The following is a 114,101-nucleotide window of genomic DNA, read 5'->3' as shown; positions in this document are numbered from 1 at the left end:
GCCGATATTCTGTGGAACTTGTGAGTGCTGTGTCTGCAAAAACTTCCATAATGCTACGCCTGCGAAATCGCGCAGCCGTCACATAAGCGGATACAGCATGCTGATGATGATCCCCAGCTTAAGAACCTGGCGAGCAAGCTCCCAAAAAAAGTTACACCATCTCCCGCTCAAGCGAATCACCTCCTCGCTGCTTCGCATCCACACATGGTTCCCTTTAGCGGGAGATGGTGTAATCTTATATAAGCGTATCCGCTAAAACAGATGGACCAGCAATAGGGCGGCAGGAAGTATATGACGAGAATTTCCTAAGCCAAGAGAGACAGCAAATATATAACAAAACAAGATCAGAAATTTTTTGTCCCGGCTAAACGGCGGAATATCAAAAATGTAAATTTATTATGCCATCGCCGACTACGTTTTCATTCGTGCAGTCCTAACCTAACATAACCTAGCCAAACCTAACCTAACTTAGGCTTTGAAAACTTTCAGAAACTGTGGAAACGATATAAGCATAACACAATACACGGAACGAGGCTATCGCTCTGGTGTTTATCAACTGTTATTTCTGTTGATTTTAGTGCTAAGCATCTTGTTCTTCGTTTAGGAAACCGCAACTACACATACAGAGAGAATAATCATTGTTGAAGAAGAATTTTTTCGAAAATACTGCGCGTGGCAAGGAAACAGAGAAGAAGAAGAGGGGGCCAACGACCGGGCGGCTGTTTCTTTGCTCTGCAGCTTAGGTATCTTGACTTGGAAGAAAAAACAAGCAAAGCTGAGGCGCATCGAGGTAAGTAGAAGAGCTTGTTTTACTTCTACGGTATCGAGTTAACGACCAGTATGACTATAGATAAAACAAAGGCACCTTTTAATTTCCACAGAATCCGCAGAATGCGTGTATGTACTAAGTTTTCTTACACCAAAAGGGACTAGTCTGCCCCATGCCTACAAATACGCCCCCTTAAGGCTGTAAAATAATTTTCGCACGTGACAGCGACCTCATGGTGTTTCTGCGATGAGATAAATCGTAGTGTAAAACAATTGCATTAGTTATAGCGATATGATGAGCACTCTGGCGCGGAAAATTTATAGCAATGAGGATTAAAACTTGTCATGTATAGCTTTCTTGTCGTCTGTTGTAGAGCACTGCACGGGCTCGGGCCTACCCGAAAACCCGGGCCCGGCCCGGCCCGTGGGCCGGGCCGGGCCGGGTAAAGCAGTTCTCACGGCGGGCCCGGGCCGGGCTCGGGCTTGAAGCTCCGGGCTTAGGGCCGGGCCCGGGTTTGAGGTGGCGGGCTAGGGTCGGGCCGGGCTTGGACATTGCTGGGTTCTTAAATGGACACTATAATGAAGCACTGAAGCGGCTTAGACTGATAAAGTGAAGTCTAAGAACTCGAATGTCATTCATTTCACGATCATACGTTTATTATCAGACGAGAAAATCAAGTTCAGAATTCCATTTTTTAAATTTCGCGCCGAAATCTCGGAGCGTGACGCCACGGATTTCAAACTGTATTTGCCGTATTTGGGGACATTGGCTCTATAAAATTTCCTGAAACTTGGTATGTTAAGTCTATGGCCCCATCAGAGGTCAATGTACTTCATTTTTAGTGATTAGGAACTACGTAGGCCCCATTAGACGCCGTCAGAATCGAAGATGTCACAATGTCTGCTGCGCGAACTTAAAGGGGCGTCGCCACCCGCATTTACCTTTTTGCGCGTTTTCTGACTTACCAAGAGTCTCTTCCCGGCGAGCGTGGTGATTTAGGAATTGCTGAAGAGTAATTTACTGATAATATAGAAATTGTTTTTCTTTCTAGTGCCCCTTCATGTTTGTTCCACATACGTTGTGCATATATACATATATGTCTAACATTTTCTCTCGAAAAAAAAAAGCTTTTTTTATGTGGGGCAAGCTATTTAGAGAAATTTTATTAGAGAGTTATTCTGTGCTTTAATTGCATTCGTTAAGATTTTATATCCCAAATGTTATTCTGTAATCGCAGTAATACATGTAATAAATATGTACGTGTAACTTATCGCAAGACCGATCATAGAGCTCCAAAGCGAGGAAACGTTTTTGAAGTTTCCAGCCCTCCACTAAAACGAAAGGACTGCACGGCTGACCCGTTACATAGAATTCCTATACAGAGACATTCTTTTTCCGTGGCTTCGTCATGGCCCCCAGTGGTCATGTGACGCGAGATGGACGTGCACAGCCTGCTTGGTGCGCCCAATTTGTTAACATTTGAACTTTCGCCTCTTTCCGCTATATCAGGGGTCTCAAACCCATCTCAGCTAACGGACCGCATTCACCAAAATTTACTCCCGTAAGGGCCAGGACAGGAACGGAGCTTAAAGCGCGGGGGGGGGGGGGGGGGGGGGGGAGAGGGGCTAGAGGTCGTAGCAAATGTCAGCTAACGTTGCCATTTAAAAGAAGAGCTTTCCCATATGTCACATATGGGTCGTTTCTGAAGGGTATTTGGCGGCAGGATTCCAACATATCAGATACCTATCTTCAACATGACTAAAATCAGGACGCCGATTTTGAAATATAGAGTTTTGTTTCACGGTTAGGTATAGTGTGAGAGCTACATGACACTGCCACAACACCGTTGGAATGTGCAGGAATAGCATAGCTTCAAACAGCATAAGACGCTTGACGAAATATCAGGCTTGAAAAAAGACTATCACGAATTCCGTGCCGGGCGATGTCCCTTTACCTTCGAACCACATGCATTCAATGAATAAGCGTCGAGAAGCTTATTCGCGCCTTTATTACCAAACTGTAACGAACACCAAAAATAGATCGAAATCGCTTCGTCCACCTCCTGCCAGTCCTACCCGCGTAGTGCAGTGGTCACCTTCTACCAGTACAACATCGTTAGGAAGGCATAAAGCATTATGATATGGAAGAAAAGAAGAGCGCGGTGCAAGCCGTGCATAACATACGCTGCTGCAAACTGCAAGCAGAAGCCCTCAAAAAGGAGTTTTATAGGTGATACTGAAGAGTGTCACGACGTTCGGGAACGATCGAAATGATATAAGCTGCACAGCTACATTCATTCTGCAGAGGACCACAAAGACATCCTGAATTTGCTCCATTAGTGGAAGTTAAGAACAACGACTGCCGACGCTTTCACATTTCGCAAGGCAGATGTGCACCCCTGCCGCTAGCGCATGCAGTGCGAGAAACTTTAGCGTGGCAGGATATATAATACAATAGTGTATGGCGTGCTTAAAGCCGGAATATCTAGATAATTTGAATTTTCCCACAATAACACGTGAAGAAATAAACTATAAAGTATGCCACAAAAGACTTATGGACTGTATGTAGTAGCCGTGGTGACATATGAAATCTATATGATATATGAAAAGAATGCTACCAGAAATACATTTTTCGTCCTTTCGGCTGCCTATACGTATTTCTAAAAGTACACGTGGTGCACACAGTTCGTTATAATTTTTATCTAGGTTAGTGTACATACAGCAAGGTAATAAACTTGGCTTTCTTCGTCCATCTTGCTTTGGCAAGGTACTATCATGCTGAAGACGTGTTACATATCCAGAAGGGCGCATGATTGGCTTTGTCGTTAGAGCATGTTTTAAGTTTCAGTAAAGAGCGCAATGAGAGCGTTCTGTTCTCTGTCTCCTCTGTTTTTATTGCACTTCCTATCGAAACTGAACTCATGCTGCAAATCACTTTCCTTGCTGCAATATCTGCTACAAAACGCTCTTGATGATCCCCATTGCATTTGCAAAAAAAAAAAAAGAAAGAAAGTTATAGTACACCATTGCCGAACAGACGTTCATTGTACCCAGTATGTCCACTCAACTATTTCCTCCGTGAGCCCCTTATTACACGAAATTACCGTAGGTTTAAGTAGAATTGTTAGCGAAATATTCGCCAACAAAGCGTACATATTTGCTACTTAAAACACGTTGCTGTAGATTCTATGTTCTGGCAACACCACCTATATTATTGGCTCGGGCCTCTGTCGGGCCTGATCTGCCGTCGGGCCGGGCCGGGCCGGGTAGGCGAAATTTTTTTCTCGGGTTCGGGCCGGTCACGGGCCGCGTATTGAATCACCGGGCCGGGCTCGGGCGGGTAAACTTGAACGAGTTCCGGGCCCGGGCCGGGCCCGGGCCGAAAATCACGGCCCGTGCAGTGCTCTAGTCTGTTGCCGCTGTCGCCACCTAAAGGTCATCAAAAATAAAGCTTTGTTCTCGTGAACTATTTGTTATCCTTTAAGTGCCAGGCTGGTAGCCGAGGTACAAAGCAAGCATCCTTTATACATCTATAAGTGTGTTAAAAATGTAGTGTGAGGTAGTACCGTTTGGGGATCGCCAGCAGAGAATGTCATTACAGCGTAACTATGCAGCAGTACAATATATAAACATATATAGGCCTCGACTGAGGAAAGAAAAGTTGCAAAAATGTTCCAAAAGCCGGGTGAATTCACGATTATAAAAGGTTTACGCCGACTTAACAAGCTTTAACAAAGTAACATAGACGTTTCGGCACCTATGCAGGTAGCATCCTCAATATAAACTGGCAACAAATGAGCGGAGGTCGACCAGTCCACTAAATATAAGAAAGAAAGAGCCATAAATGCTGGAATGCAACATGTGTAATAAACCCCGATTAGAACAAACACAAGTGACTATTTGTTTACAGCTCATTTTCAAAGCGGATACCAATAAATATAGACATCAGCATTATCCTGATGTGGCTGAAAAACGACAATGCGCCATTTATTGCCAAGCAACGAGCACTGAAGCGACGTTTTCTTTAGAATTCTGAAGAGAAATGTACTAGCCAATTAACTTTTCTCTGTACTTTTTGTTGACCAGAATGTCGCGGGATCGAATCCCGGCCGCGGTGGCCGCATGTTCATGTAAGCAAATTGCGAGAGGCCCGTGTACTTAGATTTAGGGGTCCGCTAAAGAACCCCAGGGGGTCGAAATTTCCGGAGCCCTCCGCTGCGGAGTCTCTCATAATCGTATTTTGGTTTTGGGGCGTAAAACCCCAATATTTGTTATATGTATTTTTTTTTTTGTAGTTGCCGCCGTTCAAGCGCTCTTTGCTCTTTCCCGATCAAAGATGGCCGACCATGCTGGCCGAGAGGAACCTGCTATTTATTTGCACACCTTTTACCACTTGGTGCAAAAAGCGGTGTCGTTAATGACTGTTACGGTCACCGATTCCAGTAAGTATTCTTACATTATAGTAAATACTGTTGACACACATTGAGTTGTAATTAAGTACAAATCATTCGAATGTGTTGTTATATGTTCTAGATTTCACGCGCACTTGAATACGAGTGTCTGAACTTGTATACTTCCGGGCACAGAGTGATTGCACCTCAGTTTCTTTAATCACGCGCAACAGGTGTTCTCTTAAGTTACTTTGTGTTTCAGCTCACGATGACTTCAGTATTAAAGCACAAGGAGAAAAAAAATTCTGATATTGTGTTCGAAATATCACACAGTTGCCTATTGTTCTAGCCCATTTTTCGCGCATAGTCTTTTTTTTTTCATTGTTCACTTTTTATAGCAAGGTGTTGTTGCGAGGTAACTAATATTATATTACGCTTTCATTGAAGACAACAAAGCAATTATTTCAGAAGTAACCATCTAACGATGGCTGTCACACTCTATATGCACATAGCATCGTCGGTGTCGCTGTCGGAGCGTTGTGCCAACGCTATTGTTTTACGAACATTGTGAACATGTTGGTTTTATTGCAGCACCAATTGTATGGACACTCTCGGTGCATTCTTGCCGTCGGTGCATTCTTGCGACGCCGTGAGGCTCCGTATAAAGTCAAACTCAATAACATCGCGCATCGTATGTTCTGCGTGCGAGTGGAAGCGTGCGAGCGTACCCCGCACGCTTGTCAAGCAGAGAGGAAACGTGCCGGTCGTCTTTCGTCGCGCGAGAAGCCCGCGTTTGGGTGGGGGAGGGGGCAGAGGGGCGGATGCACGGTTAAGGCAGAAACATTGCTCAGCCGGTTGCGGTCGCGCGCGCTTTATATTTACGGAGATCAGTAAATGGCTGATAACTTCGTACGTGCTGGTCTCACCGCTAGGTTTGCAATGAAGCGATACACAGCACGAAGATCGCTTCGCTCTCTGCAGCGGCCGCGTTTCCTTACACGGGTTTTTCCTTTTTATTTTTTTTTTAAATTACGCTAGGTTAGATGCTAAAGAAGTTACCTGCTAGCCTTACTTCGCATAACATTCCACTGTGTTGCAAACGCATTCATTGCTTCGCCCTTGCGGCGAAACTGACTTTTTTTATGAACATATATGACGTAATTCTCGCGCGTGCCTGTGTGTGTGTGTTGAGGTCACTCGTGGATAAGTGACATCATTGTGTGTATATTAGGCCTACGTCACACGTGGTTATATACACCATCGGTCTCCCTGCCTCTTCCTTTTCATCTATTTCTCTCTCTCTCTACACCATCGGTCACTCAGTTGGTCCGGATTGCTGGGTAGCATACCTAAAGAAATGCTATACGCATTTAATACGTTGCATTTGAAGTACAGCGCTGAAGTAAACTACCGGGCTCTTTCCTGCAGGCCTAATCAACGCCATCTTGACAAGAAGGGATACCGAGAACCAGTACCTCACCTACCTAACCGCAGTAAGTGCGGCAGTTCATCCTCATTCTTTTGCAATCTGCATTACTGGAGGCTATCATAACTCAGCATTCACCTGGCTACAGCTTGGTAATAAATCGGTATGAATGGTTCTCGAATGATGCCATAGTGTGCCACGAATTGGGCGTTCCATGAACGATCTAACGCCGAGTACCAGTCGCACATTGCTTACGGTTGTGCAAAAAAAAATAATAATAAAGGAAAGAAAGTTTTTTTACATAAATACCTCTAAACATCAATAAGCGCAGGTTGCGACGTGCCCTAAAGCATTGACACGACACTGAACCATTGAATGCGGCATTATTTCGAAGAACTCGTTCAAAGAATGACACGTTTCCATCTCAAGTCACAGAAATATGAGAAATGTTCAGGCCAAAGCCAACCGCTGACCGGAAACTTTGCCACCTTCGTCGTTTTGTACTGCAGGCGCCGCTGGACTGTGGGTCACGAGCATACATCACAGCGCCGTCTTCTGGGGTCGAATGCACAAAATTTTCTTTCGTGAGGGCTTTCGGTCATCGGTCAGCTGCATTTGCTAATGATATGTTCCGCATGAGGATTGGCTAAAAATTTTCTCCCACGAACGATTCTAGCGTAAGTGCTTTTTGTGAATATGGGCCCTGTTCTCTTCCGCACGGTAGCTGTTCACGTACCAGCCAATACTGTGCGTGGTGGCCATCGCCCAGTCGGTGTTCATGATCGGCTCCTTCGTGGGCGGCCTCTTCTTCGTGCTCGCCCGCATGGTGGGGGCGTTCGGGGGCCGCAAGGTGCAGAACATCACCACAAAGTACATGCACGTGCTGCACTTCTACACCGTCCTCATGGCGATCCTGGTTGCCTTAAACACGTGAGAACAGCATCGATTATTCAATTGTTGCTTACAGGTGAGATGTCTGGGATGGGCTGAACTGCATGTTGGGCTGACTTGGAAGAAGAAATAATAACTGCTGGGATACCGCGGGACTGAACCGCGGTAGATTGAGAGATTCCATAGTGGAGCACTCCGGAAATTTTGACCACCTGGGGTTCTTTAACGTGCACCTAAATCTAAGAACACGAGCCTCTAGGACAGTGGTTCCGAAATGAGGGTCCGCGGACCCCAGGGGGTCCGCGAAGCCATTTTCTGGGGTTCGCGAAACCCTACCCCGAAAAGAAAAAAAAAAGAGAGAGAACGTTTTTGGAGGCCCACTATGTTCCGTGACAGGAGCCCCTTCTGATCTTTGGTATGCTTCACCGCACAAAAGTTCTGCACTGTGGCGGAGCTGACTTGTACTTCCCCTTCTCCATGAGATGGCTGTAAAGCTTTCCTTGCAGTTTTCTACGACATATGAACGCGAGCATACTTTTTCTGGGCTTGCATATTTGGAGAGCAAACATAGCTAGAAACAGGTTGAATGTGGCTGTGGACCGCACTACTTAATTACCAGCTGTTGAGATTGAATCGGCGTGGCACTTTAGTTTACCCATTGTTTGCCACGGAGAAACAAAATGCACCTATTTCACGCTGCGTGCTGTGTTATCTTAGGACTCCTCCCCCCGCCCCGCCCCTTTCTCCCACTGCAAGGGGTCTCTCATCACTCCCACCGGTCCACAAGGGTTCCCCGAAACATCCGTGGCTGAGAACCACTGCTCTAGGATTTCGCCTCCACCGAAATGCGGTCGCCGCGGCCGTACTCGATCCCGCGACCTTCCGTTCAGAGCTGGAAGAAATAGGCTAGAACATAGCCGGTGAAATCGACATTTAACTTTGAGAAAGCAATATGTTACGCAGCCTGCCTAGGCATGCGAACTTTCGGTGAAGACATTTCCTCAGATTTTTTCTTCGCAGTGTCGGCAGGCAGGCAGGCAGGCAGGCAGGCAGGCAGGCAGGCAGGCAGGCAGGCGGGCAGGCGGGCGGGCAGGCGGGCAGGCAGGCAGGCAGGCAGGCGGGCAGGCAGGCAGGCGGGCGGGCGGGCAGGCAGGCAGGCGGGCGGGCAGGCAGGCAGGCAGGCAGGCAGGCAGGCAGGCAGGCAGGCAGGCAGGCAGGCAGGCAGGCAGGCAGGCAGGCAGGCAGGCAGGCAGGCAGGCAGGCAGGCAGGCAGGCAGGCAGGCAGGCAGGCAGGCAGGCAGGCAGGCAGGCAGGCAGGCAGGCAGGCAGGCAGGCAGGCAGGCAGGCAGGCAGGCGCAAACACAGACGCGACTTAATTTCTGGAGTTTTACGTGCCAAACTCACGATATATCATTGAGGCAAGCCGTAGTGAGGAACTCCGGATTAATTTTGACCTGCTGCGGTTCTTTAACGCGCATCTACATTTAGGTATACGGGTGTGCTTGCATTTAGACCACATCTAAATACGGCCGCCTTGGCTGGGAATCGAACCCACGTCCTTGAGTTTAGCAGCTCGACACCTTACCTACCATGGCGGGTTGACTCACTGGCTTACCGGCTTCGCTTGAGTGGTACCTGTCGTTTAGTTGGTGTTGTCTTCAAAGTTCGACTTGATCGTGCGGCTTTCTGCCGATGGCTGTCTTCCCTTGACCTCGTCCTCCACAACAATGTTCGATTGAGCCGGCTAAAGTAGCTTCACAGTTCCCTTCAACAATCTCCTAACGAACAGTGCAGTAGGATGGCATACAAGGAAAGAAGAGACAGACCAGCGGCAGACTGACAACTGCTTTTTTGAAAATACGTAGCAACCTTAAGTAGTGCCCAGCAAGGATGACGTGTCAGAGTCAAAGAATAACAAATTAACGAAAAAAAAACAGTTTGGTATTTCAATCAAGTCCGCGTAGTCGATTGTAGCACGTGGAGCGCAGATACGAGAACCCCTTGTCAGACAGATTGATAGAGGGGTAACCTATACACTCATCTCCCTATCTCCTGATATGGAAGACCTCATTTATTAATAAATCACTTGTGAGTCTGCGCTCGTCTGCGCCTTCTTTCCCTGTGTCCTGTCCTGCTGCACAGTTTGTTAGATGATGATCCCGTACCAACTCGCCCAATTTTCTACGCTAGTTCCCTTCCACAATTTTGATGATGACAAAAACGATGTGCATGGTTCCGATTGCGACATTCATAGGGAAAGCTCGCTAACTTTCCTCCTCATTGCGACTGTTTCGCGTGCCAAGGGTCGCCATATTCTGTCTGTGGGGCAGCACCAACCACTTCGCCATCGCCGTGGAAAAGGGTGAAAAGCTCCTGGGGCCAGGCGTGCTCGACGTGCAGCGCTACGTCGTCGGCACCATCAAGGTGACTCATCAAGATTATTCGCGGATAAAACTTGGTGCGGATATGCCACCCTGATCGTTTTGAACTAATCGTTCTCTTTACACCGGTGCTTGAACAGGATTTGAGATCCACGCTTGCCGACCTAAAGTCTACCAGGGGAGACATGTTCAGCCTCATCACCTCAGGAAACCAAGGTTTGTACTCTGGTCAGATTGATCTTGGCGAATCAAAATGCAGTGATAAACCGAACTGAATTTCAATGTTCCCGAAAAAAAAAAAACTGACAACCACCCGTTTGTAGCACAAAGCCAAAAGGAAATCCATACCGTTTTCTCAGAAAGAAAGCTTCTTAGTTGCCGAAAAATTTGGTTTGGTCCGGGGGTCAAATCCGGGACCAACGTCCTTCCGAGGCGGTCGCTCTATTACTTGAGCTAACAAGGAAGCTAGCAATTGACAGCGTGAGGGCGAATTAATGGACAACCCGAAGCGCATGGACACAGAAACGCAAGGACACGTACTACAACAGGTGGTTGCCAATTTCCCCTTTTTAACCCTTTCGCCACCTTCCGGTATTCCACAGAACCGATCCGCACTTTTCAATGGTCTCTTTCAGTAGAACTAGGTGCAAGCTTTCGAAAATTCTACAGTGTTTCAAATGCGATGTAATTGCGGTGGCTCGGTAATTTGCGATGTAATTGCGGTGGCTCGGTGCTTTATGCCGGAGTCCGCTAAGACTTCCATGACGTATTTCCGTCACGGAAATCCGTCAGCAAAATGCACACGATCAGATGGCAAAGAAAAAGAAGTCTTCCGTTGACGGGAGTCGAACTCACCACCTCTCAGGCCGTACGATAGCTCAAGGGCGCCTTAGCCACTGCGCCACCGTCACATTTACAAGCGGCTTCACGAACGAGCCTTTTATCTCTCATACTTCGCGTTCACAGTTTTTGGATCGCGGGGTGATGTCGCCGTCTGGGAGCGGTAGAGTGAAGTAATGCGTGGCCTTTGCGATTATCTGTGGCAACGCGCCGTTGCTACGGCCGTCCCATTCGGCGCGTTTCCAAAAGAAGTAACTTTATCAGCACCTTAACACCGCGAGGTGGCGGCTTTAGCCCAAGCCTCGCTCATAGAATCCATCCACGCGGCGCTCGCCTGGCTGTCACACTGTTACCCGCTTGAACCGTGAGAAATCACGGCCAGGCTAGCCAGTCTAGAGAGGGGTGGCACGACGCACGTCGCGTTTCGAGCCCGGCCGTGTTGTGATCTTTCTGTCATAGAGTTTCCTAAAATTAACTAGAGGAGACTCTGGCGCTGCGATCGTTCAGCTACCATGGGAATGATGGGTAGTACACAAATTTGTCTAGTCTTCGTGCTTGCGGCTTCAAACGTACTTGTGGCTTTGTTTATTGCTGTGTTTTGGCGTTCGTTTCGGATAAAAGAATAGACCGTTGTGAACCTCATGGCCAGGTTTGATTTGGTGAGCCTAAAAAAGTTAAAGTGGTGAAGTGTAACTGCTGACTTTTGCTGAACTTTGTTTTGCGACAAAGCGGATGCAGGCGACGCGCAGCGAAACGGAGCTGAAAGAACGAAGCAGGGCTGGGCAAAGATACTTTGAAATTGTATCGCGATACGATACAAGATACTCAGGCAAGAAGTATTGGAGATACAGATACAAGATACTGCTGCAAAAATTGTATCCGATACGATACTTGGCAATTGTATCTTAAGATACTTCGATACATTCTCAGATTTGTTATTATAGATCCAAATAATGTAGCAGCAAACGCCTATGCACGAAAATGTCTGCTTCAAAATTTCTTAAGAGTGGCCTATTTTGTTTCACTTGAATGAAATGTCTGTTAGTATCTCAAAAGTTTTGCCCTTCCTGCTCAAAGTACATTAGTTTCCTTCCAAATTAATTTATTGGGGTTTGGTTTAGCTTCTTCACAGGACAATTCTTTGTACATTTCGCTGACAGCGCTACTTGCATTGCACAGCTTGCCGACCATCTAGCAGTTTGCCATATAATCACGACAACTTCAATGAGAAGCCTTCTCACGAAGGCGCAAATACCGGTGTGGACTTTTACTTTGTCCGTAAAAGACAGCTTGCAGAATGCCGTATATCCGGACAGGTGTACGGCAGCAACAACGCTGGTAGCGACTTTTATTTTCTTTTTTTTTTTTTGGGGGGGGGGGGTGGCGCATGGTGTATACTAGGGGTTTGAGCCATTTCGCTAGCGGCCCGGCCCGCACACATGACTGTCTTCGTCTCATTTGTTGTTATTTTCTAAATAAGTATGTTCGTAATCTGCACAGACATGACTGGTCTCAAGCATTCCTTTCTTGAGGAACATGTGGTCACCATGTGCCAAAACATAACCGTGGAACAAAAACTCTATATTTCAGAATCCGCGTCCAGATATCAGTCATTCTGTACATCCCTATCAATGTTTCTCGAATCCTGACTCTAAATCCCCTTCAGAAATGACCTATATATGAGATACGGGAAAGGCTTCCTCTCAAACGTCATTTTGTTCAAACTCTCTCCCACCACCTTCACTGCCCAGGCCATTGCAACTAAATTTCGCGACTGCGGTCCGCTGGCTATAAACTCAGTTTGAGACCCCTGGTGTATACGTAGATGACCTAAAACTGCAATGAATTGTCATATTCTACTTATCTGCTGGCGTAAAGGAACCTATACTCACTCACGTGCAATCTTTTTAGCAATTTTCTTCAACGAGAGAACATGTGCAACACAGATACGTCTCAGACGTATTGTATATTTCCATAAAGCGTCGCAGCACACCGCCGCTATTCGCGCTATTGCCACTTATAGCTCCCGTTACGTGGCGATTAGTAATGCGAAAAATATTCAAGAAAGCCTGAAACAGGAAAACAAATATAAGTAAAAGAGAGAGGTGGTTGTGTATCAAACATTCACATTGAATTTGTGCAGAAACACAATACAGACGGCGCCCTTAATAGCTACGAGCATGAAGTATTGTCAACTTACCTGTTGAGACAATGGAAAATTCAGTGCCTATGGAAAATTGCCTAAAACGGCTCGTTGGGACGTTCATGAGCAAAACAGAGCATTCAGCAAAACAAAGTTTCTCGAATCCCCTTCCTAACATCTTTAAGATGACTCCTAATGATTGCCATTATTATAACGCAAACTCAATTTCGCTATTTTCTTAAGCGGTAAGCAGAATGTTTTGTACTGTTTACTCAAGGCACGCCCACATAATTATATATTTGTTTTCACAATCGCCTTGGCAACGTGTAAATGTGTAAACAGTAGTGGAAATAAAGTAGACAGAAGAATAATAAAGCAGAGATCTTATTTTGGGAGCGCGTTGCGAAAGACATACTGCAGTGACCAGACCGGAAAAACAGTGCAGAGACTTAGGTAATGTAAGGGATGTAAAGTGACAGCTAAGGAAGCACTTGTGCTAATAATCAAATTATGATTTCATAAATTCTTTGAATAAATGTAGCAAGAAGTGAAAAATACGGTACGCCAAGATAGTTTCTGTTAGGTAAACGCTTGCTCTTTTAGATCAGTACCAGTGGTGCTAACGTTGTTAGATTCTTATTTGCATATAAGTTAATTCATGGCTTGCAAGTCAAACTTACATCCACGAGATCATTCAAATCGCTGATATGCAAAATCCACACGGCGCAAAGGAACCCCATTCTTGCACGCATCACATTTCGTTACGGAGCAAGACTCAAGGGAATCTTCAATAACGACGCTGTAGCGACACAAGAATTTGCGCAACAGACGCGGCGCAGGACAGTGGCTAAGAGCAAGTGTCGCGGCATTGGCGCAACTAAAAAGAAAAGAAATCGAGCAAACAAAAGGTACGTGGGCTGGACGTAGACGTCCGCGCGCTTGTCTTCCTCATCTTCTGCCCGCACTGGGGTACTCTGGCGGAAAAATAAAATTGCGTCACTGCCCTAAGACTTATTCAGATGGCTTAGTGGCACCAGTACCAGCTTGAGAAGCGGAGCTTGGCCAGCGATTATTGTTTCGCACGGCTGTGTTGCAATAGAAGTATCTTGTATCTTAAGATACACGATACATTATCGAATGTATCGGAAATACAGATACAGATACTCGTCTTCCGAGAAGTATCGCGATACAGATACAAGATACTCATAGAGTATCTAAGATAGTATCTAAGATACATGTATCTTCGATACTGCCCAGCACTGGAACGAAGTTTAGACAAATTTGTGTACTACCCATGATTCCCATGCTGGCTGAAGCGTCATGCGTTGCAGCTCCCATAGACACTAGCGCCAGAGTTTTCTCTAGTAAGTCTTGTAGGAAACTCTATGCTTTCTGTTAACTATACTCCATCTCAAAAGCTGGTTGTAGCAGGGTGGAAACTACGAGGTGTAAACAAACCACATGCTTGCGTAGCAAAACATAGTTCTTTTTGTAATTGCATTGTAATCGGAGAAGGTTAAGAAAACTGCATTTGTTTGACACGTACTATGTTACAGCACTACGTGGTACGCTAATCATTATTCACATGTAGGTCATAAGCATTCAATTATTGTGTCGCTAACTGCCAACAATTGTGATCACGAACCAACATGGCAGCGCCCATGCAGAAGCGATTGCCCGCTTCTATCCGAACTCACGCTTGCTACTTGCCCCACCGCCTAGACAGCAGTAGATAAACTGTGGAATCGGCTATCGCTTTGTGTCATTTCAAGCTGAGGACAAAGTATCAGGTGCGTTTTATCCTTATCATTGAGATTAGCTGTTCGCTCAGCCACGCCTGCTAACCTTGTGCCCCAGAATTTGAGAATGAATCTTGGAAACAGTAGAAAATAGACACGAATACATTGCTGTCGAAGCGTCAGGACGCAAAGATAACGCAAGTACAAGCGTCGGTTCAGAAGGTTCACACAGTTCAGGACGGCGACTTCATATTTCCAAGGCGCAAGGCACCAGCGTCGACGTGTTCTACCATGTTGTTTTTTTCCTCCGGCACCACCGTTGCTGCCCAACGCTAAGAGCGTTGGTTGCTACCGTGCGCTCGCTTTACTCGCCCAACGCGTGAGCGCAGACGCTATGGGGCGCCGAGCATACGACGAGGCCCGGATGGATATATCGTGAGGGGTGTTCGCTCTTCCTATTGGCTAAGCAGCCCCGTAGCTTCCACAGTGCTGCAACCAGATGGTGCGATGGAGTATTTTTTTATATTTAACATTCCGCGGGGATGGCGACCTTAGCCCAAGCCACGGTGTGCGTGGTCCAAGCTCAGACTCCGATCAGCGATGCTCTTCTGGCTGTCTTTGATTACGCTCTCCCCGTACAACTGGAACAGCCTGAGCAGCACTAGCAACGGCGCATTGCCGGAACCGATCTCGGAGGCCACGAGTAATGCATCATGACACTAACGAGCGCCGACTGCGAGCGTTTCGGTATAGTCTCAGCGCAGCGGAAGCTTTTACACCGTGGCTGCAATATTGTAGGAAACCCTGTTGTCGGTGAAATGCGGCGTGCACGGTTACTCGATTCGCTGACGACGCAGTTACGTGATCATCACGTAACTGCGTCGTCGCCTTTCGCGTCAGCGTGTGATGCCTCCTCGCTAGCTTATAGGGCCGCTTCAAAATGGACCAACGGTGTTTCTCCGCCTACGACGGCTTCGGGTGCACTGGTACCGACTAATAAAACGGCTGCAATAAGAGCCGCAGAAAGGCAACGACGTTGACGTGCGTATGTCGTGTAAGTGGGTGCTTTGCTACAGCGAGAGTACAATAAACATTCAACTACTCCTGTGAGGCCACGTTTCACAGTCGTGTTATACCGATTCCTAAGGCGGAGGGATCAACCATGTTTTTTTTTTTTTATTCAGCCGTCGCTCTCAGCCCAAGAGCCTTTGATATGACTCACGCTCACGGTGTAAGATAGTGTTCATATCTTACACCGTGCTCACGCTATTCCATTCTATGGAAAGGCTTTAGAAGTCAAGAGTGTCAGTAAAAATTACAGCCCACCTTTCCTTCTTTTATGTTTCAGATTACCGGGCGAACATCAAGTATCACTCAGAGCGCGTGCTGACCGACTGCGGCCTTCCAACGCCCTCTGTGCTCGCTTCGCTCAAGGAATGTACGTGAAAGGGACGAGTTCGAGATTGTATCGTTCTGTGTTGATTAAAACCTCTAATGTTGTTATAGGCACGTTTTCAGACGCTTTTCTAATCAGATGATCTGATTTCATAATTAAAGCGGAAAGAAACTTTGAAATTTTTTGGCTCGTGTTACGAAATTTCTTGGTTTTATAAGTCACGGTGGTGATTTCTGTGATAGCATTACGGACCGCTCCTGCTATGCCAAGTCCTAGTCCCGGACGGCACCTGCATAACTTATCTAATTTTATTTTCATTTGCAATACATTACGGACAAATAGGGCAATGTGTAAGGAGAGCATAAAAATCACTGCAGCGCATAAAGAAAGCAAGAACAAGAAAACAAAGGACTACATGATATATAAAATTTGAATATTTAATGTTAAACAATATAATAATACATACGTAATACATAATCTATACATAATCTATACATATCTAGGTATATTAAACGACGCCTTCAATTAAATGTGCATCAGTTGGTTATGGAATTTATCGGGGTTAGACAAAGAAGCGATGTTGCTTATCAGGTTATTCCGGAATGCAATGGCGCCTGGAAGTGGTGATGAATTGGTGGCTGCAATGTCACCATATATCCCAGAAAAAGTGATTGTGCAATCTTTTGGACGTGTGGGAGGTAAGTTTTGCGAATGCGAACCCTCTTTTACTGATGTGCGCGTGTGGGTCGTTGCTTCTGCTTTCTGGTCATGCGCTCTAAACACAGTAGTACACTAGAAACTTTTTGAAGCAGACTTTTCTATCCAAGAGCTCACGTATCGAAAGAAGTATACGCGTAAGGCCCATTCACATCAGCGACCATTTCCGATTGGCAAAGAATGGCGGCTTTGTCTTCTTTTACCTCTCTCGTTGGTTAACGTTAATTTTAGTTCCAGGGAACTGGGAGTTCGCATGAAATGACCAAAATAAGGTTTCAGATGTTAGCTTCTAGGGGTATGCATGAGCTCTTCATTTATACATTGCAATTAGTGTGAAACATTAGCGACGCATATGAGTGCTAACCAGGCCCGTAGACGAGGGGGGGGGGGTCCCTAGCCCCCCCCCCCGAGATTTTGGTGAAGTAGGTGTTTTTACCAAAAATAAATAATAAAAATAAGTGTTTTTCTCAAAAAGTCAAGGTTTTCAGCAAGTGCCCTCCCCCCGAAAAAAATTCCTGGCTACGGGCCTGGTGCTAACCACTCTCTTGTGTAATAGTTTTTAGAAATAACCTTCGTCTAAATCTGTACACATAAGTTTCTTGCTGTTTTTTTTCTCCACCCACTGCAGTTCTCACAAGCGTCAGACAAGTAAGTTTTTAAAGGACGATAAGAATCATTAGTCTATGAACATCGAAAGGTGCTGACACTGTGCACACAGAAAAATAAAGAAACAGAAAAGAAAGGCGTGTACAGCAGCTCGTTTCGACTGCGACGATCTAGAAACGTGTTTGACGAGGTTTATGCGTGTATATTTGAGACATGCAGTTATCCCAGGCACGCGACGCACTGTCGCTTATTTTTTTTTTTTTTCATATTTGACTGGCTTTCTTTAGTTAGACACAAAAAAAATTTGAGAGGGAAAGACCAAACAAGAAACCCCACAACCGGCGTTAGTTTTTCCAGACATCAAATTAATCCCAACAGGCCCTGTTACGAAGCCCTGTCAGATGATTACGTTAATAAACACTGCGTCGCACTGGTCAGCATCCTTGACTGGTCTTATTACGGATATCACGCGTGGTTTGCCCCTGGTATTAGAGAGTTTTAGTGGCGGGGCCCCAAAGCAGCTTGCGTAAGTAAGCTCTCGCGTTCCCTTGTATTATCCATGGGTGCGTCTGAAAGTACAAAGGAACGCAAAAGCGTGCGTATACGCCTATTGGCTTGGGGTCCCCGGCACTAAAGCTCCCTATTACTAACCGCGTTGGCGTGCGGGTCATCATGTGAAGACCTGGCTTATGACGTGCACTGCGCGGGCCGAGCCGACAAGGCTGTCTGTCCACTATCTAGGAACTTAATATCGAGTCAGTCGAGAGCCTGAGCACTGTCGATAAATATCACTGCCTTAGCTGGTCCGCCGATCATTGTTTATTTGTCTATTTACTGCAGTTCATTTATTACAGTTATTGTCTATTTATTGCAGTTTCAACGCGTTACTCCTTCGTAAACTGTCTTAGTCTCTCCAATGTCTAGAGAAGTCATTTGATTGTCCAAACTTTCTCGCGAACTCAGGAATGCGCGTCGGATGATGATTGCCAGCGGAACGTGGACAAGGCTGAAGCAGCCAGAGTGAAGATAGTCAACGTACGTACTTCCACGAGAACAATTCATGTTAAAGCTGAACACTCAAGTTTGATTTATTGAATACACAGGGAAAAAAACTTGCTTACAATTGATCACAACTACTCTCATATATGCCGTGTAAAAAAGTACTTCAAGAGGAGAAGAGAAAAATCTTCGACCATATGCGTGCGCAGGGACCCCATGGGGGGGGGGGGGGGGCAAGGTTCATCGCGCTCCCCCCCCCCTAATAAGTCAATGTACAAGGCGGATTTCGCCCCCCCCCCCCGTCTTAGATGACTAGGGGGGGGGCAACGTATGGAGCAAATTTTGCGCCCCTCTAAGTGTCTAGGAGAGGTGGCCGCTTCCCCCCCCCCCCCCGCCGTGCGCACGCCTATGGGCAATCTACTTGATAATTATTCACAGGTTCAGTTCGAATCTACAACACAGAACTAAGGTAAGCGTTGGAAACCAGTTAGATATCGCACCCCTTCATATTGATTCCGAGAAATGGACTACAGTAAAACCTCGGTGATACGATCACGGCTCCTACGAATTTCGGGGTGATACGAATTTTTCTGCAGTCCCGGCCAAGGCCCATTAGCCTGCAATGTATTGGAGTACGGTTGTTGCGAACCGATTTGCACCCCGCGACGTTTGATACGAACGTACGCTAGCGCACAAGTACGAACAGGTGGTGCCCGCGCTGTCCCGGAAGACGCGGCAGTCACGCGCGGGCATGCGCTGTGCGACCATCAACGGTGCGTCGTTGCCTCCGAGATAGTGTGCGCGAATCTTGGAGGCCTTTAGGCGCCTTCGCGTTTAGATTACAGATGACGTTGACGTCGCGCTTTTTTTTTCCCCGGCGCGTTGATGCGTGCTCCTGTGCTCGAGGCAGCAGCGTCTTTGTACTGTGTTAACACGTGCCTGCCACGTCGATGCAGGCCATGTCCCCGCAATCAGACGTTCTAAGAAACAAGACTGAAACTTTGGCTGCGGGTAGTGATGCAGAACTATCGGTAAATTGACTATCGATAGTATCGATAGTTCTTTTGAAACTATCGATAGTGTAAACAAACTATCGATAGTGCTACTATCGACAAACTATCGATAGTGCAATCGGTAGTACCATCGGTAATATTACAATAACGATATTACTATATTACTGCCACGCGTGTTTATTGCTTTGTTTTGACGTATTCGGGTTTCACCCACAAAGACTGTTAGCAACGTTTGACGCAGACCGCGCCGTAATGTTTGAGAAGCTTCACAATTGTTTGTGATCATTCTGTTAAGATTACGCGCCGGACGCGAATAGTCAAAGTTATTCGAGAGCTTAAGCGAGCACCAGCGATAACGCGGAACGGTTTGATGACTGATGTATAAAGGACGACGCGCTCCAACGATGATCAAATTACTCAACGGCTGACGACTGCTCCCGGCGCTATCAGTGCGTAGCATGTATCGCTTGTATTTTGAGTTTTGATTTTCTGGGCACAAGTTCGCCCAAATAAAGAGCTCCGTATTTCCCAATCTTGCTGCAGCATTCTTCACCGTCACAACCACGTGACAATACTATCGATAGCGGTGTGAACAATGATGCGGTTGCTGGCCGGCCATATATATTGTCAAAATATTTGCGATAGCCTACTACCAGCTTCGCTTAATTTATGACCAATTTTCGGCCGAGAAATTATCATATATTTCCGCAGTGAAAATGGCGGACTATATCCATCAATAAATTCGTATCCAACAAAAGCAACGAGTTACAGCTTACAATTAACTTCTTGATATTTTTTTTATTTTGAAATCATAAAATGCAATATCAATTTGAAGCCGCGCAGTCCCACCACATGTAAAGGCTTCCATTCCGCTACAGCTGAAAAGTTTCACTTTATGATAATGTGTCAGCAAAGCACTCTGGTGGAACACAATCATGTCAACTTTCTTGCCTTTGAGCCTGCTCCTCCGGCTGCACTATGTACCACGCGCGCGGGGAACCGAGTTAATCCTGCAGTGAGTCGGCGATGTTATTTTTATACTATCGATAGTACCATCGAATTTCTTACTATCGATAGCACTATCGATAGTATTTTTGACTATCGATAGCTCGATAGTGACTCAGCTATCGATAGTATCGATAGTACCATCGATAGTTCTGCATCACTAGCTGCGGGTCCGTCATGAAGTCCCATTAAAGGTGAACGAAAACCCCCAGAGGCGAATCGGACGGTCTTGGCGAAGGAGCTAGGCCTTTGTGTTGTGTGCAAAGCGCTTCTTAGTAAAAAAATCGCCGCAGTACTCTGGTGTCATGCAGAAAAGCGTAGTACGATTAGGAAGGGGTTACTAGCGGTCAAGCGTCACAACGATAAGAATCCGGTTTATTAATTACACACGCGCGCACGCACCGTATATTTACGAGTACAAGTATGATCGCTGAAGTCTACAAACTTTACTGGCAGTCATTCAGAGCTGTTGATGACGTCGCTGCGGCCCTAAGAAACACTAAATCAATATGTATGCCAACTTTTTATTGTCGCATACTAAATTTCCATGTTTTCTGGTGATACGAATTTCGGATGATACGAATATTTTTGGTAACCCCGCGAGATTCGTATCACCGAGGTTTTACTGTGTACTCCAAAGAGATGCTTCCGTAATCGTGTTTTTGTAAGCAAAGACTGAACACTATTTCTACACTCGTCGTAGACAGTGCCTTAGTAAAACATTAGCAAGTGTGAGAAGCTGTGGATGTCCATTACACTGAAATATCACAGACCACTCAGATTAATACGGAAATGCAGAAGTTCGTATAATGTTCCGAGCAATCCGCGCACGAAGAGAGCAAAGCTCTGTCAGAGTTTTCAGAGTTTTCACACCAGTTCTAAGAGCCTGTTTTGCCATTGCCCTGTGTCTACTCGGCTTAGCAAACGCTACCCTATATTCGGTGCAATTCACGCGCCCTCCCCCAGCGTTTTCAAATATTTCGGTACATCCGTCAAGAGAAAGCTACGGGGGTGTAAGTGCCTAACGTACGTTACTCTCCTAAATAGTCCGGCAGTGTCTGACAACGCTTTTCGTTTATTAGAACAAAAGCGTTGACAGACACTACGCTGCAGCGTAGCTTACACATACATCGGTTTACATACATCGGTCTCGCGTTTGTCCAAACGCGGCAGAGAAAAAGATGGAAAGATAGGTCAGCGTAAGCACTCAAAGGCGCATTTTTTCTTCTTGTGCTGTAGTAACTGCGATGTTTGTCTTGTCTCCCTACAGCCGAAACCATGGGTCGGCAACTTGTCGCCCGGGAGGCTGTATTACGCGGCCCCCGGCACAAGACCATACCAGCCCTACCTGGAAGTCGCATGTGTGGTTGCTTTTGCTTTGCTTTAAGGCAGCACGATAATTTCAACGCCCTTTGTTTTTGGTAAAAGCACTAATAGTCTAACGAACGCGCATTGTACTTAATGTTACATGTTTATTTTTTTGTTCTTTTTTTTTTGGAGGAGGGGGGGGGGGGCCAAAGGTCGACCATTAGAAAGCTAGACGTTCTGGCGCGTGCTGTCTGATTCGTAAATATGTGCTATACAATGTGATCATATGATACTAGAGCAATCACTTTCTCTCTTTCTCAGATAACGCAGACAATTTCCAGCGACTTTCAAGAAAAGTTCAATGCCTCTGTAGAGAACTTCCTTATGCGTAAGTACTTGAATAGAGCTCAATGTTTACTAATTTATTTAACATACCTTACAGGCTCTGGTTTGAGCATAGGGTAAGGGGGCATACGGAGAAGTAGGGGTAAAAAACGAGAACGTAAACAGTTAAACTGTACAAATCGGATATAACATAACAACGACATGAATAACAATAACAAAACACTAATTACAAAAGAAAATGCAGTCGACCATTAAATGCACATCGAATATGTAAATGGATACGAAATAACGCTAGGTGTAGGGAATGCTAGAAATAATGCTAGGTGTAACGATGAAACTTAAATCAGTGTCATATATACCTATCGTGGTAGCTTAGCAACTAAAGTGTTATCCTCTTAAGCTCGATCGAGGACGCGCATTTGATGCCCTTAAACGGCGGGCGCTTTTCAATGGGCACGAAATGCAGAAACATCTGTGTGCTTAGAGGTATATGTGCGCATTAAAGAACTCCATGTGGTTTAAATTAACCCGTCGTCGTCCACTACGGCATGCGTCATAATCATATCGTTAGATATAAAATTCTTTTGTTTTTCTGTTTCGACTTTTATTTTGATTCTCTTCCCAGTTTCCCCTATACAGACGGAATTCGACGAGATAGATCGCAACGACTTGGGTAGGATCAAGAAGATAAACTTCTTGGAATCAGCTGTAAGTGTACTATCACGCTATAGCAGACAAAGTGTCTACATTGTCGTGCAAACGAAACGACTTCTCCCAATTTCTATGCGCTTGTCGTAACCTTCGAACTTGAACGAGTAAATGGTTCACGCCGCCGGAGATGTCTATCGAGCATGATTTGGTTGTGGAGCCCCGGGTTTCTTAACGTTTGCGTCGGCGCGCTTGGTGCATTTCGTGCATTTCTAGACGCAACAAATTGCCAACTAGGAAGCTATAAATAAGTTTTTTTTTCCTTTAAAGGTACTCGCTACGCATTACCCCAACGTTACAAGCATGGGCATCCTCGGCAGCCTGAGTCCGTACGATGGAGTCTTTGGGGCAGGGTGAGCTCTTTGTGACCACACTACGCTGTATAGTACGAATGCTGTGTAGAATGAGACAAGACGGCCATAATAACTGTGTACTCTAATTCGCTCCTGCCGCCGTGTCCTCGCGTTTAACGGAAGGTTTAGTGACTGTCCTTTCCTTTCTAGTCCTTTTTCCTCTCTCTTTTGTTTATTTATCACACCACCACTGAACGTTTGTTTATTTATCACGCCGCCACTGAAAGAACATCAAAATTAAACGTTTCAGGGAAGAGTACAGCAAGGCAGCGTCCACGGCGGCAATCATGCTGGAATCGGTCGCAGCCGTAAGTTTCGTCCTAGGAGTCTACGTCCACAGCCCGGACATACCACCAAACAAGCGCGGCTTCATCTCCAACCAGTGCGGAGTCCTGCTTGTCGTGTACGAAATTTCAGAGCTCTGTGCTCGGCAAAATTTTAACCCCTCGTCGGGGAGTTAATATTTTGCTGCCTCAATGTCCACGTTGAGCTCGCATGCCGATTTAATGTGAATCAATTGTGCTTTTCGTTTGTGCTATTTCCTATTAGACGGATGAATGATAACACCAGCATTAGCGGAAACCTTCCGTTACGAATATTTCTGGTATAAGGTCTAAATGTGAATACGTGACACGTCCGTGTCTTTAGATGCCCATTAAGATGACACATTGTGGCTAAATTCCCGTGATAAAACACGCGAATGATTCCTTATTCTTACGCATGTCACGTTATATACTCCTTGGCACCGCAGGAGCACGCTGTTCATGTGGCTCTTCAGCACTATCATGGCGCCGTCCTCTGTGTTGTTCATGATGGGCGGCGTCATCTCCCAGCAGTACATATGCGAGCCCTACTCAACCAATCAGCTGAATTTCCTCGACGACGTGAGTACACCTATCCTTATGGGGATACCTAGAAATCTCTGACACGCCTTCTCCTGATTTGCAAACAAAGGTATAGACAAGGTATGGTATTACACATGGTATTACATATAGAGCCGCGCAAGATGCGGATGCATGGTGTATCAGCTGCAAACAAACTCACATGACATTACAGGCTTATTATGGTGCAAGGGTTCCAGCAACATGTTACTGTAAAGCTGTGCTTTGAAGGGGTTATTAACCACCCCTCGGGCTTGGTGAGAAAACACGCATCCTGCTGATAGCTATGAATATCAGCCAAATCTTGCAGTCGTGCGCGGCAGAGAGAGTTCAGAAGCGGAGCGCGAAGGTGACATTTTATCAGGCGCCTTCTTCTCATACAGAGGTCTGTGCTCACTCTCTTCGGAGCTGCCGGCGCCTGCTGTTTGACGTCAAACAGCAGACAGCACATTATTGGCCAATAGCCGACATAAATCAAGAGTGGTATTTGGATGAGAAGCGCTTCTTCATAGCGATGCCGCCACGTGCCTGCGCCGTGCACCATAGTCTGCTAACTCAGTCAGCCACACCCACGTACAGGAATCACAACGGGATACAGCGATCGCATTTCGTCACGCGCGCTCAAAGTCTTGACGCGCGCTGACGTAACCTTTCCCCGTGCCATCCTCCCTGCCTAGCTTCAAGCGCGCTCATCGGGAGAAGAGTCAAGGTGTGGGTTCGAGCTAGTTGGTACTCCATGATCGACTATTTGCGCAAAATTTCTTGGACGGAGGACGAAACAGACACGGACAGGCGCAAACTTCCAACTGAATTTATTATCAAAATGAGTCTAAAACACTAAAGGCACAGGTGCGCAGTGGGTCAGCGCGCATCAGCTAATCACTCCCCCAGATGTAGTGCTCCTTGCAGAGAGGCCATTTCCTTCTCTGTCAACGAAACTGGGGTCATGCTCACGCAACTGCTGCCGTCCCGTTGCATTTGAGCTGCCTCCACAATCTCTCGCGTGCGCTGATCCCTGTCATGGAAAACAGCAGTGCACTGTTCATACAACGGTTTGCACCCACACTCGTGGCAATGAATGGCCAAATTTCCATCACTGCCCCTTTCCACCCTGTTCGCATAATCACGCAGGCGGTGGTTTAAACACCGACCTGTCTGCCCAATAGCCACACGAGAGTCGTCCACACGAGAGTGGCAACTTGTACACGACCTTCTTCGTGCAGTCAACGTATACACTTGTACCGGTGCATAATGCCGCATTTTTCTTTCTTCGGTGTAAATGGGCTTGTGGCGATGCAGAGCTTGGTCAGTTTTTCGGGCGCAGACATATCAACTTGTACGCCTACTTTCGCACCTATATCTTTAAGATTGTGCGCGATGCCGTGCAAGTAAGGAATCACCGCCATCTTTCTGGGTCGCGTAGTCTCCTGATTGTCCCCCTGATTATCTTCACGAGAAGCAGCCGCAGCTTTCTTTTACGTCCTCCGAATTGCATCAGCTACAGCCGCAATCATATCCTGCGGGTAACCAGCTGACGTCAGGCGAGACACCTGCGCGTTGAAACTTTGATCCAGACCGTGCTTGCACGTCTTACTGAGCGCATTGTTGTTCAGACAGGAGCTGATTATGGCTCTCTCCACCAATTTGGTGTGGGCGGACCTAAAGGGCAGTAATGGTTTCTGGCTACGCGGTTCGTACATCCCACATACGTGAGCTCTTGAAAACATGAGGCAGAGGTCTAAAAACTTAGGACGGCTATATATATATATATATATATATATATATATATATATATATATATATATATATAGTATATAGTTGGAAGTTTTGCGCCCGTCCGTGTCTGTTTCGTCCTCTGTCCAAGAAATCTTGCGCAAGAAGTAGTTGATCAGGGAGAAGAGGAGAAAACGCGCTTAAAGCGAGCGACAAACCCAAGTAACTCCGCTCGTTCTAAACAGATTCGAAAAAATTCTTGCGGCAATCGATTCGTGAGGCGATAAACTCCGCTACTGAGGTCATTCGATCATTACTTGTAGAAGTGGTTTATGATCCTTTTAATAGAAAAGCCATTACAGGTGGTGTTCACAATGTTCGTACCGTACCGGGATGAAGACACCGAGGTGGCGCACCAAGCGGAGTACAACTTCAAGGCTATCGAGGTCTACAACACCACCATGAAGCCCAGCACCGTGCTCAGGTAAAGCATCCATGTCCGCTCTCGCTGTTCCGCGTAATCACGAAAGAAGTTAAACCGAGCGAACATGAGTGTCCGGCATGCACGCCTTAACTTTTTTCATGATCAATCCCTACCAACCACTATCTCAACATTTTGTCGTTTTATGTACCGCACGGAATGGTGTACCGTGGGTCGCGTTTCTCTACACGCCGACAGACGCTGCCGTCTGAACTGTTTCGTTTGACATTACGTCTTAATATAAATATTTAAGTCCGAATTTCAACTCGCAATGATCTACCGGATTTATGAACCCATCAGTAAAAAAGAAAAAAGGCACGTGTACATATGCTCTTGTAAAAGATTAAAAGGTACATATATTATAATCACGCAATAAAATGAAACTTTTGATAATGTCACCTTTCAAAAGCTGCGCACTATTTTCAAACACAATTTTTTGTACTTTAGCAATAGTTCTTTGAGGCTTTACGTCCCAAAACCATGATATTATATACGCCGTGGTGGAGGGCTCCGGAAATTTCGACCACCTGGGGTTCTTCAACGTGTCCCTAAATCTAAGTACACGGGCCTCTAGCATTTCGCCCCCATCTAAATGCGGCTACCGCGGTCGGGATTTGATCCCGCGACCTTCAGGTCAGCATTTTTTCCCCAATATTCTAGCTATGCGTACAACATTATTCGTGATAACTTCTGGTAAAATTTGTATATGTAATAAATCAAACAATTGATAAAATAAATAATTATTATTTTAAAACAGTTTTTAGGGTGAAAGCCATCATAATCTGATGACGTCACCATATGACGTCATCACGAGTTCACAGATCACCAAAATTGTGACGTCATTATGACATAATTATGGTGTCACTGTGACGTCACGTGACATAACGTCACATAATGACGTAATCACGTGACATGTAGTTTACTCAAAGGTGGGCCGATCACGGAGGCAATGAAAAACCAGGTGCGGTGCCTCCGATACTGGAGGCATTGTAAAGCACGTTAGGTGCAGAAAGGTTTCGGAGGGCGGCGGGACAGGTAAATACATTGACCGAGAAGAAAATGATGAAGATTGCTTTCACCTTCGAGTCGTCTCAGGTGAATGCATAAGGGACCCTGTGAGTGTTTTGTGATCCATGCACTAGTCTGTAGGCATCTATCAAAGAAAAGTGCTGGACCAGGCGACGCAGCTCGCGTGCGTTCCAGTCAGGTCGACTCCATCCCGGACCATGCACGTAAGCTCGCGTAACTAATACACAATTTAAATCTCCACTGAGTACTACCTGCCGATCGTCAAGAAAATACACGTCCAGGTCACGAAAGAAGTCATTAGACTTGGCTGCTTGAGCTGGCCCATAAATACACAGAATGCGTAGCCTGAATGAAGATAAGACGCAGTCATAATCCAGTACCCCGACCTAACCCATCATAGAAAACGTGGTGATCTCGCAGCAGAGCTGGGTTAAAATAATGATAACTCCACCGAAGCGAAATGTCGCGAAAGAAAAAAAATTAACAGTCTAAGTTGCATGCGCGTTTGAACGCACGAACGTGTCTAATGTTGTAAAAAAAATGTTTCTTGTAAACACAGAACACCGCAATGTTCTGCGCGAGCCACGCTAATAACTTCGGCTTGTTTTAAAGGGTTACAGAACCCCTGAAGGATTAATGAAACAATTGTGTGTTGACGATACTCTACTATAGGAAAGCAGTGAGCTGTCCCGAATATGCGTGTGTTTAGAAAAAAATCATTACATCAAAAGACGCTACGAACACTTTAAACAGTGTCTATACAACAACGACAATAACATACAGAAATGACTAAGCACAATATGCGTGAAACGCTTTAAAAGAAATGTCCAAGTCCACAGCGTTTCCTTCACACACTTATCACAATATACGCAATGTACATGACTTAGCGAACATGTCAGCATATATATACAGCAGATGCTGTTATGGTACATGTAATTGACATCGTGTGTTTAGAAAAATACATTGTGCCGTGCACAGAACAGCGAACAGCACACCGATAAAGCCGAATTTGACAGCCCACACCTCGCTTAAGTCATCCTGAGAAGCCTCCATGGTTGGTCTAGGTATACGTCAGAATTTGGCTGCCTATCCAATTAGCTTTACTTGTAATCTACGCAATGAAAAGTACAACGAAAAAGAAATTCAGTTTACGTTTTATCCTTTCAGCAAACGTCTACACGTAAAAAAAGATGCTTGGAATGACGTCGTTTAAATGTCTGCTACGAATTCCTCACCAAGAAAGATCACGTGCTACGTGACGCCATCAGGCAAAAAAGAGTGTTCTACACTCGCCGCCATGGCTGCGATTGGCGCTGACTAACACTCCTACGTTTAAATCAACATATATACCCCAAAAAAAGTGGACGGGAGGATGACCGCCGCCGTAGCTCAGTGGTAGAGCATCGGACGCGTTATTCGAAGGTCGCAGGTTCGGTCCCTGCCGGCGGCAAGTCATCTTTTCGTCCACTTTACTTTCTTCACATTTATGTTCTAAATACTACAGATAACACCCCCTATACTTTCCTTGGCGTTATTGTCTGTTAGTTCTCATTAATATTGTGTCTAACAAAGATAAACGAGCCCTTAGAAAATCATCTCCCTTCCTTCATTCATAGCGAGGGTCTCGTCCTGGCAGACTTAATGCCTTCCGATAGTATGCGAGGGATTATTGGTCAGCTGCCAGCTCGTAAAAAGATCACGTGCTACGTGACGCCATCAGGCAAAAAAAGAGTGTTCTACACTCGCCGCCGTGGCTGCGATTGGCGCTGACTAACACTCCTACGTTTAAATCAACATATATACCCCAAAAAAAGTGGACGGGAGGATGACCGCCGCCGTAGCTCAGTGGTAGAGCATCGGACGCGTTATTCGAAGGTCGCAGGTTCGGTCCCTGCCGGCGGCAAGTCATCTTTTCGTCCACTTTACTTTCTTCACATTTATGTTCTAAATACTACAGATAACACCCCCTATACTTTCCTTGGCGTTATTGTCTGTTAGTTCTCATTAATATTGTGTCTAACAAAGATAAACGAGCCCTTAGAAAATCATCTCCCTTCCTTCATTCATAGCGAGGGTCTCGTCCTGGCAGACTTAATGCCTTCCGATAGTATGCGAGGGATTATTGGTCAGCTGCCAGCTCGTAAAAAGATCACGTGCTACGTGACGCCATCAGGCAAAAAAAGAGTGTTCTACACTCGCCGCCGTGGCTGCGATTGGCGCTGACTAACACTCCTACGTTTAAATCAACATATATACCCCAAAAAAAGTGGACGGGAGGATGACCGCCGCCGTAGCTCAGTGGTAGAGCATCGGACGCGTTATTCGAAGGTCGCAGGTTCGGTCCCTGCCGGCGGCAAGTCATCTTTTCGTCCACTTTACTTTCTTCACATTTATGTTCTAAATACTACAGATAACACCCCCTATACTTTCCTTGGCGTTATTGTCTGTTAGTTCTCATTAATATTGTGTCTAACAAAGATAAACGAGCCCTTAGAAAATCATCTCCCTTCCTTCATTCATAGCGAGGGTCTCGTCCTGGCAGACTTAATGCCTTCCGATAGTATGCGAGGGATTATTGGTCAGCTGCCAGCTCGTAAAAAGATCACGTGCTACGTGACGCCATCAGGCAAAAAAAGAGTGTTCTACACTCGCCGCCGTGGCTGCGATTGGCGCTGACTAACACTCCTACGTTTAAATCAACATATATACCCCAAAAAAAGTGGACGGGAGGATGACCGCCGCCGTAGCTCAGTGGTAGAGCATCGGACGCGTTATTCGAAGGTCGCAGGTTCGGTCCCTGCCGGCGGCAAGTCATCTTTTCGTCCACTTTACTTTCTTCACATTTATGTTCTAAATACTACAGATAACACCCCCTATACTTTCCTTGGCGTTATTGTCTGTTAGTTCTCATTAATATTGTGTATAACAAAGATAAACGAGCCCTTAGAAAATCATCTCCCTTCCTTCACCAAGAAAGGGGCAGTTTCAACCAAAAGAAGCACTGGGGCGCAGTCTTGTACACGTTCTGTGGCAGAACGGAACGCAAATTCACGAGAAAACGAGATGGAGCAAACAGCCAGTAGACGAAGGGCAAGCGCCCCGCAAGAATGCGTTACGTTTGGTCGTTTGCTGAGGGAATTCAGAACTGTTTTCAACGCATGAAGAAATATAGATTATTATTTAAGAGAATAAATATACTTCGTCATGCGTCACTAATATCTTACTCGTACGATTTGATGCAGGAGGTGCGTCAAAAACCAAACACTGCTGGCCGTTACTACCCTTACTGACCTGAAGACGCTCGAAACAGCGTATATAGTGGCCGTGAGTATACACACGTATACGTGGTAGTCCCAGTACGTGCAGTACCAAGTAGAGTTTCGCTATGGATGAAGAGAAAGATAAAGACTGGTGCTTGCGATCGGAGAGCTTCGCCATTATTCACAAAAACGTCTTGCGCTAAATATTTCCTAAGAGAATAATTCAGCCAATCATTTCTAGTACATTGGGCCCCTCTAAACTATCCACATCAGGCGACAACAACCATAAATCAGCACCTGACCTGTTGCTTCCTTCTCTTTCTACCTCAAACATTTGTTTCATGTTTGCACTGTTACGAAATCATTCATGAAGCCCGTTGGCCAATGTCAAGAAACACTAACGAACTACAGACATTGGGAATTCGACACCGAGTGATGAATTTCCGAACATTCTTGTATGTAACTGTTCACTAATGTTCTGCCTTTGCAGAATTTTCTGCAGAATTTTCTCTCACGAACAAATCTAACCTTAGAGCTCTTACTTTTTTTTTTCAAGAATACGGGGTTAGAATTCCCGGTACGCTCGGTTGCTCCAGACAAGCTTTCACGGCATTAAACACTTGCTGGTAATCACACTGTTTCCGATAAATTCAAGAATTTTCAGAGAAAGCGTACTTGCGTTTTCATGTCGTCTACATTTGTCTATTTGTTTGTTTGTTGGTTTGTTAATAGGTACCCAACAAATATATTTTTTATTCATTTAAACGTATATTTCCTACCCTCTCGTGGGACAAACGTAAAGAAATTATAGGCTCTCAGAACTTCTTTCTTCATACCGTACTTGCTTAAGTATAAGAGCTTCAAAAGTCGTGAATATTATAGTGCCTTACGATTTAGTACAGACATTGAGTGTTTGGCAAAGTTCTCCAGAATATCTAAAGCTTTGTCGCATCGTTGATGCAACAACTGAAACAACGCCATCGCAGAAAACGTTACTCATTATAGCTTCTTAAAGTAAGTATAGACTAAGCAATAAAATTTGACTCGGGAGCATGCGGGGTTGCACCTTTTATTCCTTTTTTTTAACACGAAAGTGTTTTATGCCGGGGTCCACAACGGCTCCAGTGACGCATTTCCGTCACGGATATGACGTTCTAAAATATAAAGACTAACATATGGTAAAGAAAAAACTTAGAAGAGTCGAACTTACGACCCCTCGATCCCCAGCGCGCAGGGCGAAACGACTCCGCCACAGACGGTACGTTCTTCGACATACTAACGGCGTGCTATTTATATACACCATTTGGCGGTGGCTGTACTCAGAGATCGTGGTACATCAGTGTGTTTTCGTTATCACTAGCGAGATGGCGCGAAGGGCTCGAACGGCGCGCGTCGTCTCACGCGTTGAGATTAGCGTGCGCCTCTACAGGGCGTGGTCGCTCGTGCGCGCGCGCTTATCTTGTACGTCTTGCGCTGTCACCGCAAGTTTGCGCTGAAGTTACAGAGAGCACGAAGATCACTTCGCTCACTGCAGCGGCCGCTTTTGCGAAAGGAGCGCGCTGCTCACAAACAAATAAGCTACATCTGTGACAGTTCGCGCTCATCCTGTGTATACTTGTGCGTTCGTTTCGTGCGTCCTCCTTTGTATTTGACCAGCGCGCTTTACCTGTCGAGCTGTGACAGTTGTTATCTCGCGCTCATACTGTGTATGTTCGTTCCGTGCGTCCTTTCTGCTTGAGCTGCGCGTTGCAAGTTTCGAGCTGCTTGCCGTTCTTCACGTGACATTACAACTTGTTGCTATAGCATTCATTCCTTCGCCCTCGGGGCGAAACAATCCACAACAAACGCTCAACTACGTCTGTGAAGACACGTTTTACTTTCGTGTTATACCGATTCCTATGACAGAGGGATCAACCATGCTTTTTTCAGAATCCACCCAAAATACCTGTACAGGCTTATCAACGGGACAGCGTTCAGTGCCAGAGGATACAGTGATGACTGGAAGGATTTGATAGGAACCGACCTGGACGACTTGGCGACACCCGTGGAGAAACTTAGCGACTCACTAACCACCGACACGGTACGGCCACACAAGCTCTTATACGCGGAATCACGTCAGGCGCTTGCGCGTCCGATGTAGCGTCCGTAAATCGACGATATTCAGAAATTTGTAAGCTTGTTTTTGCACACACTTGCATTTCACAAAAAAATCACACCATCTCCCGCTAAAGGGGACCATGAGACGATGCGAAGCAGCGTTTCGGCATGTTTCAGAGGGGGAGTTCAGAGGGGCAGGGAGAGGGGAAGTGGAGAGAGGGAGGGGTGTGTGGAGAGGGTTTGCGCATGCGCAGTAAGGGTGGTCACGCCGCACACCACCACCACCGGATTGAACTCCGCCATAAGATGCTTCGCATCTAAAAACTCACAAGGTCCCTTATGCACTGGGCTAAGACGACTCAAATCAAATCAAATCAAATCAAATTTATTTCAACATACAAGCGATGTCGTGGACAATGAACTAAAAGCCAGCAAGGCTTGACAGGGTCCATTGCCCATTTTTCAGGCAGTGACAAAACGGGAGAAACAAGAAATACACCAGAATTAAACTATAAATATATCGCATGATATTACAAGAATACAAGAATTACATGAAACACAAGAAATACACAAAAAATACACAAGAATTACGCTATCAATACACCGAAACATATAACTGGAATGCAAGAATAACACAAGAAGTAACCAGCATTATAAGCACTAATACATAAACATTGGCATTGCAGTAAATAAACATAGTACATAAACATAGGCATTGCAGTTGCATACATGTTTTTTTTTTGACATTATGAAGAGTTATATTACATTTTTTGTATTTAAGTGATAGGGTAGTCTATAACGTAGCATCTGATAGGTATAGTTCGTTCTAGACCTCGGTAGTTCCCATATTTCAGAGCTCCTTGTATTGGCCATTTTATGCTTTCGCGTTAAATTAGAAATGCGTTTTAGAGTGTCATTGTTCTTTTTAATAGCATTCTTATAACTTCCTATTAATAGGTTTTCGTAAATGTTAGGCATTGGTACCAAATTTAGTTTTTCGAACAGAGGACTAGTTGGCGTTAAGTAAGGCACATCTAAAATGCAACGCACGGCTTTTTTCTGCATTCTATGCAGGGTAATGATGTTAGTAAGTGTCGTAGTGCCCCAGACGAGATGACAATAGTGTACGTACGACAGGAACAGGGATTTGTACAGTAGAAGTTTAACACTTTCAGGAAGAAAAAAGCGCAACTTGCATAGTGTTCCAGTTAGCCGAGAGAGCTTACCTACTACCATTTCCACATGAGCATTCCATGATAAATGTTGCTCAAATACAACACCAAGACATTTAAAGGTAGGCACAATAGGCAAAATAGAGTTATTAAGATGCAAATTTGTTGTAGTAGCAACGTTTCGATTTTTCGGCCTAAAAAGTACGGCCTTTGTTTTACTGACATTTATTTTCAACGAGTTAGCGGTGCTCCAGGATGATAATTTTGACAGTACTTCGTTGGCTTTAATCATGACATCTTCAGCATCTTTCGCGGTTACTAGAATTGTAGTGTCGTCTGCATATATAATAAATTTTACGTCATTATCAATACTAACTACGTCATTAATATAAATACAAAAAAGCAAGGGCCCCAAAATACTTCCTTGGGGTACTCCTGCAATAACTGGTTTCAAATCGGACACGTGACTATTTATAACTACTTTTTGCATACGGTGCTGAAGATATGATTTTAATAATTTCAAAAAAACCCCGCGAAAGCCATAATATTTAAATTTTTCTATAAGTGTGGTATGATTAATGCAATCAAAGGCCTTTGAGTAGTCAACAAAAATACCCAAAGTACATAGCTGACGTTCGAAAGAATCTAATATAATTTCCTTCTGTGTTAGAAGCGCAGTTTCAGTAGACTGCCCTTTCGTAAATCCAAACTGCATATTTGTCATTAATTTATGCTTAGTTATAAATGATGTAACACGGCTGTGAATTAATTTTTCCAGCGCTTTTGAAAAAATTGGTAAGACTGATATTGGTCTATAGTTAGTTAGCGCATTTTTATCCCCGCCCTTATGCAACACTATAACCTTAGCAACCTGGAGTGCTTTTGGAAAGGTACCATCAGATAGAACTAGATTGTAAATATGGGTGAGTGCCGGAGTGATGGCATCTAATACGTACTTTGCAGGTCCGATTTCGAAACCATCTATATCGCAACATTTACTATTTCTAATGGACAAAAATGCGTCAGTTATTTCCTTAGGTGTCGTAGGAGCCAAAAATGCAGACTGGCTGGTCCGCGAACTTAGAAAATTTAAACAGTTGGGATCGTGAGAACTCTTTACCAAACTAGTAAAATATTCATTGAAAGCTTCCACCAAGTCCTTTCCTGACATTATATTGTCATCAATCGTAATCTCCTTAATAGTCTCCTTACAGACATCTCGGCCAAGAACAAAGTTAATGCGTTTCCAAAGAATATCTGATTTTTTCGTAACGTCAACGTTAAATAAATGTTGTAAGTATAATCTTTTCTCACGACGTAGAAGGCTGTTTACTTTATTCCTTTGAACCCTAAACTGGCGCAGGGTTTCTTCAGACCGCGTTGAAATAAAATTATGAAACAAGCGATTTTTAATGCTTATTTCCTGTAAGCATTGTTTTGTGACCCATGGCTTTCTACTTCTGCGCGCAGGTTTAACTACCTTGTACCTAAAACATTTTTCATAAGCAACTTTAAACTTCTCATGAAAATAATCGTAAGCGGTTTCGGGGTCGGTAATAAGCAGTAAAGGCGACCAATCAATGAGCAATATTTCATTACGAAAGTTGTTTAAGCTGTGTGCATTCACATCCCGTACAGTCAAAGGTAAAGGATTTGCGGTTTCAAGAGGACATGATTTGTTTAAGGAGTAGAAAAATTGGGAGATGATCGCTAATGTACGTGCTCACAACACCTGATGATAAATGTGTAATTTCAACATTGGTTATGAAGACGTCTACCAATGTAGTTGAGTTAAGTAAAACATGAGTAGGAGCATTTATCAGATTTGCAAAACCGTTAGATTCAAGAGTCCTATATAAGTCACCTCGCGGTTTCGAAGTCTTCAAAAAGTCAATGTTTATATCACCTCCCATAATGAGTTTGAAATGGTTATCATTAATCCAGTTTAGGTAATCGTCCATAAAAGACAAAAAGCTAGGTATACTCGTACCTGGAGGTCTATATAACACACAGTACACATTATTATTGCATTTGACCGAAAGCACTTCGTAGTCCAGAGTAACGAAGGAAAATGACTCAATAAGTTGGCAATGTAGCGTGTTTTTTGCCATTAACATAACGCCTCCTCCTCTTCGAGAAGGCCTATTTACAAAAAATGTGTTAAATCCGGGCATCTTGAAAACATCTGCGTCATTTTTAAACCAAGTTTCAGTTATCATCAGTACATCTGGAGTGAAACCTAAAGAGGCAAAAAGGGCAACAATTTGTTCTTCCTTGTTTCCAACAGATTGTGCATTAATGTGGATGAAAGATAAAGAATTCTTGTTTCTTGCGTATAAGCTACCCACTTCGCAAGGCGAAAGATAAGCAGAACGAGAGCTGTTCATGGATATGACGTCATCGAAAGAAGCCATGATTTTCCTAGTCGATCTTATCGAGATCCGAGACACAAGCTATGCGCAGTGCTCTGGAAGATTCAGTTTTCCTTACGAAAATCCTGCCGTCTTTTGTCCATGCAAAACGCCAATTCTTTTCTTTCTTTTTCGAGATAGTCATGCCCAGTAGCTTCTTCAGTTCGAAACATAAGTGCTCGTTGATATATACCGGGGCAGACTGTGCGAAACCGATATTAGCGGTTGAAAACCTTTTCTTTCTTGCCTTTTCCAAAACTGCATCGCGTTTTGACCTGCTGCAAAACTGCACAAGAATGTTCGACTGCGTTGAGACCTTCGTTGGAATCCTGTGACACACCTCAATATCACTCTGTGCAATGGGTTCGCCGACAGCATCACCAATTTTTTCCAAGATTTTCGGTAGACTTTCATCCTGCGAAACTGGAATACCTTTGACTTCTAGGTTCCTGTTTCGTGAGTACTGCTCCAGTTGCACTATCCTTAATTCATTTTCCTGCACCTGTTTCTTTAGGAGCGCACACTCGGACAAAAGGACGGCATTCTGAGCCTTAACATCTGCATTTTCCTTCTGAATGGTTTTCATGGTAGCGTTAATTTCCTCGAAGCTTTGATTTATCAGTTCCATGCTAGCTTTCACTTCTCTATTTTCCTTTCTGAATTCCCTTTCCAAAGAAGCGCGCATGTCGCGAATTTCCTGCTTCATTTCTTTCAACATTTTCAGCATCTCAGGATCAGGTGTCATTTTTGAATAAAAGAACAATGCAAGAAGAACAACACACAAGAGCAAAAACAACAAGGCAAAATGTGGCAGCGGCAACAGCAATATTGAAATCAGTCTCGAAAATAGATACTAATGCGATTTCTAACCTGCAAAGGCAGAGTGCAACACACAAGCTTGAGCCGAGTGCTTCCACCGCTGTCGCCGCTGCCAAATGAAGCATCAAGGTGCCAGCATCCCCTTTTATCCGGAGCTCCTAGTAGTCGGCGTCACGGCAGCTGACGATTGTGCCACGATACGCAAGGGGCGGATTGTGCTGTGTTCCGGTTTGGTCACCGTCGCAGAACCGTTTTCGGCACGGGCGCAGGCATCTTCACTTAGAGCGCTGTTGGTAGAACCATGAGGCCTGGCTCCTGGTACGCAGACACCAAGCCATGCCGATACGCAAATGCTCGATCAGTGAATCGGTCGTCCACGTAGTACATCTGCAGGAAGGCGCGAAGTGCCCACCGCGGGAAGAAGCCGCACGAATCGTTGCCAACACAGAGTTAAACCGCTGTTCGAAGGCGAAAGCCAAGAAGGCGAAAGCCATCTTCTTTTTACATACATCTTTTACAATACATCAGTCGATGTATTGATCCACCCCAACCTCCGAAAGCTTTCTGCATCTAACGTGGTTTTGAACTGCCTCCAGGATCAGAGACATAGCAAGCTTTCTGAACCTCACCTGGCTTTGCACTGCCTCCGTGATCGGCCCACCATTGACCAAGCGACGACGCTCGCGAGCGGTCATGTTATGACGTCATCAGGTGACGTCACGTTATGTGACATCATAGTGACATGATGACTCCATGATGACGCCACACAGTTTGTGACTTGTAAGCTCATGGTGACGTCATCACCTGGTAATTTATCGTACACCCGAAGGTCGCTGTTTCGATCCTGGCCGCAGCGGTCGCATTTCGATGGAGGCGAAATGGTAGAGGCCCGTGTACTGTGCGTTGTCAGTGCACGTTAAAGAACACCAGATGGTCGAAACTTCCGAAGCCCTCCACTACAGCGTGCCTCATAATCATATCGTCGTTTTGGCACGTGAAGCCCCTTTTTTCATTATTATTATTATTATTATTATTATTATTATTATTATTATTATTATTATTATTATTATTATTATTATTGTTGTTGTTGATTTGTTGAATCACTCGTGTTGACGCCGGTGCCGAGGGACGCCAACGCCTACGGTCAATTTTCGCGTTTGATGGCGCATCTAAGGCTTTCGCCTTAATAAAAATTACACCATTTCCCGCTAAAGGGGACCACGAGGAGATGCGAAGCCGGAGCACTTGCACGATCGCGTTCCGTTGGCGTTCTTTGGGCATGCTACCAACCTCGCGTCGTGGAACGCGAAGAGGAACGCTACGCGCGTCTTGTCTTCCCTTAGCCTGGCCGTTAATTCTCACAGGGCGAGCGAGGAACGCAGTCGGCAGGCGTGCGAGAGGGGGGCAGCGTAGGAGAGGAGAGAGAGGGGGAGGGGACGCGCATGCGCTGGTGCTCATCGCGGCGTTGCGCAGGAGAGAATTTCGGCATGTGTAGCCCGCGTTTCAGAGGAAGAGTGGAAAGGGGGACGGGAGAGGGGAAGTGGAGAGGGGGAGGGGAGGGAATGTGGAGAGGAGAAATGGGAGAGGGGGATAGGGGGAGGGGAGAGGGTATGCGCATGCGCAGTAAGGGCGGTCACGCCGCACACCACCACCACCACCACCACCGGATTGAACTCCGCCATAAGATACTTCGCATCTAAAACGGCCTCAACATTACGGCGCGTTTCCGATAGCACTGTTAAATCGGAAAAGGTACGGACTGTGCGGCAGAACCCAGGGTGGTAGGAGTTATGTGGACTTCAATTTTTGTTCCTTTTTAGGTCCAGGTCCGCCATTTTGGTTAGATCAAACTATGCCCATATGCGTGTGGCAAAGCGCTTGTGCGGATTTTTTGTGCAGCGGCAATATCAACACCTCCCTAACGTTCTCTTTTTTCCTTCCTCTTCTACAGGGTAAAGGCCCCATCAACAACATCGTTAGTGCGAAGGTAAGGCACATTCCGACAGGGTGTACTCTGTAGCGGAGAAACTTTTTCAAAGTCGGGGATACGTTCTGTCGATGCTTATTACGTTATCAAAACGAAGTTTGAAAGTGGACCGCTGTTCAGCATTCCGAATCGCATCGTTCACGGCTTCACCTGTGTTAGATTTATACTGTCGCCGTTTCGCACGCTCGCGCCTTCCTGGGTCAATGAACTCAGGGACATTTATAATTTAGGCAAACGCAAATAAGACCACTTTACATATACTTTCATTTTCACAGTCGGTGGTTTAATGTACAGCGTTTTCGGCATAATTTGACGAAACAAGCAGAACTGACCGCGCAGCTTCTGTGAATGCGAACCAAGTAGTCCACCTATAAGTGGTGCAGTGGTTAAGCTGCTCGGCTGCTCATCCGAAGGTCGCGGGTTCGATCCCGGCTGAGGCTATCGCATCTCGATAGAGGCGAAGTGCTAGAGGCCCGTGCACTGTGCGATGTCAGTTCACGTGAAAGAACAGCAGCACCGGTATTCACAAAAGCGTCTTACGGTAAAATTGTTTGTAGAACAATATTTCAGCTAATCACGATGCAAGACATATCATTAGTGAAGTCAGCTGACGAATGGTAAAAGGCACTTATGAAAGAGCACTTTTGTGAATTCGGACCCAGATGGTCTAAATTCCCGGAGTCCTCCATTACGGCGTGCTTCATAATCATACCGTAGTTTTGGCACTTAAAAGCATAGATATTAATATTATTATGCGAACCAAACACACTATAGGGACTTGATGCGCTGCAACGCCGTTCCCTACAACTTGTGACGACCTGTTTCAGGCGTACGTGGCCAAATGGAGAGAGGCCGAGAAGAAGTTGTACGACTGCTGGGAGACCATGGAGATCACTCTCAGCAACCGAATGAACGAAGTAAGCACGGTTACACGATCGAGCAGGACACGTGCCAGGATTTATTTGACGAGAGGTTCAGAATGACACACTCTACGTCTTACTTTCGGTTTTCTGGGAATGTCGCCAATCGCCGTACTGACGACGCCCGCTTACATACGTATAAATCTGCTTCAAGCTTTGCCTCAGGCATTTCTTGAAAAATCCGAAACCGAAACATTGACGTGTTCTATCACGTATAACGGGTATCAGTCCTCATCACTGGAGAAACAATGCAATGAATGAAGCAAATCAGGTAGACGGAGCTGCCGCAGTTGACGAGTTCAGACCCGTTTGCACTCTGCATGCACAAAAACGGTGTGAACCGTTGCGGCTTTATTTTGTACATATACGCATTACCCTATCGCAGGACCACTACAATTTTATCAAGGCCAGAGTGGGCAGTTATCTAAATAACATACAGTCCCTGACTGATCGGGTAAGGACAAATGTATTGTTTTTTTCGAATAAAAGTTGGAGTTAAGCCACCTCTTAGTCGAACACAACGTGTACGTGCTCTTTATGCATTGCGTCCAGTTCTACACCCTCGTTGGCAGCTGCCAACGAATTGGCACAATCTACAAGAGGAGCTTCGACGTCTTCTGCTACGCAATACTCGCGAACCTGGTAAGCGCTTAAGCTCTAGTTGCTCCATATACTAAAAAAGGCAGTGGTGTGGCAGCTTGCATATACATTACTCATTACACGGAGCAGCGCAACAAGACAGGGACGGAGAGACGGAAGACACAAACGCAGCGCTAACTTTAAACAAAAAGCTTTATTTTGCGATTACACATGTTATTTAAACAAAGGCAGTGCACGGATAACAAAGCCAACGAAACAACAAACAAAGATAGTGTACAGAACTCGCACATGTCATCACTGCATGAATGTTTCTTGCAATTTTAAAGCGAGGAATCTAGAAACATCTTTATCGGGCATAGCCAAAGACGCTACGCTCACACATTTTTGTGCGAGTGTGGCTGTTAGTGTGGCGAAAAGATGTTTGTGTCTTCCCTCTCTCGGTCCTCGTCGTGTTGCGCTGCTTCCTGCGATAAATACAAACCAACTAGCCCGGAAATGTGGCCTTGCAAATATTATATGTATTTGTATTACCAGTCCGAGTGGCGATTGGCCAGTGCGTCTTCCCATATAAAATTTCAGAAAAAAAAAACTAATTTTCCAGATACATCCGGTTTGTTCATGCGTGTATGTCGTACCAGTGGTGCAAAGATCAATCAATCAATCAATCAATCAATCAATCAATCAATCAATCAATCAATCAATCAATCAATCAATCAATCAATCAATCAATCAATCAATCAATCAATTTTTTTTATTTTCACTATTTCATACATGAGGAGAAAAAGGGAGAACTGGAGAAAAGGCCGAAAGTTCTTCGGCTTGACAAAGCTCCGGTCCCCCAGGCAGACAGCGGTGAACTTCGTTTCAAAACAATAGAAGAAATCATGTTACAAAGTATAAAGCATTAGAGGAATAATAACATTTCAACTGAATGTAAAATAAACATTGGGATGAAAGGAAGGGAAGTGTATGAATTAAAAACAACTGGTCGGGACCACTGTCTACAAAACATGCTTACGCTAGAATATTTCTCGTAAGAGAAAGCTTCAGCAAAATCCTCAATCTGAACGTATCATTAGCAGATCCAGTCGAGAAACGGGAGACTATTTGTGGATTCGGTTCCAGATGTGTCCGAACAGTTTCGGCAATGTACGAGATACCCAGAAAAATGCACTACGCAACGTTGTGATGATAAAGTCAACTCAAGTGTGACGGAATTGCGTGAAGGCATGGTGGGTGCACTGCTCTAGTGTGCGCCACACTCGAATTTTCTTTCTCGCCTCTTCATTACTCAGCGAGGCGACGGAAGGAATCGGCGTTCCCATACTTAGACGCTCAAGATGACCCTGAGGTCATTTCCCCGTGAAGGCTATCCGGAAAAAAACTGCCTCTGGTCAACCACCGAGCCTTTTAACGCACTTTCGTCCTCTCTATTTACTGCTCGTTCTAAAGCACTCGTTGTTGCTGTTTTTTTTTTTTTACAGAATGGCGTGTGGTGCGCACTGTGGCTCGTATGTTTATTATTTACGGTCACAATAGTGGTCAACCTTAAGCTTTCCAAGTACCTGATGCGAATGGACGACTACATGTACGAGGGCGTTGAGGTCGAAGAATCCATGTAAGTGCTTCGAATCGCGTTCACTCAGCGCCAACTATAGCACAGCCTGAAGCGCCTTGTGAAGCGTCTTAAACTGGTGAGGACACTACACACTAAACGTGGTAACCGATAAATGAGGTCTTGTGCACCTATAAAGTAAGGGTTACATTAGCTTTGCGTGCATAAATTCTAAACTGTGTAACCCTTACTATCGGTGCACAAAATCACATTTATCGGTTACCATGTTTAGAGTGTAGTTTGGTTACACCTTCGAGCCGCAGGGCCATAAGGATGAATTTTGGGCATTTCCATTCGGCTGTCTATAGAGCTTTGCCGCAGTGCACATCTTAAGCCAGGCAGCACATACGACATGTGATACCACAAAATGATAATATTAATCGGCCGGACTTGAACGAGTTCCAGTTACGAACGTCGAAAGCCTTTCTATGAACACACGTACTTAAGGCACTTGCTTGTGACATATTTTGTTGCGTCATAACGGTGTTTCGGTCTTCACTACCGAAACACTCTCATAACACAGCAGACAATGTAACCAACATATTGCTCATCTCTTATGCTATCACTGTCAAACAAAGAAAAAAAAGACTCGATTACGCATGATTAATCGTCCACAAATTGCAAAAGACGAGATAACGCATAAGTGCTCATTTTTACGCTTATTTTTCAAAAACCAGCGCCACTCCGCCGGACGACAAGACGTCGGGCACGAGCATCAGCTTCGCGCCCAGGTATTCGATCCCTCCTTGTGGGTTTTGCGAACGCACTAACGCATATTTTTTTCCCGCCGCAGCGCTGCTGGCAATCTGCCCACTGGTCCGTATAAGTGGAGGTAAGTGCCGCTATCTTGGTTTCTTTAAAACATATCCCAGTTGAAAAATGCAGCGGAATAAGACGACAGAATATTTTGACGTCATGTATTTTGGGACATGGCATGCTGTTGTAGCCCTATCGTCAGCCGCGAGGCTCTGTTGGGGGGTCTGTCATGTCAACAGGGTTCTGTAATGGTACATCACATTTCTCACGTTATTTAAGGGACATTCCTGTTGCGAAAATTCGATGTCTGTTGTGACAGCACATTTTTCTGCGGTACCACAGACACTTGTTGTAGTACTTCAGCTCCCTGTTGTAACGACACACACGCGACAGAATTCACTTCATTTGTCACAACAGAAAATGTGTGTTGCAACTCAGGGGCTCGTAGTAACTGCAGAGAAATCTTAAAACAGCAAATGCTGTCGTATAGGTGGGGCTGGTGCTTCCTATCGCTTTCATATTTACTTTATACTATATATATATATATATATATATATATATATATATATATATATATATATATATATATATATTATATATATATATATATATATATATATATATATATATATATATATATATATAATATATATATATATGAACAACGCTTGGAAAATAAAATCAGTTGAAAGTTGCACTTCCGCCTGTTAAACCGTTTCTGTGCGTGTTCTTGTGATCTTCCAATCAGCGCATATTCAAGTTCAACAAGAGCAAATGTTGCGCTGATATTTGCCTTTCTCCTCACTGTCAAAGGGGAGCAGCGAAAACCCATCGAAATGCCAAGTAATTACGTCCATGGAAAACTTAAGATCACACTTTTTTTTATTCTTCGGAACAACGAAATTATAACGCCCAGCAGAGCTGATTAAATGTTTTGTCACGTGTACACAAGCGGGACTATGTATACACCGACGCCCGATATGAGTACGCTACATATCTTATGCCTGGCCTACATAAAAAGCGTCTGTACAGACATGCTAAAATAAATGCTGTGTGTAAAGAGCTGCAAAAAACAATATAAGATGTTTACCCACCTACATGATGTCACGTACGAATATGCCGAGCACAAACATCGGGAGATTACACCTTGCAACTCATCTTGATAAAACACGTTGCGCGTGACAGAAATATTTACAAATCCTTTGCGGGCATGCTTTAGGGATAGTATTTTTTTTTTCGTTTTGATGGCACTTTCTTGGCGTTCGCAGTTGTTTGCACACGCCTGAATGGAACTATTGGGAAAAAAATAGTAGTTATACTTTAACGTCACAAATATGTTGTGCTGTTTCTGAGTCATTGATGCAGGTGTATAAAGGAGTGAAATGTTCAAAATAGGTGAAAGCTTGCAGTTATCATCAACGATGGTCTACAAGGTACGATTCATGCTGGAGTCAACGGTTCGACAACCGGAGTTCTCTCCGTCGGAATTTCTTTTTTTTTTTTTTGCGTACGTTGGCTTTAACCCTAGACATTTCGTTCTTAGGCCACCTGTTGATAACACAAGAGGCAGGTGCCAATCGGGAGGCATGAAGTGCCACTTTGGATAAAGAAGCAGCAGCACACTTGAAAAGAAGATGCGCTACAGTTCCCTTGAAGGGCTAGTTGGTACAGGCTTTGAACATGCTTCTTCCAACGTACCAACTAGAAGTTAACTCGCACACAGAAGGACATGCACTGCGAACGCGCCTCCTTTTCAAGTGCGCTGCTCTTCGGGACATATGCACGTAGCGCCATCTGTCGTCGGGGACTGCGGTGGCCTGCCGTAACTGAATGGGAAATAGGCGAAAAAAATCGTATCTGACGAAAAAATACAGATATCAAAAACGACTCCCGGTTCTATACGGCAGAGACTTACTTGAACATTCTGTTAAAATTACAGTGTGGCGCTACTAACCACGTGGCTTCCCAGAGTGTTTAAAATTTTACAATGGGGCCACATGTATTTCTAATGGGCGGTGTTCAATTGCCCTGGGAAGGCACAGGTTTTGTAGTGCGATACTGCAATTTTACCAAAATGTTCCAGTAGCTCTCTACTGTATAGAATCCCGAGTCGTTTTTGATAGCTTGCTTTTTTCAAGAGATATGATTTTTTTTCGCATATCTCCCATTCAGTTATGGCAGGAGGCCGTCGTCACCGCCGAGAGATGGCGCCACACACAGATGTCCCCAAATCCTGGGAATGGTCACGGCTCACCAAGCAGCCCATCAGTTTCTCTGAACACAGTTCACTTGGACCTCGTGTCGTCCTTACTGACGTCATCATTTATACACGAGCTATTTGTTTTGGTATGCTTTCTCGCTGTGAATGACAAAGATTGCCATGTATACTCTTTTTTTTTGTTCTACAGACGGGCAAAATTTGATCCGTAAGTTTTGACTATGCGCGATCCTTTATTACAGAAGATGAAAAAAAAAAGCAGTCTCTTTTGTCGTTCCTGCTTGTTTGTTCATACTTCGTGTACGCTTGTTTGCACGACAGCGACGGACGGTTCCAGTAAGTATACACCATTGTAGTACAGAGAATATGTACGACTACCAGCGTGTAGCCTTGTCCTCTATACCGTCTCTGTGCTCTCATAACGCAGGAAATTTGAAAGCAATCCTTATCAAAAACCGTAAGTACTTTTCACGGGCGAATAAACTCCTTATGAATACTTTCTTAGAAATCACCAAAAGAAAAACTGAACGAATAAACCATTAAATAAATGCTATACAAGTGCCTACGTGTTTACGTATCCAGGGTTACCCATTTACCGTGAAACTATTCGCGAGTACAACCTACGCAGACCGTGTGAAATTATGCGTAGAAAGAGAGAGATCGAGAGTTGAAAGGGCGGTGGTGCACTAACCTGCGGTATTTTCACGTACTACATACTGGTGCAACATGCATTCAACAGCAAGGGTGTAGACAAATTTTTCTAGGCAGGGGGTGGGTGGTTCAACCATACTACGTGCATGTTCGTGCGTGCGTTTGTATGTGTGCATGCGCATATATACACATGCAAAACTGAAAATTCTCGGGGGGGGGGTGTGTCTTGAACCTCCCGATCCTCACCCCCCCCCCCCCCTTTCCGGCAACGCCAGCGTTCAACACTGACTTCAGTTCCGCAGATGTGATGACCTTTCTACTCACACGACTTCGGCAGTTCTCATTCTAACATTTTTCCTCTTGCTCAATGCGTTTTCGTAATCAGCATGATTACGAAGCCACAACTCGTGCTAATTAAACTGAAATGCACGTAATCTACCTGTACGATGTCTCCGCGTTACCAAGATAACTGACCTATAGCGCAGACATGCAATTAACCTACGCTCGTTCTGACCCTCCAGTGACCTCGAGGAGATACTTTGGTAAGTACACGATGCGTGACAGCCTTTCCACGGCACAGTCTGCGCATGTACCGTGTCATGAATCGAATCACCTTTGTTCTCATTTAAAATCGCGCTCAAGCTCTGCTTTGTTGCTCGCTCACTGCAGCTACCAGGACGAACAGTCTGACTTGGACCAAGCGCAATGGGAATACGACCGCGTGAGAGAGTTTGTGCCCGAATCGCTGTGAGTATGCACGCGTTATCCTGTTTAGTTTCTTTGTGTGTGTGTGTGTGTGTGTGTGTGTGTGTGTGTGTGTGTGTGTGTGTGTGTGTTTTCTTTTTCTAGGCGTCACTCAGTTAAAAAACCACATCGTTAACGGGAGCCGCCAAGCCACAGTGACCGTTGTGACCGACTGTAAGCAGCTCTCTAGGCTATCTCCGTCCTAAGCCGCACCCCACCACCGTCCCAGCCGTTTCCTTGCTCCCCATTATTTTATTGCGATAGCAATTATATGGACAGTCTCGGCTGGAAAATGTCCGTCCCCGTCGCCGTCATTCACCGTATATGTATAAGTATGTACATATATAGAAAGGGCACAAAGAAAAATAATTAAGAAATTCTTTCCGACGCGCGGAATCGAACGGGTGACCTCTCGCTTTGCAGGCCGCCGCGTTAGACGTTAGGCCACGACAGCACCGTCTCTCAGCCTAACGGCGAGCTATTTATTATGTTTTTCTGTCACTTCTGATTCCCTCTTTTCTTATTTTTTTTACGAATGTATAAAATCTGCACCTGAAATGGATGAAGAAGCCAAGGGTCGCGGGTGTGAATCCCTGCCGCGGCGGCCGCATTTCGATGGAGGCGAAATGCAAGAGGATGGTTTACTTAGATTTACGTGCACGTTAAAGAACCACAGTGTGATGAAGTTTCTGGAGCCCTCCACTACGGCTTCTCTCATAATCATATCTGGTTTTGGGACGTAAAAACCTAACAATTATTAATATATATTATGAACTGGATGAAGAGGTCGAGAGAGCTGGCAACTCAGTGCTGGTTAACAGACGACACCACGGGGCGTCAACCACTAACCCTTTCAAACTAACACGCCCAGGATGACAAGGAACCTTCGACAAATATAGGTCCAACTATTTAGACACATTATCCCAGTCTACAAAATCTCTAATGCACACTGTGTTTTCATAAGTTAGCTTCCATCTTTGCTTAGGATTTGTGCTCGAATATCAAACATTCGTTATTCCAGTATAATCACATCGGCATGCGGCATCGCGTCCTAACTGTAGACTGCTTCTGACCTGCTTGTTTATTACATTTCCATGGTACTGCGTGCGGTTTGCGTGAACTTGGGCACGTGTAATATCCAGGCCTGTAATTATGTTGTGTACATATCAGCACAGAAGGTCAAGGACTCGCAGAGCAATTGATCTCTTACGAGCCTAAGAAAGCACTGATAACATTGCGACACCAAGGAACCAGATTAACGAAAAGAAACACTGTGTTCGATTTGTGTGAACTTGGATACGTGTAATATCTGTACCTGTGACTATGTCGTGTATATGTCAGCACTAGGGTTGATGTCTCGTGGAGCAATTGATCCCTTACGACCCAGATAGACCACTAATAACGCTGTGGCACCAAGGAGTCAGATTAAGGAAAAGAAATGTCTTTATTTAACGTATTGGAGACTAGCATTAGCAGTCACACAACACGCTGCACTGCATGCCTGCTAGCCCATACGTTGTGTCCACGTCAATAAGTTCCCGCAAACATCCCGACTTGCGCCGCACATGCAGTGACGTCGAGGTGAAGCGCGTCCGCGAGATACGCCAGCGGCTCGGACTTCCAGCCAATCAGCCGCTACCAATCGGTGGACAACCGCCCATGCGTCCAATGGGACGAGGCGCCGGGCCCCGAGCCATGTCACCCAGGGGGCCCTCACCCAGGGCAGCGGTCCCGCCCGGCGCTCACCGGGCCCCATAGGCGTCAATAGATGGCTCAAGCGCACGTTCACGGAATTATTTCGAGCATTTCGAAGACCCTGCACTTCTATTTGCTATCTGGACGTCGAGAAGACGCAGTAAAATGTATATACGGGTATTTTAGCGTAATTTTCTCAACCTCCAAGGTCTGACGTCATCCAGGTGGAGGTTCCACAAGAACTTATACAGATCGTTGTTCATTACGTACATGTTCCATCGGTTGCACGTATGTTTAAAGAAAAATACCATTGGGATACTGGCAATCACAATAAATAGTATTCATGTCTCAAGTAGTCTCTCTTTCTGATTTCTGACAGAGCATAACGAATAAAGCCTATTAACGTGCGTCGTGGAATGTAACAGTAATGACAGGAAACGAGCATTTTGCAAATATTTCCAACTATAATTAGGCCATTCACGTCTTACCTTTCTGTGTGCATCACATCTAACAACATGTATCTATGATTGACCTCTGACTGATGACTGACCTCCTGACATGATCGACCTCCTGGTCACCAGTTAAGGCAATTACGTCTAGGGGTTATAAATAGGCAATTACGTCTAGAGGTTATAAATTACGTCTAGAGGTTATTTATAGAGAGGTTATAAATAACCTCTCTATAAATAGGTTATTTATAGAGAGGTTATAAACCTCTCTATAAATAACCTATTTATAGAGAGGCTAGGAATAGCCTCTCTATAAATAGGTTATTTATAACCTATTTATAGAGAGGCTATTCCTAGCCTATTTACAGCCTGAGCTCGTCGCCTCCGTGGCGTTATTCTCTTCTAGATTGTCGATTATACTCGGAAGCTCGTAAGTCGTTTTCCGTGCATACCTTCTCTGAACACACCACTCTCCCGCAAACCATTGCGATTTAAATTATAGATATACAGTCCAAGCTGAAAGTTCGGAGGTCGCTTAAGCTTCGAATTCAAGAGCGGAACGCGATAGCGCAATCGTGCCCCGTTCGCATAGCCATCTCATATAGCTAGCCTGACTTCGCTTGTCGGTGGACACCTTAATCCCAACAGATTTACGCTTAAAAACGAGCCACACAGAGAGAAAATTGGCAATACTTTTGGATGAGGCGACGAAGATAGATGGTTAATTTCTGATTACTCTAGCAACAGATGTAATCTAGTTAACGTCCTGCTACATATGTCCCACTTTTCCCTGGTTCTCTCGAGTGATAAAAGTACGGCGTGATTCATGCGCACGCACTTTCACCAAGAAATTTTTACAGAATCATCGTGGATAGAATCGACAAAAAGTAATTGATCATGTCGACATTGTGCTGACACGCATGTCATGTACGGAGCGGACGTGACAAGTTAATGAACACAATTCGTGCGCTAAATGCGTGTTCAAAAAGGCAAATATTCTTTCTTTTCTTGCCTCTCTGATTGGCCCTTGTCTTACCTGTTCAGTCGATTTCCCGGCATGACAGATCAACGAAAGGAAAACAACTACTCAAGCCACTATGCGGGAAAATGGTCCTCGTTTTCTTTTTTTTTAATGTAACAGCATTAATGAGCTGTTTACACAGCCGGCCGCAAGAAAAAGGAAAAATAGAGGAGAGCGTCCACGCTGACAATTTCATCAGCAGTATTTTTTCAGCCTCCACAAAGAAAAGGTTATCCCAGAGCAACAGACTTCAGCAAGTCATTAATGGTGAAAGAAAATAAAAGCACAGCTTCCGTCGCAGTGTCTCTTACCATTTACAGATGAACAAGCAAAAATAAAATACTGCGGAGGGACGAAGTCGCCTAATCTTTGCGGTTGCCGTCGAAATAAAGGCAGAAAATAGCTGCAGTGGTCGTGCCGGGGAGGGCAATGGGGCGGCAGTATAATTAATGAAAGACATAACGAGAAAGAAAATAATGGACATACCGTATTTCGAGCTTAACACGCCTGCGAGTCTGATAATTGCGTCCCTCTTTGCTGGCACTTTTTGGCTAGGCGGTAAGCATGCTGGTCACGCAGCGCCCGTGCGCTTTGATGCTGGCACTGCTATACATTTCTTCAGGACCGTGGAGGATCTTTCACCAATATGCGCGAGCCTACGACGTGTGCGGTGAGTCTTTTTTGCATCACGCAATACATAAATAACCGCATGCCTCCGTTTCACGGATTTCCTCGTTGTGGCATCATGTTGTGCATACGGCTCGTAAACTGACCGAAAACGCAGTGCCAGTGAACGTGCGTACATCTGTTCCAACTAGCAAAACAATAGACGACACGACACGTGCATAAATATCGGCCTTATAGGCAGCTCTAACAATAATTGTTGGGGTTTTAGGTACCAAAGCCACGATATGATCACGAGGAACGCCTTAGTGGAGGGCTCCGGGAAATTCCGAGCATCTGGTGTTCTTTAATGTGCACATGAATCTATAAGCACACGGGCCTCTATAGCATTCCGCTCCCATCAAAATGCGGCCGCCGCGGCCGGGATTCGATCCCGCGACCTCCGGGTCAACAGTCGAGTACCATAACCGCTGGACCACCGTGGCGTGTATAGGCAGCTCTAATGCACACAGATATTCTAACGGAGCTCGTGCTATTCAGCTTTTAGGGGCGAAGCACCTTAAGACCTCACAATGTCCGTCCATCCGCCGTAGTCTACAGTCGAAGCGCAGGTGCAAAACATCTGTGCATAAACCGTCTACAGAGCGAGCATAGCACGCATATGGTTTAAAAATAGACCGTACTCGGCGCGGCGCCGCTTGAAACCTGCTCGAAAACAAGCGCATCGATTAACAGGTGACAACACGCGCAAAACCGTCTACAGAGCGCGCGTAGCGCGCACAGGGTCCTAAAATAGAGCGTCCTCGGGCGCGGCGCCGCGACCGCGTCTTTGCCAACTTCAGGCTAAATTCAATCGAACAACCATTGGCTGTGCATTTCACGGACCACAAAGCAGTAATAATGAAGACAAAACGGAATCCACAACTGAACACGACATACGAGTTATGACCAATAAAACACATTGTATATAACTGTACACACGCGTTGTCAGTCATTTACATGCGCGAGCGGGCAATGTCACGGGAGATTCATGGTTACCAAACGATCCCCAGTGCTTCTCCTACTCATCATCATTCACTTCGTGGTTATTTGGTTGGTTCATATATATGGGAATAGCTCAGCCCACTATGGGGGATCGGCCACGAAGCGTGCGGCAGTAGAATTTGTAAAAAATAAAAGAAAAGGAATATGCGAAAGAGGTCATTTATAGTAAAGCAAAAATGTTAGTGGTAATTTGTTTAATGAAATGTTAATTAAACGAGTGTTAAATAATAGAATGAAATAAATAAATAAATACAGAAATTTAAGTAAGGGAACGAAATAGTATATATCTACTTATATTATTAACATGGTAGTCTCTTTGTTTCCTTTATATAAAGGAATATGGCATCATATATGCCCCTGTTGCATTGCCCCAGTGCCGACGCCCCCAGGGAGAGTAATGCCGATGTGGAAAGCTCAAGGCCAAGTTTTTGAAAATGTGGTTTCAGAAATTTTTGCCTTATGTTTTCGTATCTGCGGCATTCTGTGGATAAATGCTCTATCGTTTGTGCTTGATTACAATAGTTACATTGAGGGGAAGCAACGAAACCAGGCCTGTGCAAATAAAAGTTTAGTGACAGCATTCTGCATCGCAGTTTAGTTAACGTAACTTCCAATTGCCTTGTGTTACACACCATGTGCTATTCCACGGAAACCTAAGGTGCTGAAAATTTGTGTCATTAGGACAGAATATTTAATACGTTCCTCTTGCAGACGAAAATTTCGGAATCGTGCGATCGTGTTATTCGAGGACGCCCTTAGAAAATTTAGGACGGGTCCTTTAAAGGATGCTGCCGCCAGAGTGTCCGCCGCTTCATTTAATATCAATCCAGTGTGGCCTGGTACCCAAACCAGACGGACGTGCCGTACATGTTTGGGCATATATGAGTAAAGTTCTGTTAGCCAGCTCGACGACTGTGACACTGTTAATGCCACGCACACAGACAAGCAATCCGTTAATATAACTGCTGAAGAGATATATGCTGGGAGTTTCCGCAAGGCAAGAATAATTGCGATTAATTTTGCCTACAATATTGGTGTGAAGTCGGGCAAGCGAGGAGAAAATGACCAATTTAGTGCTTCTGAATAGATTTCCACTTCTGCCTTCTCATCAATAACAGAAGCATCAGTGGCTATTTCTGAATTTATCCGTAAGTTTTTAAGGTGGTCTTCCAACAACCGGTTTAAATATCTAATAGGCAACAACTCAGCATTTTTTGGAAATCTGTCGTCATATTCTATTACTGCTGTGTGCTTTAGTGCGCTTGAGTAGATTATATCACGAAATGTTACTTGTAATGGCTCCAAGAGCTTTTGCACGAAATTTTTTTGAGGGCGTTGTAGTCGAGACCACTCACATTAAAGAAATGTGGACGGCTCTCTAAGAAATACATAATGGGAGCGTCTGTGTTGGGAGGCATATATGTTTAGAAATGTTTGAACTGTTAAAATTCTAAACCTAGTTTGAAGGCATGGCAGGTATGTTTCACGGTAAAGTATATTAGTAGCTACAAATTTTGGAAGACCGAGACATAAACGTAACGCCTCACGTTCTATAGTTAGAAGAGGTCGTAGTTTATAAGCGAGTCCCCCACAGAACAAAATGCATCCAAACTCTAACATTGGGCGGACATACATGCAATAGATCATTAGCAATGTTTTTCTACGCATTCCAAAACCAATTGCACGTAAATTTTTAGCTGCAATGTACTCAATGTGCGAGCTCCAATTAAGATTAGCCGTGTATACTATACCCAAATATTTTAATGAATTGACCTGTGGAATAAAGGCCTGACCGTACATAAGTGTGGTTTGCACGGGAAAAGTCACTGAAAAAGCAAGAAGAACACATTTGTTAACATTAAGAGAAAAATTGTTTTTATACTTTCCTTAATATACCCGCGCCGTGCTTAGCGGCTGTGGTGCTGTGCTGCTAAGCAAGGCCACGGCAACCGCGTATATATTCGGGGAAGGGCACAGGAGCAACTGCTAAAACGTCCGTGGACTTACATTTAAGTTCATGTTAAGGAACCCGGCAGACAAAATTTACCTAAGACTCCCACTATCGGTGTGCCTCAAGCACATCGTTGTTTCGGCACGTCAAATACTGGGATTTTTTTTTCTTCTTACCTTTAAAGTCGCTCTGCTCATTGAACTTAAAATTACAATTTCATACCCACTTTCAGCCAGGTAGCTTGTCTTAGAACTCCTTCATAAAAGTCATGCAGTGCTGTGACTCAAGAATAGCTGGTGTGGGGTCATAGCGATCTGTTCACACATCTGTCGCAGTTTACCCGGGAGTCCACCTCGAAGCAATGTTCCGCTGCGCCATGGAGAAGCTGCCGGATGAGGTAAGCCATCCTCTGTTCGTGATGTTGCAGCTTTTATACATGTCACACTCACTTACGCGTTCATAAAATTATTAAATCACGTTGTGCTACGCTCGTTGGCTTTATAAGAGCGAAAAAAAATGAACATAGGTGTCTATCGGCTTGACTGATAAATAAATCTGGGTAAACAAAGTTGCGTTTGATGTGTGGACCGCTTATCAGCACTGTGCGTATCACCTGCGCTGATATGCACTGCGCCATAACTGTATAATTAACAATGGTACAGTGTGCGCAAGATATCAAATAACTCGGGAATTGTATCATGGCAGCAATTTCAAAACAACTATAACTAACAAAACGTCGAATTTTTTATCTTCACTACCCGTTTCAGATATTGCGAAACACACACAAACACACACAAACACACACACACACACACAAACACACACACACACACACAAACGCGCGCGCGCACACACACGTAAAACAGCGCGCGCGCGCGCTATTTAAGTAAGGGTGTGCGAATACTCGGCTATTCCAATACGAATCGAATAGTAGTTCGATCCGCGAATTGAATATCTACTATTCGATTTCTCGAAGTAGTCGCTTTTAGATAATTCGACCATTCCAACGGCTTCGTGGCACCGCCGCTCGACGACATTTCGACAATGATTGTAAAAACGGTTACTCCGTTTTTACGATCGCTTGCTAGTTCAGCAACACTTTTTAATTCATTGTTGGGGTTTAACATCCCAAAACCACGACATGATTATGAGAGACGCCGTAGTGGAGAGCTCCGGAAATTTTGACCACCTGGGGTGCTTTAACGTGCACCTGAATCTAAGCAGACGGGCCTCAACAATTTTCGCCTCCATCGAAAATGCGGCCGTCGCGGCCGGGATTCGATCCCGCGAGTTCAGCAACAGTTAAACAGGCACATAGTATAGTAATTTACATAACTGTAACCCCCCCCCTCTCACCCTCCCCTCGCCCCCCAGAAATATTGCATGTCAAACAAAGAAAGAAACAAACAAACACCCGCGACCGCATTCAACAACGGATATTTATTTTGCACGGAAACTTGTAAAAATTTTAGGCTTGTGAAAGTAAACTTTTTAATATCCGATTCGATAATCTAGCTTTCTTTCTAAATTGGGTTCGGTATTCGTTTCGGAAGGTACTATTCGTCATTCTGACACCCCTACTATTAAGACATGAATATCTAGCCTTTGAAACCTGTTTGCCTTTTTATTTTTTTTACCCACGTTCGCTACATCTACCAGTTCAACGGCATCTCGGCGCGATATCAATAAACAATAATCTTTCGTCGCTTCCTGGTTTCTGTTCCTTCCCCTAGGCAAAGACTGAGGCAGACGCCATTATAAACCGGATTCCAGGACTACAGCTTCATGAAATCGTCGATCTCATGTGCAAGGCGAACCGGCAGTCGGGAACTGTCATGGTAAACGCAGATTTCTGACACCCTTCGCTCTTCGGAAGCAAAATAAACTGTAAGAATTAGCGCATAGTCATCGCACTATCTATGTTGGGTAACCGAGGTATGGCGGGAAAAGGGTACGAAGGAAATTAACCGGAATCACGAAATTCGGAAAGTATTCAAAGATAATTTCCGAATTCCGAATTTGGTGAGCGTGGTCGACACTTGAAAGAGTGGTTATTGGAAGTGAGCTGCATGCGAAGCCTTACAGATAGCGTCGCTTTTTATTGCGATAGCAATTATATGGACAGTCTCGGCTGATTTTTGCCGTCGCCGTCATTCACCGTATGTATATATATATATATATATATATATATATATATATATATATAAAAGCCACAAAGAAAAGTAATTCAGAAACACTTTCCGACGCGCGGACTCGAACGTGCGACCTCTCGCTTGCCAGCGCGCGGCGTTAGACGTTAGACCACGAACAGCAACGCCTTTCAGCCTGCTAACGGCGAGCTATTTATATACACCATTTACTTCAGCATGCTTTCTTAGTGGCCACATAGATGGCGTGACGTGCGCGCGTGGCGCGCTTTAAACATCGTCGCCCCGCTCCTGCGAACGCCGTTGCTGTTCGCCCTACAGGGCGTGGTCGCCTTCGGGCATCAAGGCACCCTACTTCGTGCGCTCATCTCGAGGAAAGAACGGGCGGCCTCTGGGGTGGAGCGGGGGGTACGAAGTTCACTGCGCTCACTGCAGCGGCCGCGTTTGCGAAAGGAGCGCGCTGTTCAAACAGAAATAAGTAACAACTGTGACAATTAGTTAGCGCTCGTCCTGTGTGTACCTGTTCGTTCGTTTAGTGCGTCCTGCTTTATGTTTGAGCACTGCGCTTCAAGTGTCGAGCTGTGACGCATTAGTTCGCGCTCGTCCTGTGTGCGTTCTTTTCGTGCGTCCTTTGGGCTCGAGCGACGCGCTGGCAATTTCGAGCTGCTTTCCGTTCTTCGCGTTACATTCCAATTTATTGCTATCGCATTCATTGCTTCGCCGTTGCGGCGAAACTGTGACTTTTTTTTTTTAGTGGCGTGAGCAGTGAGTGACACTTTTTTTCTCCTCCAATCACTTCCGGTCGAGCACTTACTTCCGGTTTCCCGAATATTCAGAAAAACATTCTTGTAGAAAAATAACACTGGTACGAAATGGATGGTTTTGATTCAAGAGTTTAATTGGAGACATGCGGTATCGGAGTATAAGTTTACTTAAAGGGACCGACAAATGATTTTTCTCGACCCATTTTTTTACGGCGCGACAGAAAGCTCACCCTTCGCAGTGCTTGTAGCTGCAGTAGTTAATCCCAAAAGCACGTAGTCATTTTACAAGCAGTATTTTTCAATCTGAAAGGCTCTAAACACGGACGCGCCTTTCCTCCAGAACGCTGATAATTGATAGCGATGCCGCCAGCCTTTCTCGTGATTTGTGAAAACTATCGTTGTTCTGCTTTCGTAGGAGTTCCTGTAACTATGCTTAACCACCTTTATTTATAGCTTTTCAACTATTTTTGAAAATAACAAGCTGTTACAATGATAGCATGTGCCCTTATACACCTTCCCTGTATCTGTACCGCGCTGTGTGCGCATGCGTCAAAGGGTGCCTGCGCCTGTGTCATGGGTGGCTTGTCCCGGCCTCGTTACTCTCTCGATGCACCAGCCAAGCCAAGTCATCGAAAACGTCGCTACGCGTATGCGAGGCCGCACTGAGTAGCAGCGCGCGTCATTTCTGAGACCAAGTGTAGGTAGCAAAACTATGTCGCTCCAAAATCTTAGCGACCTGAAAACTGCGTGCACGGTTGCATGAGCACGCTGAAAAGTTGCTCAAGACGCGCTGACGAGCACGGGATCATTACGTCACGCGAAGTCAGCGCCACTTTAATGCATACTACTAACGCAGCCCTATATGTACATTTTTATGGAGTAATACTTTTTAATATAAAGAAACGAACAATATTTCAATACTAACAAAAAAAAATCGTCGACCGCGTACAGCAATCAACGGTCACGTGGCCGGGTTAATCGGATCGTTCATGTTTTTGCCGCCAGAGACGCCAAATGTCATTCTTCGCGACTTTAAATTAAGAAATAAAAATATAAATCCATCTCTCACGAAAAAAAACAGGGTTGGTTTGAGTCAATGCGACGGACAATCTTTCTATCAGTGGAGTCATCTCATTTCATGTTCTGGGCAGTTGTCGGTGCCTTTAAGCTAAGGGCCGGTTAACTGTCAGAATAATTAATGTAAATTAATTGAATGAGTTTACCGAAAGAACAGACGGTTTTCTTGAGAGCAGCTGAGATCGTTGCGGCACCTGGTGGAGTAGATCTCAGACACGCACTTATTTCTGCGTGGCCTCCGAGGTCCGCTTCGGCAGCGCGACGAAACAAAAGGTTAATCCAAGGAATACACCAGTGCACACGAACGCCGACGTGCGAGGGCCACTATTCGACACATAAATCGAGGATTAGGGTCGCTTCCAAATTTTAAGCTACGTTAAATTATGACATCAGAATTATTGTTTGTATATGTGTACACATAAAAAAAACACCATTTTACGAGAATAATAATTGTTGGGGTTTAACGTCCCAAAACCACGACATGATTATGAGGGACGCCGTAGTGGAGGGCTCCGGAAATTTCGACCACCCGGGTTTGTTTAACGTGCACCTAAATATAAGTACACGGGCCTCAAGCATTTTCGCCTACACCGAAAATGCGGCCGCCGCGGCATGCCGGGATTACCATTCTACGAGAACCTCTCAAGCGTCACCGATGAATATTCAGAGACTCAAAAATAATTATGGCAAGAAAGAAAGTAAGGAGTAGTCAGTGCAATCGTATCTGTAATCACGCCGTATTTTTTTTTTTTTTTCATTTCAGTACGAAGAATTTATTAGCCTACTTAAGGTGAGCAAATATAAACACACCTTTCTTGCTTTGGTTCGCCACATACACGGCTTATTTCATTCGCAGGAAGAAGACCAAAAGCGAACCAACGATGCCATCAGAGGCTGCCTCGCGGGAGTCAACAAAGAACTCGGCTTCACGTAGGAACTTGGACAGAGCGTTTTGCCAATGTTTTGCCTAATCTCTTCACTGTGGTTTCTCAAGTTGGAGGACAGAAAAACGAAAACGCTAACTCACATTAAACATGTTTTTATAACTTATATCTCTCTCATTATTGTTCTCGTAACGCTAATCATGCACCATCTGCCAGCAGTCAACATGCATACCAGTAATGAATAACTTCTCAGGTTTTACGTGCCAAAACCACGATATAATTATGAGGCACGTTGTAGTGAAGAGCTCCGGAAATTTCCACCATCTGGTATCCTTCCACTGACATCGCACAGTACACGGGCTTCTAGAATTTCGCCACCATCGAAATGCGTTCGAAACCGCGTCTTTCGGGTCAGCCGTCGAGCGCCGTGACCACTGCACCACCGCGGCGGAGGAGAAACATGCATACCAGAATACAGCGCTTGATCAACAAACATTTCCACGAGAACAGGAGGCCCATGTTCTTCGAGTCTTGGCTTTTTACACAAAGACAGGAAGAATGCCCTAATAAAAAAAAGTGCTCAACACACCATGTTAATGTTTGGAGGTATCGTTCTCAAACGATTTTCTATCCTCACGAGTGACGTCAAAGCTTAAAAGAGAGCACGCGTTCTTTCATCTAAATTGTTTAAGTGGTCCAGACTTCTCCCATAAAAGCACATATTGAACCTCGCGCTATCACGAGTCGTATGCTGCTTAATAATTTATCCCGTTTGCACTAAAGCGTACTTAACATCTTGCACATGGAATAAGGAACTTGTGTGCAACACGAATGGAATAGTTGTCTTATTCTTGGCGTACAACGTCGTAACACTACGTTGAAACTATGAGAGAGGTAACGGAGTAACCTTGGCCAGCTTGGGTTCTTCGACGTTCACATAAATTAAAGTATACGAGCACAGGGAGATGAAACCGCGATAGCCGTGCTAAAGAAGCAGATGTGACGCCGTACAACAGTAACGCTCGCTGTCAGGTTTGCTGGTGTACGATGCATTGTTCATACGGTTGCCAGCATATGCAAACACGAAAACGAAAAAAAAAAAGAAGAGACAGGAGAGTGTTCGCTTTCAACAGGGTTATACTTAAAAGTCTGGCTTTTCTTTTTAACAACGAAGCTGTTTAGCAAATCGTTCCTTGTCCAACGAACCAATAAACTATCATCATCATAAACGGGTATGCGCCCCAGAAACTGGGTAAATCCCACTACTCACCACTGCTCCACTAAAAATGAAGGCAACAGTAGCAACAGTTAGCCCAACAAATGGCTGCGAAGCGATGGCGGCGAGCCGAAGACCCAGAGTACGTACCACGAGAGAATACTAGGGAACGTGAAAGGCAACGGCGGCTGCGAGAAGACCCGAAGCGATAGAAAGCCTAAGCCAACGACGACGTGCCCGTAGATCTATGAGAGGTGCAGACGCTTGGTTTCAGCGTGAGTTTGTCTCTGAAGTTCGGACAACCGTGTCGTGTCTCTGACTGTCTGTGGTTTAAGTCGAACCTCTCTGCGCTGAGAACAACCTAGCATCACCTACCTAAAGCATAGCAACAACCTAGAAGCAACCTAGAACCTGCATCACGTAGCTAAGGCCTAGAAACAACCTAGAAGAAACCAGATTAGTCTTCAGAATCGTCCAGTTTCGCTGTTTCAAGGCTTGCGCGGCTTAGTGCAAGCATCGCCAATTTTCTTCTTTCTTTTTTTTCGTGTGTATGCGCTGTCATCCGTACGAACCGTACATAAGCTGGCACGAAAGTGCCTAACAACTTAATTAAAATTGAAGCTCCCCATATTCACATTTATGCCATACGCACGGATTGATACGCAATAATTGAGGGCTAAGTAATGCACCTACTTTCGTTTCCAGCGTCTACACTTCGTGTCACGTCAGTGTAATTTTGACTCGAACAAGAGTATCAGAGCCAACATTACTTTTAGCGACCAGATTTGGAGCGACATGGCGCGGTTATCGCGAGTAATTGCTCATAGCAATCGTTATACTAAACAAAAAAAAACGATGACTTATTTCAATCCGATAATACTCTGTTCTCAGCCCTATCCAAATCCGAGGGCGCCAACAAAAAGTTCGTAGGTGGTGGTCTCATTGGAGTATACTAAAGCTGATGCGTCTCGTTTGAAATAATAAACGTGTCTGCGTGCGACAGCATTTGATCACGCCAAGTTCGCTATACGTCACTTTCATGACGTGTTCTGTGCAAGGCCTATTGATTCGAGCAGACGACATTCCTTCACAGAATTTTAACGTTCTCGTATGAATCAACTCCGCATGAATTATATACAACACGAAGAACACGTAGCGTGCGTGGCCGGAACTGCCTAATCTCGTGGGCGCGGATGTCTCAGACGTCCGGTACAGAGGTGTCCTCAAAGTCGCGCCCGCTTATGGGGGCGTCTGATCAGACATCCGCGCCCACCGGAGACAGAAAATGTGGCCCATATATACTCGTGCTCGTAGCTGGATCGGACGTCGCCTTTGCAGGAAAGTCTTTGGCTCGCAAAAGGTAGGAATGACGTTTCTTCAGTAAACATCACGTGAAAGCAATCGTGACCACAACGGATCTTTACACCTTTTTAACTAGAGGCCACCATGAGAAAACTACTGTGCTGCTACGTTTTGCTGTTGCTTGCGGTCGAGCTGACTCACTCTCAAGGTAAGCGCAAAATGTCTATACACACCACGTAGATGGCACGAAAAAAAGTTAGATTTTGAAAAACGCAATAAAAGATGAGAATTAGTGCTTATCTTTGCCCTGTCGTTAGCAGCACACAGCATGTGTGGAAAATTCGTTTGTCATCTTTTCTGCAGTGGTCTCCGTTTTTCTTCCGCTATCACTAACAATTTAAGAATCTCTTTATAGTCATATAAAAGATATCAAATTTTGCAATCAATGCTTTGAGGATACATGGGTACTCTGTGTACCTGGTGAAACTATACCAGGTGAAGTTGATCACGCGATGTGTCCACGGCCGCTGTTACACCACTGTAGCGCCGTGCAGTTAGCAGCGAAGACTTCACTTCACGTTTGAAAATTATACAAACTAGCGATTTCTAGGTACCTGTGGAACAAATGTGGGGCGCTATTCAAGCCCCGTTGTTATGCTTACGCCAGTCGGGACTAATGTTAGTTAAGGAGCTGTACGATATCTTTACTTAAAAAGCTAGATCGAAGTGCAGTTCACTATTCAAACAGATAGGGTTTAAAAGCCTATAATAGTGGCACACTTACGCAACGTGTGCCATCGAGTATTCGCAAAGTTCGAGGTCGCGACGACATTTGTTTGCCTTGTTTCCAGAACCTGCAAGCTGTCTGGACCGGAGAGTCCTTCTAAACACTGGGAAAGAATACCTAAGGTCCCTCGTCGCTAAGCTGATACCAAAGTACGTCAAGGACTACATCTCCGGCCTTCCACAAGAAGAATTCAAAAGCATGCGAGAGACAGAGAACTATCCCTAGCTTCCTTTTTCGCTACTTGTGTTTTGGATTCTCGTAGGAGGGTCGACAAGCTACTACTTGAACTGATAAGCTTGCAGACAGAAAGCGAACGCTATTGTTACTTGCGCCATGGGCCTGTGAGAGTAGTTGAAGCCGGCCGCAGTGCTCGAATCTTCCCTGACCCAGCTACATGATAGTGTCGCGCAAAAAATGCTAGCGCCCGTGCACGAATGGCTGGCGATATGTAGCACGGTATTGTTCGCTTTATGAACATTAAAAATATATCAACGAGTCTCCTTGGTGTCATGTCAAGCTTCATTTTACAACAAACACCTAAATGTGCGCACGCATTATAGACATCACTTAAATGTATAATAACGTTTCGTCCAAGCCCATAACGCCATCCGAAGAAAAAAAAAAGTACCTATGTAGCACAGAGCTGTTCCCATGTAACTACAAACGGTCACAATCGTCAACAAACTAAATCTATATACTGGAGGCAGGGTCACAAATGAACTAATAACTGAGCGTGATAACAAAATGGATAGTTCGCAGGAAAAAAAAAAGAGACTCGCCGCAATAAACGTGCTGCAGGAGCTTCACATTAAAAATTCAACGTTTTCATCGATTAAAACAAATAACAATTACTCGCGCATGGCCAGCACTATAACGGACATTCTCCTCTGTGCTAACATTATACAGTTGACGCGCTCTCCGCAAGTTGTCGCGTCTCAATCGTTGTTCTCAATAGTGGGGCGGCGTCTGTGCGTCCAAGTGAGACCGCAGCGATTTCCTCACTATTGCCTGTCCGGGTTGTGCCCAATCTTCGTCCCAGAAAGTACACCGTTTGGGTGACACCATCGGCGATCCCGTCGAGCAGTTGAAGGCGTCCGCAAACTGCGGCGTATGCTTGAGTGGAACATTACAGCGGAAGGTGGCTGTGGAGGACCGCTGGTCGCGCACGTTCTCGCACTGCTGGTAGCAAAACGCCACGAAGAACAGCTGCTCTTCGGTCATCCATTCGAGGCCCTTCAGCCGCTGTGCGGACGCCGTCGAGACGAAGGCCCGATAGGCCGGCAATAGGCCCACGAAATCTCCCAGCGCGGCCATCTTGTTTAAAGTGCCTAGGTCGGCTCCCATATCTTCCTGGTAGGACTTTTTCAGGCATTCCTGCGGGTTACCAGAGCGCTATAACGTTACGACCGTACAGACGCCATCGCTTCTGTCAAGAGCACTAGTGTTCTGCCATAGCGATTCTGTCAAGAGCACTAGAATGTACTGTCATAGCAATTCTCTCAAGAGCACTAGAGTGTTCTACCACAGAAATTCTGTCAAGGGTACTAGAGTGTTCTACCACAGCAAACTTGGCAAGTGTAGAGGTCGGAGCATGTTGGTATTCCTGTGTGAAATGCTTCCACACCCTCAATTGAATCAACGCGGTTTGTGTTTGCCTGTGTCCCCGCCTTTCGCATATGCTCGTTTTACCGTAGCAACGAATGAGTAACCATGGAAGTAATAACAGAGCAGATGTAACAGTCAAGGTACTTGGCTCAGTACTTTGCAGCAAGTCCTTTAGGTAGTGCCTCTCAAACTGTCTAAGAAAGCCCACACCAATTTCTCTGCATCGCAATGCGCCACCTCGCCTACCCCCTCTATAGGGAAGATACTCCGACGTCCGACGCGAGCGCCCGCGAGGACGTTGCGCTTCGTCACGCCGAGCCAGCGACGCTACGCCAGGCGCAAATCGGTCTCCGCTACAGTCAAGCCGGCTCCAACGCGCCGGTGCGATCGCATCAAGGGGAGCACATTCGCAGTAAAGCGAATAACGCCCGCGCCACCTGTCGGGAACCGACGAAACAGCCCGCGAAGCAGGTTTCTGTACATGCGAGTCCGGCGCGGCTGGCGCGAAATGCAGCAGGATCTATTCGGCGCCGAGCGACGCCCGAACGCGCCAGCAGCCGTCGGCCGCGTCGGTGGTCAGCCGACGCGGCTGAATCAAACTGAATCAAACAAGAATATTTGAGAAAAAGAAGACCTTCCGGTAGCTAACCAAGCCATTTAACTTTTAAGCTTTCATTTTTTAAAAATAAAGAATCTCTGGACTACAGCTGAAAGAGGCTCCTTTTTCATTACGCGGCACACACGTTATGCCAAAAACTGGATACCGCATCGAGTGAGGCACTTGTGGACGGGAAACAATAAAAACGTACCTTGCGCTGAACTACAGCCATGTCCCTATGATTACATCCATTCAAATATCTCGCGGTATAGGCGGCGATAACCATTCATGTACCTCATATTGTTCGAAAAGAAACGAATATTCTACAACTTCGAAAAACCCGTTGTAGATTCGAATACAATAATTAGATTTAGATTCATATCTGCACTTTCGAATATCCACACATCCATACTATATTCGCCATCCGGGTTCTCGGGTATTTAAATGCTAATCTTACTAATCGGCTGCTGAAGCCGCCTCCACTGTCGTCTGTCCCTGAGTATTCTTGGCCACCGGACAAGTAGACCTCCAGGAGTCCCATCAGTGCACTGGACGCGGCTGAGCCCAGGGCACCGTTGTTGATACCCGGAAGGCCCTCGGAGCCAAAGAAAGGCGGCATCAACAGCGCTGCGGGCACGGACAGCGTGTGCGCTTCCGAGCTGAACGTCACATCCGTGCTCATTGGGTACACGGTCGGCCCAGACGGCGAAGTCTTATTCAGCTGACACGCCCTAATCGTCGACGCCGCTACCGCCCAAGACAGAAGGGCATTGACGCTGCTCGCGTTCTCAGAGTACCCTTTCAGGCATTCTGGAAGTAAACGATCCATCACTCTTAGCGTTCACGCTTCTCAGTACTTAGAACGCACGATAAGTACGCTATGCCTACTTTTTTGTATTTGACCGAGTTCAGTATGATTGTGTTGGGTATATCAATGTTCGGCAAACTTGTGCAGTACTCTGTAAACTTCTTGCCGCAGGATATGGAAACATACGAGCGTGCACTTACGTTTCTTTTAAAGTGTCTTCGTTGGCTTCACCCACCCACTTTCTTCAGGGGGCTATGATATTTACGATGTAGATGATATATCTTACCGAGTTCAAGTTTTCTCGGCTAAAGGCCTTCTTTAGCCAGCTACTACAAACACTGGCTAGATTTGGCTAGCACTACATATACTTGGCAAATTTTTGGTCAGTGATGGCTGATCGTGACTAATATTGACTGCTGACTAATGCTGCCAAACGTTGTTATAACAGTAACACTGTAATCATTCAGTCACACTACAATTAACTATACCATTTCACTTTTACTTCACTAAGCCTGCGATCGGCGGCCCTGTGCAGCTTCGGAACATAAGGTTCACTGTATTTCACATTCGTTATCATCTCGGGTTTTAAGGAAGTGGCTCAACACTAACTCGCCGCACTTTCCTATTTTCTGCTTATCGACCGAGCAGAGAAGCACGCTGCAGTACAGAGATGCTGTGATGTCTTCGGAGCACATCTTATTTCGCTTACCAAGGTCTTGCGAGGGAGGGTAGCCCAAGACTCGGATGTTCTTGGCAAGCTCCAGGTGAATGCTGACCTTCTGGCCCGTACTCATCCAGCTGCTGTCGTCGACGAAGGAAAGAGCCGAGCGCAGAATGACACTGATCATGGTCGAGGCCTCGCGCGTCGCGCGACCTCCGGGCGCCACGACGCCTTCCAGGAACCGTCGGGACAACGCGTAGCGCAGCAACCGTTCTAGCATGGTGTAGCAGTAGAAGTGCCGCAGTTCCACTGGCTCCATAACAGATGGATCGGCGATAGGCAAGATGCGCTTCAGCACCGACCACTGGACGTACCTGCGACAAGACCATGGATAAACGAAAGACCTTCATTGAGGCAAGCATTTCCTCAAAACCAGGGGCGTAGCCTGAAATTTTTATCGCGGAGAAGGGGGCGGTGGGGTTGGGGGGCTTCAGACACCCTTTATGTGTATTCGTGAAATACTGGAAGGGGGGGGGGGGAGGTGTCTGTGCTTTCCATATCGTTGCTGCGCTCCTGTAGATAGACAAGGCTCGGCAAGCTGGAATAATTCGACTATTTCTGGCGCATTCAACTGTTCTGCATAAAATGATGCACTAGAGCAAGTACACCTATTAACTTATTAAGCAATCTCCGAGGTCGGCAAATCGCTAGCTGTTCATAGGGAACGAAATAACAGTGAAATAAGCGGTCGAGGAAGGACATATATGTGTTGCTGTAAAAAGAAACAGAAAGAAAACATTGTCTTGAGTTAAATCCTTCCTCACCTGTTCAGCTGCGTCGTGCTAAACTTTTCGAGAATCTCTTCGAGAAGCCGAATAATGTGGATCGATGCGACGACTATGCAGTCCTGGACGTCGAACTGGATGCGCAGCGACTCACCCAGGTAGAGGAACATGTCGGCCACCGTCACATTGCCCGCGAAGAAGCCGCCTTTCCCGAGCTGAAACACCCTTCTCATGGGCAACCAGGAAAACCTGCGAAGCAGGTCCACCACGAACGCGTCGACGCTGATGATGTCGCGAAGCGTTTCCGCGGGAATATCCATCCCGGTCACTATAGCGAACGCCTTCCGGATGAAGTGGACGCTGCTCGTCAAGTCTTCGATGAAGGGCGCGTACGTGTGGACGTCGACTTTCTCCAAGACGAACGTCCAGCTGGCGCCCCTACACTCGGCGGCGGTGGCGCTCTGCCCTCTCCCGACGTTGAATACGGTCTCGAAGCCGTAGCGGACGTTCAGGTGCACGATGCGCTTAAGCGGGTGTTCGCCCGGTTCGTCGTCGTCGAAAGCTACGCCCTCGACGCGCATGAACTCCCTGAGCGCCTCTACGTTGCTCTCTGGCCGCATGCAGATCCAGTAGAGGTCGGCCGCCCTCACCTCCGAGGAGCTGGACGCCGTAGAGCGCGGGAGGTCGTCGAGGACGCGGCGCATGAGCGCGACGATGCGGTGCTGGTGTGCCGCCTTGACAGTGTATTCTTGCGGCAGCCGCACGCTCCAGCGCTTGCACACGAACTGGTAAAAGTCCGAACAGGGTTCCTCGTCGTAGGACAGCGCATCCTGGAAGATGCTGGAGAACTGGTCGCAGCTGGGCGACGTGCAGATAAAAGGCGGCGTGGTCTGTTGCGTCGACCGGATGTCCTCCTTTTTCGGCCTGGTCATGACGTCGTCCTCGCCCTTGACCAGGACTCCGGCCTTGTGCCGGTAGGAAACCTCGAGCACGTGCCACATGACGTAGATGGCGACCGAAAGGACCATGCTGGCGACGACTGAGATGATCATGTTTCGTCTGACGCCGCCCTGCGATGATGCGAGTTGCACAAAAGTGTCGTGGCTAAACACATATAGCGTTTGCATGAAAACACAAGCCGTGCGAAACAGCACCACGCACACAGAACACTTGTCACTCGACGCTTCGTGTATATACGTTACTTTTTTCTTTGTACCACTTCTGTAGACCTGTTTTCTACAACGCCTAATAAAGCGCTTGCGTATTTTGCGCCTTAACTGTGTAACTGTGACGAGAAAGTATGCGACGATATTAATCCTTCTTCGCGCGCTCGATAAACCATGACACAGGTTGAGAGCGCAAAGGACGAAGACAGAGAAGAGGCTTGACACACACGAGCGCTGACTTACAACAGTATTTTATTTGGAACCAGGCAACCACATATATAGCACAGAAGCCGTGACACATCACGTGTGCGCTGTCGGCACAAAATTCATCTCCCGACGCAAGAAACATAACTCTTTCCCAGAAAGAGCAATAGACGGTTGTGATACACATGCGTCACCTAATCTATCAATTAACTCCGCCTCAATAATCTCGCGGGTTAGCCTATTTCTATTTCTACTCACAACTAAACACTCGTCGTAAGACGGGTCACACGTGGTCATAACAGTGCAAGATCTACAGTGTGCATCTAAAAACCCCCCTCTCATCTCGGATACGTTGTAACGATGAGGCGGAGTTAATTGATAGATTAGGTGACGCATGTGTATTACAACCGTCTATTGCTCTTTCTAGGAAAGAGCAATGTTTCTTGCGTCGGGAGATGAATTTTGTGCCGACAGCGCACACATGATGTGTCACGGCTTCTGTGCTATATATGTGGTTGCCTGGTTCCGAATAAAATACTGTTGTAAGTCAGCGCTCGTGTGTGTCAAGCCTCTTCTCTGTCTTCGTCCTTTGCGCTCTCAACCCTGTGTCATGCCAAACCAACAAGCCCAAACAGCTACCCTAGTCGATAAACCAAACTGCTGCTTTTAATCCTTTGTAGCACTGAACTTGCGTTTTTTTTCTATTTTTCATTAATCTACCGTCGTACGCGATAAACAAATATATACGGAGAGTTTGTTAAGAACGTACATGACTAAAGGAGACAATGAGACCGTCGAGGATGTCAACATGCTTACAGAATGACCTCAATTGCTGACACCTTGTGGCGCAGGTAATGAATTAGATAAGAGAATCACGATTTCTCCTATTCACATGGATTCCAGCTATATTCGTGTTGGAGCGGGCGTTCGTTGCTGACACACATATATATATATATATATATATATATATATATATATATATATATATATATATATATATATATATATATATATATATATAGTTATGGAAGTTTATCCTGCTTTCGTTCCTTTACACGCATAGCGGGCCCATTGCCTATAGTATAAAAACACTCACGAGCTTCCAAATAAGCTTTTTACGAATGAGTGACTAGTGCGGCCTAGTGTTACTTGATCTATCCGCACCCGCGCTATCCTTCGTCCAATGATGATACGTTGCTGCACTTTATTGCAGTGCGTCCCATGGTGTCTGTTAAAGTGCGTTTTAAAAATTAAGAAAACAAGGACAAGTAAAAAAGTAGACGTATTCGCTAGCGCATGTTGCGTCTAGTCCTCCCATGTCTATGCTTAGCATTGTTTAACAATTATTACGTATAACAGCCCAACATGCCGCAGTCGTCATAGTACAGCGTGAGTCACGTGCCTCTCGAGGTACGGTAGCAGTGAAGAAAGAATATTAAACTTATAAATTATTTACAGTATTAACAGAAACTTATGGCTCTGTTGTGAGTCATGATGTGAAGGGAGCAGCAGACTTGAAAAGGAAGAGGCGCGCGCACACACACACACACACACACACACACACACACACACACACACACACACACACACACACACACACACACACACACACACACACACACACACACACACACACACACACACACACACACAAAATAGGAGCATAAACCAGTGCCTGTGTATGCCCTTTTTTGTGAGCGAGTGAGACTACTTTCTTTTCAAGTTTTTCGCTTCGTCTTTAATATTCCCTCAAGACTGGGTAAGTAAGAAGAACACACTGTTTAGCAATCGCAGCCATTACAGGAAAACACAGAAGTAGGGAAAAAAATAAGATGGAAATAAAACTTGGAATTCAAGAAATCATAGAAAGAGTGACGCCAATTAAATTAACGTAGCCATCTTGTGTTACCCACGAAATGGAATGTGGCAATGCAAACGAGCACTCCTGCGGCTAGCCCGGCATCATCGAGGCCTCGGCAAAGGAAGGACTGAGAGTCAGGCTTGATCTAGAGATTCGGTACTATCATACCCATAGGCGCGCGGCGTTCTCCGTTGGGAAGGGGGGGGGGGGCAAAGTATTACTGACCCTTCCCCCTCCCCCTCTTCCTTTGGAGGAATCCGAAAGGAACCAAGCTTCGAAATGAATGCAAAAATAAGAATGAAGCAATGGCGTGCTGCTCACAACGGCTTGCCTTTGGGTTCCGGCTTTTCGGGGTGAAAGTGGGAAGAATGCAGAATCAGGGGCCCTCGACCGCCATTATCGTAAAAAATCTGCATAGCCATATAACCCTGCTTATTAAACCATGATGGCCTGGTCTGAGTGAGCAAACATATGGTGCTGACTTGGCGTCCCCCCCCCCTCCGTGCCCAGGCCTCTTATCATACCTCTTCGTTGCTGTCAGGAGGGTGCCCCTCGCTGGTCCCTTTTCCGACCACAGTCTGGTCAGGCACGTCGGGAGGGCAATCCGACGGTTGATCCGGCAGGAGGTCGCTCGGGCGATCCTCCGGTTTCAGCACCGTATCCCCGCCGATCCAGACGTTCATGGTTTCGTTGCGATCCTCCTCTTCTTCCTCCTTCTTCCAGTTCTCGTTCCAAGCCTATTGCACTTGCTTACAACATGACCTATAGTCCATGAACCAGACGTAAGGAGGTAAAATATTCAAGGTAACTTAAAGAATCAATATGATTTCTATAAGAAAAATGAAGGAAAGGGACAGGGTGAGCACTGGTGCGGGTTGTGCGAATATTCAAAAGTATCGAATAACGAGCCCATAAACGGTCCTATACGATTCGGTGCTCGAATCGAATAGGTAGCCACTGTTAAAAAATCTTGACACATGATGATGATGATGCTGATGATGCTTCTAGGATGATTGGCACCTACCCACTCAGGGGGATCGGCCAAGAGTCGGTCGGATCATATACTTTTCGCATAGTTCCCGAATGCTTAAAGTTCCCTATTGTAAATCCAACCAAACATAAAGTTCGAGGTAAAAAAAAATCTTCGGTAGAAACTCCTTTTTGGGGAATTGTAGGGAATCATTATTACAGCGAAGCTGCAAGTGGCACACCTGCTTGATTTTGCGGCGTCCATGCGCGCACTGAAAACCCACGTAACCTCCTCCTAGCGAGCGATGAAGTCACATAATGACGACATCAACTGACATCGCAGATATTTAGAAACCCGCTTTCCAGACCAAGCTCTCCTCCTTTCTCTTCCTTAAACGTCCCCTTATTTGAAGCATTAAATTAAAGTGGAACGCTTGGCGCCCTCTATGGAGTGTCGGAAAAGCACGAGAGAAAAACATTCTTCATGAAAGGTACAGACAGTTCATTTTGAACTTAACGTATCCTCCTTTACAGCACTTGCATCTCGATTTGCCAGGAGTGAAGCGTGCAGGTTGTTCATTCATTCATTCATTCATTCATTCATTCATTCATTCATTCATTCATTCATTCATTCGATCATTCTGTTCACTTTTAGTGCTGTAGTTGTGAGTGGTGGGTAAAATACCTAGCAGGACACATATACTTCGTGTGTGTGTGTGTAGCTCCGCTGTAAGAATTTTTTACAGTGAAGTTGTGAAACGTTTTCACCCAGGGTTTGCCAAAATTTGTGGCCGAGATAAAGCTCCTCGTTTTTTAGCGTTCAGGCATGGACATGTGCGTAGCGAATGGGTGCAAAGTCAGGCGAACTGTGAAGCCGGGTGCTTTTCGCCAAAGACGGAGTCATCGACGCTCTGATTGGCTGCAGTTCTAACAGCCGAGTGTAGCACAAGACGTCATAGGCTCTACTTTGCGCTACACTCGTCTGTCTGAGCCTGATGGTTATACTTTATAGTGCCTAGAATATTCTAGGCACTACAGTTACTTGGTGCACCTAGGGACCCTAGTGCACCGACTATGTGATATGGTGTATGGATGAAGTTTTTCTTCTTTCATGCGTTCTCGAGAAACATTTCATTTCGAAACCAGAAGCAAAAATATGTAACATTTTACGTGCGACAAACAGCAAATTTGTATATATTATTATTTTTGCCATTTAAAATTATTACGTAACTTGTATTTTATCTCTTCACTATCATCATCACCAGAAACGAAGAAAAATGGACGCGCACAGTCGGAGAGTTCTGAAGAATTTCGGCACTTGCAATTCACATGGAACACCGCAAACTGCCTTTCCCGTCAATGTGAGGTGACCCTAACAAGCTTTCGCTGTAGAGTTCCTCGGTTAAATTATTATCTCCACAAATCAGGATTTTCATTAACTAACCTATGTGCAGTTTGTAATGAACCGGAAACAATAGATCACTTTCTTCTCACATGCCGCCGTTTCGCCTCACTGCGCCGAATAATTCTTGAGAGACCGATTGGCATGCTCGGATTGGCAGTTGATACACCCACCCTTTTATCGTTTGGAGCCAATCAGTTGGGTGCGGGCCGCAGTGTTATTCTGTCAACGCTACATAAATTCATTCAGGCAACTGGAAGGATACGCTGCTAGTGGTACCGCCAGTTACATCCAATTCTTTGATCCCCTTCTTTATTTTTGCTAATTTGTTTTTATATTATGGTTTATCGAAAGCTTCTGCCCCTTTCACCTTTTTTTTTTTTCTGTAAGGAATGTTATTATAGTTCTTATCTAATTTTTCTCCTTTTTTATTTTTTAGCCAGCGTCGTGTAAACCATTTACATTATAAAGTACAGTGTGGCCAATCCCCCTTGTGGGTATGTGCCAAGATCTAGGCGACAAGACAAGACAAGACGAGTTGCAGAGTACGCGAACGTGCGGAAGCACCTGCGCTCCCTTGGCATTTGTTTGCAATACGGTTGTTTTTGAGTTGGGCGGCGCACCGATGGGCAGCTATCCAACTGAAATGCAGAAGCTAATCATCGGCAGTATTATCAGCCTGCCGAGACTGCAGTTGTGATCTGTGCCTAGTAGAACCGGAGAGTGCACTCTTCTGCAGTATGCCTGGGAGCTCCGTAAGGTGGGCATTTAACGTTCGTGCATGGCAACCGACTCGAGAGCAATGGCTGTACGCCTTGCGTTGTGTTCAACCCGAAGAAAAGGAACGCATACAAAAGTTTGTCTTTACCAAGGACGCCAAAGCATCAATGGTTAGTCAAGTGTGACGACTGACGCGTTATAGGGACCACTTTCACAAATACATTTATCGAAGCACACCTGTCCCTTTTCTATAACTCCTCAAATTTCTCTGATAAAAATATCGATAGTCTGTCACATTGTTACTGCTGCCTGCATTATGCCTCTCTGTACAACTCAGAAGTCGTTTGTTTGCCCAAAGCCCCCACACCCGGCTTCCATTATTTTGTAAAACAGTTTGGGTTCGTTTGTACAATGCCACCTCAAAATGTACTGCTTCCCCCAGATTCCCGGATCGGCAATTAGCCGGGTGCTTTCGAGTAGACTACAGTAGATCCGTGGCACACACCACTGGCCAAGAGCCTGGTAGTTTTAAAAGAAAAATTCTTAAATTGTATGTTAGATCTTGTCTATGAAAAAGATGAAATAAAAATTAAACACAAATTTAAAATATTATGAATAGATAAACAGGAAAGTAGAGATATAAGTAATGAAGCAGGGAACTTGAACAAAAATATTAAGCAATTTGGAAAGAGAAAGTGATGGTTAAAGTTGCTTCGTTTTTCTTTTCCCTAGATTGGCAGACTTCTGCTCAGAAAATGCATCAGCGAACTTCGTGCCGTGCCCTACCAAGACATAAACTTCGGTAGAAATGACCATAACAGACCTGTCTTGACGCAGCCGCAACTAACGGGTCAACCTTTCGATTTCAATGTCTCGCACCAAGGGGATTATGCAGTGCTGGCAGCCGACGACTATCCCAGTGTCGGCGTTGACGTCATGAAAACTGAGTATTCCGGTGAACAGTCACTCAATGTACTAGTGTGAACACTTTGCTCCAACTGACGGAAGCAATTGATGACCAAGTACCTTTCACCACAGGTGGCAAAACGATACAAGAGTTCTTTGCAGTCATGGAGAGGCAGTTCACTCCAAAAGAATGGAGCTTCATCGAACAGCCTGGCACTGAAAATGACCTGCTCAGACGTTTTTATCGGCTTTGGGCAAGTAAATCATTTTCCTTCCACTTAGCAGAGCATCGCAAAACTGGTTTTTTTACAGTGCTTGAAGGAAAGCTTTGTCAAGGCTACGGGTGCTGGACTGACTGTTGATCTTCAGCGGTTGAACTTCACTTGCCTAACGAAAGAACTCAAGCAGGCCACGATCACAAGCGACACACAGCTATGTTTCGATGGCCAACTGCTTAGCGACTGGATATTTCAAGAGACAATGCTTGATTATGAACATTGTGTCTGCACAGCCCTCAAGGTGAATCTCGCATTGCACCCATTTTTTTTGTCCCAATACAATGAACAGCGCAAGTGTACATTGTATAAATAACATACAAGAGAAATACAGTGTGACCGTAAAGTCGTGGTGCACACTTGACCGGTCACAGGAAATCGACAAACAAGATGGAAATGTGAAATCTTCACCAAATAATATGGTGACACTTTGCAACATGAATATTGTCGTGTTTATAGCACTTTGGTCACGGATTTGAACTTGGCAAGCCACAGAACTTTCCTCTGCACCATCCACATCCCGAGTGGCATGGGCTGATCCAACGCTGCGCAATTCGTAGTGCTTCGTCATCACCTGTGTGCACACAACCTTGCGCATCATACTGCAGAAACTTGGAGAGTTTTCCTTTTATTTGGTGAAGATTTCACATTTTGATGTTTTGTTGCTTTCCTGTGACCGTTCAAAAGTGCACCATGACTCTACAGACAAACTGCATTGCACTCCACTTTCTAGTTCACACATAGTAGGCAGTGCTGTGAAGACTAGATAGATGCATCTCGCTGCTGGCATTCATGACCAAACCAGACTGTGTCACGCGCTAAAGTGCAGGTGTGTGTCCTGTGTCTTAATATAACTTTAATGTAATACTTTCTCTTTTTGCAAAATTAGACATTAGGTGGAAGGAGTTCTGCTCGCGACTGTGGAATACTAAGTGCATTGCATAATGGAAGCACAAAGGCGTACAAATACGCAATACGACAGATTTGTGGCCACTAGTAGTTTTAATGTAACAGCGATTATTCCATGCAAGTCATTGGAGCATATGCATCATTGAGTCAGCTTGTTGAGTCAAACATAGAATTCTGTGTTTTGCATTTTCTCAGTTAAAAGCAGTTTCAAACTTACGTGCAACTTAAAATCTTTTTGTGCAGAATAATAGCACAGGCCTGTCGTTCACGAATTCTAGAAGGACTCAATGAAATTTCAAGGCTTTGAATGACCAGCCCAAAAAAAGAACCATTCTGTTGATCACCTTGGGAGATAGACTTGGAACGAAAGATTGGGGAACCAAGTTTCAACTTAGTGGTTAGCAAAGAGAAGTACACAGCCCGATTCAAAAAATAGAATCAACAACAGGCAGAGTGTACAATCTACTGCAGGCACTTTACACTTAAGCTGAACTTTGGTAGAAAATTGGGCAAGTATAATTAGAGTAAAGTACAGTGCACTGCTTGACAGCAGTGCACTGTATATATGAGAAGCTATAGAGAGGTCCTAAAGTTTTAAAGCTTAGCAATGAATTAGTCTTACCATCCAGTTGGCTTTAATGCTGTGCTCCACCAGTACACAGCTATGGGGCTGACACCGAGGGGCTGAAAATAAGTATCCTATTTACAAGCAGCAGTGTAAAAAAGTGACTGGTACAATATGTGGAGAAGACTGGAACAGTACATACTATACGTGAAGCAAGAGTCGTATGGATATTCTAATTAGGTGAAAGAGAAGGTGCATAGTTGGGTAGTTACGAGAGATGCAACTGGTGGTGCATACATGAAAGTACATTCACAAAGTGGATCAAATTACAGTACACAAGTCTGTGGAGGATTGGATGCACTTGGAGGTGGCATGCCAGTTTGGTGCAGCGGTGTAGGCAGGATTCCTGGAAGAAGTCATCGTGCTGAATTTGTAAATAATATACAAAATATACACTATCGTGTTTGCAGGTTGGCAGCAAGACCACCCCACCAGATGGCAAGATCTTCACCGTGCTGTCCTTTCACGAACTTACCAACGGAAGTCGTCCATTTGGTCTATCCAATGACTCCGACTGGACCCAATTTGCAGAAAAGTCAGAATTTCCAAAGTGAAATGCCGAAATGCCCACACTATTAAATATCCTGCGCACAGTTTATTTTTTCTTTGTGTAAATAAAAGCACATTCAGAAATTTTACAGTCATCTCGACGCATCAGACAGCCACAGTGCTGGTCGAGCTGGCGTCATTTAGTAAAAAAAAGCCGTGTAAAAACCTTTCTGTCCAGTCTGCACTTTTTGTTCACCAGGTACTTAGAAAAGTGCAAACATTTTCCGACAAAACAATACCATCACTCGGAATGTCACTGCGCACTGGCCATGCTGCCACAGCGGCGCACTCAAATATTTCTTTGATCTTTCCATCAGATTTTACATCTGCTCCCTTCGCACGATAAATATGCAAGCAGATATTATTACAATGACGCTGACTCATTTTCATTTTTTGCAGCATAATCAAGCATGATGCTATACGAACGAAAATGCCTGGCACGAGAAAGCATGATCGCATGCAAAACAAGCAAGTGCTCCATCCATATTCAACGGACAAGTGCATCACTTGCACAGAATAACGCTTGGCCAGTGTAGGCAGAAGCCAAAAGAAAAAAACACTACGGCGTCATTAGTTTTCCTTTGTTCTCCTAGGTGTCCCACTGACTAGGCTTGCACTTATCTCTCTATGGGCAACTGCAGCGGAAACAAAAAAGAGAGAAAAGTTCCCACAGAGAAAATGAGTACCCGCAAAAAGCTTCAAGTACACTGACACAGGTGGCTGGCGATGAACACGCCATCCTATGTAAAATGTGTGTGACCTTGCAGTCCTTTGAACACAACAATTATTACCTTGGCAACTTGCATATGTTGTACACAGTACCCTAACAGTTCCGCAAACGCCCGGTAGCACGTATTTACACGACCTAGGCATGGCAAGTATGGCCGCTACGGTAACGTAACTACATACACAGTGCACCACGCTGGACGCATGCGTTCGTGTCAACGCCTATCAACTGATGCATACATACAGATGCCAACCACCCAATGGCGTGATCTGTAGGGGCCTACACTGCTACAGTCTGTAGTCCGTATGTGCACACAAATTTTTCAGTACGAGCACCCTCATGCAGCACCGTGGCAATACTCGTGAAAAGTACTCTGCAGCACTCGCGGGAGCGAGAAGTTTACAAAGTGCATAACATGTTCGGAAGAAGTGCCGCAGCGCCCCGGTCTTGCGGCCTGCGGGCGAGGAAATTTAGTTGCCTTGCAGGCATTATGTTTTGTTATCCTGCCGAGAAGTTCATTGCTACCCGACACCATTTAGGACAGGCTTTCCACAAAGGCGGCGGGAAAGATGCCTTCGTTTGAAGTTGATCCCAACAGCCTCCCTTGCCACCAGTCGTTGTTCACCTTGCAGGTCACCTGGACTTTGTCTCCAGGGCGCAGGGTGAGTTCGTCCGCGTGCTGGGCTTCGAATGCAAATGCAGCTCGGTAGATGTCCACACTCTGTTCGTGGGAAAAATGGGAGATGTTGCTTCATAACGTGGTCTCCGAGCACAAGCAATAACGGAGAGAGCAGTGGGATGCTAGAGATTTTTGTCGACACACACACTGAGAAGACCCACTAAAATGGTTTCGTACTCTGAGATCTTGCAGTTGGCACTGGCCTACAGTTTGCAACAAAAGAAAGCTCTCCACCACAGTAGTCCAGTGGCTATGGTGCAACACTGTCGAGCTTACAGGTTTTATTCCGACTGAAGCGGTCATATTTTCATGGGGTGAAACACAAGCGCGCCCATTTACTTATAGTATTTTGGTGCACGTTGAAGAGTTGAGGTGGTCAAAACTCATCTTGAATACCCGCTATGTTATGCCTCATAATCGTATCATGGTTTTGGCACACAATTCCCCACAATTGATACTCTTTACGTAATGAATGGGACATGACATAATTTACACATACTTTTGCCCCTTCCACGTGTATTTATACTTATGCGAGCCACACAGTAAGTGTTTCTATGCAAGAGCTTCAAGCATGCATATTTTTACTTGTACACCAGTCATTTGTTAGAGCAGCCATCTTGCATAAAGATTTTGTGTTTCGTAAAACCAAGAACTTGGCATCAACAATTGTGCACTTAATTACATAGCCCGGAAAGGACGAACTGCAATAATATGTACAAGCTCCTGTGGGTAGATACAGTCGAACCCAGATATATTGAACTCGGATATATCGAATTATTGGCTATATCAAACAGTTGCGAAATCCCCTTGAATTTCCCATGCAAAAGTACGGGGCTGGTGCACACGTATATCAAACTCCTGCACAGTGAAACATCCGTTATATTGAACACTGTGCCGTGCCAAAGCCCAGAAAGTGCACTTTTCCTATCAAATATTGATCATTTTTCGGTCGCGTTCTAACAAGGTCCGATCCCTCGTCGCGCGCAGGTGACGAAAATGTGGTGTTATTCCATTGCGTTGATCTAGTTCGGTGCGCAGCACTTGTCAATGCAACGGTATATTTGATGCGCGATCCGCAGGTTTTAACGCACGGGCATAGTGTTTTTCAAAGAGGCTCGTCGCCGAGGACACCAAATGAGAATGCAAAGTGACTTGGCAGCCTCATTGCAATGTTTGCATTCCCTTCCTTGTTTGTTCGTGCACGATGGCATACAAACCCGAAAAGCATGGCCTTCGAGATGTGCAACCTTGCGACGTATTTTTGGTGTTTACGGTTTTAAAACACACATATAGGAGGCTACGCTTTTTTTTTTGCATTTCTCGCCAAAGCAGCGGCTGCCTTCTACAAAGCCACAAAAGCCATTGCTATCGCCAACATGTCTACGGTGAAGAAATTTTTCATTGTCAGCGTTGTCTCTTGTGGTATGTGGACTTGTGTACTTCATGCTTCATTCTTGATAAATTGTCATTTGGGAGTTGAACTAAACATTGTCCAGCTCGTAGCGATAAAACTGACCAGTGCTTGGAGCGATGTCAAGTAAAGCACCGTCATGCACTGTTTCCTTGCGGGCCTTGGTGCCAGGTGATGACTGAGTGCGTCATGACCGCTGACTACGGTGTACGGTGCGTCAGTGAATTTCGCTACTTATTAGTTTCCAGGCACCATATCAAATGGGAGCACAGTGAGTGACTTCATCGGTGCAGATAACGACATAGCTGTTTCTAACTGCATCGATGACGAGATCATAGCTGACGTTGCCGGTGCTGCGGAAATGGACCCGTGCGGTTTGAAGATGCCAATGCCGCCGCTGCTGCCGTCCCTAAACCCTTTACAGCGCTACAGAGCTTGCATCGGCGTTCAGCATCGATCACCGGTGTTTTGGCCGAAGGTGCTGAATTTGCTTATTTGGAAAGCTTCAATGACATTGCCAATGACTTGATGAACTTCACGGCGCACAAGAAGCAAGACAAGTTTACGGACTACTTTCATGCGAAATAAAGCACGGTAACTTGCAAAAGAAGCTGTCGCCTTGTTCTTTAGCCTATGTGAACGAATCGTCATATTCGTGCTTTTTACCATTTCCGAAAACTGTCGAGGCCTGCAGTGCTTTAATTAGAGCCTTAAATACGCATGTTTTGTATTTCGAATTATCGATATATCGAACAATTTCGCAGTCCCCTTCGTGTTCGGTATACTCGGGATCGACTGTACATACTCCTAGGCACGAGCGGTTTCAAATAACCCTTGTGTTGCTATATGCATTATTTTTGCTTATAATGTTCATTTGTCACATGTCAAAAGCTTGTGGTGCAAGTTGCTGGTAGATTTAATCTGTGCTCTTCTCACGTAAATAACTTTGGCACTACCACCAAGTCACCACTACACTCAAACCTCGATATAACGAACATGGACAGTACAATGAATTATCAGTTATAACGAAGTAAATGAAGAATAGTCTTGTCATAGACACATTGTTACAAATATATGTTTACAAATAATGAATTTTTGGATATAACAAACATATACGAGTCAGATGCAACTTTGTTATAATGAGGTTAGAGTGTATTCCTTTCTTTCATGTTCTTCAGAGCACCTACGGGCAGGAAATTGACTAGAATTTTCCAATATCTTTCCTAGTACTGCAGGCTACCTCGTTTCCTTTGCAATTAATCAAAGTACCCTGATGTCACACGGAAATTTAGTTTTCGTCTCATGCTTGGGCTTTCGCTGAACGTTCCTCATTTGAAATGGAGCTCGAAAAACAGCCCACATGCACGTACTCCTCCATGCAGTACCGTAGGCAAGGAACTTCTTTAAGGGGAAGGGGCAAGAAAGGGCGTTCCACTAATAATAATAATAATATCTGGGGTTTAACGTCCCAAAACCACGATATGATTATGAGAGACGCCGTAGTGGAGGGCTCCGGAAATTTCGACCACCTGGGGTTCTTTAACGTGCACCTAAATCTAAGTACACGGGCCTCAAACATTTTCGCCTTCATCGAAAATGCAGCCGCCGCGGCCGGGATTCGATCCCGCGACCTTCGGGTCAGCAGTCGAGCGCCATAACCACTAGACCACCGTGGCGGAGCAAAGGGCGTTCCACTGGGCATGCAGGTGTTGTCTTATGTCATTTAATGCTGGGTGGAAAGAACTTTCATTTTATGGAATTTTGAAGGGGAGACAGCAAGTGCCAAATGTGTTACCTCCTGTATGCCCCTGCCTCAGTACCTTCTGAAGCACCCTGAAAGACTTGCGAGTACGCATATGCACAGCTCACTAAAGCAAAGGTAGCTAGCAACGTTGGCACTAAACCGAGAGCACACCATGACGAGCTTGACATTTCGTTCAGAAAAATCACTCACACTTCACCACGAGCAATGGTAATGTACCTTTGCGGATGTGTTCTTCGATATTGGTTGCACAAAGGAAGCCGGGAACTGCCCTCTCCTGCCTTTATGCTCTCCGTACAGCCAGTCCTTGTTGATACGAGAAAGTACGATAACCGTGTCTCCTTCCTGCAAACGGAATTGTTGTGTTCACTCGGCGACTGCTCTAGATGGCCGGCAGCAGACGTGGGTAAAGGCAATACGCACCGAGAATCCCAGGTCTCCGTCTTGTTCCGCATTAAAGCTGTACAACGCGATTGCTGGGCACCCTAAGGAAATAAAGGAGTGTCATAGACATTGCCCCCACTTATGCACAGTTTCAAATCTAAAAGTTAAGGATACTTTAAGGAGGCCCCACACTGCTTCTGATCTGTATAGTACAACGCTGCCGCGTGAGACAAATATTAACCTCCAGCATGCAGCATGGAATTAAAGGTATCTTAATATAGTACGAACCACATGTCCTCCCTCTTGCAAATTTAGAAAATCCTCACTTTTCTTTTTTCACCTCGAAAAATGCCAGCAATGAGGCAGGCAAGCCCACGGTGCCAGCAAATGAGTGGGGACATGCATCTATCGCATCGCATTAGAGAGACACTAAAGTGAAATAATGAATCAGTTGATATTGATAAACTGTACTCCGAGAACTCTAATGCCATTAATTTCACCATCATAGGTTTATTAATAGAGGACAAAATCAAGATCAAAGTTTCATTTTTAGATTTTGCGCCAAGATCACCACACGTGACGTCACGAATTTCAAAGTGTACATTTCGTATTTTGGAGACATTAGCTAGATGAAATTCCGTGAAACTTGGTATGTCAAGTCTATGGCCCCTCAGAGGACAAAGTACTTCATTTTTACCGATGAGGTACGAAGGATTTACCAGAGGCGATCAAAATCTACGACGTCGCTCTTTGGTGCAGGAAATTTAAGGTTGTATCACCCCCCACATTTTCTTTTTGTGCGCTTTCTCACTTAACAAGTGTCTTCTCGCAGCAAGCGGGGAGATTTTGGAATTGTGAAAGAGTAATTGACTAATATGAGAAAAATCGTTTTTCCCTTTTGTGACCCTCTAAAGGCTGAAAATTTTCGAACCATCCTTATGGCCCTTTTAATTTGGCACCATAGATTCATTTCATCAAAGAGCACCGATACAAGTAAATGCAAAACCTAAAGCAACCTTGGAGGGATGCATTGGGTACGAGAGATTTTGCTCTATGTGAACAGCGTCAGCCCATACCAGAGAGAAGCAAAACTTGCCTGCTGGCTGGGCTTCAGGCTCCAGGAATGCAAGAGGAAAACGGCCCCTTCTTCCGTGGATCTCTCCGAGAGCCCAATCGCTGTCCAAGACACCAAGCAGGCGCACCATGTTCCCTTGCCGAAGGCTCAGCTCCTGGCTGGACTCTGCCTCGAAGTCGTACAGAGCTCTGCGGTACGTCGCTGAAACACCCTGCAGAAACACCAGAAGTGGAGGAAAAAGTACCCCAGCAGGTTTAGTGAACAACATAACGCTAAAACTAAACACACTGCTCATACTTAAAGTTGTAAAGAACTGCTAAAATGAGTTACACAAAATTAAAATTTTCAGTTAAGTTGATCCCAACAGAAGGCTCTGGTTAGCATCCCTTTGATATCTGGATCCTGAAGCAGGCCTTTGCTGAATAATTCAAACTTGACTGATTACTTGCAAATTTACACTTGCTCGCGCACTTTATGGCTTCACCAAGATGCTCACAGAAATGTCCAGGCAGGATGAAAGCTGTGGAACATTGTTGCCTGGTGAGTTGCGTTGTCTGCAAGAGGCTTTAATGATGCCAAGGGGCAACAATGTCTGGTGGCAGAGTAATAAACCTTTGTCTCGTACGACTGAACTTGCCTTCCTTGGTGAACAATGTGTGGTCTTCCACCAATGGAAGCAGCTTCTACACTCAGAGGAAGCAATTACACATTCTACCGTCAAGCAGTTCACGAAGCAAGCTTCACCTTTAAAATTATTGCACTACCCAATGTGACTAATTACCAACCAGCACCTCTTAGCGTCATGCTGACCACACAACGGTCCGTCCAAGTCATGCTTTTGGAAAATGCATACGAGTACTGCAGCATAGACCGCTTATAATGTAGGTCACTGGAGTCGCGAATATCCACGCTATAACCAAAGGCTGCACGTGGGCAAAACATGACCAACAGGCAACTGCGCGATTCCGACAATCGAGGCATGCACCTGAGGTGTAAGTTCGCAGCCACTTAAATTTGCAAATGTTGAATGGTTAACGTCCACACACCTGCGGTGCCGACGTAACGAATGCGGGAAAAAAAATAATAGCGTGCCGTAGCACAAAGTTGCCAACTAGCTTTTTAGACCTCCTCATTTATGCGGACTTCGTCGCAGTATACTACACATCGCAGAAACTATACGTCAAATGCCAATTGAAATTCCGCACGCTTTCGATTTCCCTGGTGCTTGCGCAATGTCGAAAACAGTGACGACCACGAACTACCACTCGGGTGTTGCACATGCACACCCTCAATTTCAATGAAAATGTAAGTCACCCCTTCTAAATGCAACAACTGCAAAATGTTTCGTTGACTCTACACCAATCTGCAACTTTGATAGTCGGCGGCCAGTATTGACAATGCAGCTACCACTCGTTGGGCCTAGCGTGCGGGTTGCAACTTGGCAAGGCATTGTGGGAAGGTTGCTCAAGATAACACAGAGATTGGGAGTAGAAGAGATCGCACTCACGAGCTAAACCGAGGGCAGCACGTGCAAAATGAAGCTTCGGTTCACGGTCAGGAGAACAGCCACGGCAACTATCCTGCAAAAGTATTCCAAGTCTGCCAGCTCCTGGCAAAGAAAGCTCTATCGCGTTTTAAATGGTCGTCACTTGTGGGGTAACTATTTGGTCGTCACTTGTGGGGTAACGACGACGTAACTATTTTTCCGACAGAAAACCGAAGAGCCAAACAGTGGTAATATGGACTTGATGTGGACGCAGGCACTCGTTTGGAGTCTAGCGCGTGCATGCCAAGCAGCCAGAGCAAAGGGGGCAAAGGCTGCTCTGTCGCCTCCTCACACCGCGCGCCCATGTTGCACTGCTGCCCCTGTATTTTTCTAATATTTTTTTAATACTTCGGAGCAAAATTGCAAGAAAAAATGTTGCAGAGGATCCCTAAGCATAATCTTATGTGATAGGAACATGAAAGTGTTTCTTCTGGCAAGGTTGGTGAAGCGCTGGAGGGGTGCTTGTAAGTGGCGTTCCCCAGTAGTCTTATAAAGAATGAGGCAATGCTGATGCTGAACGGCATTTATTTACATGATTTGGTACAATCAAAGTGGCGCGCTCCCTTCGAGTCGGGAGTTCCTTGTCTGCTGCGCGGATTTCCCTCTCCTATTCCGCAGCTGCGAGTAGTTTCTGCGGCAGTTGTTGGTGCCGGCGTCAGTTCCGGTGGGAGAGGTCACGTGTTTTCTGCACACTGCTTTTGCCGATGCTGGGCGAGTTCGCGAGTCCGTGCTTTTGCAAACCTGGCCAAGTAATGCTTTCGTGTTAAGATGTAGTGCAAAAGATGGCCAAAAAAAAAAAAAAATTCCTTTCGCACCGTAACCCATAGACTTGGCGGCAGAGTGCTGTCCGCTGCATGAAAACAAAACCTTGCTGCTAGCTGTCGCTTAGCGACGCAGGTGACGTAACGTGCAGTATTGCCACGAGCCTGGATAACTTGGTGTTTCACCGTTTTTCGGGTGATACTAATGAATTTTATATCACAGGCTGATTTCGTAGTGCGAAGACATTACTCGGTAAGCACGTTTCGTAAAACAAATCGATCAAGTATAAAACCCTGTTTGCGATATCCGACCACCAGTGGCAAATGCAGTGACATCGCGATCACAAATAGCAACAGAATGCATTTTAAAGCTAGTCTGCACAGGCTCATTTCGTGCTCGACTATGGTCTGTCAGCATCAAACTTTTTCACAGTGAAGTGGAAACGGCGACACGCCTCTTTCATTATAAAAGCTCATATAAAAGAAAACTTATTTTGCACGCTGACGACAGCTACGTTACATCTATTCTGTGTGCCCGAAACCTGTGTCCGTGAGCGGTGCAAACAAAGGAAGGAAATCTTCAGCTGGAAGTCAACCAGGAAACGTTTCTACAGGCCAAACATGACAAAATAACCAGATCTCAATGACAGGCTTGCAGGCGTTCTCAAGCAGCTTTGTATACGCCTCGTGCACCGCCTATAGAGGCGTCACTGATAGCCACCTAGCGGGCGCCGCCGACAGTACGTGCGGGAAGCCGAGCAGACGACAGCGCTTTGTACAGCTTTGCTGTGAGGAGATGAATGAAGTTCGCGGCTGCTATTTCCCCTTCGTGCGGGTGCCAGCCAACTAATTCTACACTGGCAGCTGCAGGAAAGACGCGGGCCTCTACAAAAGTGGACTTGTGCACCATGTTTGTCACGAACGAGCGCTTAACTAAGCGCACGTCGCCGATTTCGAACGACGGCATGAAAGCCTGGCGCCGACGGTTCGTGCGCGACAGAGCGCGCGCATCAAAAAAACAAGTATAAAAAGGCGCCGGGAGCGCGTCCGCGCGCCTCTTACCCTCTCTGCAGAAGACGCCACCGACACAGCCAACGAATGCGAAAGATCGGGATATTCGAGAAAGCAAAGCCGAGCTAGCCGAGCCAGCGGCGCCGTCTGATTCCGCAGACGAATCGGGGAGAGGATCTCGCCCTTTCCCTAGCTTTCGCTGTGCTACGCACAGACGAATCATACGCACCTTCCCGAAACCAGGCGCGAGCAGATACAGGCAATTGATGCAAGCGCAGCAAGCGCGCGGGGCCAGAGTCAGTCAGTGAGGAGTTAGTCGGCGACGAAGTCATGTCGTTCTAGTGATAGCATCGTTCGCTAGACCACAGAAGACATGCTGTTTGATGATCTAGTGCTGTGAGTTAAGTATCAAGAAATGACAGTGACAAGTTTTGAAGAGGGTCGACGAAAAGACATGTGATGACCGACTGCGGAGGAGAACGAACGTCCGCGTGGAGTGAATCGTCATGCCGGTGAATATCAAAGGTGCGTCGCGCAGACCAGCGTAACAAGATCCAGCTATGAGGTGCAGCTCGTGGTGAACATCCGCTTTGTTTTGTTTACAAAGGTGACGTCACAATCACTTCTTGTGCTTTCTGAAGTCAACTATTGCTGCATTTCTGTTTCTGTAAATAATAAATATAGAACTTAGCTTGTAATAGCGCGGTACATGTACTGCGCTAGTACAAGCTAAGTTCATGGATGACCAACTCGCCCGAACTACAACACTTCTGAAATATAGAACGTTTGAGCGAAGTGCCCTGCACGGCGGTCGAACCGAACCAACGCATGCTCAGGCTGATAACTTTGGTCGTCTACCAGTGTCAACATGATCGCGTGCATCCAGCGAGCACCGATATGACAGAACGAAAGCATTAGAACAAGAAGCGACGTGTTAACCCGCACAATGACGAAGCGGCTCGTCTTTGCCAATGAACAGTGGCGATCCATTACTTCCATTGCTCTTGCTCAGGAGGCCTTGCGGTAAGTGAGTAAAACCGTGTTCCGGGCGCGTTTTTGTAGGTGTCTGAGCACTCCACTTCACAGCAATTGTTATTCGACATCCCTTGAAGTTTCGGCCACCACACATACGACGAACGTTGCTTATTTCACTACGGAAACGTGAACAACGCGGAAACACACGTACAACAACGTAGGAAACCACTGCGGCCGTCTGCTTGCTTTCCTGAGAGCAATGATTGAGTTCGCCGCCTACGGCGCTTCCGTCGGCGCGCACTAGGCGTATAGACAGAGCTCGACAAGGTAACGACCCTTAAAACGGCACGGGATCGAGGCATATCTAGAAGAGACCTTAATGCACCTTAATGCCAGCAAAACTGGATCACTGAAGGAAAGGAACTGCCAGCAGAATAAATTTTTCTTTCTACGTGGGTGCATTGTGCTTGCCTTTTCTTTTGCTTCTGATAGTAAGCATAGCAGCATCCCATAGTTTTAAAAGATCTTGTAACATTACATGCAGATAAATTTTCATTTAGAACTCTCGGAAATTCGGTGCGTGCTACATTAAGTACGGTATAAGCAGATGCTGCACTTCTAGTGATCTAGCTACCTTGCCTTGTCTAAAATAGTGGCAGGGTGTAGCGACGGCCATTAACCTTTCGATAGGTCGAAGTTCACGAGGAGAATTATAGGTTTATGTGCATCCTTTAGAAGCGCTACGATTTGATTTTAAGCGAATGAAGCCCTTATATCTATTTTCCGGAAGTTCGAATAATTTGAATAGTAAAGTTCCAGTGCGAATCGAATAAAACAGCAAGCACTATTAGAAAAATATTTGAAAGTTCAAATATTCGAACTAGAGGTGTGCACGGGCTCCGGGTAGCCCGAAAGCCCGAGCCTGACCAGGCCCGCGGGCCGGGCTCGGGCGGGCCGACGTATTTTCACCTCGGGTCCGGGCCGGGCTCGGGCTGCTTGGAGTTTTATCGGGCCGGGCTCGGGCCCGGCGCAAAGCCCGACTCAAGCCCGAAACATAGAGAATGAGCGGGAATTGTTTTCCAGCACGCATACAGCGCCTTTTCCGCTTTTCCTTTCCATTGCAGTTGTTCAGCGAGTAGAGCGACAGTGGTGAGAATGTAGCAGTTACAAAAGATGAGCTCTGCGATTATCTCTCTATGGAATCACCGTCCTGTCCATCTGAAGTTTTATAAAACTTCAGATGGACTTCAGTTTTATAAAACTGCTGCTTGTTTTTTCCAGAAGACTATACAGTCTTCTGGAATGCCAAGCTATATATATATGCCAAGATATGCCAAGCTTGCCAGGCTGGCAAAAAGATATTAGCAATTCCGGCGACGAGTGCAAGCAGCGCGCGTAACTTCAGTTCGCCGGGCTACATAATGCAAAAGCGCCGCACATCGTTGAAGCCGGAATCGGTGGACTGCTTGCTGTTTTTGCACGACAATTTGTAATCTGTGCAACAAAGACTGTTCGTCGTGTGTCGTTTGATCATATTTTATATGCTCAATAAAATGCCAAATTACCGGAAAACGATGTTTTGTTTTCACAGCGAACCTTCAAAAAGCCGGGCCGGGCCGGGCTCGGGATTGTGTTTTCGTACGTCGGGCCGGGCCGGGCGGGCTCGCAGCCCTTTGCCGTCGGGCTCGGGCGGGCCTTCGACAAAGTCAGCGGGCCCGGGCCGGGCTCGGGCTCGGAAATACGGCCCGTGCACAGCTCTAATTCGAACACCCCTAGTTACAAATGATCTGAGCTGTACAATTAAACCCACATTTTCCATGGGAGTCCTCCTCGGCAGAACCAGTACGTCCAAGCAGCTCTTGGGTACCAGGCCTTCTTCGGTGCCACAGCGACACCTGTACCAGTCGGCCCCTTCTTCAGATAGGAGCGCAACGAGGTCATGCACCTGCACAATGTATGGAGAACAGTTATCCAAACAAATTCGGCACAGGAACGCCAGGAATTATTCGTATGATAAAACAAAGGAACATAGAAAATGGTATTGGCAATGAACTAGGTACATTGTAATTTCATGTTACTAGAAAAGGTAAGAACGTCATTTCTATTTAACATAAGAACTAGTATGTACATATTGCGACAGACCTGTGTGATAATTTGTATCAACCAGACACTGGGCTACAGTTTTAACACGTAGATTATCCACGAGTGAAAGGACTAACCAATTGCCATGAACAAACTTTTCTAGCCCTCAAAAGCAGTAGTTAAAGGGACACTAAAGGCAAATAACTATTTATGTCAGATTGAAAGCTCAATGTATGACAACTTCTAAAACGGCAATATTTTCAACAGCAGTGCTCTACTTACTGAGAAATTGACCTAAATGTATCACACGATGAGCGCCACGAGCGGCAAGTTTTGAAAATGATCCCGATGACGTATGAGAGTCTGCCTACAATAAATCACTAGTAATCAAACTAGCAGCAATAAAAAAAGAACCTTCCATGCATCAAAAGACGTAATTAAATGCTGTTCGTTTCCGTTTGATTCATGGAAAAAAAAAAAAGGACCGCTGTGGCGTTGCCATGGAGAATGGCGCGTGTGGTTCAAAGGTTCCGTTTTCGCCGAACTGCGCTTCGCCCGGCGCCCTGCTTCGCTCACGCGGTCGCGTCTCAGTGGTAGTTTAGGGATCGCTTACTGCCGCGTGTGTTTTGCGCGCTCATGAAAGTCGCTCTGACAGAAAGTTCAACAAAATGCCGCATGCTTGTGATATTGCCGGATGCCCGAATGGTGCACAACGCCAGTGCTGCTGTGGGCCCCGCTACTTTCGCTCTGCTGCTACTAGTGTCGGTGGCCGCGCAGTAAAGGCGGGCAACGTTGGGCACGGCAGCAGTGACGTATGAAAGTCTGATTTCAGGCGGGTGATTTGAAGTGTGCTAACGCGATGCGGACCACTAAAACGTGATTTTATTTCAAAATAAGCACTTCTTTGGTATAAAAGTAGCACTACGAGGTTTCTGGACCACTATTTCAACAATCAACGTCGACTTAACATTTGCCTTTAGTGTCCCTTTAAGGAGTCCTGCCCGTCCTGTCCCTGTTCCGTTGTTGCACTCGGGTAGCTTTGCCAGACAGCTGACTCAAGAGGTTAACACTAGAAAACGAGAAAAAGTTTGCAGGGAGCAATACGCAGGGCACTAACGTCAACAATGACCCAGCTGAGAGAAGAAAGCTTCGCATTAAGGTAAGAGTGGCGCAAAGAAACACAGTGCTTCGTATTTTCATTATCGTTAGTACACTTTCAAAAATTTTTGCAGGAATGTCCACATACATAAAACTGACACTTGCCTTTAGCGAGAGCTGCCCAGGTGCAGATGCTTGGTAATCTTGCCTTGCTACAGCTGCTCCTGAAAGGTCCTGCGCAAAAAGGATTGGGGAGTGAATGCATGTAGAAACGAACAACAAAAAGAGTTCCAGCAACACCTCTAGAGAAAGATGTGGAAACAGCTCTAATATTGAAGGGCATCATTTCACAAATGCTTTCCAAGAGGCCGTGTTTGCATGCAATCGTGCATGGTTTAGTAGCAATGAAATGCTCCCTGGACGTACATACATTTCTAGCTATGCCTACATTTTTGTTGTTCTTGCTGCGCAGCTTCATGTTGTAAAACAATGCCTCTGTATTTCTGGCTGTTATCACAGCGTGCATTGAGCTCTGGCACTTGAGTAATCTCAATACACAGTTTCATACTTGGCAGGCAAGTCTGCAGAAACAATGGAAGTAGTCAGTGGTATGGTCAAAGCTTACTGCCACAGGTTTTGTACTGCAGTGCTTTTAGATCTGCAAGAATGTACAAAAGGAGTGCAAACTCGAGAAAAATTTTCTCCAGATTAGAGCAAGTACCTATCAAGTCTGTGGGAATAAAATAGATCATTCTTTGAGGAAAATTTTATAAGCCGGATATTTTTTTTCCAAGACAGCATTGAATGTTAACAGCTTTGACTATGTTTGGATTATTCCCTCCAGCTGTTTGGTCGTTTGTTCTTATCATCTGGCAATACTGGAGCATTTTAGCAAACATTTTCTGCAAAATTGCACAATTATGCATTAATGTATGCGCAATGAAAAACATTGTCAAATCTGCAAAGTTACCATGACTAATAGCATTCCTTGAAGTGCCCCACCTGAAATGGTACACTGGGTGTTGTGTTCTGTTGTTTGAGAACTCTGGCTCATGTCACGCTTTTTGATTCAACTATATTCTGTAATGTGTAGCTTCTTAGCTACGCAAGAGGTTACAAATACATGAATTTCTTAGATACATTCACATTAGAGCACTGCACGGGCCGATTTTTCCGGGCGGGGCCGGGCGGGGCCGGCCCGGCCCGAAAACGCCATGCTCCGGGCCGCCCGAGCCCGGCCCGGCGTTCTTAAATGCGGCCCGTACCCGGCCCGGGCCCGAAAGGTTTGGGCCCGGCCCGGCCCGTTTAGTACACGCCTCGCCGGCAACGGGAAAGGCTCTTCGACGGCGCGCGTTATTGCGCCCGCCGCCGAGTGCTCTTTACCCTCATTTCTGTTTGCTGTTTTCGTGCTTTGCTTACATCTGCAGTGACGTTCAGCAGAATCAAGTGAGTATACGTGACTTTAGGAGCTATGTGCGGTAATTCTAGCATGTGCCATGTCTGATGTCAACCTAGACTGCGTCCACGCGCGTTGGTGTCGTTCGGGAGTTCGTACTCGCACGTGTTTAACTGAGTATTTAAGGATGGGTTACGTTTGTAAAACACGCGGTCAGTAACCGCTCACGGCGCGCCCCTGACATCCAGAGGATGGGCTTGGTTGTCGAATTATGCCAGGGGCTTATTCTGAAAGCAAATTTTGAAGTGATTTCTCAGATAGAAGTTCTTTCATTCGTGCATAGTAGGCTTGTGCGAATATTCGAGCACTTCGAATATTCGAACGGATAATACAGTATTCGAATTCGCTTCGATTCGAATTTAAATTATTGAAAATTTCGAAGTATTTGAAATGAACGAATAGGTGTATATTAGTCCGCTTGTAAACACCTGTAAAGGTGGTTTCACTGCGGTGGAGCGGTGCTATACCGTGAATACACCTTTCCAGAAAAAATTCGCACTGTTCGTTTGTAATTTGTAAAGGTGGTTTCACTGCAATGGAGGTGTGCTACACCGTGAATACTACACCTTTCCAGGAAAAATCTGCACTGCCACAAAGCCCCACTTCAAGGGTAAATGAACATATTACCCTCACATCGATTCATCATTTTTTAAGTTTAAGATTTTTATTTTAATTTTAAATTTTAAAACGTAACATATTTTACAGGTTATCACTTGCATTCTACCGAAAGCCAAATCCTTCTACTATTCAAAGTTGCTTCCACTTCCTCTGAACCAAAAAGAATTACATTTGCATATGTTTGTTACATTATTAAAAAAACGTGCAGGTTGGTTGGGTCATGACAAATATGCTTATTTTGCTTTATAATATGGGATATATACTATTCGAATTCGATTCGAAATCATTCGACCAAAATCACTATTCGCTTCGAATTCGCTTCGAACTTAAATTTACTATTCGCACAAGCCTAGTGCATAGCCAGTGCCTAAGCGAAACAAGGTCCCCGCCTCCTTTTACTTGAAAATTTGTTTACATTGCGAAGTTATTTCAAGCGAAACACTCGTGTGAGACGTGTGTACAGTAACAGTGTGTTGAATAAAGGGTGGTTTAAAATACTAATCAGTCTGTGTGTGTGTTGGTTATTTCCAGAATCCCGGATTGCTTCTCAAGCCTCATCACTCCTGTTGTGAGTCACACTCTGGTCACAACTAGTAATGGGAAAATCCACAGCGGCGTTCGCCCTGTGACAAGAGTCGCTCCGCATCTTGCACTTAAGCTGCACGAAAAACAGCTCCTGGGATGTTAATGACTCATAAGTCACGTTGACCAGTCTACGGAGTCACGCAGGCAGAAACTGGCGCGGCGGGCATGCGAGCGTAGCTGCATACTCGAAATGTTTTTATAGATAAAAACGCGTACATCTTATATACACTAATCTAGGCAGTTTACCGTTGCTTTCCTTACACGGTATAATTGTGGAAACATATATTAGGCATTTCTTGAAATTACGTGTAAGCATACCGATTGAGCAACATTGTAGACGTCTTGTATACTGTGCAATTTCTGTGCACGCCAATACACTCCAGGTGGTTTAAATTACCCGGAGCCCTCAACGACGGCATCTCATACAGTCTGAGTCGCTTCGGGAAGTTAAACCCCACAAAACAAAAACAAAGCCAAACAACGTACACACGAAATTATACAGACACGTATGAGACCCGGGCCTAATACGGGCCTGGCTCAGGCCCGAGCCCGACCCGAGCCCAAAGATCACTGGCCCGAGCCTGGCCCGGGCCTGATCCAACAATCCCTTACCCGGCCCGCGGGCTGGGCCCGGGGCTTTCGGGCCGGCCCGGGCCCGTGCAGTGCTCTAATTCACCTGTCCTTGATTTGATACTCATGAACCGAAACAGTGCTTCTTTGGCCCCACCACCAATGAGCTACTCATACGAACAGCTAAAGGCAAGCTTCCTGCAACGGCTTGCCACTAGAAACAAAGCTTTATGCCAGTCATACTGTCATGCCATTAGGCTTTATCGCAGCTTTGCCACGCATCAGCAACAAGAGCTATGGTTAGGCAACAGGCCAACATACAGACCTATTCACAGTGCCCATACAATAGTTGGCAAGCTAAAGAACAACACCAGTGATGAAACCAAGGGCACAGAAGTTGAAATTGGTATGGCGCCAACGCTATTGATGGCCACAATCTTTATGTTGAGCATGGAACACAATCAAGTAATCAAGCAATACACAGTACAGCGTCCAAAACTTTGCCACTACGCTCTGGTTCTACGGAGAATGCAGCCCTTCTGCATGTGGTCGTTCATGGCACGGCACATTATGACAGCTCACAAACACAAGAAACACACTGGCAATGCTATCAGACCGCAGGAAGCATGGCATGGAAGCACATCCGATGATGAGCCAATGCAACTTCTCTAAGCAATGAACGCAGACCTCCGAGGCCTTAATACATTGTCATAGGTCATTGTCATTTTGAAATATACATGGTCTGTTCCAAAAGTTCCCGGAATTTTTTTGTGATAAACAATTTATTCAGTATTAGTTTACAACCTCTTCAAAACTTTTCAAAGTACTCTAACCCTGCTTTGATGCACCGTCACCAACGCTTCACCCAATGACTGAAGGCGCCATGGAAGTCAACGGGAACCTCCTTCAGCGAGGTTGTCACAGATGCTTTTACAGTCTCCAGCGTCCCATGCTGAGTTCCTTTCAAGGTTCTTTTGATCACTGGGAACAAAAAAGTCCAGTGGTGCCTGATCGAGGCTGTATGGTGGCTGGGGCAGCGTTAACACACCCATTCTGGCCAGCAACACGGAGACAATGAGCGAAGTGTGGCTCCTCGATCTCATTCGTCAGGACTTTCGGCACCATTTCCGCACAGACTTTCCCTATTTGAAGATCCTCCGTCAAAACACGAACGATTGTTATGAGTATTCCACACACCTCTGTGATAATTCGGACACTTCATTGCCGGTCCTTGTCCAAAACTTTGCGCACTTTTGGAACCGAGTCGTCCATTTGTGGTTTCGACGGGTGTCCCGAGCGGTCGTCATCATTGACAGACTCCTAACCTTCCCAGAACCTCTTGTTCGATATGAAAGTTTGGCTTTCTTTCATTGCGTCGTCACCGTAGGCTTTCTGAAGCCTTTCGAGCATCTCCACCCTGTTTTTACCCAGTTTCACACAAAACTTGATTGCATAATGCTGCTCCCAAAACTGGTCCCATTTTTTTTCTCGACGAGGGTGAAGTAGATGACTCTGCGCAAAGCACAACCTGCCAGCAACTGCCTGCAGGCAACAAAAACCGGACTCGTTTTTAAGCTTATATCCTCCTCTAACTTCTCTGCCCAAAGCACCGCCCCACCAAGCAGCGTTACTGGCTACCAGAAAAAATTTTGGGGAAATTTTGGGAAAGACCATGTATATCTCGAAGACCATGCTTTTGCTCGCAGGACCCCCAAAATTGTGATGGTTGTCTTGCGCTACGTTTGGAGCGCGAGCGCAATCACTATGCGGGAAGGAAAAAAAAATCAAATCAAAACAAATTTCGGGCATAGGCATTTAGAGATCAGGCTGCTAAGCAGGACTGGATGGGATAAAAGCATGCCATCCTTGCATGAATGCGGCACATGACCCGGGTGCAGAGCGAGAGATGGGCTGCTTCCTGCAACGGCGTGGGAACTTGAAATTAGTAGTGAAATTGGATGGGGTGCTTGCTCAGAATTTTACAGTAATCTGCTTGACAAGCAGTGTTCTGCAACCCCGCCATGCCATTTTTATCATGTCCTGCCTTTGACAAGCTTCCGAGGAAAACAGCAGTGAACGGCTGCCAGCTTTCTCTCACCTGTTGCGCGCTATCCTCTTCAAGTGGCGGTGCTGGCGGTGGGTGCATTGGCGGAGGTGGAGACCACTCCTCCTCAGTTGGAGACCTACACAAAGGAAAGATCACCTTAGCAACCACCATGTGCAATCTCTTGAAAGGTGTCACTATGCTCACAATGCTGTTATTTTCTTTCCAGCAGCAACATTGTTAAATGGCATCACATAAAAGTTCTGTTGCAGTGGCCGAGACCAGAAAGTTGTGGCAACTGATAACAGATGAAAGCCGTCACGTCTGAGGCGGCACTAAGCATGTTTTCATTACAATGTACTCTTTGTACATTGCGATGTGGAAATGTAGAAGGGTAATCACCGCTTAAATTTTCCTCATGGCTGAGACTCACTCGAGCTAACAGTAAAACACATGAGGATAGAATGAAAGGAAGAACACCAACAGCGTGACCACAGGCATCACGTGAGCCTTCTGTATGGTTCGCTGGCTTGGGAGCTGCCAGGGTGCAGCCAACAGCTCCCAGTTTGACAGATGTCGGTCCCCACAAGAAAAGTACACAGCACAGTAGACTTGACACATACTCGAGGAAACACAAATTTCATTTATCTCACCAGAAAATATCATTATCAACAAAATTGGCTTTAAGAACTCAAGAACATGTTAGGGTTGTTCCTCAGGCTAGCTGGCACATTGTAAAAGCGTAAAATATAAAAAGGAAAGGCACAAAAGCACATGACAGCGCTGATGTTCAGCATGTGTACTGCACAATGTGCACAGGGATATAAATGAGCAAGGGCAATTACGGCACCACATATTGCAGGGGATATCGCTTAACGAAGCTCTACCGTGTACGTAGGCAGCCATCTATGAATTCTATCTTATCTAACAGATTAATTAATGGTGTGCTCATACACCGTGTGCCTTTATTTCAATTCTGCAGGTTTCATAGATAAGAAACAGAGCACAGAGACACCTGCCCACATTCATGGAAGGGCTGCAGCAAGTGATAACAGATTCCAGGCAATTTTATCACGACGTCCTCCCCCATGCTTCTATACATTTCAGTGTGCGGTATGCAATCTACACACATGCTCAATGACACAGTACTGTCATGTGCTTGCTTTCTCATGCAGTCCTTTATGCTGTTTTAGACTGAAAAACGAATGTCTGTAAACTACCTGGCTTATTAAGACAATTTGGATGATTAGGTGACCGGATAAAATGGAATTTACTGCACCACCAAAAGCGTTAGCCCCTCGCTTAGGGTGCCAGCCCAGTCACCTGTCGTGGCTATCAATGCTGGCCTCGGGAAAGTTCCAGGGGTCACTTGAAGCAGGCAGGCTTGCCTCCTGGGACAAACTGGGCAGGGATGCGTTACGGGGAAAGTTCCAGGAGTCGTCCTGCGCTGCGTCACCAGCACCCCCTTCACGGGACATTCCCCAGAAAGTTGTCTGCGAGTGGGGCAGGCCACGCCCTCCAGCCCATGGTGCATCCTTCGAAAAAAAGCAAAAATCCAAAAGCACTGGAGCACCCACTGATTACTATTTATACCATTTATTCACAAATGCATTAAAGGCCAACTGTAACGAAATTTCACTTTGGCTGAATCTGTTACGAGTAAGTAGCATACAATACTGAAGCATTCTTGACAGGACTACAGGACCGGTAATGGTATAGTTTTCTTGTTAGCAACCTTGAAACAGCTACAAAGCAGACAACTCATGCACTTGGTCGCTGTTGCTGTGATGTAGATCCATGCACACTGTCTCTGAGATGCATCATCGCCCGCTTATCTCAGAGGAGCCGGGAACTATTCTAAGGAGCTGGGCACTATTCTAGGTTGTGCCCTCTACACAAGCCCCTGCTAACCAGTGATAGCGGCGTTCTTTTCGGTTTCAGCATCAAGAACAGCCATTTTTTTTGTTAGCTTTCTCCTTACGCTTCGCCCTGCATTTCAAACAAAAAATTTGGATGGAGGCTCATCTAACAATATGCTCCCTGAAAGTGGGCTTTTTATGCTGTCTAAAATTTGTCTGCAATTGGCCTTCGAAGGTACACCAAAGTACACTGCGGTGAAACCCTGACATCCCCTTCCCACCCCTTGTAATACTATACTACGCAAGAGTATACTATGCTTTACCCTCTCCCACAGGTCGGCAAACTCACTCGTGAGTCAACTCACTTAGACTCAGATCGGGTCGTGAGTCTGAGTGAGTAGGGGCGAGTAATATTTGGGTGAGTTTGAGCCCAAGTGAGTGCGGTTGCGGAAAATCTTAGTGAGTCTGAGCGAGTCTGGTTGAGGAAAATATTCGCGAGTCTGAGTGAGCCCTAAGCTATATAAAAAATATATTTTTATATATAGCTCAAAAAATATATCTTTTGAGTGAGCGCCACCTTCTATTGCCGACCTATAGTCCTATCCACTCATCTTCAGCATTACTATCAGTCTTATATCGGCTTACGTTTATAGTACTCAAGTCTATTCACACATATGTCAACGCACGAGCATTCATGCGCCACCTCAATATTTATTGATCAGAGGCGCGAGTTCGGAGTGTGTGTGTGTTGGGGGGGGGGGGGATTTTATGACCAACCCCCGCAAATTCTTCCGTGGGAAGTTGATAAAATATCTCATGTGAGTTGTGTACTTAAAAAAAATGACCTTACTGGATTGAAACCGCTCATTGCATGTATTTGAAGGTACAAGATCAAAAGGCGTATCAAGCACCAATTATGCGAGATACTACTTGCTTTAAAGAGCACTGGCACCATGATCGAAAAAGCTCATTTTACGTTAACGGGCTCATGAGTCAACTCACTCAGGCTCACTCCAGACTCAGGTCAAGCCACGAGTCTGAGTGAGCCCGGCTGAGTAATATATTGGCGAGTCCAAGTGAGTCCAGTTGAGGAAAATTTTGGCAAGTCCGAGTCCGAGCGAGCTCTCAGAGCAAAATATATTTCTATAGTGAGTCTGAGTGAGCTACAATTTTATTGCCGACCTATGCCCTCTCCCCTTCTCCTTTTCCTCCTCTGCATCCACACTTCCCTTTCCCACACCCTTGCTATACAATACTATACATGCCTATGCTATGCTTTCTTTCTCTCTGTCTATTTCTCTCTATCTCTTTTTTTTGTTCTCTTTCCCATAGCAACGCAATCATATAGTTCCCATAAGTGCTTGTTCTACTAGTTTGCCTAGATAGCCGAGTGGTTACGATGCTCCCCTTTGGATCATGATTACGCGGGTTTGAATCCCTCCTCACTAAGAAATTTTTTTCACCAAGAATTTCCTCTCTCGTCCATCAGAGTTATTACATCCCACGCTGGACAAATTGGCACAAGTGTTCTGGGAGCAAAGCAGAAGATGAGGACCAAGAGAGCTCGTGCCAGTTCATGATGATGACGATTTCTGTTCGCGACTCACGGGGCTTTTCCGAGCTTAACCAGCTCCGCTGTTAAAATTTTGGTGTCAGAGGTTCTTTAATGAGCATAAATGTGCTGCGGGTTCATAACGGTGAGAAGCATTTCAGCATTTAAATCACTATATCTAATTAAGTGATTATGTGTGTGTTATAATGCAGTTTCCCTGTAGTACTGTGACCCTGCAAGTCAAGTCGCAGATCACGTGTGTGCTTACATTCATTTTACTTCACTGTCAATCAACATGCCACTAGCTTGCTGTGTGCGAGGCAAGATGAACACTTTCGTGGCTTGGACAAGAGCTATGGAGGACAAGCAATTTAATTTCTCGATGAAGCTTTCCAATGTAACAAAACCAAAGCCCCGTGATACTCATGATTCCCACAGTGGTCAAATGTTTGCAGTACCAGATATCTACCCAGTGATGTAGGAAGGACACCATTTTCTCAAGCACTACAATTTAACTGGTCACAAGTCATACCTGCATGGGGGGCACATCCAAGTCAAGTAGCGACACGGGGCCTCCGTTGCTAACACCTGGACCACCACCCGATGCTGCGCTGCTGGCACCTGATGAGCCACTGTTCACCGAACAGGTCGGTGACGCTGGCGGAGAATCAAAGCTGATCAACAGTGCCCCATTGTCCTTGCCCGTGGCACCAGAAAGAGGCACACGATGTGGCGGCACGGGAGGTGCGGGTGCTGCACCTTTGCGAAATGAGCTTCTGACGGCACCCGCAATAGGCTGCTTCGGTGCAGGCCCCTTCTTTGCTTGCGCTCCCTTCTGCTGTCCCTTTCCGGTCGAACCAAAGAGGTTCAGCTGGCCTCGTACAAATCCAGTGCGGCGAGAGAATAGGCTAGAAGACGTCCCATTTGGCACTGCAGTCCAAGAAGGGTCTTTCTTCGCCGATGAGCCGAAAAACGCATCAATGTCTGCTGCTGCAGCGTTGCTCTGCAAGAGACAAGGGTAATCACTCTATTAAATTTCCAAATTGAAGAGTATTTTCAATTATTAGAATGGGAACATTAACATTGAGAGGAGTTAAGGCAAGAAAATCTTCCATTTGCTTCAAATCATGCCATGCTACTGTGTAGCCTATCACACAAGTGCCTTGCACACAGAAATATAAACCAAGAAAAAAATATTTAAAATTAAGTGCCCTTACAGCTGTGTCAGAGTGTGCAAAACTAAGTGACCCTTGCAATTAGATACCAGGTCAATGCAATACCAGGTCAATGCAATGTGCTATTCAGTTGCAAGCTGCATGCACTGGCCGTCACAAAAAGCTAGTTAACTCTTGACTCCAAAGTTCAGTACTCCTCTGTGAGCAATGGAACAAGGACTGAACAGAATGAAGCAGTGCAAGGAGAATGGATACTCATGCTTATACCGAACTGTGGTTGAAGAAAAAAAAAAAAAAAGATACAAGGGACAATGCTGGTATACCGAGCCCTGTAAGAAAACTTTCGCAATGGCTCAACGCTGATGATGTGCTCAATAGCTTTTGTAAAGTAGGCACAATTGTGCTTTTTCAGTGGCAACAGTGTGCATTATGTGTACACTTACGCCAATGTGAGATTCACTGTGTGCCGAGTTCCTTTGTGAACGCAAGCCACCAACCTTTGGTGGTGCTGCAAAAGAAACAAAAACAACATTACAAATTGCACACAAAATATATTTACGAATCGCTTAACAAAAATAAGCCCAGAGGCTTAACAACAGGATCTACACTGAGTACAATACAACAATGTTCGATCAAGGCTTCCTAAATCTAGTATCTTGCGCTGGAACTGAGAATCTGAACCATAATGTACAAGGGGCAACACAGTAGAATGAATCCTCCACTGCATGTCATGTGCCACATGATAACAAAGTATGGTACATGGTCAAGTATGTCTCGACTCAAACAGACAACCAGTACGCAAGCCGTACACAGCATGAAGCCTCTATACGTGATGCCAGTTTTGAGTAATACGTTAGGTCAGCGATGCTTTCAGTTAGTTACTGGTGGGTGTGTTCAGATAAGAACGTCGGTGCATGTCCGTCGACCCCCTGTAATTTCGCCGAAAAAAATATATTTCGTTGTCCGCGTCCCCAAGACCACAAAACCACTTTTAGTCTCGTGGAAAAAAATTTCACCTTCCTTAAAAAAATTTAGAAGTCTCCACTGAGCCGCAACCGCCTTTTTCGAATTTCGCGGAAATGGGATTTCGATGAGATGCCACAAAAACACTATTGCAGCTGTAGGTCTGACGAATTTTCTCTACATACTACGGATAGTTTAAGTTGACGAAACATTATTACTTTGCAGTTTTGATGCTATTCTTTTAAGAAAAATATTCGCGAAATCGGCACAATGTTCAATAATGCTCAAATTTAAGATCTTTTTTCTACGCGCGTGTAAGCGCCAGGCTTCCCAAAATTTTTGAGAACATTGCCATATGTTAGCTTAACAAATACGCTGAACGAAATCGCTGAGAGTGACTTGAAACGTTAAATACGCTGAACGAAATCGCTGAGAGTGACTTGAAACGTTAACCAGACATGTTCAACTGAGGACAAGTCTCTAAAAATGCAATATTTCGAAGGTCATTTAAAAAAAAAACACCATCTTCAATTTTCTTTAAACTCTTGATAACCAAAGCCAAGCACGTGTTCTAACTTAATCTGTAAAAACATGTTGCATTATTTTTGTGAGGTAGGAGTTATGAAGCACGAAAAGTGGCCAAATTGACGTTAACTGAGTAAGCACAACATTGAGCGAGCATGGAGCAATAATTTCTATTATCATTATTTTTAGGTCGTGAATGTGTTCTGTGGATTGACAGATTGATAGAAAAAAAGAGGAACAGTTGGTTCTGAAGAGCAAATTATTACTACATTTTACTCAAATCAAAAAAACTTCTACATGGGTCCCAGCCGCTGAGCATGCCGCGATGCTGAGTCACACGCTTCGCAGGAATCGCTTTCAAAATCTTTCGCGCATGCGATCCTGCGTACGGCTCACAAAGGAGGTGGCTGGAGAGGATCCACGGCTGGATGTTTATCGCTTCCCATGGCAAGTCGGTAATGTGATAACGCAGACGGTGCGCGGCGGCACAAGCCTGGAGCTAGACTGGGAGCGCTTCTGGAGCCCGACCGCGCTCGCGCGCTCCCTAACAAAAAAGAAAAAAGAACATAAAACACATAAACTCTTCATAACTAAAGCCAAGCACATGTTCTAACTTAATCTGTAAAAACATGTTGCATTATTTTTGTGAGGTAGGAGTTATGAAGCACGAAAAGTGGCCAAATTGACGTAAACAGAGTAACCACAAGATAAGCGAGCATGGAGCAATAGTGTCTGTTATTATTTTTAGGTCCTCAATGTGTTCTGTTGTGCTCGAGGGACAAGAGCTTGACAGAGAAACCAATGAGTTGCCTTAAAGTGCAAATTTGTTGATGTGCGTGCGTGCACGCGTCGAAGTTTTGGTCCATACGTAAGGACTAACCGCAAGATTTCTAGAAATGTAGTCGAGTCATGCTCTCGGAAGGAACAGTTTATTTACCCCTGATGTATACACAGGGCGTCAGAGTCACAAGTCATACTCAGACAAGTTACACAGTCACTCATGTCCCTGAAGCAGTTGTGTTTTTTGCTCCTGGTGAAGCAACCTTGTGATCTTGATTACATACGGCAAGGGAGGCGCCTTGCGCTAAGTGTTAGTGGCACCCAGGGTGACCGTCGTGGAAAGCCGCGGTCATGCGAGTACCACCCACAAGAGTTCACAACACTTTTTACAATTAGCAGGTGCATTATTGTTGGTTACGTTCAGTGTCATGTCTTCTTTGTTACGTCTGTATCACTGCGTTCTTCGGAACGATGCTTCCTGCTTCTTTACACGAGGCATGGTTATCACTCAATAAAATTAACCTGATTTCGTAATGAACGTTTTTCATTTTGTAGAGAATCATTTTTAGCTGAAGAAGCTCCGCTGTGGAGTTATTCTTGTTTCATGCGCTGAAAAGCAGCGCCTAATCCGGCACTTTCTTCTTTGGACATTTGGCTGTTCTTGCAACAAGCAATTCGTTGCGCTCTTGGCTGACGCGCGTCCACTGCCACATGTGCCACGACTGAATGCCATGCACTGGACGGATGCACTGCCACTTCTTTGTTTTCGTTTCCCTGAAGGCTTTCAACTTGGAAGGTGAATCAGCGTCGCATTCTGTAGCTTTGTGTTGAGAACATCCACCATGTCTTTCGCGCACTTAACTGATGTGGCGGAGCTGCAGAGGTTGTGTAAGGTTGCGTGATGCTTGACGACGCCCCCAATTCAATCGCAAGCATTCTTGCCGTGCCCCGCTGCGGAAAATAGCCACTGCACCGAGGCGTATTCGGTAGCTGTAAGTTCGTGAAGCTGGTACCTATTCTTGAAATGGTTCGGGGCACCATCACTGACGTATGTAACATGTGCATATGAAGGAGCAACACCCTCAAGCCACTCGTGCACCTTTGCGAGAGCGTAGCATGTGTGGGCGGAGTCGTGGCTAGTGTCATCGCTTATAAGAGCGCAGCTGCGGGTTCCTTTTCTAGTCGTGACGACACATGTGGAGATGGAGACTTGGGTTTTTTGCCAGTGGTATGACTGAACTTCTCCCGGCAGAACAACGGTCCAGTTTTCTGCGAAGTCAAAATGCAAGAGGACGCAGCCTTTCTCGGGGGATTGTTTTGATTCGGTAATGGCTCTGCCCTGGACGCGCCGAATGTACTCGTGCGGCACCCATTTTTTAAGCACTGTTGAAGGTGTTGCACAAAATCGTCCGGACTTACTTCTTTTTTGACCAAATCTCCTTTCTGCCAGGTTGTGAACACAACTTCCTCTTCTTCTGGGATCCCTAGATCAGGCGCTGTAATAACTTGAGGTGTGGGGCACGAGTCACACAAGAATAGAAAACACCGTCTGGACGGCGGTTTACAAACGGTCAAATCACGAAGGTCTTCGACGCTTTTTTTCTGACCAGTGGCTATTTCTAAGGCCCGTGCACTTAGCGTTTGCACAGTATGTGCAGACGCAAACTTCGTGAGGCGCAGTGTACACAACCCATTTCGGCTTCAAGGAGGAGCACTTCGTGAGCCCGATACCTGTGTCAGGGTGAGCCTCTTTAAATAGACAAAATATTTACCGAATGGACCTGGTCATCAGCCGTTTTGAAATGTACTCTTTTTGTCCATTAGGTGTTATTGCAATGACATCTTTCTTGTTTGGGCTTTGTTGGGTGCAATTGAGCTCATCTTCAGTATAGTATTTCATTGCTGCCTGCATGTCTTCTGGGTTCAGTTTTGATCTGGTGTAGAGGTCCGGACTTGACCACACCCCATGGGTGTCTCTGTATTTTCTGGATTTCCGAATGAGGTGCCGAGTTGCGGATGGAATCATTTCTCGAATCTGTTGATGAGAAAGGTTCACAGGGAGCAATGTCAGGAGGCGGCAGCGTTCATGATATGATTCGCAGGTGTCGAACGCGTCCTTTAGGTTGCGCAGCCACTCGCGACACGTGTTGCAGGTTTCCGCTGAAGGACCAGGTTCCTCTGTAGTGCCGTACGCTGCTGTAAGGCCAGCAGAAATTGTTCTCGAGACAGCAGCCTCGATCTCCGCTTTCTGACGCTTGGCGTAGGACACTCGGCAATGTGCTTTCAATTTCGCCGGAATTTTCAGGGGTGTTACGTCAGTTGTCTTAACGAATACGTCTAGCTCTTCGACAGCATTCTGTTCAGGAACAAAATTTTCGTCAGAATGAGATGCATCCGGAGACACTACGGCAATCTGTTTGAAGCGGTTGAAACAGTTCTGGCACAAAATGTCGATTTCTCTGATGGATAAGGCTTCTTCTGGCATGCGCTTCCTTAGTAAGGTGACATTCAAGTCTTTCACACATCGAAAGTTCCGCTTGTAGGCAATCTTCTTCTTATGCCTCTTTAGGTAGTCGGCTCAAAACGCTCGCTCTGAGCTCCACAACATGGCCATCAATATCAGGGGAGTGCAATGCGCGCATGTGTACTCGCTTTCGTCGACCAGCAGAGGACTGCCGGGTTGTCGACAACGAGCCAGCGTAAGTGAAAGCCGATGTTCTCTTATTACTTCGACCTTTGTGAAGCGAGTTGATCTGTTTCTTGTTTATGTTCTTTCTTTTTTCTTTTTTGCTAGGGAGCGCGCGAGTGTGGCTTGTGCCGCCACGCACCCACCGTCTGCGTTATCACATTACCGACGTGCCATGGGAAGCGATAAACATCCAGCCGTGGATCCTCTCCAGCCACCTCCTTTGTGAGCGGTACGCAGGATCCCATGCGCGAAAGATTTTGAAAGCGATTCCTGCGAAGCGTGTGACTCAGCATCGCGGCATGCTCAGTGGCTGGGACCCGTGTAGAAGTCTTTTTGATTTCCGTAAAATGTAATAATTTGCTCTTCAGAACCAACTGTGCCTCTTTTTTTTCTGTCAATCCGTCAATTCACAGAACACATTCACGACCTAAAAATAATGATAATGGAAATTATTGCTCCATGCTCGCTCAATGTTGTGCTTACTCAATTAACGTCAATTTGGCCACTTTTCGTGCTTCATAACTCCTACCTCACAAAAATAATGCAACATGTTTTTACAGATTAAGTTAGAACATGTGCTTGGCTTTGGTTATCAAGAGTTTAAAAAAAAAAAAAATCGAAGATGGTGTTTTTTTTTAAATGACCTTCGAAATATTGCATTTTTAGAGACTTGTCCTCAGTTGAACATTTTTGGTTAACGTTTCAAGTCACTCTCAGCAATTTCGTTCAGCACATTTGTTAAGCTAACATATGGCAATGTTCTCAAAAATTTTGGGAAGCCTGGCGCTTATACGCGCGGAGAAAAAAAATCTTAAATTTGAGCATTATTGAACATTGTGCCGATTTTACGAATATTTTTCTTAAAAGAATAGCATCAAAACTGCAAAGTAATAATGTTTCGTCAACTTAAACTATCCGTAGTATGTAGAGAAAATTTGTCAGACCTACAGCTGCAATAGTGTTTTTGTGGCATCTCATCGAAATCCCATTTCCGCAAAATTCGAAAAAGGCGGTTGCGGCTCAGTGGAGACTACTAAATTTTTTTAAGGAAGGTGAAATTTTTTTCCGCGAGACTAAAAGTGGTTTTGTGGTCTTGGGGATGCGGACAACGAAATATATTTTTTTCGGCGAAATTACAGGGGGTCGACGGACATGCACCGACGTTCTTATCTGAACACACCCTGGTCAATATCGGTGCAGATCTTTACAAAAAAATCTTACTCTCAGTTCCCAAAGAAGATCAAAACTGCTAGTTTTACCCTGCCAGTCTTAGTCACCGAATTACCATTTTTCTTCACTGCACAGTTCTCTGTCGAGCTACAGCTGTGGATTGTGCATTATCTATGTGCCATAAAACGATGTACATAAAACTGCATGAAAAAAAACTGCAATCCTTCAGGTTGTTAGCGCGACATAAAACCAAGCCTGACATCAAACCGAGGCACGACACTGAACCCACACTTCGGTGACATTTGACAAAGGTTGGAAATCTCGTCTGCATCAACAGGCATGTTAGAATTATTCCATGTATACAGCCCGTCACACACAAAACAATGCCTGCAATTGTTTATTAAACAGTAAGGCATGTGCACGCTTCAAATATGAGCCGTTCCTTTCAGAGCACCTTTTTTGCAGGACTAATACCACGTAAAACGAGTGTGCCATAGTACGTGCCTGTTGAGACATACTATTCACAGATGTGCCACTACAGTAGACTAGCCTATGTACCAGTTTTTATTTGAGAAATGTAAAGGACTTTTGCTATAGAAGGTCATTGCACAGAGACTAATTCTGTGAACTGGAATGAAAGGAAACATGAAAAAAGAAGGAGACAACAGGGCTCAGCCCAGAAAGAAATTTTGGCAAATGGCTTACAATGAGGTAAATGACAAAGCGGGCAAATAACTGTATGGCACTCACGAGGCCTTGGAGGCGGCTTCTTCTTGGGTGTGTGAACGACCTTGGGTCGAATAACTGTGGGCCGGCTCGGTGCAACACCATTCTTCCGCTCGTTCTGCAATAAGCATATTGGCAGCATTCTTTCTCCCTTTCGGAACTGCATATATGCATGCAGTATCTTCTGCTAGTTTACAGCAGGGCTAAGAAGATTACATTCGCAAGAAAATACTCCGATGTGCTCGCAAACAAATATAAAATCCTACATAAATACTCTACAATATGATAGGGCGATAAGTGCCTTAGGAAAGCATTCCCGAAAGTACCAGGGCTCACCTACCGTCGCAATATAAAGCTCGAAGATATGTTAGTGAATGGAACAGTAAACCTTCAGCACAGTACATAGCTTGCTCTTGGCCCAGGTATACAGTTGCAGAACCTTCCAAAATGACATTTTTGTCAAAAGCAATTAAAGTGATCATGTGAATGAATTCAAGAGATGATAGGCTGATCAAGAGGCAAAATTGACAGATGCCAGATTTACACCCACAGTATCGATGCCTAAAATCATAACGGAAGTGAATCAGCGTTGACTGTGTTGTAGAATAATAAATTATCCAGTATTAAGTGCAGCAGCAACGAAGCCAAGAAACTTGTAATCTAGGATTTGAACAGCTGCTCTGTCAACATAATCATGCACTCCTTACTGCCACAAGAAAAGCATTTAATTGGATTTATATTCACTTGCATGCAATGTTAGAAGACGGGAAATTAGTTTCATGCATCACTTTTTACACTCAGAAAAGAGTAAGAGTTGCACATCAAAGCTTACTTTGAAAAATGCAGCAGTTAGTCGGGTATTAAAGCTTTATTTTAACGGTTACAACTAAGCAATGGCAAATTTAAGCGAAAATTGTGCTGTAACGGCTTACCTTGTTGTTGTTGCTATCTCTTTGAGCTAGTGAAGGCGCTTGAGATTGTGCACTGAAATGAACGTTGAATGAAAACCTGTGTATGCTAGTGGCACGGCGTTTCGGAGGCAGGGTTTAGTTGACAGCATGGACAAAAGTGGAGTACTTTCTAGAACCAACTAACGCTGTATTTGCCAACTAGGCTGTCTTACCTAGCCTTCGGCACTGGCGGTGGAGGCGCAGGGCGGAGCGGTTTTGTGGCCATAGGCGCACATAAGGTTGGAGCTGCGACCAGGAAAAATGAAGAGAGAACAGCTGAGATGACGTACAGACTGCTCTTGCAAGCGCTCACGAGGAAGTCACCGCGCACACTATTCACGGCTTCCCAATATTCCGAGTCTCGCGCTTATCTAGGCAGCAGGCTGATGGAAGTCGATAAGCAAAACGAAACGGAAACGAGAGCACAAGCGAATTTAATTGCTCGGATTGTGCTCCGGACGCGATAACGGAGCTTCCATTTGCTCGCACAGTAGGTAGCCGACTCGAACGTACTGCATCGATAAAACCGTTCAGAAAAAAAGGCGGTTATGCGCGCTTGAAACCTGCGAAGTGAAACACTCCAACGAACTACGCGACCTGACGTTTGAGTAGACAACACCTGTCGCGTTGCACAGGGTGACATCCGCAACCAAGGACGCACATGTCGGCGGAATGAGGTCAGAAAAGGGCACAAAGCCAACCGAAATTTCAAACACGAGCGTAGGAAGTCAATGAAACTACGTTTTCATGATCTGCGTGGTCGACTCCTTCCGTTCACAGCAGCTAAACAGATGCGCCTGATCAGCAGAGTGTACGTCGAGCGGCGATGTGATACGGTACACTGTATTGAACTCACCTGATAAAGTTCTGTGTACAGCGAGTCGAACAGCGAAGTAAACACGCCTAACAATCACTAACACAAGTTAGCAATTGACGACTCTCGAGTATGAGGCTGCTCCACCAACGGTCAGAAACTCACGCACCTACGCCATTATTAAAGGGGTACGATGGTAGCGCCGCCTGCCCATGAGAATTTGGCCAAGTTCCGCGTCCAATACACGAACTTTTCAAAACTCTCCCTTAGGGAATGATGGCAGAAATAGTGTTTCACGACCTTTCACAATATAAAAATAAAGGAAAACGCTTTTACAGCTTCTACACTTCTCATTCACAGTAACGACGAAGTTATTTTGTAAAAGACACAAAAATGTTTGGAGCACGGTGTGAAAATCCTTGCACAGCGGTAATTTGAAGCTCTGCCAAACCCTTTCAAGATAAAAGCCAGAGAAAGTAGCAGCAAGCCGAACCTTCAGTTGCTGTCAGGGCAATCAAAGGTACGTTGGGTTTTAACGGTTTTACCTCGGGGGTGAGAGCGCCGAATGGAGCGCGGTGGGTGGGACATGGGTGGGATAATTGGGGATCACGGATGTCCAGAGAGAGAAACCATAAAGAAACATTCACTTTTTGCTTTTGCGTGATTGGTCAAAGTCGTGCTTTCATCATCAAAAGCACTGTTCTGACCATTTACACGAGAGCAAGCGAACGGTTAACTTTCCAACTGTTCACTTATCCCATGAATAAATGTGTTCAAAGCCAAATGCCCGAGAGCGCTGTAGAGAATGCTCGAAAGCGACCAGTCGAATGTGCCATTGAGCGTTCCAATTACCGCCGGGACAATATGCGTAGTTCAAGCAGGGCCACGTGGGCCTCACTCCCCGTGCCCCCAAAATAATAAAGAATTCCTGCAGCGCTGAGGTACGACTATACACATATAATAAATATGGGGTTGTGATATCAGAATTTGGAAGTTTGTTTAAGCAATGTTCATTCCAGTTACATGTCTATAACAAAATGCAACCCCGAATTAGGGCAACTAAAGTATGCGGCCGGGGGTGGGGGCACACAATTACTGCCCCCCCCCCCCCCCCTAGTAATCTGACTGTCATCACTACAAAAGAAATGCCCAAATTGAGTTTGGCTCTACCAGCATCCTATGTTCAGCCTCTTCTTGATTCCTACAATAAAAGCGCAGATAACTAGCATTTTTAATTAATTTCACTTTCGTGTCTTCTTTGCGAACATTACTTACTTGTTCCACTAAAACAGCAGGGCTAATGTCTGTTCCAGAAGTTCCGTGCAGCAGAGCCAAGGCTACACGACCCTCGAGCGCAGGTTGTTGCGAAGCGAGATGTAGTGCCCCATATACGTAGCCCGTTGTTTGTCCTCACGACTTTTGCAAGCGGTCTCGTCGGAGGATTTTTACTTGAAGGCTTCTCTGCGTGTTGTAGCTGTGATTTGTATGACGATTTTGTCGCATTTTCTGTATAAAACAATTTTTGTGGCTCCATGATACTGAAGAAAGAGTTCTTGCTTGTACGTGTTATAACATGCAAATGACGAAAGAAATAACGCTGTTGTGGCTCGTATGTGTTATGTTTTTACTTATAAAGTACGAAGGAATGGTACTACACTGTCTAAACTTTTATGAGTAGTCCGCACAGCCCGAGCGTCCACAGCGCCGCGGAGGACCCAGTCTTGGGTTGTGATTAGTCCGCGGTGGCAGATTTGGTCGCTCCTTAGTCAAAATGGCAGCACCTGGTTCACCTGTGCGATATCGTGCAAGTATCTCGAAGACGCGCGCTTTTACGGTGCCGAGGAGAATATTTAACCGCTTTCACAATTACAGCTCATCTCACTGCGCAGTTGCACAGTGTCCCGAGACGCTCTTGCTGCTTTCGCTGCAGCGCTCGCCGCTAGCAGACGACAGGGCGCGGAAGGATACACTTAGATGTGCTCGCCCTCCTGATTGGTTGAGAAGGCCTGTAGCTTCCACAGTGCTGCACGGAACTTCTGGAACAGAGTATGGTCGATTGCGGTGAAGATTGTTGCTATACTGGAATGTGGCGCCATCCTTCACCGCAGAGGTGGAACACGTTTTCATTCTATCGATCACATGATATGATATATTGTGAGAGTATAATAGCGTACTCATTGATGAAGAACGACAGAACATTGAGCTGGTTGGTAAGGGTTCATCATGAAAGAGGTGGGTGAAACAACACGTTGTGTTGTCTCATTCTTTCTCGTCTAATGTGTGCGTGTTTGCACGCCCATCCTAGCTTGATCTTTCATAACGAATGTTGTTCGACCTCTCTGTGACTCTGAGCCGTGCTCGCAAAGGGCTGCAGTAATGGTGTCTTTTCCTCACCACAACGCCATCTCTCTCATCTTTCAGCTAGCTCCGCCTTGGAAGTGGGTAACGCTGTGTTAGGGTGGCTAGAATGGCCTCCCTAGCTGGGGTGCACTTATACCCTGGGTGCTATTCTGGACACCAGAATTCCGCCATATTGTCCATGATATTGTCAAAATTTGTAATGGCGGCATTTTAAGCCAATCAGAGGGGCCGTAGCAGTCTTCTGGGCCAATCAAAGTTCACCAATGGCGGAATTTGAGTGTCCAGAATAGCACCCCCTAGCTGGGTTGATTTTTGGTAATGATGATCATGACCATTCGTGCTGGGAACCTTAACGTGGCACGTTCCTATTCAGGGGGATCAGCCGAGAACCGGCAGGATATAGACCTGTATAATTATTAGACATCTTTTTGTTGAGTAGTCTAGTTTTCAAGAGCAGATACGTTTGCGGAAATACATATTTTCTCCCGGGAACAAATACGTCACGTCAGCCCCCAGACCATATCATGACCACGTTTTGCTCCAACCAATGCGGTCCGTTTCACGAAAGACTTCGTCAGAGAGCTAGCATGCATGCGCCCGTCGTATAAGCTCATGAGTCGTTGACACATTCACCCTGAATGTTTAGTACAGTCAACTATGTTTTCGCCAAGAAGTAGGCTAAGATGACACCTGGAATCTACATTGAAGTTTTTATACGTGTTCTGTTTATGTATCGCAGTCGTTATTCTGTAGCGCTGGCGCCGCAATCTTATTAAAGGGACCTTTCGCATATCCCAAAAACTGAGTTCGTTAACAACATACAGTCACCACGTGTGCATGGTTTATCTGTCGTCTCTTTGAGGAGACCCGAAAGCTCACCTACTGCAAACATCACCAGGGATCATATCGCGCCATGCATACATAATTAATGCAGACGGCACATGTTCTGGAGGGAGAGCGTGACGAAAAGGAACAACCATACTACCAACCAGTGGCGTAGCGGGGGGGGGGGCACACCGAGCCCGTGACCCCCCCCCCCCCCCACCCAAACAAATTTCTGCCTACGCCACTGCTACCAAATGGGCGGGCCTTGTCGTGTTTTATTGCGATAGCAATTATATGACACTCTCGGCGTGTTTTTGCCGTGTCGCCGTCATGTTCCGGATATATATATATATATATATAAGCCACAAAAAATCCCAGAGTCCCTTGTGCATTCACCTAAGACGAATCGAAGGCGAAAGCCATCTTTTTCTTATCAGTCGATGTATTGGGAGCCTACATGAACGGCCGGGCCGGTCATATAGGCTCCCTAGATATATTTATCCTGTCCCGCCACTCTCCGAAATCTTTGCGCACCTAGCGTGGTTTCGCGCTGCCTCCAGGATCGGTGGCACCTCACCTGGCTTTGTACTGCCTCCGTGATCAGCCCACCTTTGACCAAGCTACGATGTCGTGTGATGACTGTAGGCTTATGCCACAGGAGCGTTGGAACGAGACGGTTGAACCAGAATCGACGCCAGCAGGGAACACGAGCCGTCGCTTTACGTGCCACTGCGAAGCACCATCTTTATTTTCTTCTCTTGAGGTCGCGCGCTCACCGGTTTTGTTCGCCGCCCAAAGGGGGGCGCTACAACGGCATCATGTAGCGTTACGTCACATGACGTCACGCCAGAATTTGCGACGTCAGGATGACGTCACAAACGTTTGCGATCTGTAACGTTGTGATGAAGTCATATGGTGACGTCATCACGTAATTTTTGTACCGCGTCCTGCGCCGTCGTTAACGACGGCGCAGGACGCGAGACGCCGCTGACGACGGTCAAATTTCGTGCTGAATGAGGCATACAAGGCTTTCGCCTTAATAAATCAGAAGAAAAGAAATTTCGAAGCGCATGACTGGGGATTTGAACCTGCCACCCCTCGCTCCGCAGCGTGCCATGTTAGACAATCTTCCACGCGCCATATGTCCTCCAGCATACTAACGGTACACTCTGCTAACGGCGAGCTATTTATATACACAATTTACCGCTGGCGGTACGCAGAGCTCGGAGGTGCTTCAGCGTGTTCACTCACCAGACGCGACAAAGCTAATATGCCAGATGCATCGGGTGTTGTGGAAACGAGACGTGGTGGAAGGACACGAGAGACACGCACAGTGCTGGAGTTATGTGCCTGCTGACTATGTGTATATTTATTATTTATTTTATTAGGCTAGGGCACCAATTGCGAGTCCACCAGGTACAAAGGGTAATTGGCCACACATATCATCATCATCATCATCATCATCATCATCATCATTATCAAAGGTCGTCGCCCCGCTCATGCTTCGCAGGAGTTAGGATGCACGCGCGGCGCGCATCCAGCGTTTCTAGTAACGTTGCGCGCGTCCGACGTTTACCTTGCCCTACAGGGCGTGGTCGCCCGTGCTCGCGCGCTATCTCGCGAGGTGAGGAGGCTACGTCTTGTGCTTTCACCGTAAAGTTTGCGTAGAAGCTATAGGCCGCACGAAGATCACTTCGCTCGCTGCAGCGGCCGTGCTTGCGAAGAGAGTGAGCTGCTGGCGAGAAGAGCCAAAACAGCTGTTGCGTAGTCGACACTTGCAGCGCGCTGCTCAAACACAAAGTAACAACTGCGACAATTAGTACGCGCTCGTCCGTGTATACCTGTGCGTTCTTTTCGTGTGTCGTCCTTTGTGTTTGAGCATTGAAAGTGTCGAGCTGCGACTGTTTGCGCTCGTTCTGTGCTCTTCGTGCGTCCTTTGTGCTTGACCAGCGTGCTGCAAGTTTCGAGCTGCTTGCCGTTCTTCGTGACACATTCGAATTTGTTGCTATCGCATTCATTGCTTCGCCCTTGCGGCGAAACTGACTTTTTTTCGGCTGCTAACAATGCTAACAACTTGGATGACATTTGAGCTTCGCGTTCTAGAGTACAACACGAGAGCATAACGCATCGCCTTCCCATTCGCTTGCCAGGCGTCGCTTCTCGGTGGACACCACTAGAGTCACTGTATATGCTACCTTTAGGTAGCAGAGTTGCGCATAGGTCCGGCTAGCAACCACAGCTATACGGTGAAGTCGCACTCCGTTTTCGCAGGCGACATGCCTAACGTGTCGCCGATTAACATGTCTGGCGTGTATGGCATGTCTACATGACCGGCGATAAACATTGGCTGTCGATGGCTAGTGTTAATTCAGTTCGCTGCAGCGGCGGCGTCAAGAAATAAAAAAAATTGGCCCAAGCGGCAGCTTCTCCGCAATGCATGGTTGCTAGCGGCGTTGGAAGACAGATGCGCAACTCTGCTACCTAAAGGTAGCATATACAGTAACTCTAGACACCACAACCTTGCTGTGAGGTGAGCATCATCTGCGCGCGTGACATTTGCCGTTGTAAACTCTCCTAGAACGCATGGCAACAGTTGTAATGTGCCCGATACGTCATAATCCATTATTTTAGCGAATTAGTAATGTACCGAATAAGCATCTGTAAGTCAATGTGAGCACCTATATACACAGCTGCACACTTTGCTGATGCGGTTGCTGATGACTATTAATTATGCATGAGCGCTTTGTAATGGGCGGGCCTTTGACCATCTACTCGCTCTGCGCAATTCGCATGGTGCGACGGTGCGATTCTGCGCTTCTGCCACGCAATATTAGGTGTGCTTGCGCGGCTCCTGCTGCCCCGAGCTGCGACTCCCGCAGCTCGGGGCAGCAGACTCGCGTGACAACGCAGAAAAAGTGAGAGCAAAAAAGGTAAACGCACCGTATATGCTATTATATTGGACTAGTCGTCCTAATCTACGCTACTAAATACCGCGATGATACGGGGTGAATTGGCGAAAATATGACACAGGCCCATGCGAAAGTGGTAGCATGTGGCTCGTCGGAGCTAGGACTCCGACGCAGTTTGGTTCTGCTTAGTAAGCGGCCCGATTGCCTCCTTGAGATACAGATAGTCCCAACACCAGGTGTTGTACGCCAGTAGCACGATCAGCGCGCAGCCGACCTTCATGGCGATGCCGGGCAGTATGAACTCGTCCTCGAGCAAGTCTCCGTAGTCGGTGACGTACTCGCTGACGGGCGTCGCAGTGGACGCCATGAAGCCGAAGTAGCAGCAGAAGGTGAACGGCATGAGCAGGTACAACGGGTGCACCTTGAGCGCGTCCGAAACGTGGCAGATGAGCGGTGCGAAGATCACGATGTTGTTCAGCGAGTTGTTGATCTCGGCCAGCACTAGGGCGACGAATGCGACAAGCAGCTGCATGTAGAAGGCCGACGTGATTGTGCCGTTAGGCAGCAGCCAGTCGAAGTTCTGTTGCAGCTTGTAGTGCACGATGAGTTTGGCCACGCACACGCCGGCGCCC

General features: G+C 45.7%; 7 protein-coding genes and 2 long non-coding RNA genes across 10 annotated transcripts in view; 5 read left to right on the top strand and 4 right to left on the bottom strand.

Annotated features, from left to right (window-relative positions):
• The first annotated feature begins 5,077 nt into the window (after window positions 1–5,077).
• Window positions 5,078–16,069, top strand: LOC119381188 (uncharacterized). Its single transcript, XM_037649140.2, has 6 exons — window positions 5,078–5,210; window positions 6,588–6,652; window positions 7,310–7,515; window positions 9,780–9,900; window positions 9,998–10,073; window positions 15,928–16,069. Exons 1-6 carry the CDS (start codon window positions 5,105–5,107, stop codon window positions 16,023–16,025), a joined length of 672 nt encoding a protein of 223 aa, XP_037505068.2. The 5' UTR covers window positions 5,078–5,104; the 3' UTR covers window positions 16,026–16,069.
• A 5,884-nt stretch (window positions 16,070–21,953) lies between these two features.
• LOC119381594 (uncharacterized) lies at window positions 21,954–40,453 on the top strand. Its single transcript, XM_037649370.2, has 10 exons — window positions 21,954–22,011; window positions 22,594–22,676; window positions 22,947–23,029; window positions 23,280–23,432; window positions 23,781–23,913; window positions 25,986–26,107; window positions 32,347–32,473; window positions 38,844–38,879; window positions 39,707–39,796; window positions 40,352–40,453. Exons 1-10 carry the CDS (start codon window positions 22,008–22,010, stop codon window positions 40,451–40,453), a joined length of 933 nt encoding a protein of 310 aa, XP_037505298.2. The 5' UTR covers window positions 21,954–22,007.
• Window positions 40,454–41,888: 1,435 nt separating this feature from the next.
• Window positions 41,889–42,849, top strand: LOC119381186 (uncharacterized). Its single transcript, XR_005181314.2, has 3 exons — window positions 41,889–42,017; window positions 42,692–42,745; window positions 42,808–42,849. It is a non-coding gene; the product is annotated as an uncharacterized LOC119381186 (long non-coding RNA).
• Window positions 42,850–60,549: 17,700 nt separating this feature from the next.
• On the top strand, window positions 60,550–61,834 carry LOC119381185 (uncharacterized). Its single transcript, XR_005181313.2, has 3 exons — window positions 60,550–60,615; window positions 60,694–60,765; window positions 61,409–61,834. It is a non-coding gene; the product is annotated as an uncharacterized LOC119381185 (long non-coding RNA).
• Window positions 61,835–62,086: 252 nt separating this feature from the next.
• On the bottom strand, window positions 62,087–64,352 carry LOC119381184 (neprilysin-1-like). The gene is made up of 2 exons (XM_037649139.2): window positions 64,005–64,352; window positions 62,087–62,718 (listed from the first exon to the last, which is right to left on the bottom strand). Exons 1-2 carry the CDS (start codon window positions 64,227–64,229, stop codon window positions 62,293–62,295), a joined length of 651 nt encoding a protein of 216 aa, XP_037505067.1. The 5' UTR covers window positions 64,230–64,352; the 3' UTR covers window positions 62,087–62,292.
• Window positions 64,353–64,906: 554 nt separating this feature from the next.
• LOC119381593 (uncharacterized) lies at window positions 64,907–69,715 on the bottom strand. The gene is made up of 3 exons (XM_037649368.2): window positions 69,557–69,715; window positions 65,841–66,871; window positions 64,907–65,390 (listed from the first exon to the last, which is right to left on the bottom strand). The coding sequence occupies exons 1-3, from the start codon at window positions 69,713–69,715 to the stop codon at window positions 64,907–64,909; spliced, it is 1,674 nt and encodes a 557-aa protein (XP_037505296.1).
• Window positions 69,716–71,940: 2,225 nt separating this feature from the next.
• LOC119382971 (L-aminoadipate-semialdehyde dehydrogenase-phosphopantetheinyl transferase) lies at window positions 71,941–75,476 on the top strand. 2 transcript variants are annotated; one of them, XM_037650910.2, is made up of 5 exons: window positions 71,941–72,293; window positions 72,856–73,078; window positions 73,162–73,283; window positions 73,342–73,548; window positions 75,249–75,476. In XM_037650910.2, exons 1-5 carry the CDS (start codon window positions 72,144–72,146, stop codon window positions 75,390–75,392), a joined length of 846 nt encoding a protein of 281 aa, XP_037506838.1. In that variant the 5' UTR covers window positions 71,941–72,143; the 3' UTR covers window positions 75,393–75,476. The 2 variants fall into 2 exon arrangements, with proteins under 2 accessions (XP_037506838.1, XP_037506839.1); XM_037650911.2 differs by having other exon boundaries at window positions 72,030–72,163.
• LOC119382970 (nascent polypeptide-associated complex subunit alpha, muscle-specific form) lies at window positions 75,414–107,591 on the bottom strand. Its single transcript, XM_037650908.2, has 14 exons — window positions 107,417–107,591; window positions 106,734–106,806; window positions 106,543–106,594; window positions 105,635–105,728; window positions 99,201–99,265; window positions 98,115–98,585; window positions 95,495–95,706; window positions 94,226–94,310; window positions 89,064–89,132; window positions 87,529–87,663; window positions 81,447–81,636; window positions 80,390–80,451; window positions 80,186–80,311; window positions 75,414–76,835 (listed from the first exon to the last, which is right to left on the bottom strand). The coding sequence occupies exons 2-14, from the start codon at window positions 106,784–106,786 to the stop codon at window positions 76,650–76,652; spliced, it is 1,800 nt and encodes a 599-aa protein (XP_037506836.1). The 5' UTR covers window positions 106,787–106,806; window positions 107,417–107,591; the 3' UTR covers window positions 75,414–76,649.
• Window positions 107,592–113,520: 5,929 nt separating this feature from the next.
• The window catches only part of LOC119381183 (solute carrier family 13 member 4), a 3,277-nt gene continuing 2,696 nt past the window's right edge, over window positions 113,521–114,101 (bottom strand). Inside the window, exon 3 of the mRNA XM_037649138.2 lies at window positions 113,521–114,101. This exon is cut by the window's right edge and continues 918 nt beyond it. Coding sequence (XP_037505066.1) covers window positions 113,627–114,101 — 475 coding nt within the window. The 3' untranslated portion in view covers window positions 113,521–113,626.

The sequence above is a fragment of the Rhipicephalus sanguineus genome, chromosome 2, assembly GCF_013339695.2.
Source record: "Rhipicephalus sanguineus isolate Rsan-2018 chromosome 2, BIME_Rsan_1.4, whole genome shotgun sequence".
Taxonomy (NCBI): Eukaryota; Metazoa; Arthropoda; class Arachnida; order Ixodida; family Ixodidae; genus Rhipicephalus; species Rhipicephalus sanguineus.
Note: the sequence above shows the minus strand (reverse complement) of the source record. Positions and strands in the feature narration are given on the sequence as shown.

Bases quoted from the DNA above. Each gene is read 5' to 3' on its own strand.
- LOC119381593 (XM_037649368.2), bottom strand. From the start codon at position 69,715: ATGAACGTCTGGATCGGCGGGGATACGGTGCTGAAACCGGAGGATCGC. The intron at 66,872-69,556 runs GTATGATAAGAG...GCATCATCGCAG, and splicing joins CTCCTGACAGCAACGAAGAG to GGCGGCGTCAGACGAAACAT. The intron at 65,391-65,840 runs GTGAGGAAGGAT...GTCTTGTCGCAG, and splicing joins AGCACGACGCAGCTGAACAG to GTACGTCCAGTGGTCGGTGC.
- LOC119382971 (XM_037650910.2), top strand. From the start codon at position 72,144: ATGCCTGGGAGCTCCGTAAGGTGGGCATTTAACGTTCGTGCATGGCAA. The intron at 72,294-72,855 runs GTTAGTCAAGTG...TCTTTTCCCTAG, and splicing joins AGGACGCCAAAGCATCAATG to ATTGGCAGACTTCTGCTCAG. The intron at 73,079-73,161 runs GTGAACAGTCAC...CTTTCACCACAG, and splicing joins CATGAAAACTGAGTATTCCG to GTGGCAAAACGATACAAGAG.
- LOC119381188 (XM_037649140.2), top strand. From the start codon at position 5,105: ATGGCCGACCATGCTGGCCGAGAGGAACCTGCTATTTATTTGCACACC. The intron at 5,211-6,587 runs GTAAGTATTCTT...TCTTTCCTGCAG, and splicing joins TGTTACGGTCACCGATTCCA to GCCTAATCAACGCCATCTTG. The intron at 10,074-15,927 runs GTTTGTACTCTG...TTTATGTTTCAG, and splicing joins CATCACCTCAGGAAACCAAG to ATTACCGGGCGAACATCAAG.
- LOC119381184 (XM_037649139.2), bottom strand. From the start codon at position 64,229: ATGAGCACGGATGTGACGTTCAGCTCGGAAGCGCACACGCTGTCCGTG. The intron at 62,719-64,004 runs GTAAGATTAGCA...GGTAACCCGCAG, and splicing joins GCGGCTTCAGCAGCCGATTA to GAATGCCTGAAAAAGTCCTA.
- LOC119382970 (XM_037650908.2), bottom strand. From the start codon at position 106,786: ATGGCCACAAAACCGCTCCGCCCTGCGCCTCCACCGCCAGTGCCGAAG. The intron at 94,311-95,494 runs GTGACTGGGCTG...TCCTTTGTGTAG, and splicing joins AGCATTGATAGCCACGACAG to GTCTCCAACTGAGGAGGAGT. The intron at 89,133-94,225 runs GTGAGAGAAAGC...CTTTTTGCGCAG, and splicing joins AAGAGGATAGCGCGCAACAG to GACCTTTCAGGAGCAGCTGT.
- LOC119381594 (XM_037649370.2), top strand. The intron at 23,030-23,279 runs GTGAGCTCTTTG...TAAACGTTTCAG, and splicing joins GATGGAGTCTTTGGGGCAGG to GGAAGAGTACAGCAAGGCAG. The intron at 23,433-23,780 runs GTACGAAATTTC...TTGGCACCGCAG, and splicing joins TGCGGAGTCCTGCTTGTCGT to GAGCACGCTGTTCATGTGGC.